The 134,130-nt window shown below is 33.5% G+C and overlaps 4 protein-coding genes and 1 non-coding gene across 5 annotated transcripts; 4 read left to right on the forward strand and 1 right to left on the reverse strand.

The window, feature by feature from the left end:
• Positions 1–2,849: 2,849 nt before the first annotated feature.
• LOC106709231 (calmodulin-binding transcription activator 2) lies at positions 2,850–114,638 on the forward strand. The gene is made up of 22 exons (XM_045680408.1): positions 2,850–2,916; positions 21,641–21,732; positions 62,098–62,165; positions 83,912–84,047; positions 99,346–99,417; positions 104,549–104,693; positions 105,358–105,404; positions 105,480–106,517; positions 106,603–106,846; positions 107,025–107,248; positions 107,531–107,800; positions 108,449–108,639; positions 108,734–108,871; positions 109,074–109,168; positions 111,165–111,232; positions 111,439–111,581; positions 111,778–111,938; positions 112,162–112,298; positions 112,674–112,768; positions 112,978–113,052; positions 113,465–113,569; positions 114,138–114,638. The coding sequence occupies exons 4-22, from the start codon at positions 83,928–83,930 to the stop codon at positions 114,214–114,216; spliced, it is 3,447 nt and encodes a 1,148-aa protein (XP_045536364.1). The 5' UTR covers positions 2,850–2,916; positions 21,641–21,732; positions 62,098–62,165; positions 83,912–83,927; the 3' UTR covers positions 114,217–114,638.
• LOC106709195 (UDP-xylose and UDP-N-acetylglucosamine transporter) lies at positions 12,900–14,503 on the forward strand. The gene is made up of 2 exons (XM_014500913.2): positions 12,900–13,003; positions 13,336–14,503. The coding sequence occupies exon 2, from the start codon at positions 13,343–13,345 to the stop codon at positions 14,363–14,365; it is 1,023 nt and encodes a 340-aa protein (XP_014356399.2). The 5' UTR covers positions 12,900–13,003; positions 13,336–13,342; the 3' UTR covers positions 14,366–14,503.
• Trnae-cuc lies at positions 13,231–13,302 on the forward strand. Its single transcript has one exon. It is a non-coding gene; the product is annotated as a tRNA-Glu (tRNA).
• Positions 38,930–39,697, reverse strand: LOC123721594. The gene has a single exon (XM_045680721.1). It carries the CDS (start codon positions 39,695–39,697, stop codon positions 38,930–38,932), a length of 768 nt encoding a protein of 255 aa, XP_045536677.1.
• On the forward strand, positions 86,035–87,300 carry LOC123721567 (lipase 1-like). Its single transcript, XM_045680409.1, has one exon. It carries the CDS (start codon positions 86,084–86,086, stop codon positions 87,290–87,292), a length of 1,209 nt encoding a protein of 402 aa, XP_045536365.1. The 5' UTR covers positions 86,035–86,083; the 3' UTR covers positions 87,293–87,300.
• Positions 114,639–134,130: the final 19,492 nt, after the last annotated feature.

Genomic DNA, 134,130 nt, shown 5'->3' on the forward strand with positions numbered 1-134,130 from the left:
AATAGGCTTATTTCGTAAAGAAAAAAAATTGTTGGTTTCTGAGACCGATATTCCTGCATAAAACATATGCTCATCTCGTTATTTTTGACAAAACAGAGATTAAGATGTTTTATACAGAATTTTTTGTCTCAGAAACCGACGATTAATAATTTCTTTTTATTAATTTTAGTTTAAGCATAAATTTTTAAACGTGTTAGCTTTTTACTAGATGATATAATTAGATATTTCATATCAAATTACCTCTGCATCAAAGGTATTTCCCCTATATCTGATTGTGATGATAAATGATGTGAAATGTTCATGTGTTTTTGCCAAACAAAACAACTTTTTTCAATAACGTAAATAAACTTTATTTTTTTTGGTTAATCCTGTCATTGATGCTCCGATGCTGCTTGAATTCGTTTCGATTCTAACCGTTAACCATGTCATAAATTTAATGTAAAAAATGTGTATACATTGAATTTATAAAATTAATTTCCGAGTAAAAGAGCACGTATCATTTAAAGATACATAAAATAATTTTGATTAACAAATAAAAAGCAACATAGAGTGTACTGTAATATCATAGAGTAATTTTAATATTATTTTTAAGGTTACTATGACCAGATGTTTTTGCTCTAATGTTTAATTCTTTGTATTCGCGCTTCGTCGTTGTTTGTTAGATCGAGTCAGATCTCGGCCGTAAACTAGATGATTCGTAATAACCCTTACTATGGTACGTATAAATCTGGAGAATGATATTACGAGGCCAACTACCTTCTGTCACGTTTGTGCTACAAATTCGTTATTTAATATGCATTTTATTGCTGCTCGTATACAGAGTGTGCCAAATTGTCTTTGTTTATTTAAAGTTCACGTGCAGTAAGTGTAGATTTGTTCTTTTAATTGAACCAAATTAACATTATTTATAATATAACCTTATGTCAATGTTTCATATATTTATAATAATTCTAAGCTTAATTTTAAAATAAAAAAGTGAGGAATAAAAAAAATTATTTTCAAATAAAAAAATATATATATTACTAACAAATTATAGCCTATGTCACCCGAGATAGTGTAGCTTCCCAACAATGATAGAATTTTTCGAATCGGTGCAAGTTATAGGTGAAAGTTTCGGACCCAATTTAATGTACAAACAATCAAATCTTACCTCTTTTTAACATTAGAAAATGGAAGTAGAAATATTCTTCGTCGACACACAATAGCTGTTAAATATCATGTAAGTTGCTGAATCTCTGCCAATATTCTCACTGGGGTTCGATAGTTTACATTTTATACAAAATTATTCCATGAGATATGTAGCAATTTTCGTAACGGCCACGTAGCAAGTCTCGTAGCGACCACGTTGAAAGTCTAGTAAAGGCGCGTAGCGCTACAGCGTGCAAGTTTGATGATAGTCGTAGACACCACATGTCGCTCGGCTTATTTGTTTTCTGTTGTACTCTTGTCATATAAATAAAATGGAATAAGTATTTAAAATGTTTATAGCAGAGACGTTTGAACTCAATAGTTATGCTGATCTATTACACATACTAATATTAACGTATATTAGAATAAATTTTCACTAGTACTTGCCCTCGAAAATAGCAATCTTAAGGTACGTGTTTTAATTTTTATTAGTTGAACATTTTAATAGTTGCGTATTCTTAGTGTAAAGGCTTCGTTGTCTGAATAGTAATAGGATTAAATTACAAAGCAGTACACGAAAGGAAAACTTTATTACTACTAGTGGCTTAAAATAACTATTATAATATTATTAAAAGTTCTAGATTAACACTTATATTGTTGTTGAATTAACTTAACATGTTGTTAAAATGCAATTTGTATTTATGTAAATTTTATTTAACATTTAATAAATTAAGGGGTTAAGTTAGGTAGGTGGTTAATTTAAATTCAAATTTACTTGAAATATCTTTACATAAATATTTTTTAAACTAACAAATTAAATACTCAAGAAGATACAAAATTAATAGCATCTGAAAGGGGTGCATGAAGCGAGTGAGGTGTGTCAAATGGAAGTGCGTGGTTTCTGCTTTCTCATCTGGATTATGTTTACGAGATTTTTTCTTTTTGACCTTGAGTATCTATTTCAACTTAAACTTGATCGACATTTCAAAAAGTAATCAACATAATCCTAAGGCTTTGCTATTTGATACTCTGACGGTTATTTTTGGCTCTCGACTTTGTGCGAGCAACATCTGGGTCGATTTATTGTCAACATCTCCCGGCCGCTAAGGTAAACTTTGTGTTTTTAAAAGCTTTAGTAAGACTGAAAGTGTTAAGAGCATTCGTTCGCTAAATTCTTTTCTCACGCTTCTTTCGACTGTTGATATTCTCCAACGTTTTATGTTAAATATTTAGATGTTATTTTTATGCGACGCATATTGTTTTTATAGCATAATATTTTCTTCAAAATGAAAACAAAATTCCTGTAACATCTATATATTTATATACCTTTTCTCAGATGTAGTAATATGGGACTATTCTGAGGTAACATTAATATTTTTAACTAAAACGTGATAGATGGCCATTAGTTAAAAGTCGTCCAATGGTGGTCTTAGATTGTTTAGGTTATAAAAATCTATAATCCACAAACTTTTCTGTTATTATATACATTGGAATAAGTACTAAAGTTGATCTTCATTTGTTTCAGGATCGGATCTTGAAGAGCAGTGCGTTCGAGCTTAGTCTGTCAGTTCAATTCCGCGACATAGTGTGTGCAGTGGGGATGTGTGCGCGGCGGGGCCGTGTGTGAGGCGCGTGTGAGGCGGGGGGAAGGCGGGGGCACGCTGCAGGGCCGCGGGGGCCGCGCGGCGCGGGGGGCCGGCGCGCTGGCGGGGTACGGTCGGCACGCGGGGTACGCGGGCGGCGCCGGCGCATACCACGCGCGCACGCCCGCTGTACCACTCAACGCAAGTGAGTATTTGTTTTAACTGTAAGATGGATATTGAAAATTCAAAGATCTGTGTGAAGACAACCAATCTGCTCTAGTCTTGTTTGACTAAGACCCAGTCACTCCTAACTTAGGATATAGTGTGGATGTGAATAAGCTAGAAACGAACGAATAATTCTAGTACATTATACAAATACTTCAGGCTTAAGTTCCTATGAAATATTGTAATTCAAAGAAACAGCTTTGATTCAATTCTTTCATTGTTATTTATATCGATTATCGGCTTTTATAATACTTAGTTTTTGATGCAAATTTTGCCACAGATAGCGACAAAATATGACTTACCTTAATACATAAATGTTACGGATACGAATGTGGTTTTATGATTAAGTTGAGTACTTGATTACCTACGTCTAGTTCTAGTAATATTTTGTAGTACACATAGTATTCCTAAGTAGAATGTTTAATATTGAATTCTCATATGTAACTGAAATTCTAAATCTTTTCCAATAGTCGAAATTGTAATTTCAAATGTAACAAAAATTTACTATCAATTTAAATTCTTTATAGTGAAGTTCAAAAGCGACGATTTCAATGAAATCGAAATGTGAACGTAGACAAAGGAAATATTTCAATTCCAATATGCTAGGTAGGGTACTAAAGATTCAGTTTTTGTTAAAATACTAGGTTTTTTTTTAAGATTTTTTTAACCTCACCGTCGAAAAATATAAATTCATAGATAATTATAGATTCAATTCATAGATAATTGTAGTTATTGTAATTCGATATAATTGTTCATTAATACTTGGGAAAGCCGTAAATGTACTAAATTTAATTATATTAGTGTTTAGCATAGCTACAGAGTGAAATAAGGAATTTTAAGGAAACCAAGGTTGCTGCAGAACTGATAGCAGCAGGAATAAGGGAAATTAAATAAAAAAAAAAAAAAAAAAAAAAAAAAAAAAAAAAACCTCACCGTCTAGTAAATTATCTTCACAATAGTTAAAGGCTGGATACGAACTTGTGACAATCCATTTTGAAGTACCCCAAAAATCGAATTACCAAACTCAACAATTGAATTTAAAACCATTGCTTACCAAAGGTAATTTTAATCTATTTGTATCAAATTTAATCTATCTCTGGAAAACGGTAGAAAGTGATCTATCGTTTAGAAGACGACAGTTTAATTTTATACTATACTATCTTTTACCCGCGACTCCGTCCGCGCGGAATAAAAAAAATGCACACAAGATAAAAAAGTTCCTATATCCGTCTCCTAGTTCTAAGCTACCTCCCCATCAATTTTCAGCTAAATCAGTTCGACCGATCTTGAGTTATAAAAAGTGTAACTAACACGACTTTCTTTTATATATATAGATTAAACAAAACAATCTTCAAATCAATGGGATTATTATTCCATTGTGCCGAGTGTAACACCCAAATCAATCTTAAAGATCGATTATTGGTTTCGGTGGTTAGCTATTCGTTTATTGACGTTTATTCACGTTGATATTGTATCAGTTATAATATCTCTGATTCGACACGACACTTCGTCGGTACAATACGACCTACATTTTTCAATACAGCCATTCAAGTGAACGATTGCCCATTCAATTTACATACACGTAATGTAACTGCCGTCATAATGATCGAATGTAATTGAGTGACTTTAAATAATATTTATGTAGTCGTTTAGTATAATTAGTGTCGAATATTTTTGGTTACTTTTCATAGTGTATATTAGGATACATTTTGCCATTTCTTTTCATACTCGCTGTCGCCCGCACCTCCGTTAGCGCTTAATTAAAAAAAAACTTCGTTAGTAGCCTATGTGTTCTACCAGATTATGTTCTACATCTATGCCAGACTTCAGCAAGATCTATAGAGCCGTTCCGGAGATACCTTCTAACAAACATCCATCCATCCATTCATCTAAACCAGTGTTTCCCAAAGCGGGCGATAACGCCCCCTTGGGGGCGTTTGAAACCTAGGAGGGGGCGATGAGGGGCCCAAAAAATGGGGGGCATTGAAATTAATTAAAGTAATGAAATTGTGGTTTTTAAGTTTTAGGGCTGAATAAAAATTAAGGGGCTTTGAAATATAATTGATTTTCAAAGGGGGCGGTGAAATAAAATAAGTTTGACAATCACTGATCTAAACATTCGGATTTATAATATGAGTAAGATTTTACATACAACAACTTAGTTAATGTCACAATCTTCTCTCTTATGCTTCATATTTTAGCTTACAGTGCTTTGAAGTCTTACGTATTTATTAATAGTTTTATTTGGGAATCGAACCTAGACATTACAAATTTCTAATTACAAAGCAACGAACTTGTTATAACACTACTATGGTAATGAATTTACAACAAACCTTTAATATTGTCAACGCTTTGCAAAATAGCATTCCGCACTGTCTCTAATCGCCCACCTAAATTAACATTGTCCAAATATCGCACAATTTCTGCGTTCAAGCGCCACGGTATTATGTTCTGTTTGAATAGAGAAATGTTGTGTACTGCTTTGTTATACGATACATTTTGATATACGATAATATATAGCGTTTACTCTCGCTTAGAATAATGAGATATATTCATAACTAGCTTTTGTCCGCGTCTCCGTTCGCGTGGAATTTAAAAAAAAAACTTTAATAGTAGCCTCTGTATACTTCCAGACTATGTTTTATATCTATGCGAAATTTCAGCAAGATCAAATGAGCTGTTCCCGAGAGACCTTTAAACATCTATTTAAACATTCACATTTATAATATTAGTAAGAAGTAAGAAGTAAGATTTATGGACATCTGGTAATCACGAGTGTTCCTTTGCAATGATATTCACATGTACAAAATTCCGTGCACAAGTTTATAAAAATGACAATCATAATTTAATACCGTAATCCACGTAATATATTCAAGGAATTTCCACAAAAATAACAATAGAAGAGTACAAATCTATATATATATAAAAGAAAGTCGTGTTAGTTACACTATTTATAACTCAAGAACGGCTGAATCAATTTGACTGAAAATTGGTGGGCAGATAGCTTAGAACCAGGAAACGGACATAGGATAATTTTTACCCCGTTTTCTATTTTTTATTCCGCGCGGACGGAGTCGCTAGTGAAATATATACTGAAATGACGAATCAATCGATTTTCAAAATGAAAACCTATTGCTATTGCTGATCAAGGACAAGGATATGATGATTAGAAATTAATTTGAGAATACAATCGAACCGGTATAAAGGAGACCGCGATATTTTTTCGCTTATAGAGTCTCTCGGTAACCCGAGTGTCTCGCATATGGAGGTCGTCGGTCAGGACCGCACAATGACTCTCACTTATTGAAGTTCTTCGCTTATCAAGGTTCGACTGTATACCATAACTGCAGCTTTTATTTTTATTATTTCATCAAAATAGAATTAAATTAGTCTTGATAACTGTTGAGTAAACATTTTATTGCATAAAAAACGAATCTCTGGTGTCAAGAGGGTACATTAGCCGGCTTGTTAATATTTAATAAGTCAATATTTGCCGACGGGAGTACACTAGACTTCGACATGCAAATTTATGCTAAAACGGCGCTAGCTAAGTAATTTGCTTAATGAAAAATCGAGATGAAAAAAAAGGCAATGCTCCTTACTCTCCGCTCCGGCCATTCCCTCTCACAAATATAAATACTTAATATCTGATTAATTAAAATATCACGATATTAAATGGAAAATTAATTCATTAAATTTGTAAGTTAACGTTATATTTATTCAGTGAGATTAAACTTTGATTTAATAAATTTGTATCTCATTAAATTTTACGTTTATAGCTACTGTTCGAGTGGTTCAAACAAACATTGGATTTGTACTTTAAAGCTTCAAAATATAGATAGGAAACTATCCATGGGTTTTCCTTTCACAGATTATAAGTAGTAATTAATCTTAGCTAGTGTTGTCACGTGATTGGACAACATTTTCACCACAAGAATAACTTGCTAAGCCTTTTAAAATAAAAGCCAAATTTTGCCAGCACATATCGTTAGCCAGGGACTCATTTAATTTATGATTTTAGGCCATGAACAGAGCAATGTCCGATAGCCGGCACATCAGTCATTCTCGACGTCGACACAAAAAAGCGGCCGTAAGCGTTGCGTACAGAAAGGCTCTCCTAGATGACCTTGAGCTTTTGATACACACCAAATTGGTCATAAATCATACTAATTTTAGACGTTATGAAGCGAATATGTCTTTTCATAACTATGATTATAGACTAGCCTAGCTTACAAGTTTATAGACGCACTATATCATTTAAAAAAGGTAAAATTACCTTTTTTGTAATAGTATGTCTTGTGTTCTGTTTTTCCAGTTCCTAAGAGTGTTCGCGTTATGTTTAATAGCCTTATAATTAGTAGATCATTTCTGAGTGTACTCTTCATATTAATTATATTAGTATGGATTTTAAAGAAGCTAGACATCTGGCGCTTCAACAAATTATTAGATATTTTATTGTTATAGGGAAGTAGAAGGTCATTACTTAACATCAGGTGGGATCGTCGTCAAGCGCTAAACTTATACAATATAAAAAAGAGTTGTAAGTTCACCATAATAAGATGATAAAAAGGGAGTTTAATTATTAATATTTATAACAACAAATCTCATTTTTTTTTAAAGTAGGAAGTTGAAAGTCAGCGAATGATATTTTTCTTTATAATAGCGACTCCCTACAATTTAATAAGAAAATAAAACTAAAAAATCCGTTTCACTAATAAACCCTTATTTTGCTGTCTCAAGTCGACGTTTTGTCTTCGAAGTTAAAAGGAATAATCGCAGGTGAAGCCACGAGGCGCAAATTACCAAATAAAAAGGCGCTTACGGACACGCCGAGTTCGACCATCGAAAATAAACTCTGTGTTATTGCCATAAAGTACAAATTTAATTAACAAGAGCAAAGAATACAGCCCGTGTCGAAGTATCCAAATATTTTTTCCTTTTTTCTTGCTTCAAAAAAAAATGGGGGCACGCTGCTCATTGTTCCTCGATACGATTCACGCTATTTGGAACTTTGGTGCTTAGTAAATAAAGTCAAAATTTATTCGATGCTTAGTTTAGCTTATAGCTTTCGATTTTTTTAAGAAATTATTTCCGCTGTGTCTGAAAATTAGAATTCGTTATGTCGCCTTTTGTTTTCCTTTCAGTGTAACAGTACGATTTGTGTGTTACACTGCTTTAATTTTTTGTTATTAGCTTTGAGTTGGAAATTAACTTATAATTATCCAAGTAAGGCTTTTACATCTTCTTCTTTAATTATAGATTAAAATTTAATTTTAATTAGAAAAAAATACTATCCAAAAAACGTGTGGCTCTGATGCTAATGTTCCGGCCAATTTAATTACTTACCACAACAATATTTGCACTATAATTAATAATAACTCCGCTCCAATATTAATTACTGAAATTAATTGTCCTAATTGCTAACACCGCGATGCATTCATTAGGCCCTGGTTGGAAGCCGCTTTGGACGCCGCGTTGGACGCTGCACGGGTTTTTTGGTTAATGTTCCTAATTTGCAAATTTCCATATCAGTGCGCCCATTTTATAATCAAAGCCAAAACAACGGACACTTAAAAATATTTTTACAACCAAAAGTATAGGATCATGAACATCAAAACTAGATTGTCCTTCCGAAAACATATTCTTTAAACAGTTCATAGATCAAATAACTTACAGAAACTTCAGCAAAAAGAAAAATGTATAAATCTTAAGTAGTAAATGAATTAAAAATTATTTTAAAAAATTGGCTCTGCCCATCACTAGCCATCACTAGCGTAGAATTAGAGGGCGTCATAGCGGTGTCTATTAAAAAAACAGTTAATAGATTATGATTAAAATCTAGGCTAATGTAAGAGAGGATCACAAAAGTGGCAGATCCTGAATATGAATGGAGCTTTTTTTAGCAATTCAGGCATAAGCCCTCTATAAGGATAATCCTTGAAGAGGTCATATGCGGAAAAGATCAAGACTATCGGAAAAAATGTTTTTGACGTTGTTAAGGAAACAAAGTAACCGACTAACTAATTGAATTTCTTCATAAAATGACCACTGTTCAATCGAACGATAGAAATATCCTTTCAAAAACTTATTTTAAATTACAACAAAGTACTAATTATATAAATTAATTACGTTAGAGTTATTAAATAACTTAAAGTAACTTGAACCTGTTGCTTATGAATAATCAATTTGAGATACTATGGTATAGTAAGAGGTATATTTTTAACCACAGCCCTTATAAAATGTAACATTCTTAGACTTAACGTTATTAACATTCTTAGTAAACTTATACTTTCACGTATAATCGAATAAGTCAAGCGTCGCGCGCTATCACTTCGACCTAACCTCTTATGCTGATAAGGTCTATATTAGCGTGCAGCTCTCTCGTTGCATAACTGTCACATCCGAGCTATAACCGTTGACGTAATTCAATTATTCCGGCTCGACGCGCGCGACTAACGACCTTTTGGGTGTAGTGGATCGCTCCACCCCCTTCAATATGTTAAATTTCACGGATGTTTTCGTCGACATTCCCACTTGTAATACGATCTAGAATTTTGTTGATACATTGAATAAGATTTTTTAAATAGTAGAACAATCAAATTGTCAATATCGCTTTATGGGCGTTGTGTGGCCTTGAATAAGGTGGCTACTTTTTTACAGGATTGCCTTATAATAGATGTTTCTAAAGAAAAAAATGAGCTACAATTCTTCCATATGTAATTTTTATGTAGGTCCTATAGTTTAGTCTACGTAAGCGCTGAAAGCAAAAATGTCCCTAATTTTCGCAACAAATTTTGAAGCTAAGTTCAAAATCTACTAGTCTTCTAGTTATTTTAAAATAAAATGGGACCCATCTGCAAGCACTTCCTTTCGATTAAAATATTTTTTATCAAAATCGGACACATAAAAAAAATACAGTCGAATTGATAACCTCCTTCTTTTTGAAGTCGGCTAAAAAGTAATTAAACATCTAACGTAATCGTTTTCTTAGGTTTATCTTTCAGGATCTTTTTTTGTTTCTATGGACTCTAAGGGGATTTTACCTAATTTTATTTCATTAACAAATTAAATTGCAATTTATGTAAATGTGTGTATGTAATAATAATAAAAACAGTGTTTTTAGAACGATTTTACAAATTGTAGACTATTTCAAAAGATATTGAAAGGGTATCGAAGCTATGCTTTCGGTATTCGTTTATTCAAACGACCTGCTGAAAGTGTGATGTATGCAACCCGTCTAGCCAGTTTAAACGCTAACATTTATTTTATGCCACGCTTCTCTGGTGTGCTTTTTATATTTATTTATAGTAGTAAACATATATGGTTACAAAAGTCGACTTGTTGGTTCGTATAAGTTTAGATTCAGTTGTCAAATCTGGAACAAAATTTATATTTCGAAAGAATTATGGAATGAGATTTTTTAAACCATCATAAATGACACGCCAGAAAATACAAATTCAAGGAACAATGTCTAAAATGATGACTGAATAATATATTATCTGTTAATAAAGTACAAAGAACATTCTTGGAAAGATCAAAAAAAGAAAAAAGGAAAAAGATATTACTTTAATTTTTCCCCTAAAATATAACTCCTAATCTGATGTTGCTATAGAGATAAAAGTTCAATGCCCTCTTACTCAAATTTCGCGAAGTCGGGGTCAATAAACTGTAACCATAGTGACTTGTTCTTTTATAATAAGGATTTTTAGATAGATAACTGTACAATTAATAAAATTGGAGTGTATTTATTTAATATCATATGAAAAATCATAATTCGCGAACATGATTTTTTTTCTGACTACGCGTTTGTTACGGGAAATCTCCGAAACAGCTGGACGGATTTTGACAATTTTTTTTCATATTATAGTTTACTTTTTTTCCGCGCTGACGAAGTCGCAGACGTAGACAATAATTATATGATGCGTTAAAATTGAATTAATTTGAAAATGGAACATTATCAAAATTACCGAATGACTTTGAAGTTTGTATAAACGTTCGTATCCGAGGTTTGCTAAAACACCATTTCAAAAAAAAACTGTTTTTTTTTCTTCAAAGATAGTTGTATTTCGAAGAGGAACTGTAATTATAGTCGAAGTCTCTCGGAGTGTTACGATAAGCTAAGACAATTCAGTTTGCTTTTTAATATCAACTGTTACTCTAGTTTTTAATTTAAATTATCAAATAAAAATTCGTTCTATGTGTCTATTCTATAATAACAGTAAGAGAAATATTAGAGATCATTTACTTTATATTGGACTCGCAAATATTCGGGTCATGAAAATGGAAATCGTTTTTGGAATATAAGTAACATATTTAAAGAGAAAAAAAAAATGGGTTGTGTAACGGTGGTTACCTTTTATTGTTATATCTTTGGGATTCGAAGTTGTCTGGGTTTATTGGTTAATATGTTACATTTATAGTATACAGACTAGCGCTAGTTCCTTTACTAATATCGTTTCATATCTTTTGAACATCTTTGCGATATACAAATTACAATAGGCTTTTTAGTAACTTTGAATCGATTGTAAATTTAATTTACAAGTTTATTTTTTATTTTTTAAGGACTTTTTTTTCATATGAACATGTCAATTTCATAAAAAATGCAAACAAAACAAAATCATCATCAACCTGCCATTGTTCAGGGGGTTGTTCCAATTCCCACTGCCAAAATACTAGTCCAAAAACAAATAATTTCTGTGTATTTCACCGTATGACAGGGATGACGATATGTTTTATACTGAGATTTTGGTCTCAGAAATCCACAAAAACTAGTGTAAACCGACGTTGATTTAAGGCCATACATTTCTTATCTCCTATTTTTACTTCTATTGTTATATTATTTTATCAGTCACGTTTTTAAACAAATGTTAAGAATAGCATAAATTCATTAACATCCTTGTATTTTCCTATTTGGCGACCAAACTGTTGTAAATACATTTTTTTGTTAAAGAACGAACAAGATGTTACAATAAATATTTTTTAAATAATTTAACAATCGGGCCATGCATTTATATGTGTTCGGCGTACGTCCAACTTTGTTGCTCTCTACAAATAGGTATATATTTTTTGGCAGCGCTTTCAGGAATAGCATTGCTTTAATGTTTACTGCGTTAATAATAAAAAAGACCCTATGGTACAATAAGATTGTTCTAGTTTGAATCTAAAGATTTTAGATTACATCTCATACTTCAGATTGCTTAAAGGAATAATAAAAATTGGAATGTTCGTTTCTTAAAGTATTGAAAAAATTATATCTATCTCTTTACCAATAAAAAGCAATATGAAAGAAAAAAATGTTCTGTAAGTTAATGTACTCAACTAAAATTACTTCGTTTGACTGGAACGTATCGATTCATATATATAAATACTTACTCAATATCCTAAATCTGAGTAGAATAGGGTTGCTCCATTTACGAAAAGTCCGGATTCAAAGTTATTGTTATGATAATAACGCAAGACCGCAATAAATCGTCCGCTATCGGTAGTCCGGCGTGGCTTGCCATCAGCTATCAACCCTATTCGACAATAAATTTACCCCTTACCAATTAAATGCTAGTACAAATTGTATTATTTGAGGTTAGTAATTTATCTGGTAATTTATTCTCTTTATATAATTTACTTTGGTATGAAATTGTTTTAAATAGAAATCTTAATATTGTAAGTGTTCTAAAGAGTTTCTTGTGTGGGCAACACTGATTAGATTTTTTTTTTCATGTGATATTTATTTTAAAACAAGGTCGCCAGTATTTAATACAAAACAAAATTCGCATATTAAAGCATTGTATAAATTTAACTTAGAACTCATCAGTTCTCGAAATAAAAAACAATGCCATCTATTGGCAGCAAATGTGTAACAATATGAAGGACTGTTTTATCGTGGCAGCTCGGCCCGCGCATGCGTACTTTAGTTTGAGGCCACGGTCACAACACGAAGATAATTTCTGTCATCGTTATATCACGCACACATGCGTGGGCTACCGTCGTTGTCAAACGTGTGCCGCTTGTCATAATGTGTTATAAGCTGTAATTTCAGTGTTTTTGGTGTATAAAACTTAATTTTATTAAAGGTAAGTAATGTTTTATCTTTATTATGGTTCCGTGTAAATGTAAACTTTAATTTGTTGCTTTTTCTTGTCGTGTAAGTAAAATAACCTTTTGATTTTGTATAATGGCGTCTTGTTATATCCTACGTTTCTTGTTATTTTATTGATTTAAATATTCTTATTAGATTTAAATAAATTTAACGTAACCCAATTCTAGTAAATGAAAACAAATTTTGATGAACTTGTAACTATCCGATATGGTCTAGTGGCTAGGATACCTGGCTCTCACCCAGGAGGCTCGGGTTCGATTCCCGGTATCGGAAGACTTTTTTTTAATTTGTTTTTATTTTTTCCAGATTCAAAATGAACGCCATAGCGGCATTGGCCATTGGCATGGTCTTTATAGGCTGTTGCTCCAACGTAGTTTTTCTGGAGCTGGTGGTGAAAGAAGATCCGGGGGCGGGTAACTTGGCCACATTCCTGCAATTTGTGTTTATAGCTGTTATGGGATTCTGTACGGTGGGCAAATTTGGTACTGCAAAAAGGAACATACCTTTCAAACAATACTTGATGTTGGTCGGCTTTTTCTGGACTAGCAGCGTCGCAAACAACTATGCATTCGACTTTAATATTTCTATGCCCCTTCATATGATATTCCGAGCGGGATCTTTAATGGCGAATATGGCCATGGGTGTGTGGATTCTAAAGAAAAGATATCCACCTTTGAAATACTTAGCAGTATTCATGATATCGGCAGGTATTGCCATTTGTACAATCCAATCCAGTGGTGATGTTAAAGCGCCAAGAGAAACTCACAAAGACGCAGCCGAAGAAGAAAGGCTACAGTTTATTGACTGGCTCTGGTGGTGCCTTGGGATTGCTATACTCACCTTCGCATTATTCGTGTCTGCAAGAATGGGGATATTCCAGGAATCTTTATATGCAAAGTACGGGAAACATCCATGGGAAGCACTTTATTATACCCACTTATTGCCTTTAGTTTTCTGGTTACCAACAGCTCAGAACTTGGTCGGTCATGTCAAGATCGCGACTGAGACGCCTATGGTCGAAGTACTGGGTGTTACTCTCCCACGACAAGTCTTATGGCTTATACTTTACGTTGTGACCCAAGGACTCTGTATTAGTGCTGTCTACGTTTTGACAACCGAGTGTGCGTCACTAACTGTCACTTTGACAGTTACGTTGAGGAAGTTTGTGTCACTTCTGTTCTCTATAATGTACTTTAGGAATCCCTTCACTTTGGGACACTGGATCGGTACACTGCTCGTATTTATAGGGACTCTAATATTCACTGAGATATTGCAGAAGTGTGTAGCCATATTCCTACCAGCGCCTGCGCCAGTTGAAAAGAAGAAGAAGAAATAAATTTAGTGATCATTATAATGTAGAGAAATTTATCTGTGACATTGTGATTGTGCAAATAATTTGGTTGGTTTTTTTTATTTATATACTTTTTTTATCGCTTGAATCTTTGTAAGAATAAACATGAAGCATAATATAGTTATTTTTACGATGTAAATAGAACAAATTATGAATATCTTTATAAATAATAAAATACAATACAATAAAGGTTAGTCAGCTTTACTTACATTTTTTATTACAGCACGAAAAAAATTGTCTCAAATTACTTCATTCTTTTTTGGAAGTGCAAAAAAATTATTACCTTATTTAAAAGTTAACACAAATAACGAATTAATCAAATAACGTTCCAAATAATGTATGTTGATATGTGGAGATAATTTAAATTTTAAATTCAATATTGTTAAATTCAAATATAACTAATTGTGTCAAATTTTTACGCTGTTTAAAGCAATTTGTGAAAAAGATATTAAAATTTATAATTAATGTTTAATTTATATTGATAACTAAAATTGTAATTGCTTTTTTTAAGTTTCGAAATGCAACTGGTAATTGCATTTTACATATGTAATGTCAATGCCCTATGAAAGTTCACATCTAATGTACTCTATAGAATCGATTATTTGTATAACTAAGTGACTCGATACATCGATAAGCGAATTTCCGAGAAACAATCGTCAATATCGATTCTAATGCCAGTGTCCGCTTTGTATTTCCAAATTTACCATATCACATAATATATCAATTAACACTCCTTTTAGTATAATTTCTGAATATGCATTTAAACAGGATTGTAAGAATAAAGTCGTATTTAAAAATGATGTATTTTTATTTACTCTTACTATGGAATTATATCGAATAGTTGTAATAGGTTTATATCAAGATCATTCAAAATAATCTTTGCTAAGAGAAAGATGCAGCTGTAAATTTAATACGAAAACGTGCGTCTTTTGTCCGACAGACGGGATGTTTTTTGGATGTAGGTAGGCCCTAAACGGTGACATTGATTTTAAAGAGTTAAGTGTCTTTCAGAGCGTCGGTTGCTCATGGGTTAAGCACTTGACTTGTAATCTGCAGGTACTGGGTACGAATCCCACCATGTACTGTGTTTTTCGTTTTTCATTTACATGTATACATTTTAACTACCTGTTCATATCTGAGAATAAATTTAAAGTTATGTGCGAAGTATATCAACCCGTACTGGGCAAGCGTAGTTGACTGCCCTAGTCACCCTTACCTGAAGGTAGTCTCCAAGCCTCTCGGTGTATAATTCTATTTGTATTCATTCTTGAAGACCCAAAACTAGATGGAAAGATGTAGTGCTAAAAGACATGAGTGAGTGCCAAGTCTCAGATGAAGATGTCGAGGACAGGGCGAGGTGGAGGAAACTGATTGGAAAAGCCGTCCCCACCACCATGTGGGATACGAGCTAGGCAGAGAGAGAGAGAGAGATTCATTCTTGAAGTAATACAGGATATTCAGTTGCATTTTATAATTAACCATTGTTTTTTTGCAATTACGTCGTACGTATAAACGTAGATGTCTACTCTTAAAGCATTCTTACAAAAACATATGTCTCTATCATTCTCTGTGTAATAACTGAGACAAGAATATTGTTTTGTGAAGAAGTTCGGCGTTACAGCTACCGTATTGCGCTAATAGTTGATAGCCCATCGGGTGATCTAATCGTGATAATGTAATTTTTTTAAGCATTATCATTGTGAAGTATGATTTGGTGTATTTAATTTGCTTATGTGCCACTGGAAGACACTAATCTGGCATTTAACTTATAAAAATGGTCGTCGCCGTAGTTAGCTGTATGTACCCAAGTTAAGTGTAGCCCATAGTCAACCACGATGGCTCAGGATTGACTTCACACATAACTTTGAATTTGTTTACAGGTTACGATGTGTTTCTTTAACGTAAGACAATCGGATCAAAAACAATAGGCAATCGAACCTAGATGTCTCGATTTCAGTCAGGTCCAGTTTCAGTTTTATCATTTCTAACTTTACCTCAAGATTTGTTGCTAATTTTATAAAAAAAAATGGAAAAATGAATTTTCTTGAGGTATGATTTTAATTAAGGAATGTTTTAGACGATTCTTAAAAGCATATCTGATAAAAATAAATCCCATTTGGAATTTATTAGTAACTGAATCATTAACTGGGTTGTAATATTTCATATCTATTTTCTGGTCTATATTTTTATCTTTCATCAGTAAAAGGTCAAATTGCATTTATTTATTTCTAAATCAAATTTCCCATTTTCACTGATTTTAGTTTCTTTTGAATATATTTTTTTAGGTACCAGGCGATCATGAATCGCTTGTAACATTTTTATTCGAAAAGCAATTTGTTCCGTTAGGAATTCCGTATACCACGTGAGTCCGTGCCGAGCCTAACTTTTTCAACTTTTTGGCATCGATGTAGCCGACGGCTTAGCGTAATCTTATTGTTAACAATCGAGTTAACCAATTTCGAACGATCTTTTTTCTGTGAAGGGGAAACTTCTTTTTTTCGACACGCTTTCAAATGCTATAGAAAATGAAGAGTGTCCGTATTATACAAATAGTTTAATTAATGTTTTTTTATTGACTTTTAATTTAATTTAATAATCAGATTCAATGTGGATGGTTATAAAGGTAGAAGACCAAAGAAAGTATGGATGGATTGTGTGAAAGAGGATATGCGTAAGAAGGGGTTAAATTCAGATAAGACGACTGATAGAGATGTATGGAGAAGTACATACTGTTCCGACCCTCCATAGTGATAAAAGCAGGTTGATAATGATTTAATGACATTACTTTTTAGAAAATGTTTGATCATTTAATGTTTAATTTAACTAGAGGTCGCCAATTCATCGAAATTCGAGCATAATTCATAGTTACATTTTTTTATTAAAAATAACTTCAAGCTCCTTAAAGAGTGTCCAAAGTTATCGCCTCACGTAATATTTGCGTTAATAAATAAAAATACACTGAAGTTAAACATGAATCGAATCGGATTAGAAACAAATAAAGATCAACTAAATATTGATTTAAATTTTCAAAGATTTAGTAATACATTAAAGGATTTATATCTCGAGTTGGTTTTTATTATTACTGACACGTCTTGTCATCACATACTGAACAACACCGGACTCTAATGCCTGAATTACTAGGAGAAAGGTCTATTTATATTGGTTCCGTAAAAACATTAAAATGATTTTTATTCCTTTGTTATAAAGTTGAAGGTTGTTTAACACGTGTATATACAACCTTTTGTTGATTTTGTCGAATATAAATTTGATTGATGTATTCCCTTTTGTTGTAGGAATTTAAGATGATAAGACAAGGGTGGGACGTAAGGTTTAGGGAGTCTTGAATTGGGTAGCTTACATAATTAGAATATAGATAGAGAAATAGCAAGTCATGCTACATAACAGTATCGTTTTCAAGGACCCTATAATATGACTGTTTTCTATTAATATGAAATAATCTTACCAATATTATAAATGCGAATGTTTGGATCGATGGATGTTTGTTTGAAGGTATCTCCAGAACGGCTCAATGGACTCAATTGCTCTCGATGAAATTTGGCATAGATGTAGAGAACACATAGGCTACTAATAAAGTTTTTTTTTTTAATTTCGTCGCAGACGACAGCTAGTCTTAAATATTTTTAAAGTACTATATACTACTACTAATTATAAAATACAGTAGAGCCCCTATTATCATTTAGTTACCGTACCGTGCTTGTTTCGTACAGATTAAACATATTGCTTTTAATTTTTTACTTAGTCATCGTGGCTTTACGGTTTTATGATTAATGTTAAACATTTTTATCTTACTTCTTACTAATAATATAATTGCGATGATATTACAAATGTGAATATTTGGATGGATGGCGATTACGGCTACATGTATCTCATTGAAAGGTATAGATGTAGAACATAGTCAACGTGTAGGTTAAGTTTTACTTTTTTTTAAGCCGACTTCAAAAAGAAGGAGGTTATCAATTCGACTGTTTTTTTTATGTGTTATATTATTCTGCGATGACGGAGTCGCGGGCGACATCTAGTTGTATAATTTAGCAAAGAATATAGTAATTTCTTACATCAATAATTCTAAATTTAGTGACAGTTCAAATTGTATTAAATTGTTACATAGAAATTTAACCTTTAATGTTAATGTTGTTAGGATGAAAAATGCATATCACATAAATGCTATTTTATGTTGTATAACTACTGACTACTTTTGATGAAACCTGTTTTGAAATTAACTTCATTCGTATTATTTACATATTTTTTTTATCAAATGTCATTATTTATTATTTGATAACGATTAAGGTTTGTAGAGCAATTCATTTGTCTTTAAGACGTTCATGATTTTTTGTACATGTATATTCGTGTTACCAACATATTAGGTCCTTACATATGAAATTGGCGTTTTTCGTACTGGCCACTTTAATCACGAATTTCTCCTCTTTGGTAAGGAATTCCAAATTCAAATTTGTACAGCTATAGACTCATGTATTTGTGGTTCGATGACCGTCATTCATTTGTTTTTTTTCTTCTGTTTTTTTCTGTTTGCGTCACTCATTTTACAAAATGGAAAACTTAAAATATCGCATTATTTACGAGTACGAGTTCCGCCGTGGCACTAGTGCTGCGGAAACGACTCGAAGGGTGAATGATGTGTATGGCGGTCGTGTTGCAAAAGAAAACACAGTTCGTTTTTGGTTCCAACGTTTTCGTTCTGGAAATTTCGATCTGCAGAACAAGCCCCGTGGACGGCCTGAGACTCAAGTTGATAATGAAGAGTTGAAGGCTATTGTGGTAGCGGATCCATCGCAAACCACGTCCGAGTTAGCTGCAGGCTGCGATGTTAGTGATAAAACTGTTTTAATTCACTTGAAGCAAATTGGGAAGATTAAAAAGCTTGAAAGGTTGGTACCTCACGAATTGACTGAAGCAAACCGGCAAACGCGCGTCGACTGTTGCGTTACATTACTAAACCGGCACAATAATGAAGGTATTTTAAACCGAATCATTACCTGTGATGAAAAATGGGTTCTTTACGATAATCGGAAGCGCTCAGCGCAATGGTTGGATCCTGGCCAGCCAGCCAAATCCTGCCCCAAGCGAAAATTAACCCCAAAAAAGTTACTTGTAAGCGTTTGGTGGACTAGTGCCGGTATTGTTCATTACAGTTTTCTCAAATCTGGCCAGACTATTACGGCTGATGTCTATTGTCAGCAATTGCAAACCATGATGGAAAAGCTAGCGGCTAAACAACCTAGGCTGGTCAATCGCTCCACGCCACTGCTGCTTCACGACAACGCTAGACCACACACTGCGCAACAGACGGCTACTAAATTAGAAGAGCTTCAATTGGAAAGTCTAAGACATCCTCCGTACTCCCCGGACATTGCTCCAACAGATTACCATTTTTTTCGAAATTTGGATAACTTCTTATAAGGGAAAAAATTCAACTCCGATGGGGCAGTCCAAATCGACTTCAAAGATTTTATTGATTCCCGTCCGACTGGTTTTTTTTAGTAAAGGGATCAATGAACTACCTATGAGATGGCAAAAGTGCATAGAAAATAATGGTTCATACTTTGATTAATTAAATATATTACATTAAAAAATATTCGACTTTTTGTTCCTCCCATACAAAACGCCAATTTCATATGTAAGGACCTAATATTTGTTTGTTTGTGAAGTTTGTTATTTTACTATCTAACCAGATATAATATAGACTGTTAATATATGGGTCATTCCATGTCAAATCGACAAATTTTTTACCTTTTGTCGATTTGACATGGAATGTCCCATATATTATCAACCTTTTTTTTTCGTAGAATTTTGTACGAGTTACCCTTTAATATATGATGCAATCTTATTTAAATGACTTAATTTAAATAGTTGTTACGTGTATTTCGTATTATTAACTATCTGTAATATGTTGATAACCGATTGATATATAATTTAGAAGATGATATGAATAAATCAGAATGACATGCGAAAAATAATCTCTCAACATAAATACTACTCGACGTTTTAGTAAAACTAGTAGCGACATCTATTGACCAAGATTTAAAACAAAACGTTTTTCTGCTTTTAAAATTCATTATTTATTAAAACACATTAACGATAGTTAATTTCTTATTTATTTTAATGATAACGTACAATCTGTATAATCAGCTGATAAAAAGAGCTAGACAAAGATTATAATTAATACAGTCGCAACTTACATGTACTGTCCCAGTTGATTGGGCGTATCCTTGAATGTTAAGCTCTCCAAATAGGACTTAAGTCCCTCTTGCCCGATTCACTCGTCGATTTCTGACGTCATACATAAAAATTATGGTTCTATTACATTAATACGTAACATAATACTAAGGAAGACTTTGTTACAAAAGTCAGAAGTTAAACATAGTTTTAAGATTATATACAAAAAGATAAGAAACGGTGCCTTAAATTGAAGTACATTTATAAACTAGATAACAAGTCCTCTCTGCTAATACGCTTTGAAACGTAAGCGCGAGCAAAAACAATGAAGGCGACCGAAATGAGGTGAAAACTGCCTGGTTTTGGCAACATTCGTCAAGAATGTCTGCACTGCAAACGGCGTTGTGCTTTCAACGTACAACACTAACAAAACACTGAGACTCAATCAAATTGAACCTTATTCTATAAGCCAAAAAGTATACTAAAGTCGCAGAGCTAACTTTGTAATCCAGAGCAATGGTCCAACTTGTTGAAATTCCGTCGCCGTCCGGTGTACGATGTGCCGAAATTGAGCTTCCGTTGCCAAAATCTTAGATAAGCCTTATTGCTTAAAGAATAAAGGTTGTTTTCGTTGATTTTTCGAGTTTCACAACGATAAGGTTTAATTGGCGGGGCGCACAGGAGGGAAGAAATTTCGCAGGCGAAGGTTTTGCTTGAGCGCCCACTAATTTTGTCCAATCGTTGTTAGCGGGTAACGTGTGAGACACATTTTTAGAACCACTCAAAATACGTGCTGTATTTTTTGTTTTTACTTACCTACTATCTTCTGGCTTTTATAGGGAACGAAGAAATTTTTCTTGTACTGTTAACAGCCGAGTTTTTTTATTTTTAAATTTTGTTTACGAGATTTTTTCTACATAACTCTTAATGAACAAATACTGGCAGTTAAACAAAACATTAACAATGTTAAACTTCGATCACTAGAATTAAATGACTCGTTGTTTCAAGAATACTATAAAAAGGAGGAATATTGTTGTATTTATAATTTAAATTATTTGTGTCCAGATGGCGAACCCATCAAGCTGCCAGAGAACCTGGAGAGCCTGCCGCGGGCGGAGCACTTCGCCGCTCAGAGGCATCGCTGGAACACCAACGAGGTCAGTGCACTCAGACAGAAAATTATTACATACAATAATGAACGAAGAGTATCTCTTATAATTTGTTAGAAGTTAATGTTAATTTATCCCATTTAGCACTAAATAAACACTCTTGAAATAATTGATATCCATATAAAAACGAGAGATATTTTATTTTATAGCTTTGTATTTCATTTTCCATTTTGACGTCAATTGACTGGTCCTTTGCCAATTTGTTTTTATATCGTCGATTATCTGGAATGATAGAACTCGGGTCGTTTATTAATTTGGTATTCTTGCCAAAACGTTTTTAATTCATCGAATTTGATATTGGAAGAAGGTTTAATTTGTTTTGTTTGTATTTAAAAATGTTGTAATTGATCGAAAACAAGAAACTAGGGTCTGTTTTTTTAGGTTTCGAAAAGCCGGAGCATTTTGACACTAACTTAATTAAGTTATAATTTCAACGTAAAAGTTCTTGCTGTCAATATTTGTGAAGATATGATTCAAAAATATTCAAGTTTTTTATTCATTAACAAAACAAAACAAAATTAAAATTCATTAATTATAAGATAAACTAATTTCCAATTTATTTGGTATTTTTAAAAAAGGATGTCCGTCCAGTAAAATCGTATCTCTCCATGCCTTCAAAACCACCATTGTTCATTTCAGTACGACATTGAAGTTTCAAAAATAGAACAGTCTAACATAAACCAGAATATGACGAGGGTTATTTATGTTAAATACCATAGGTCTCATGATTAATTCCCTAATGTCGCGGTCCGACCCCGGCGGCGCTGGTGTCGCACCGCGTATAAATCGCGGCCTAATTCATGCATAATGCAAACAGCCATGAGTGTCGTCTCATATCTCGGCCCGCAATGTTTTAGCCTACTTAACTTAGTAGATTACCTTATGACCCCTACTATTACATTTCAAGTGAGAAATTAAGCATATATTTATCGAAATAATAGTAATAATATTACGTAAACTATGTTCTATTTAGATTCAAGGTCATTTAAGTTTAAACTTTCAAAATTTCTGCGTTAAAAGATTCCGTGCTAATGGTGATAACTTAGTGAAAATCTTTTCAGAATTATTTCAAATAGATTTAATGTATCAAGACTGTTATGTTTTTTACCGTAGGTTTCCATTGCAACTTATCGAAGGAGACTGATAGAAAGAAGGAGACAATTTTTTTTACAAAGTGTTTTGGCAGTGAAAATTAACGGTTCACATCAAACGTAGACTGCGTAAAACTTATTCCATTGATTTCAGAACCCTCCAACGTGTATTTATGCGTACGTTAAGTTAGAAAATTTGTATTTCATTCCCCTTTGCTTTGATGTGAATAGTTTTGTTGAAATTTAAATGAGATGGCGGACGCTATGGGGGATGGTTGAAAATTTTTATACTCTCTGAGCTGTCGTAATTTATGTTTGTACTGTAACTAGCGATTCGTACAGGCTTTGCATGGGTAATAGAGGATAGAGGATAAGTATTTTGAACGACATATTTAAAAAAATTACATATAAACAGTGTAGTTGTTAAATGGTTCCGGATCTTTATTTTCAGGTTCGATCCATTCTTAGTACCGACGTGTTTTTATTTTACAATTTCATAAGTAAATTTATCCGACTTTCCTGCGATAAAGGAAAACATCATGATGTAACCTGCGTAAATCTGCGAAGAAATTTCAGTATGGTTGTCTATCGTCTATTCACTTGGGTAGCTTACTTTGGGTAGTCTCCGATTCCTTACGTGGGGACATAAGATGAACATAGGTTGTTGGTTCATCAAGAACAATGAGAGGTTTTTGAGTTTAACGCGTTTGTTTACAGATAATGATTGTAATAATGCGATTGCGAACGATAGTGTATGTTTGTGCAGAGTTTACAAAATAAACAATTATTCAAATTGTGTACCTAATGTGAGAACTAGTAGTAGGAGTGTAGATTAGTTCGTATAATGAAATGCGTCGAGTGTAAATTCACCAGCAGTGAGCCACGCATGCGCTAGTTATTATGTCGAATAACATACTGCCTGGAAGCAGAACTTCGCGGTAGCTTTTGTTTTTTTATTGTAATAGAGTTTTTCATTATATTTATGATCTGAATTTCTATCATCGTCAGCTCATTATACGTCACTAACGAGGTTCTCAGAGCTTACCCAATTTAGGGGTGACTAGTCAACCATGCTTGTCCAGTACGGTAGGTTGACTTCACACATATCTTTGAATTTCTTCCGTATTAACAGGTTGCATCACGATGTTTTACTTCACCGCAAGAAAATCGGACTGTATATATGAAGTTTTAAAATCGAAAAACACATTAGTACAAGCGCTTAATACCTGCGCCTCCGACGCTCATTAATGTGTCTGAGTAAATTATGAATATCTACTTATCGTGTTATTTAGTTATAGCTTCTTTTCAAAGACTATTTTTTTTGTATTAAATTTTCAATCGGTTGTATCTGTTTTAGTAAGCTTGTCTTTATATTTTGAATTTCGTACTCATCGTAATTGCACTAACTAAAAATTTTAGCAAATTTTGTATACAATAAAAACCCAATGTTTACATAATATTGAAATTGGTAAATGTAATTTTAAAATATACTTTAAAGTAGTATATAAAGTATTGCTTTACGCAAAGATCTAGTGAAGTTGTCATTAATTTCACTAAAGATCTCTACAAGAGAGGTCTTTATACAAAAAACGTGGCTTCGTTAAAAAGTGTTTGAAGTAAAGTAGTCCAAGGCTGTTCTTGTACGCTTTGTAAGAGTAAAGCTAGCGCGGGTTCACTTTCCGTTTGGTCGGATGTAGAGATCTTATCATGTCGACTATGAGTGCTAACTATTATGTCGCATAATGAAGGACTTTAAAAAAATGACAGCAAAAATGATTACTTCATGCAAATGATTTCATTTAAATGAAAAAATTATATTACGACTAGAATTGGCCCGCGACTCCGTTCGCGCGGAATAAGAAAAAAACATAATAAGAAGCCCATGTGCTCTTCTAACCTATATTCTATATCTGTGCCTAATTTTATCAAGATCCGTTCAGCCGTTCCGGACATACCTCCAATCCATCCGTACACCCATCCATCCATCCATCTAACCATTGTTACTGTTACTGTTAGAGGAAGACCAAAGAAAGTATGGATGGATTGTGAGAAAGAGGATATGCGTAAGATGGGAGTAAATTCAGGTATGACGTCTGATAGAGATGTATGGAGGAGTAGTACATACATAGGGATAAGGGCAGGTTGATGATGAAGATTCTTACTGTTACTCTTGTATATCTTGTTGAAATGTTCAATCGTTAATAGACTTTTTATTCATTTACTTAAGTTCAAATTCATCTACAGTTATAATTTCAAATATATGTACATAGTTTTATTTAAAATTAAACAAAAAGTTACCTAAAACTAACTAAATTGAATTTATCTTCATTTTTTATACCCTAAGTTGTAACTGAAACTGAAATTATATATTTTTTCTTTATTTAAAGTTATTTAATATTACTATTTAAAAGAAAGTTAAAAATTATTTGTGTACATTCACGTGGATGTTTTTTTTTCATTGGGCCTATTGATTCAAAAGTATCAAAAAGAAAATCCCATTAGACCAATTGATCGGTAGGTCGGTCAGCCCAATGGGAAGCAACGGTTCAGTCTAGCTAGTATACTGCTGAAAATGAAAATTATACTTAATGAACAAAAAAAATGTGTGTTAACTGTAAAAAAAACGAATAAAAGAAACTCACTATTGTAATTTGGGATAAGGAATATGCAAAAAAGAGTACGGACCAAAAGTCTTTAGATGGCCATAAAAAACTGAATAATTTCTACAGTGTGATTTTTGCTTTCATTTACAGCAAGAGTAAAAACAGAAATATATTTTAGTATCAATGATACAACTAGTAATTGCGTTTTACGTAGTGAAAGTACACTTCGTTACTCTACGGGAGGGTATTACCTTCGACCGTTACCCCCGTACTCCGCACACCCTTCGTATTCACTACACCCCTTAATTTATACCCCCACTTGTTTTTATCGCAAAATTGTCGATCAAAGGTACATGAATACAAAGAGCTTTGAGTTTATAAATTACTCTAATTACATAAATATATTTGTAAATATATGCAAATTAATAATAGTGTATGATTAAAAATATTTTTTGAGCTAATTTTAGAATTTATCTAATCGATTTCATTTAGTGATCGTTCTCATAATTTTTGAAAAAAAAAAACGGATATTATTTTTTTTATTTGGTCATTTTGTTTTCTATTTTTAATCAAACAAGTGAACTATTCATTGTTATTTAAAGGGAAATTATAAGCCATATATTTATTCGTCAAAAAGTATAATCCAATTAAAATATATCACGGGTTGAAGTCGTTATGGTATTTCACACGAATATCCTTTGCCCGAAATCACCTTTCTGACGTACAGATTATATTCACGAGAATTGTCTCGTAAGCTCGCGAGCACGCGATCGCAACCAGAATAATTTCTTTCATACGTTTTATAGTCTCTCTTTTGGTAAACAACACAGTCACAACTTGGTTGAAAATTCACTCATATTTCGAATCATCCGATAAAAAAGATTATATCTCTTAAGAGATGTAACTGTATTCAACGAAATGAGTTACATCTGTTACATATAGTTTCAGAGATTAAATCACATAGTAGTAGTGTTAAGATAGGTGACGATTTGGATTTTGTCAGCGTATAATTTTAACTAAGTAGACTTTTATATATCCGCATATATCAGATACCTTCCCATATTACCCGGAATAATCGCGGATATACAGACAGTAATATCAAAAACTGGATTTTCGATATATTTACATGTTGGTCGAGAAATGTGATTTTATTCTTTATATTATCAGACACTAAAATTTTATTAATATGTACAGATAGTCATCGACGAAAACAGTTACATTTCGTATTTATTTAATCAAAGAAACTGAAGTAGATTTATCATTTAAATTTGATAAGATTTCCTAATGTTTAGGTTTGATTATTTAAATACTTATGTAATATTAAATATTTCACTTCATGTAAAAATAAAACAAATGCTTCGTAAATATTCCACGAAGAAAAAGGACAACGGAACATTCTGTCTCTTTTGGTCGCGACTCATTAAACTCCTACTCGTTGTATCGTAGAATCATTTAGTTAAGGCGAATTTTCTTTTGAAATTTAAAAGTATTATTTAGTTTGTAAGATACTTTTTATCTCCCTATTAATATTACAATATAATGGTGCATTCTTTTACAATAGCACACTGCTATTCTGATACTCTACAATGATTTGAAGTACCATTATAGATTTTTTGGAACGAAGTTCCTTATCGCGCGTTGTGAAAGGGGGCTAGACGGAAAAAATTCTTACGAAAAGTTGTCACGACACTTTTAACGTCTACTTCACCATGGCAACGACGTGACAATATATATAACGAAAATTCATAGAAATAAAATGTACTTCTTGTGAAGACTTAAGTTTTTTATTCATAGAATAAACATTGGTTCCTTCACTAATTAATAGAAAGGAACTTCGTTCCATCCGGGTGTCCCTTGACACCTCTCAAGTTTTTTTATTATAAGAAGGCTACTAAATGAGTGGAGTTCGCCGAAATAGCGAAGCGAACGATGCTCGTAGACATCCGCAATGGCAGATGCATTAGATCTTTAATCAATGGAGGAGGGGATGGACAGAATGTGAATATTTCCCTTGCTCCACTCTCCCCTTCCATCTTTTCCTTGTAAAGGATTAATTCATCAGGCAAAATGCGGATTTGCTTCCACTTCACGATTGTCTTCTGTGTGGTTGTGATATTGCACCGGTCGAGGCCCATTCGTGCACCCAACAAATATAGTTATTGTGGGATTGTGGGAAATTAATATACAGTAATTCATAAGTCAATTGCAAAGCGATAAAGTAGCAATCAATTACTGTAACTGATAATAAATCAAGTGATAATTTTACAAATAAAGTTACAAAATCTTACTAGTATTATAAAAGCGAATGTTAAGATGAATTGATGGATGTTTGTTTGAAGGTATCTTCGAAACGGCTGAACGGATCTTGATGAAATTTGTCACAGATATAGGACGTAGAACATAGTCTGGAAGAACACAAAGGCTACTTATTAAGTTTTTTTTTTATTTCCGTACGGACGGAGTCGCAGGCGAAAGCTAATATTTGATAGTAATACATTAAAAAATATTAAATGTACGAATCAAATACAGAGAAAGGAACTTGAAACATCGAATTGCATTCCAACCCTCGGCCGGACGTCTACCGCCGAGGAAAAGTTGCAAAGTGGAAGTTTTGAAAACGAGATCTCGTAAAAGCAAATTGCAAAGAGATACTTGTGAATAACTGCGCCGATGTTGCTTCTATGGACTTTATTTTTATTTTGATGTTATAGTTACTATAGTAATTTTTTTAATTAACTAAACTATATATTTTGAGTACGCACTTCGAGAAAAGTATTAACTCTAGTAATTTTAACGCTTTCATAACCATTGTTAAGTTGTGAATTAAAAAAAAATATGTTAAACACTAATTTTTACCATAATCGATAAGAATTACCTGACTTTTGTATCAAGAAAATGGTTATAGAGTATTTAAAAAAAAAAAAAAATCAAAGTCATAGACAATCGGAAACACACTTGGAATAAAAAATCCTTTAGAATTTTTTAAAATAAACGTGATGATTAAGTATTTATTTTTAAATAAAATTATATAAATTCTAAACAAGGGTATTTCTTCGATTTATTTCTCCGCTCCTAGGATCTCGGAGTGGAGACGGAAAGTTTCAGTAAACGGTAGACAAAGTTGGATACAGTAGCTTTCAGAAAGTTAAAACGGCTCTCGAGAATTTAATAATATTTCTTTTATTCTTAAAAGATTTCAAAATACTTATTTAATTTATCAAAAACTCATAATTAATACTCATGTACTAAATAAAAAAAACAAACGCTAATTACTTTTAAAATTGAAGAATAATTTAATGCCACACTAGTGTTTAATAGTTACATAAAGAAGGCCTTTAATGAAGATTTCTCACTTAATCTACACTAAGAGAATTCTTAGTATCTATTTAGAAGTGTTTCTATAAAGTGTTTTTCGACAAAAGAAAATTATATTGAATAACTTAATATCAAATTCATTCAAAATACATTGATCCAGTATCAATTGTCAGATAGATCTAAAAAATAACATCTGATATCGTAATATATTAGTATTTGTACGTATAACATATTGAGAACTAGCTTTTACCCGCAACTCCGTCCGCGCGGAATAAAAAAATAAAAAACGGGGTAAAAATTTTCCTATGTCCGTTTCCTAGTTCTAAGCTACCTTCCCATCAATTTTCAGCTAAATCGATTCTGCCGTTCTTGAGTTATAAATAGTGTAACTAACACAACTTTATTTTATATAAATAGATATAGATAGATAGATGTGCGCTTTTAATATAAGCAGTTTTCTGGAGCGGCCATTTAGACAAATTTGAGTAGAAATATTTTAAAAGTTACTCACAAACTTCGGAGATGGAGAGAACCCGCGATGTCTGTTGAATCTAGATTTGTTGGTAGACCTATATTAAATTCTATTTCCTTACATTAAAGTTATTAGAAAACGTTTCATCAAAAACATGTTAGGAAAATTATGAAATTCGTTTTTCATTTTAAACTAGTTTAAGATCAGTTAATTAAACTAATTTAAATGTTTTCATTTTATAAAAAAACTACCACCAACTATTAGCTAACAAACGCTTGAGCACAAACCAATTTTATTTCAACTAACCTACCTAGTGATTATACATTTTTTCTTCTCACAATAAAATCATCTGAAAAAATCACAAATAACAAAATTGGTATTGATAAATACGTTAACAAAAACTTGACAAATTAATCATTGACGTTACCACAGCGTTTTAAAGCAACAAAGTAATTCCACTGTCTAGTGGGTTACGCTTACACAAAGCGCTTATTCCGCTACTGTAACAAAGCTCTTTGACGTTGGTCTTCCTCATCAATAACACATGCTTTACATGAAAATAAGAGCTGTTTTGGTATGGGATAATGAGGTCATAATTAAATTATAATAGTAGAAAGAAAAGTCATGATTCTTATAGTGAACAAACCATAGATCCCGCCTTGAATGTCTTGTGAAGAGTACCGATTAAAAAGCTTGTAGTTTATTGGCATAAAACTGGTTTTGGCCGGTTTAAACTGTGTTATGAATCTTTTTGACATTGTTGCAGACAAACCCCTGTACTGTAATAAACTAAAATATTACACATTGTTATTTAGAAGCTTGTTTTATTATTAACTAGCTGTCGCCCACGAATTCGTCCGCGCGGAATTAAATAAAACAAATAAATAGCCTATAGTATTTATGATATGTGTTGTTCCAGACTATGATCTACATCTATGCAAAATTTCATCGAGATCCGTTGAGCCGTTCTGGAGATACCTTCAAACATCCATCTATACATCCATCCAAACATTCACATTTATAATATTAGTAAGATTTAATGTATTTAGGTGTATTATTGTTAGGTTATTTTAGATTATAGCTCTTGATGTATAACTTGCTGTGAATCTATTAATCTTATTTCGGTTCGCGCCAAAACAAATCCGCCATGTTTGTCGTTATAAATGGCGGTTGTCAGGGTAGTCGGTTAGTGTTGGACGAGTGTGCGATGTCATTTGTTGACGTTGCGCTATTGGATAGTTTGGTTTTGTTAACGTATCGTACGTGATGTCACGACACGACATGTCACGACACGAAACGCATGATACCTGATTAGATATTTATCATGTTTTAATTCGGTGTGTTTTGTTGTAATTAATTTGACTATTATTGTTGATCTTTAGTATTTTCTGGATTTTAGTTGTAAGATTGACATTCTATAATTACGTTCTTTCTGACTTCTATCCTAAAACATTTTACGCACACACACATTCTGAAAGGAATGGAATTTTATTTCACAATATTTAAAATACGGAAATAATACATAAAGATGTTATTCCTTTATTTTTAAAATTAATATCATGGACGAACATTTCTGTATACATAGTAATATTGAGTGTGGAGCGTAAAAGTTAGCAATACAGGAGGCTTGTGGCTACCTTAATTAAATCCGTTGTCTTAACTAACGCCGCTCGGTTCACAGCTGTTCCTGATTGAATAACTTATTAGTCTACCAGCTTCATGCAAAACATAATATATATGAGACTAGCATGAGTTTAACTAACACATATAATATTTCTGTACGTCCCCTCCTTCGTCGATTAACGGTAAGCATCGTATCTGCAACTGCAGATGTCTATTGGCAGCGGTCGCTTCTCTATTTCGGCGAATCCAGATGGCCGCTTGCTCGTTTGCCACCTAATATTTAAAAAAAAATTAGGCGACCATTTGTAATCTTCTTGATTATATTATATTATATTTAATTTTAAATATTCTTCCTAAGTAGGGTTGACGACAGGCAGGCGGCCCGCCGTAAAAAATTAAGCCAAAATATTAAGGTTCATAAAACCTTGTGTGCCGACCCCACGTGAGTGGGATAAGGCCAGGAAAATGATGTCTTGTAAACTACTTGATTCTGAAAGAAGTCATTTAATTATTATTTTTAAATTTTTTTTTTAATATTCTTTCCTTTGTAATCTTTTGCATTCTGTTAGAAAAAAAAACTGCGAAATAATGTTTTTCCACAATAATTTCTACTATCAAAATTAACTTTGATAGTGGCGGAAGCTCAACTTTTACTACCCCTTCTTCGTGTCTGTATGATTCAGAATTAAAACGAGACGTCAGTATGAACAACATCCACTAGAATCGTGTGACATATTGAAAGCTCGTTTGATTTAGACTCATGTGTTCATTGATCTCTCAAACTAAGTTAACCTTAAAACACGACCTTATTCCGTCAACAAACGGTCCAAAATATAAAAAATGAAAACATACAAAGTTCCCTTTTTTTATTGTATACGGCTCATTAGCTCGGGTGCTGTCGTGGATACGAAAGAGCTTTTCTGTCAAAGAGCTTTGTTTTTTCAAAGTAAATTGAACCTTAAACTGTTTAGTATAAAGTTGATATTCCAACTTTGGTTGTCTTATTTGAACCCTTACCTCTGTGAATTGGGACACATTTTTGTTTAGGTTAAAGTGTTTTCGTTGGGTATTTTATTTGGAATACGGTCGCGTATCATGTTTATATATTGAATGTGAAGAAAATTACGAAATAAAATCATTGTGTAAACCTTACCCGGTTTCATTGATGTACAATATTTGGAGAATATATTTAATGAAGGAAATGAAAAGTAGGTGGGTTTACTTATATATTCTATACATAGATTCCTATTATATAAATATACATATATATAATTTCTATCAGAAATGTTTACGTACTTATGTAATATAACATCGCCTATTTTACTAACAAACCTTATTACTATTGAAATTACACTGTCTTCACAGTCTTCTTGGACAAAAATATCGATGTGTCAAGTCACAAAAAACCTCATACAATTAAAATAAATGATCAAAGATGTTTGTCAAATTATGTTGATGAAGCTTGAAGCTCAAAGGTCTTAAATTTTAACAATAGCGTCAAACAAAGCTGCATATAATCAAACAATTTGTCAAACACAGTTTGATACATATGGCAATTTAATCATTAAAACCTAATAAATACTTCAAAATCATTCCTACTAGTCGGATTTTAAATTTGAAATTAACTTAGTTCGCTGCCTAAAACTGTCAATCACTTTGACGATGTAAACACTTCAAACAGTCGCGTTAGAAAGTTATTGGAGCCATAACAATATAACAAGATGTAACGTAACAAAGGAATCCACTGTAACGTTCTTTTAAATACTTGTTTATATTGTTCAAGGCAATTAAGCTCAAATATATGGCATATAAAATTCTTTAACGCCATTTAGTTTTACCACTTCACGAATAAATTTTCCTTTATGGGGAGATAAAAGATTTTTTACTTTAAATAGACTGCATTCTATAGAGTAACATATTGTTAAGTACGAATAGAAAATTGTAAAGGTTATGTACTTCTTAATCTATATATATAAAAGAAAGTCGTTATAAATAGTTACACTATTTATAACTCAAGATCGGTCGAACTGAAAATTGATGGGGAGGTAGCTTAGAACTAGGATACAGACATAGGAACTTTTTTTATCTTGTGTACATTTTTTTTATTCCGCGCGGACGAAGTCGAGGGTAAAAGCTAGGATTATATGAATATGACTATGTTTGTTTATTTGTAATGTTTTGATGTCTTGATAACTATATTGATCTACATTTAACTTTATATATCGAAATGCATAAATACAAAGCTTGTGAAGTCATATGTAAAACATAGTTAATGTGTTAATGACTGGACAAAAAAATACATTTGGACATTGTTGAGTTAAATAAGTATTTTAACCCATTGACCGCCGGTAAGTTTTATCTTTTAGGATTGATTCCCAAAGTTTTGCTTTTCTTAATACTTTGCTAATTATTTGTTAACATCGCATTTTGGAAGCCTGATTTCTGGTGAAGTCTACTATCAGCGAGCGATAAAAAGGTTGAAATATGTTTAAGATAAAATCTAATTGAAACACTGACTAAGTTTTCTAAAGTTAGTTAAAATTAATGACATAATTTAAGTAACGAGATGTTTTATTTAATAATACTAAAAACTAGGTTTAGTGGTTTTTGATTAATTCGTAAAATATATACAAAAAGAAAATTCTTTCCTTTTAATTTAGATTAGGTACTGAAAAATTGTAGGTATTGCTATATATAAGGCAGTATGCTATATTCAATGCCAAAAACATTTGCATTTTCACAATTTGATATTTCACAAAGCATTTCATTTGCGGTGTCGTGGAAACTCTTCGTTATCACGTGACAATCTGAAGAGACATTTTGAGAATAGTCCCCACTGTCGGTAGGGGGACTATTCTAATACGACCGTTGGGTGATAAGACGACTCTCATTTCGTATGTGCGATAAACAAGGTCATATTCTTTCTCGAATGCCTGATTAAGTGTGCCAAGATAGTTGGCAAAGGAATACTGTCTGATGCGATCATACGGAAGGAAACTTGCAAGTAATTTTTGATGGAACTACCTAATGTAGGTTTGGGTGAATTTTATTTTACAATTGAATAGATACTTATGGAAATATTATTTCAGTTGTTGTCTTTAAATTCGCATGTTTTTACTTTGTAAACAAAATATTAAGTATAAATAAATTGTCAAAAAAAGACACCAAAATTTTACATATTAATAACATCATATTAAAAACTTACGGTTTTCTGAATAAGAAAGCTTAAAGAATAATTTATTAGCAGAAAGGACGTTGAATGGGATTATAAAGTACACAAATGTTACTAAAATTATAAACGCGAATGTTTAGGATGGATTTTTGTTAGAAGGTATCTCCAGAACAGCTGCATGAATCTCGCTGAAATTTGGCATAGACGTAGAACGTAGCCTGGAAGAACGCATAGGACACTATTTTTTTTTTATTTTCACGCGGACGGAGTCGCGGTTGACAGCTAGTATGTAATAAAACTATTTCAAAAAGATAAACAATATTTTTAAAAACAAATAGTGAAAAGATACTGAAAATATCTTCAAGATTGCAACATTTTCAAATCGTAAAAGTAACTACAGCGATGTGCACGATCTTGTTCATTGTAATCGTAGCATAAACATTTTAGAGCTATTTCTTGATGTTGGCAGCGTTGCAATTTTTTTATTAACTCCAGTCTAAGCTAGATAAACCGAAAGTTGCCGAAGTTCATTACTTTTTATGGCGTTAAAAAAACAAAAGGGTAACTTTACTTTCCTCGGGAACGTATAACGGTTAAAAGATAAAAGTAATAACAGAAAAGATACCGCGCAGACAAAACAGAAACAAGAAATGTGCGCCAAAGTGCAAAGTTTGCGACGCAACTTGCACCGCCGCGCTTAGCGCTTAACGTTTGGCGCGACTAACATAATAATGCGCCTCAATTACGTATCGTTGTCGCTGTAAATACGCAATTCTATCTATTACTTTTTCATTGTAATAAAAATGGTTTTATTTGAATTTTTTTAATTACGTATATTTTTTCAATTACAAAATGTAACATGCATTAATACATAGTAATCACGCCAGGAACACTGTTAAAATTTAAGTTATTTTATTTTTCCTTAAAAGTCACACAAACCAGATAAACAACCTATTACCAGTTAGTAATTTTTACTCAGTTAAATCAGTTTTCTTTAAAGTAAAATATCCGATGTTCTTTTTTTAGAAAATACTTATCTTTTTATTAAAGTATATTCTTTGTCTTTATAGCAATAGAAATGATAACTAAATGTAAACGACGACACATAATAGGGCATAAAATAAATCCAGCCAATTAGGCGCTCAGTATGTAGGCCATCAGATTAAAGCAAGGAGTGGGGAAGGGGGCTCGCAGTCGAAATGTATGGGTTAAGTTAATGTCTCGGGCGCAGGCAAAGCCGCGACTTAGCCCGGAGCGCAGAAGGCGCGGTGGGCGCGCCATGTAATCACTAACACACTTTTGGGGACGGAAAATTGGAGTTGCTTAGAACATTTGTTTTACATTATAAGTGTGATTTTTTAATAAACATTAGTGGCAGAAAGAAGATTACCATATTTCGAGACAACGAAGGCGTTTTTGTAACTTAACGTCACGAAGAAAAAAATTCTGTAGAACTTTTCACCATACCTTTTACTTTCTAATGAATTCGCCATTTGTAAACATGTATTTTATATCCCTGGCGAAACACCTATTCAAAATATATTGCTTTGCTTTTAAAATAAGTAGAGATAGAACAATAAAGCCGTCTACTCATGATCAGTTTTAATTGTACAGTTTTATCTAATGAAAGTTTGGATTAGATTGTCAGTTGAAAAGTTCAGCTATCAGTTTTGCCTACAAACCTTAGTTTAATACTATGTTGTTAAAACTGAACGTGTGTAGCTGCCCTAATGTTATATTTCAGCAGTAAACATAGGAAATGTTTCACAAAATATATTAACAAAGCACAAATAAAGTGCTTCATTTGCAAGCTCTTAAGTCAGAGTAAAGTTTTCGTAATGCATTAAGAAGCGCAGCATAACTTTTCAGATTTTATCTTAAATTATCCTTCCTACATTCTTCCTCTCACATAATACCTTTTAGTTTATTCGTTGTTTTCATTACACCACTAGCAGTTGCCGGCGACTCCGTCCGCGCGGAATAAAAAAAACACAATAAGTAGCTTATGTGATATTCCAGACTATGTTCTACATCTGTCCTAAATTTCAGCAAGATCCTTTAAGTCGTTTTGGAGATACCTTAAAAAAACATCCATCCATCCATCCATCTAAACTTTCGCAGTACAATTGAACAACCGTTTATTGCTAGTTGATGTTCAATTAATGGTCGTGATAAAAACATGTAACCCAAAAGTTGCACATATTTACATCGGTTCACTTATTATCATCTTCCTTTAATATGCTACCAAGGCCCTTCGTACACAAGACAACGTAAAACTTCGAAAGTATATATTCTTGCGTCGCAAGATTCGGGTAGTGCGTGCTCCATAACACAACGTTTTATCGTCGACGCAAGTCGTCTGTTCGGTCAGTACAGATATAATGAATACATGTCAACAGATTTGCTCCGCCATCTTGAAAATCACGGCGACTTTTTCGCGAATCTGTCTTTAGCGATGACAGTTAGAAATGTCGGCGACTCGTGTTGTATACGAACGTCTATGTCATTGTAATTGCACCAGTCGCTTAGCAACTAAAATTGCCAAGTTTCGAAGTTAACGTTAAATGAAAAATAATTATTTCAAATATGCATTTTGGAGACAGAGTTTATGACGTATGCATCTTTGTTCGTCATGAGCGATAAAACTCTTATAATTCCAGATCATTCCTATTTGAATTTAAAGCAAGTCATATATCTCTGATATAATTGAGACGCTTTATCATATTTCTGCAAATCATTGCCTATATTGAGCACATCCTCGCTGTCACATTCGTATGCCCAATCGATTTATTACACTTTTGTACTAGCGCCCAGGGTTGGATCTGGGGGTACAAGAGGCGCGGGGCGCCCTGGCGTCTATATTGCTCTATTTACTGTCATAATCAGACTTTAAATGACGGTCACTGAAAACTAAAGGCGTTGTTTTAACTAGAATTACTGTGAGGCATAATAGTGATTGTTTAGACTCTGTGGCGTAATAAGTTTCTTCTGTATTATTTAAGTCTTTTTTCTGATGAAATATTTGTAAAAATAGAATAAATTTCAGTAGTTAAATTTTGTTCTGGACTTGTTTATTTTTTTACATATCTCAAAGACTCTTAATTTGTAGCCTATTTAAATTAAATGTATAATTGAAATAAATGAACGTTTCCTATGTTAACTGATGTACCACTGACTTAATTTAAAGGAAAACCGACCAAGAAAAAGGCGTTTACGTTCGCAATAAAACTTTCGGTCGGCGAGGCTCAGTCGCGCCTTGGAACTGTTTAGACAATAACTTAGATTTGATGAAACGATAAACATTACTGACGATGTTGTTATACCGCAATTAGACTTGTTTTTCGTTCCGCAAATAGCTTTTTATATTAAAATGGATTTCCAGCCGTCGAAATAAATTACATTGTTATTATATTGCTTTTAACTCTATTTTTTTCTATTCACTAATAAATTTTATTACGTGCTAGTATTCTGTGCGTTTATAACAAAAATAATCTATAACCGCTTTTGACCTGCAACTTTTTGCAGTCCTAATTCCAGTCCAGTGAAAACATATACTTAAATAAGCATTTAACGACATCGAAAGGAATTGTAATTCAGTTGTTACAACTGATATTTGCTTTAAAATTGATATTTCATTGATTTGTTTCAAAAGTAACATTTATTTTTCAATCTAACCGTGGTTAAATGCTATCGATTATTCCAAAGAGATTGATAAAACAAATCTGTTAGTAGAAACGAGGAAAAAACGTCGATTTTATCTGTGGTCTAGCGGCGAGCGACCCCCGTGCCTCGGGGCACGAGGTAAATTGTTGTTTACTGCACATATCGCGTGATTGTTTGTTTTGTCCGGGTTAGTTAAAAAATCTATTCCGTTACTAAGCTTTTGTTACTCTATTTTAACATTTAATTGATTAACTTGTTTTTTTAATATCACATTAGGTAAATTGTTTACAGATATTTGAAGAATATATTAATACTCTGGTTCTTTATAAGTTAAAGATTTTTCTTAAGAAAAGGTTAGGAAAAAGATTAACAAGTTATGTGTAATTCTGTATATTGAATACTTGGAATTGTCGATTTTATTCAATCATAATTATATCATTTAACATTAGTCGTTTAGTGTTTTTTATTGCTTTCCCTTTAAAACCTGTGTATGCGATTTATCTTTGCAATGGGATTGTGCCAAAATAACTTTTACACAAATAAATAAAAATAAAGGACACCAAACAGCATTCTAATCTAAGCCCCAGGCGTGCCAACATAAAAAAAATAAAGCCGACGTAACCCGGAAGCGGTCCCGAGTACGACATCCGGTTGCGAACGCACCTCTGCCGGGGAATGGCATGGGAATAATGGAGATTTCTACTGATGACGTCTTATTACTGACAGTAGATTCGATACTGCAATAAATATAAAAAAAATAGTTGTTATGTTTGATATTTTCAATATGAATGCTCACGAATTACTCAATAACAAACTTTATACAAAATTAATTACACACTTGGAAATCTCAATTTAAGTTAGCTTTTATCTTATGGTTTCTTTTTATAGAAACTTTTTATTAAATTTTAATCTGCTTCCACAAGTTATACTCGACTATGTTAATTTTAATACGAACGTTAAATATTTATTAACTTTCCTTAATAACGTTTCAAATTAACTAGGTCACTCATGAAAGTAACAAGAGCTTTTTAAACTTATGCCTTAACTTTATATACTGGCTTAATTAATACGCGGGCGAATTAATTTAGTTCTTAAAGACTAGCGGTCGTTTTAACACTAATACTTAGTCCAGCCATAAGTTCTGTTACAAATGAAAATGCATTTTTTTTTAAATGAAGTAATGTAATATTAATAAAATTTATACCTACATATTTATTAAGGTTTCAGCAAAAAATAAAAAAATATTCTATTCGAAATGGCCATCTTTAGTTTTTATACAGGCCTTTAATCTGTTTGGCCACGAATCTATGGATTTACGCACTCTATCCAAGAGAAATTTTGCCACTGCTTGCTCCAAAGATTTTTTAAGAGACTCAATGCTGCCGTGTCGTTCAGAGCAGGCCATGTCCTCTAAAACTGACCATAATTTGAAGTCTAAAGTGTTGAGGTCTAGGCTAGATGAGGGCCAGTCTTCAACTCTTATAAAGTCCGGAACGTTGGTTTCAAGCCAGCCTTGGGTAGTTCGTGCCTTGTGACAAGGTGCAAAGTCCTGCTGGAAAGTCCATGGTATATTTTTAATAATTGTATTGCTGAGAGGTTTCACTGCATGATCCAAGACTGTATCTTGATATACTTTGGTTGAAGTTTTCACTCCTTTTCCACAAAAGTTTAGTTTTGTGACTCCTTGATAAGACACGCCCCACCAAACCATCACTGATGCAGGATGATGACCACGTTTTACCTTTCCGACAACTTGAGCAGCTTCTTTAGAACTGTGAGCGTACACATTATCATTTTGATTAGTGTAGTGTTCTTCAATCGTGAAAATTTTTTCATCGGTAAAGAGGATATTTCTGTGCCTTTCTCCTGCGTATCGCGACACAAGGCGTTTTGATCGATCCACTCTCTTTAATTGCAAAGATTGATTTAGGGCATGTCCTGTATATCGGCGATAAGCACCGAGCTTCAGGTTTTGTTTTATAATACGCGACAGAGTTCTAGCGGGAATCTTCATTTCTCGCGATAAGATTTTTTTGCTTCCTAATGGGGTTTGGACGAATTTTGGCTTTAACAGCATTAACAGCCTTTGTAGTTCTAACAACACGCGGCCGCCCCGATCTTTTCTGGTCTTCGACAGACGAAGTGATGCTGTATCTGTTAATAGTACGATATACGAACATATGGCTGATACCAAGCTTTTGAAGTGTCTGGAATATGATCGACGGCTCCATACCCACTTTGTACAAGGCGATCACTGCAATCCTATTTTCTTTAATACCCCATTCCATATTTAAATTTGATAATGAACACAAAAAAATATGTGAAATGGCGCAAAAACGAATTAAGTTTTTAAAATAATATACGTGTTCAAATTTAAAAATAATTAAAAAGTTGAAAAAAAGAAATGTTTTTATGTAACAGTATTTATGGCCAGACTAGTTATATTCTACCCTTGGCTAAAATTAATTCGTTGCATTTTGTAAGTTCACTTAAAATTTTAGTAAGGCGTTTTGAAAGACATTAATTGGTAAACCTCGCACTTACTTGTATTTACACACTGCGCTATAAAAGTATACTTTTAATTGTTTAGGTTATTTTTAATCTTACTAATATTATAAATGCGAATGTTTGGATGGATGGATAGATAGGTAGATGGATGGATGGTTGTTTGTTTGAAGGTATCTCCAGAACGGCTCAACGGATCTTGCTGAAATTTGGCATATATGTAAAGTAAGAAAGAACACATATGCTACTAATGAAGTTTTTTTAATTACGCGCGGACGGAGTCGCAGGCGACTGCTAGTATATCATAGTTATATAGTTCCGCACTTATCTATAAGTTACATGACAGTAATAAATTAGAGAGTGAAAATTTCAATACATAAACAGTGTACTGTTAAATTCAACTCTTTTTTATATCATAAGGTGGAAAACGAGCAACCGACCACCTGAATACGCCTAAATAGCGAAGCGATTGTTGCCCATAGACATCCGCAATTGCAGATGCGTTGCTTACCTTTAATCGACATACGTCCAGAAAGAAAATATATCCTCTAACTATGCGTTAATTAAGGTATACAAATTCATATACCGAATTCAAATGCTGTAACGGGAGTGCGTGTAAGTGTTCGATACGTGTAGCGGAAGGCACCACCGGTAACCTAACCCTTTTTTCATTGACAACACCTGGCCGTAATGCGATGTCCCTGAATAAATAATATAGTACTGTATTCCCGACCTCCGGAAAATGCCTTTTTCTTTTCAAACATTCTATCGCTTTATAGCTATCACGTGTTGCGTTAATGTCTAAATATTTTAACAGTATTTACATGGATTGTTGATCTTTAAAGAGTGATGATTTAATAAAGAACGATAGATTTAATTTGACGTTTAATACTTCCATCCTCACTCACAATGGGATAAGTACATGAAGATAATATTTCGTAGAATATACTGTAGGGTATTAAATGTTGTTTCGACTACTTTCCTGCCATCACTGGCACTAACAAATAGCTTCTTTGCATTTAGCATAAACTTGCGCGTTTGCCAACAACAAATACGTACTTCATCCCACATTTTCATCCGCTGACATTAAATTTACATCGAAAATTACATGTCCGATGGTCGAAACAAAAAGCTAGCGAAACAAGTACGAATTTTCCTACGTCCGTACTTAATGCTGTAGTTATTATAACTAGCTTCGTACCGAATGTTCGGTTTAATCGTACTAAGGAATTGGCTTAATCGTGTTTCGTTTGTACGCCTTACTTTATTAATATCAGTAAATTTGCATATAATGAAAGGCTTACGAGCTGAACGTTCCCCGGTGATGGTTTTTGCGTTTTATGATCGTTGCGCGTGTGCCGGTCGGTTTTCGGCTAATTGCCGTACGCTTTGTTAGTTTTATGGTGTATGGGCTCGATTAGTTCACTAAAATACGACCCTGGAGTTTTGTATAGCGTACCATCTGAGAGATGACCTAGACGTTAGCCAGTATTAGCCTAATGTCTAAAATTATTTCACTTATATGAATAGCTAGTTTGTTACTACAAAAATTAGTGCTTTTGTATTTAAAAATTAAATATTCTATAATTAAGCTATGGACAAAAAAATGTTACCAAATATAATCATTAATGTACATATATTTTGTTTGTTACAACCTCCACCCTCTGAGATTAATAAAAAAATTATAATTCCGCAACGAAAACAAGTACCTACTTAATTACGTTTGCAGTGAATCCCCGGAGTTGTTTTAGGAACATTAATTTATTATTCTCATGTTACACCTGAAAGAGCTTGAACATTCGTCCTTCAACAGATAATACGATAATACCTTTGTTTTCATTAAATTATGTTAATACCTACATAACCTTCACATTCACAAATATATAACAAAGTAGTATACAAGCAGAAATAGTATGTTCTATAAAATACTGAAACTAGTCCGATTTAGAATTTCACGAAACACTTATATTCATATATGCGGTTATCTTTTTTTTTATAGCACAAGGTGGCAAACGAGCAAACGGCCACCTGGATTCGCCCCAATAGCGAGGAGACCGTTGCCCATAGACATCCGCAAATGCAGATGCGTTCCGTTTAATCAACGGAAAAGGGGACGCACAGAAAGAGGATATTTCTCCTTCCTATGCGTCCCCTTTTCCGCCAAATCCACCTCTCCTTCCCATCCTTTCCTAATAAGAAAAGGGTGGGAAGGGAAAGAGGACTAAAATTAGGCCTCCGGCACCACACTCATCAGACTGTACGCGGAATTGCTTCCACTTGACGCCTGTCTTCTGTGTGGTCGTGGTATTGCACCGGTCGACCCGACCAATTCGTGCACCCAACAAATATTGATGTTGCGGGATCTACCACTCTCTCTCTTTTTTCTTCAAAGTGAATGAATGGGAGAACAATATTGTTTGTAAAGTTGTTTCGGCAATGAAATCCTGCGTTTTGAGATTTTGCAATTTAACATTAATTAAAGTAATACATACTTGAGTAAATTGTGTACGTGAAAAAATTTAGTTTTATAATTTTGTAACTACTATACATGTATATTTTACCAATATAAAATACTAGCAGTTGCCCGCGACTTTGTCCGCGTGGAATTAAAAGAAAAAGTTTACTAATAAATATACTCATGTCACCCGTAGATTGTGTAGCTTCCCTACAGTGGAAGAACTTTTCAAATCGGTTCAGTAATTTCGTAGTCTATTCAATGCAAACAAACAAATAATAAATTAAATTTCTCCTATTTCTGGTATATAGATCAACATTCATTACTAGTTCGAAATCTTACTAATATTGTAAATGCGAAAGTTTGGATGTTAGGATGTTTGTTAGAAGATATCTCCAGAACGGCTCAATAGTTCTCGATGAAATTGGGCATAGACATAGAATAGGGATCCCCAAACAATTTTGGACAAGTGACCCCTTTAATCCGCACAGCGAGAAGTTGTCGGATGCGAAAGGCGGAGGACCGCGTACTGTGGAAGGCATTGGGAAAGGCCTATGCCCAGCAGTGGGCAGATAAAGGCTGTTGATGATGATGATGATGATGATGATGACCCCTTTTCCAAAATGAACCGTTTCCACAGAACACATGGCCAAATTACCTACTTTTAAGATCAATTATTATTATTATTATTCATTCTGACTTAGGTCAATAGAAGCAGACAGAGTGAGAATTAGGAATGCTTTAAGTTCAATATCGACCCCTGGTCTAGAAGAATACTAAGGCTACCAATTAAGTTTTTAATTCGCGTTTAGAGTCGCTGGTGACAGCTAGTAATACAACATTATTATACACAAATGATATCGATAAGCAAAACCAATTGGGTGTCTAGCGTCAAAGCGACCTTCTCAAGCCCTCTTCAGAGTTACCAAGAGCTACTTAGTATTGAAAGAAAAATGGTGTGCTTTTGATGCGTGAACGCCCAAAGATAATCTGTCGGCAGTCTCTTTGAGCGGAACGCGTTGAAGCAGCCCTTAGCTCGATAAGTACAGCCCTGGTATAAGGGTCACTTTGCTAATATTGCAAGGGACAATAGAATTCACACCCGACAATTAGGGCGTAAATTGTTAGGTTACTAACGCCTTTGTTTTTTTTTTTATAGTTTATGGTTTGTTCGTTTTATAAAACAAATGACGAAAGGTATGAATATTTTTTTTAAATATCAATTTAATAGCTAGATATTTTCCGTTCGACTAAAATAGATAATGAACATAATAAAATGTAATTAGAACAAAATTTAAACCGCATTTTGTTTTCTTAACACTCTAATCGTGGATTTCTGAAAACAAAACCCAGCGTTCAAAATATATTATCTCTATTTTGTCGAAGATAATGAAAGAGATGACGATATACATATAAGAAGATATTTTTCGCAGGAGTTCAAATCACGAAGGAATTGTTTAAAAATTCATCAATTCAATGTAGGTCTACGATATTCGAATGTAAATCTACGGTCCATTTGACATCAAATTTATATAGGTTGAAAGTTCTTCGTTGCATAAGTAATTTAATTGTTGATTATGCGATCGCTTGCAAGTAAAATAAATCGTCCAAGAGCGAGTTAATGTAATAAAATACAAAGACATATTGTGCTACGGTGAAGCGTGGACCGGGATCATTTGTTATTAGAGGCCAGCGACAATTTATCGGGGATTTTCCCCTTCTCTTTAATGTTTATTTCGGGTAATAAGCTTTTGTCAGTCGTAGCTACTGATATGGAGTGGACTTAAGTGGTTAATGCATGTGAGTAAACAAATATCATTTGTTAAACGTCCCTCGATTATAGGGTTTTCTCTTGTAATAATCTTTTTTTAAAATAATATTTTTAGGTGGTAAAAGAGCAAGCGGACACTTGAATTCGCTGAACTAGCGAATCGACCGCTGCACTTATATATCCACAATTGCAAATGCGTTGGCTACCTTTAATCGACTGAGGAGGGGATGAACAGAAAGAAATATTTCCCCTTCTAATGCGTACCCTTTCCCGTTAGATCCACTTCTCATCTATTCCCTATAAGAAAAGGGTGGGAAGGGAAAGAGAGCTTAAATTAGGCCTACGGAATGCACACTAATCAGACGAAATGCGGAATTGCTTCCACTTGACGCGTGTCTTCTATGTGGTCGTGGTATTTTACCAGACGAGACGACCCATTAGTGCTACAAAAATTGTTGCGCTGGCGTCTACTACTGTTGGTATCTGTTATCTGGTAAAGTAGCATTATAATATTGAAAAAAATTTACCATCGGTTCCGTAACTTATCAGTTTGTTCGTTACCTACAAAAAATAGAAATCATTCCACCTTATATAAGTGTAAATAAATAAGGCCTAATATTATGACAACACAATACGAGACAACTTTATTAGTTGTCTGGTATTGTGTTGTCTTTGTGTTCCAGTATGACGTTTATTAGTTTAATAAACACTGTTGTCCGACAGAGGCCGCTATCTCCGCGTTATCGCACAGTTTGCAACTTGCCTCCAACTTCGCAACAACACAGTTGTCACAACTGAGTCACAGTTTCAGTTGTCGGCCTGTATATGTCGGTATAACCAAGTCGAAATTTTAATGCACTTTGTTGTAAATCTAATATGGAAATTGATAGAGTTGCCACTTACAAGTCGTGTTAAAAATAAAAAAAAACTATCATTTCGATAACGTTTAAAAGTTATTAAAAGAAACTATTACACTATTTGATGCTGTATTTGATGATGTACGAATGTGTCGACTCAACTTTTGATATGTGACGTAGCAAGATATAATATTACTACGCAATGCTTGAAAATTTGTAGGAATCTTTCAACTGTTGAAATATTGATTTTAAATTGTCTTTAGGTTAAATGATCTCTTTAAAAATAACAAAAAGCAATATGTGATTAATATTTTTTACATGGTTCTCACGGGCAAGGACATAGGACTTAGGGGTTACATACTGGTAAAATAGCTTAAGATGTTTTTCATTTAACTGCTCTGTGTACATTAAGCTCCGTGGGCGTCAATAACTGGTGACACTATTGCAATTCCCCGCGCGGCGCTGTCAATATCGGAGCGTTGGAGCGCGAGAGAAATGTATACGCTTTTATTCCTTCTTTAATTTAAACTCTTTAATATTGTAAAGGATATTCTATTTGTTAGTTGTCTTGATAATAAATAAATTAATTAATAAATAAAAATAGACTAAATACGCTGCTATGTGTGAGTGTATCTCTAGCTGTTAGTATCAATATATTTGTCCTAAGATATTGTTTTCTTTGTCTTTCAAACGGAACGAAAAAGAGATGACAAAATATTTTTCTACATTTCTTTCGACATTCAAATTTCATGGTCAGTATAGATCAGTTTTTGTGTAATTTTTTCCTTACACTTTTTCAAGGTTGTTGATAGTTTGGACAAAAAAAAGGATAAGGATGTTTTTAAAATAAAACAAGGTGTAATTTTACTGTGCACGTTTTTTCTTATCAAGAGCAAGCGTAATAAAGACGTGAAAAGGAAAATTAAACCTTGTTACAATCGTATAAAGGTCAATTTTATTTGCTATAAAAATCTACACTTCTCTACGCCTCAGTATGTGAGAATCGACCTTAAATCAGTATGTGACTAATATCAGGATTTAGTGTTTCTTGGCAACAACGTCAAGACTATGATATACAGAGGACGTTCGGCGACAGTTTGTAACAGGTGACATAACATAGTATACGACATAGAATATAGTAACTATGTCGGTAGTCAATGATTAAATTATTTGCGTATAACAACAGTTTTGTTTTACTGTATAATTGCGTAAACATAAACGGTATTCAAAAGGCCGTGGGAACTGTTTATCTTAGGGTTATTAAATAAAATATCTACTGAGTATTATAAAGTTGTTGCAAACTTAAACGCGTACAAATTCACGATCCCTTTTGTAATACTTCCAAAAGATAGTCCATTTAAGGCGCCTGTTAAACTTTGGAGCGTGTCAGCCGTTTCTTTAACACAGTGTTTTCATTATCAGATTTTAAAAGAATGCACCGCGCGCCTTTACTAATCTAAGAGACCTTAATGGCATTTTTGTCTACGTACTGAGGTTACCGAGGTTGTTTAATGTCAACTTAAGGACTCAGTAATAAAGATTTTTTCGTTTTCAAGTAAGATTTCGGTTTCATGCAGAAAAGTACCGCCTGCTGTAAGAGTAAGATAAGCGAAACCTCAAGTCAACTTTGCTAATCAATTTTAACAGGCGTCTTAACTACAAATATTTTAACTGATAAACTGGTAGTTAAATTGGACACTTAGGTCTAAGAAAGCAATTATAGGGTAACCATTTCGTAGCAAGACAAACTGCTTGCAATAGGACGTTGCAATGCAACCCGTTAGTTGACCGGACGATTATCCGCACAGTTAATGCCTCTAGAGTCAATGAATACTCCTGAATTTGAATACAAGGTACGCTGTGACTTGTTGAAAGGACTATGAGTTGATGCATATTAGTTAATAGTATTCAGAAATGTTGTATTAGAAGTTTTTGTATAATATTGCGAAAACATATCGTATAATTGTAGTGGTAAAAAAAAAAAAAAAAAAACAATAGTCTATGAATGGATTATTACCCGTTGAACGGTCATAGTTTTTTTTTAATTTGTTCAGTATTATGAAATTAACGCATAGAAAAAAATATTTTTATATGTATTTCTTTGTAGCCATTTTTTCGATTCTTACATTGACCTAAATATTGTTGAAATCTAAAAGCCGACAAATATGGCCGCTGTTTGTGTTGTAAAATTTATTAAACGTAACGTATTTATGTAAAAATGATTGTTTTACCACTGATCGCATTTATCAGGTTATTTATAGTCTGTCATTTGTTCTATCAGATTTATTTGCTTTGAAATGCGCGAATTATTTCATTTACAAAATCAATTTGCCTAAAGTCATTTTTGAGTAACGTCAAAAGTAACGGATGAACGTGACCGTGGATCAAAGTCATTCTTATAATCTTAACAGTTGGATCATCGAGCTGTATAGATCAAGGGCTGCCGTACACGAACTTCTTCAAGAAGTTACGTATGACGGAACTAGTTAAAATCAAAATGGAAAGTAAATTAAGTATATTTTAAGTAAAAAAACAACAAAAACTTGAGAGGTGTGTTGGGACACCCGGATGGAACGAAGTTCCTTTCGATTAATTAGTAAAGGAACCAATGTTTTTTCTATGAATAAAAAACTTAAGACTTCACAAGAAGTACACTTTATTTCTATGAATTTTCGTTATATATTGTCACGTCGTTGCCATGGTGAAGTAGCGCTCATTCGTCGTTAACATACTTACTATAGCAAAAAGTGTCGTGACAACTTTTCGTAAGAATTTTTTCCGTCTAGCCCCCTTTCACAACGCGCGATAAGGAACTTCGTTCCAATAAGCGTGTTTTGTACTTAAAATTATTTTTTGTATGTAAATCTCGTTTGAAATGTGTATTTTTATTATACAGAGTATAAAACATCTTGTATTTATTTTTCACAAGTAAAACATATAAATAACTGAAACAAGTTTGAACTTTCATATGTTGACATATCCATTTCGCGGTCTATGCAAACAAGAAACTTATGTGCAAAGTTCGTGTGACGCTCACTTCGACGCGCAAGTAAAACATCGTTACATCACGTCTGGTACTACGAGTAGAGTTTGTGTTGACTTTTTGCACCGACTGTACACGTAACAAGTGTCAGCGTTGTAACCAGAATTTAAACCTGGGTAAGTTTGTGAAACTGTAAAAGCTAAAAGCATTCAGGGTTTTATTTTTTATTAATTAAATAAGCGGAAACGATTATGAGTTATGATGAAGATTGACGTTAATAATTTTATTTATTATTAAGTGCTTTCTGAGAATAAAAAAATGAAAATATCAGCTACCTTCCTGTGAAACTCCTTTCAAAATCAGTCCAGTCGTTCCGGAGATTATCCTTAACAGATGCTACTATGAGGATATTTTAAAAGTTGTTTTTTCATTACCAGCAACGCAATTACTTCATGTGTACGAAATAAATATATTTTTTGGTATTACATACAGAAACTCCATTTTTATTAATAAAATTGCGCGAACAGTTAACGATATTGTGGAGAAGTACATAAAGTTATATTAATAAAAAAAAAATATGTTCGAATTTCGAACAATGATCGACCACTGGTGTTATGGATTATCTACTTATCCATTACGCGTGAATCGTTTTAAGTGCTTATAATAATTTAGTAGTGATGCAAGGAAAAGTTCGGAAGAATGTTGCGTGTAACGCTCCAATCAGCTGATTGCTTTATTTTCAAGCAAGCAATTTATTTCACTTAGGCGCTGGACTATTTGAATCAAATTATAAGACCGTTTAAAATTCCTTTTCATGTGCTGTAAGAATTTTTATATTTGTTTGGCTCGTAAAATAGTAAATTGCTTTTCCCATAAAGATTTTTTTTTTCATAACGTAAATTGAACATTATAATAAATCTCTATATCAATTGAAAAACAAGTTAAATAGCTGATGAAAATAGAAGATTTTTTTTATACCATTATAAAAGACTTCATCATCAATTTCTATACCAGCTCAGTTATGGCTTCCTTAAGGGAAAACTACTAAGTTTATCGTAACTTACAACTTGTAAGACTATAACCAAAATATGTTGTATTTTGCGAATTTCGCATCTCAATTGTTTTATGACTGTCTGTAATTTTATTTAACATCACTGGTTATAATTATAAGCATGTGTTTTTATCCATTTGTTGTCGTAAGCAACACATTTCACATGACTGTATTCGAATTTATTGAATAATTGCGTATTGTTACTGCTCGTATGATCTCAATTATTTTATAGAGTATCTACTTAGTTTTGTTTACAAAATCAAAATCACACGATTTTGGAGTGTTACAATTTTGTCTTTCTATGGAATTTTGGATTACAAAAGAATCATTTTGGATTTATTTTCCGGTGTTTTTTGTTTAAACTAATTGTTATTATTACAATCAAGATAAATTAATTAATAACAGAAAACCAAAGATATTTATATTTTTTGGCTCTTATACCTTTATTAATAAGATCAGATAATTTTACCATTTTAATGACATTACATTTTTTGTTTTTTACTTTTATTAGCTACTTAATTTAGTCATATATAGTTAAATTACATATACTATTAGTGTCATAGTTTCTTAGTACATATATACATACAACTATATGCTTTATATCTGTTAATTAAGTGCTTGATGGATGAGGGCGGAGTCAAATGACCGACCAATAGTAAGTCGCGGCTTTAGATGCATTCGACTATGAAACAAGCCCATATATCGACCAAAGTTTTTATCTTGTTTTTTTTTAATATGTCTAAGATGTACTCTTAGTTTTTCCTAACTGAAAGCAACTTCTAAATGTTTCTCAGGTGCTATGTGTGTTTTGATGTGAAACATCTATCATCTATCATCTAAGGTGAATATATATATATATATATAATTAATTGTACACACACGATGTTTCACATCTGCCAGGCGTCCCATGACGGCTCACATTTTTTATGTATACGAGTTTGTATGTCAATTCGAGTTTGCCCTAAACGGATGATATTTGCAAACATCTGCTGCGTTGCCTACCTTCAATTAACCGAGGAGGGGACGCAAAGTATGATAATATTTTAACTTCCTATGCGTCCTTCCTCCGACAAAGCCCCACCCTCCCCTTTATAAGAAAAGAGCAGGAAGGCGAAGAGGACTAAAATTAGGCCTATGACACCACATTCATCTGGCGTAATGCGGAATTGCTTCCACTTCACGCCTTTCTTCTGTGTGGTCGTGGTATTTTACTGAGCGAGCCGACACATTCGTTCAACCGATTTAAACATTTCATTTATCACAACCATAATCTGTTAACAATTCAAAGTCGAGTATACATCATACTGTTAGAGAAATCCCGATTTCAAAGCGGTACTTTGCGACATTTTAGCGCTCCCAAACTTTAGGAAAGCCTTAAACATGATTAATGTAATTTTAATGGTCCATTGTTTATACGAAGCCGAACGTCTTTTATTAATGTACATCGAGATAGGCCGAATAAATCAGTTGATGTACGTAGAGATTAGATCTTTGTGTACAATATTAGACCATTATAATAATGCGAAAACAATGACGAACTAAATCTTAGAACAATATTACTAACGAAAATATTAATATGTTTTATATTGATTAGGAAAGCTTTAGAAAGCTTTCGTAGAGAAGTAAACAAATGTTAGTAGTTAGGAAAAAGTGAGGGTAAAGAAAATACGTAAAAAACCGCAAGACAAATTAAAAAATAGAATACGGTCTTAACACAATGTGTTTGGAATTAACAGATTGTTTAAAATAATCTATTAAAGATACGAGTTAATAAAATACTTTAATTATTATCGTAAAATATAATTGTTAATATTAATCTTCATTGTTTTGCTTTTTCATAATTGATTATTTTTTTTTTATTAATATTTTTTTGTAATTGTTAGCTTAACTTCTATTAAATTAATTAGAATATTAGTTTCAAATGCATGTTCATTTAATAAGAGTTAAATTAAGCATAAGTAAAGTAATTTAGTGAATACATTAACTTTAATTTGGTAGTTAAATAGTCAGTAATTTATCTACGTTTACCAGGATCATTAATTGCCATATAATTTGCTTACATTATGTCACTAAAACGAGTTGTGATTTAGATGACATTGTCGCCATGTAACGATTTGTCGCTTTCAAATTTGTCGCATTTAGTTTCTGGTCTTTAATCAGGTGTGAATTACATATACTATTGGTATACATGGTTGGTATACATGTTATCCAAAATGTGTCAGTGAACTTTTAATATGTTTCCATTCAATATGTATGCTGTTGGCGTGATTAAATAAGTAAATAAATAAATACTATGCAAGTAATATTGATAAACATTTTGGTTCATTTAATGTTTAAGAATGTTTAACTTATTTCTCAAGTTATTCTCACAGCATTCAAACAAAAAAACTACTATTAAATAAATTAATTTAAAAGAAAAATAATCATTTAATTATAATAAAATATTAATTAATTAATTACTCGTAATAAATTAATCAATTTTAAATAACAGTAATACATTAAATAAATAATAAGGAACTATAAATTCATATGTGAAAGTTAGTTTACCTTATGTGCGACAGAAGCGATCACAGGAAATAAAAAGTCAACTTCATTTAATTTCCGGTCGCTTCCGCTAGAGCGCGCTAGTGTCGTTTCCTTTTTGCTGTTCTTTAAATTTAATTAGGATCCGCGTCCGTTCATTTTTATTGCTCTTTGATCAATTTTGAATTGAACATTTTGTTTCTTCACAAAATCTCTTCGCTTTGCAGAATTAGTAGTGACAAAAAAGAAATCAAAAATGTATACCTAATTAAAGCCTTCTCACACTGATTTTAAAGAGATAGGAGACACAGATTGACGGACTTGTTGTTGATCTTTTTTTGTCTCAGTTCAGTTTTTTGTTCAGTTGTCTTTCTTATTTTCTTCACTAACCTAAATTAGACCAATACTTCGTTAGAGTAAGTTTTAATTAAAAGTTTAAGTTAAGTTTAATTATAATAAAGTTATTAACAGCTCGCTTCACAATTAAAATCAAATTTGTGACTAACATTAGAAAAATATAGACAGATAAGGTTTATTGAACACATACATAACTTATATAATATACTAGCTTTTACCCGCGACTCCGTCCGCGCGGAATAAAAAAAAAATAGAAAACGGGGTAAAAATTATCCTATGTCCTATAAAATTTCCTGGATCTAAGCTACCTGCCCACCAATTTTCAGTCAAATCGATTCAGCCGTTCTTGAGTTATAAATGGTGTAACTAACACAACTTTCTTTTATATATATAGATATGTAAGTTTTGGTTAAGTTAGGTAATCATTCAGAAGGGGCTGAACTAGAGTACAATACGGTTATGGCAATTTGAATAGAACGTTGGTCCTATACCGAAATTACCGGGAGGGAAGTTGTGCTGCGTTCCCACCGCAATTATTGTTGTTACCAGGAAGGACCGTTTAGGGAAATCTACGCCTATTGTTACCATATAATGCTTGGTTCAGAATCTAACCACATATATTGTACGTCGCAGTTTACTTATGTTTTAGTACTAACTAATCACCCTTATAAATTCTTACATTTTATCAAAATTACATAACTTAGTAAACATAAGATAAAATAGTGTTATATTACATATTAAACGTAGGTTTCCACTGTGGTTGCAAATAGCATATAAACCAAACCCCATTTCCTATAAACGCACCGAGCAATCAAATGTACTCGTATATCATAATGAAAAAAAAGGCTAAATCTAAATCGGATTCCGAAAGGCTTAAAGAACGAAAGTCATTAAAAAGCGCTCGGTCGGAACTCGCGTGTCGACCGGTAAATGGGTCAGCGTACATTGATCGTACAATCGTTCATTCCCGTATCCCGTTATGAACGAATGAACGATTGTCGACTTGGAGCGACTTCGTAACAAGTGAGAGAAATGAGACGGTCTTTTGTTGATTGCATTACAAAGAATCAGTGAATAGGAACACTGATTTTGCACTAATAAATATCTAATGGCGATTCTAAGTCGACATTGTAATATAATAGATTTATATAAAAGTTGCAATTAGCGTGACATTGTTAGAGTTTTAAATCCGATTTAATATTTAATTATAATTTTTATATCAACGGATAGAGATTAAAGCTTTTTAAATTAACCTTAACCTTTTAAATTAACCTAATTAACCTTTTAAATTAACCTATAAAAATTATTATGGTTGTAATACAGCAGATAGCAGCTGACATGTGTTTTGCGTCTTAAATTACCTTCAATTCAAGCCCAATTTAATTTCAAGATTGTAGAGGGCGTTGCAGTCTATTGATACGAGTATGTGATCAATGTTACCTACATTATCTTACTGCAAATTAAAAAAATATGTTTAGTTCAAAGTTCTGAATCATTATAAGAAGCATTTCAAAATGAACAATAGAATAACTTAAAGTTATTCAATCTTTATTGGATTATCTTTATATAGTTGAGTGAAATCTTGAGCGAAGGAATTAAAAAAAAAAAACAATATAAATAAGAGAATTCTCGTTTAACTCTAACATTCCCGACAAAAGTTCTTTACGTAGTTTCTCTGTCTCTTTTGAACATTTTACTTCGAAACCTTTGTCGTACAAGTAATAAATACGCATTTCGAATACCGTTGGAAGCAAGTTGAAATTTCTCGAAGACCTTTCTCTTCGCTTGATCGGATATCAAAGAACGTTTATATGATAACAAGATTTGGTCACAAGTATCGATTTCCATCGTCTTTTTGATCTGATATTCCTTTCTTTGAATTAAGAACAATCTATAAACTTACAATATTAACTACCAAATCTAAGGGTCTAACCACAAAATATTTACCGTGGGTTTCTATGACCAAAATCTCCCTTTAAAACATATTATTATAACAAGGATGACGATATGTTTTATACAGAGATTTTCACCTTAGAAACCCACGGTTACTGTTTCAATTACATTTAACCTTAAATATGCTACCGTTACTAGAACTCTAGCGCCCGATACTTAGAACTTAGAACTTGAAAATCTTAATAGACTTCATAAAATTTATACATTGTAGTTTTTTAATTTTAATTTTAATTTAATAATCGTTCTGTGCAATTAAAAAAGAAAACGTTAATGGTCTATTACAAACATAAATTACGTCATAAACCTCACGTGTTAACACTTGTTTACTTTTTCTAACTTGGTCGAGATGTTTTACTTTTACTTCGTTTAACTTAGCGTGCTTAGAACAATTAATTAAGTTATTATATCTTAATTAGTAAGATTAATTGTTGATATTAAGAAGTAATGAAAATGTGGTTTCGTATAAATTGGCTAATTTAATTATTGTAGAAGAAGAATTTCTTTTCTAAATCTCTACCTACACTAGGCCGTGGATTTTATGTCTTTTACCAACTCGTAACAACGCCGCGGCATCTACGAGTGGCAAACGGTCGCCTAGCTGACGCGATAGAGGGAGTTAGAATTATAGATTAGTTATTAATACGATAGGTTTGTCGTGTCAGACGAAGATTCGACCTCCGGCACATACATTCATAAGACGAAAGGCGGTATTATTTCCACTTCACGTATGTCTTCTGTGTGGTCCTGGTATTACACCTGATGAGCGGACCATTCGTGACTATGACTGTCGAAAAGTTGACAATTAAAAAAGAACTTCATAAGACGTAAGCATGTCTAAACGTGAAATCGATAAACAAGTTGATTTTTGTTGTTGAAATAAAAGAAGGATATAAATGTGTGTTTATATGTGGAACAACAGAAGCACTTTAGTTGTAAAGTCACCTTGAAAATAGATAAACATGTTTGGAATGAAGATCGTCGCTATCGTTGCAAGCGTGGGCTTTTTGCCTCGCCCCGTCGGAAGCCGGCCGTTTGTTTTGGCTTCACCTTATCACGAACAATGTTTTTACCTTCTACAGAAATACTATAGTTTTCGTACCAATATATCTTAGAGTTATATTAACGTTTCTGCGTTAATACCAAAAATGTCTATTGTTTATTTTTTATTTTTACACTTCGAGCCTTAAATGAAACTTTGTTGCAATCAAATGAAAGGATAAGAGAGATAATGAGAATCGATCTACTTTACTACTTAATGTTTTAGAATTAAAGTAAAAAAAAAATATAATGGCAATGCACCTGAATTAGAAAAAGTAATAAAAGATTTCCTACTGACCGTGACCTAATTAATAGAGAGAATTTATTTTATTTAAGATTTTTCCCGTTAAAATCTGTTTAGAAATTTTCATCGAGCTCAGAAGTTGAAGTATGAAGACAATTGTTTAGAAAGTCTACGACTTACTGAACCTAAACGATTAAGTTTCAACAGCCTCCAGCGGTACCGAGTTTAAAACCAACAAATTAAATACACTTTTAACCACAGCTAATAGCGGGTTTCCACGGTTCGTTATTCTGAAGACGACATTTTTCTAAAGAGGAAATTACAATAAGGGAAAGTGAATTTTGCGGAGGAGAGAATGTATTGTAAAGGGAGATATCCTTCTTCTGTCCTTTATAGGTAGGAAATACGAATGCAATTTCTAAAATTTTGAAAGTACTAAAACAGTCTTCCGTTACCCGTCAATTTTGAACCTTTATCTAACGACTTTTTTACGGACGTGCAAGGACTTATCTGTGCTACTTTCGATGTAGCTGTTTCCACGATATATTTTGTAGATAGGTATATGAATGTTCGTAGCATACTACGATCTACAAAATCCACCGTGGAAACCCACCTTAAGCTGCATGCTCAGAGGTTAATGAGGACGTTTAATCTTGCTCCCTAATTGCGGGGGCGTATGTGTTCTTCGCGGTTACCATTTCAAAGGTGTTACTTATTTTAGATTAAGACAATTTACACAACGTTTACTAAACGTTTGCTCTAACTTTTGTGACTCTATTTGGATTTAACGTTTTAGTCAAATTTGATTTTTATTTGTTTTCTTTTTTTAATTAATTTACGTACGTAAAATACGGGCAGAGGAGTGTCAAAGGTTGATGATTGGATTCTACGGAACGATCTATTACGTCCATTTTTTGATAAACTAAGTCAGAAGCTGAAAAATCTGAACTCAAAACTTGAGATCTATCTAATTAACATACTATTATTGGAATAGAGTCTCTCTGCGCATCGTTTCCTCACTACTGAGGGTCGCGACCTCTCCTCTTGACCATCTCGCGAAGGGTGGTTCTCCATTCTGTGCGGTTTTCGGCGCTGTGGATGGCGTTATGTATGCTGGAGTCGAGTGCGGTGCGTACTTGGTCAGTCCAGCGCATAGGGCGGCGCCCTCTGGGTCTCTTTCCCTCGATTTTTCCCGTAATGATGTTTTTTTCTAGGTTTTCGGGGGATCTTCTAGCGACGTGACCGAAATATTCCAGCATGCGGCTGAGGCATACCGTGGAGAGGCTTTTAGTGACTTTAAGCTCTTCTAGGATCGAGTCGTTTGTCCTGTGTGCAGTCCACGGTATTCTCAGCATTTTCCGCCAGCACCACATCTCGAAAGCGTCTATGCGTTTCCGATCTGCTACCTTAAGGGTCCACGTCTCAGCGCCATAAATAAATATTGAGAAAACGAGCGTTTGGACCAGCTTGACCTTGGTTCCTTTAGTGATGTTTCTGTCATTCCAAATTTTCATGAGCTGAGTCATTGCTGTCTTTCCCATACCGATTCGACGTCTTACTTCGTGTTCAACGGATCCGTCGCTGCTTATGCTTGATCCCAGATAAACGATCTCATCGACGATATCAACATCCAGGCCATCAATCGCACCAATTTGCTTAAAGCGGTCCACGATCATGACCTTTGTTTTCGCTTTGTTTATTGAGAGGCCTAGCTCTTGACTTACTGATTCCATTCTTTGGAATAGCTCTAATATTTCAGCTTCGTTTGCAGCAAATAGTGTTGTATCATCAGCATATCTGAGATTAGTTATGTTCGTACCCCCAATTGTAATACCTCCCTCCCACCCATCGCACACCTTTCTCATTATGTATTCACCATAGATATTAAATAAAATCGGCGATAGAATGCAACCCTGTCTTACACCTTTTTCGAAGTTAAAGGGTTCTGAATGGGTTTTGTCTATTCTTACTATTCCGCGACTTGTGGTGTAAAGTGAGCTAATGAGACCGATGAGATGTTGGGGCACACCGAACTCTGCCAGAATCTTCCATAAGCTGGACCACTTAACGGAATCAAAGGCCTTGCTGTAGTCTATAAAGCAGATAATAGCAGGTATGTTGAACTCGTAGCACTTTTCAATTATTTGGCGTATGTTCAAGATTTGTTCCCTTGTCCCTCGACCTCTAACAAATCCGGCCTGCTCCTGCGGTATCTGCCAATCCAGGAAGGCCCGCAGCCTGTTGTTAATTATATGTAACAGTATTTTACTGGCATGAGACGTAAGGGCTAGAGTACGATAATTTTCACACTTCTGCGTGGATCCTTTTTTATGTAAAGGCAGTATTATAGATTGCGTCCAATCATGGGGCCACACACCTGTTCGCCATACTGAGCAGCAGATGTCATAAAGCATTTCCACTGCCGTGTCTCCTAGTTCTTTCAATACTTCTGCGACAATCCCATCTGGGCCTGCTGCTTTCTTATTTTTTAGTTTATTAATTGAGTCACGAATTTCGCTTTTCAAGATCATTGGTTCTGGATGTGAACAGACGGTTCGCGAGATTTGAATTACGTTATTTTCTTGTGTTTGTTTATATAGGTTTTCACAATATTCGCGCCATCTATTCGCAATTGGGTTTAGATCATGTATTATGTTACCATGTTTATCCTCTATTGCCCATGATTTAGATTTGAATTGCCTGCAGAGTAGTCGTAGTTTCTTAAAAAGGTCAGCCGTTTGCATCTTTACGGCGTGCCTTTCAATGTCCGAACATATATTGTTAATGAAATTGTTTTTATCCCTGCGACATTTATTTTGTATTTGTTTACTAAGATTCCTGTATGTATTTTTAATATTATAATTTTGTAACCCCAAGTTTTTCATTGCTTTTCTTTGTTCAATTAATTCCCAAGTATCGTAGTATATAGTATTGGAATAGAGTACCTTTTCTAATATTTATTTTTGGGCGACCTAAATACTTGACAGTCATTTCACTTCCAAATGTTTAGTCTATTAAGTTTATTTATAACGAGTGGTTTCTGTAAGATAATTTGTCGACTCTTTACGATATCATTCGGAACACAGCTGATGGGCCGGCGGTGTTCCCTAGAAGGAAATCAAAATGTTTAGGCATCTTCTACATTAATAAGAGGCAACCGTTGTGATAATGATATTTCGACAAAAGTTATTGTTTTCATGATAGTTACAGGGCTACTGGTAGTAATGGAATAAAGCTAGTTTAATGATAAACTAGGTGTCGCAGAATTAAAAAAATAAATAAGTAATGTTTTCTTCTAGACTATGATCTACATCTGTGCCAAATTTCAAGATCCGTTTTGCCGTTCTGGAGATATCTTCAAACAAACATCCAACCATCTAAACATTCGCATTTATAATATTAGTAAGATTGTACGTAAGTCTTCAAAGATTTAGAGGATGACCAACTAACTACTGGGCCATAGTTATTCAAATAGTACCACTTTAAAAGATTACTCTGCTTTTTTTTAATCTATATTTTTATTCCACTCGGCAAAACCTTTGCCGTTCTTGTTTCTGTTATGAATTACACTGGAATGTTTTACTTTAATGTGGTAACATAGATGTGGAATATGATGCCATTAAAATATGAATTTATAAAAACAGACTATGAATAAAAATGTATATGTTTTATTGAATGAAATGGCCAGTTGCCAACATTTGATTTGTTAGCCTCTCATGCTATTATGGTCTCGGTATAAAAAAAATAATTTAGTACGATAGAATTGATAGTTGTGTGTGCAATAAAACGTATTGAATTATGCAGTTATGGCTTTTGAAACCATTAAAATCTTTTTCTTTAAACTTTTTTGTTTCATCACCATCATCTTTATCCAACTCTAAGTGAGCGCACATAAATTACGTCCTCTAAATTAATCAATCATTCGACATTCCAGCTATCACTATAATCTTCACCTTTTACTTAATGATGTCAACTTTTTGGAACGAAGTTTCTTATCGCGCGTTGTGTAAAAGGGGCTAGACGGAAAAAATTCTTACGAAAAGTTGTCACGATATTTTTGCTATATCACCATGGCAACGACGTGACAGTATATAACGAAAATTCATAGAAATAAAATGTACTTCTTGTGAAGACTTAAGTTTTTTATGCATAGAATAAACATTGGTTCCTTCACTAATTAATTGAAAGGAACTTCGTTCCATCCGGGTGTCCCAACACACCTCTCAAGTTTTTTTATTCATGAGTTACATCTATAGTTATATATTCAAATCAGTTAAAAGATTAAAAAATACTTACTTAATACTTTTTCGTTTTTCTTTCTAAATCGCTTTTCTTCTGCACTATGGCGCATCCCTATCTCCACAAAAAGAACACGGACTTACAAGGAGCAACGTTCTAATGAGCCTCCTTAATTTTCCCCGCTTTATTATGGTTTGAAGTCACGGTGTCGCGTCTGCCGCCCTTTTTTAATTACATCATTAAACAGCAATTTTATTTAAAGTGCGGTCGACATGATCATCGGTGTTTTCACAGGGAACTTCTATTATCTAATGTGTAGACTCTAAAATCCAAGCTAGATTACTTTTTTTATAGAAAACCAAAGAGTAACCTACGCCAGAAACTTTAAGCCCTTTCGCACAGTTCATTTAACAATATGCCCATTGGCAATAACATATTTCTGAGATAAGATTTCCGATTGGCCCAAAACTATTTAGACAAATATTTGTATGAGGGCTTACGTCGAGGACTTTGCAAATATGAATAATTGTTGATGTGGGCGTTCGTTGTTCAATTAGATGTATTTTAGTTTCAGATTGTGTTACAGGCTGTTACAAGCTTGTGTGGGCCGTCAGTTAATTCATGCATGGGCATGAACCGTAAGCATCTGAATTGCTCCCGCATATCAAATAAGTTTTCCGTTAGTTTGGTTAGAAGTTCGAATTCATTTAACCTTAACTTTTCTCTGAAATCTGCTTCAATAAGTAAGCATAATAGTTATAATTAATTTACCGTCTTTTAATATTTCACGAGGTTGTGGGTAGGTATAGACAAAGGTATAGGAAGATATATGGGTAGTTTTTATGAAAGAGGATATGCGTTAAAAGGCATTGAATTCAGATATGACAGCTGACAGTGATCAAAGTAGTACGTACTATGACGAACATCTATAGGGAAAAGGACAAGAAAATTATGGTGATGTTGATCTTTAAATATTTCTACTGTAATTTCCTAAAACGGTGAAGTAAGTTTGTCATATGAAATAGAAAATCATATAATAGACCCAGATGTAGAGCACGAACAATTTTATTTTATAGCACACAGATAAAAAAAGGTTGTGCGACAAACGAATTTGTTATGCAAAGAATACGTTTTGTTCATAATTTAACGGTGGCTTGTGTGTATTATTTAGAAGGGCTCTTGTGGCGGTGTTGTTTATGAGTAATTGAGTATATCATTTGTGTTGGAGGCTGAAGTAGACAGACGGAGAGTGTTGACAGTAATAATGTAAGCCCAACGCGCTCTGTGATTTATAAGCAAGCTCTTACTGTTCCAATGAGTATTGTCCATAAAAAGTTTGCACAAAAATATGCCACTTACATAACGAAAATTATATGGTGTTCGAAATATTTAAATCTATATATATAAAAGAAAGTCGTGTTAGTTACACTATTTATAACTCAAGATCGGTCGAACTGATTTAGCTGAAAATTGATGGGGAGGTAGCTTAGAACGAGGAGACGGACATAGGAACTTTTTTATCATGTGTTTTTTTATTCCGCGCAGATGGAGTCGCGGGTAAAAGCTTGTTAATATAAGATCAATAGCACAGAAATAATGAAACTAATGTAAAATAAGTTATATATGGGGACGTTGTATTTATATAAATATGTTTTAGTATCTGTTCAATTTACACCGAGAAAGGTAAATCCATTCATAAACACCTTACCCATTTCAAAGTTGGATATGTGTTGAAACCAAAATCCAATTCCCCAAACACTGCGCGGACAGCCGGGTGAACGCTTCCTGGTTCGGAACGTACCAAATGGCACTTCTTTAACTAATTCAAGCTACTTAAGTATGCCGCCCCGCGCTTGGATTACACGCCCGGCGATAAATCTAAGGGGCAAGAGGTCCCAGCTTGTTTATAAATTTAACATGGAATTTCCAACATGTTTGGTTTCTAGATACGAGAAAAAAAATGTGGATTTCATTTATAATGCATACAGCGACCGTTGTTCAATTAAAGGACAAACAGAGAAAGGCGTATGAAATCCCGCTGCGAGTGCGAACAAATGGAAGACTATGTAATTTATTACCGTGTGTGAGATTTATTAAATAGCGTTGTCAACGCTTTTGATTGTTTGCAAAATTACGTTTAACCTATATACTTTTGTTTTACATTATTATATATATACTTACATAGTTATATTTTAAGTGAAGTGAGAGATAACATCTATTACTGAATGGACTTGTTAATAGATATCACCATAACTTTGAGAAGTCAAGCGTGAAGGAGATGTTTTCTATGTTCCGTTTGTTGTTTAGGGTTCGGAATTCTAATTTAAGTCTTATTATCATCGTTTTCTATCAAGGAAAGAAGAGGAAGAGTAAAATAGATAGTCGCAAGTATAGATATGAAACGTAGTAATTCTTTAAGTTTTTGTTATTTGTTTCAGGAAATCGCTGCAATACTCATCAGCTTCGACAAACACACGGAATGGCAATCAAAGGAAGTCAAAATTCGGTAAGTCATTTTTTACTTTTAATTTTCTTTTTAATTTTTAACGAAACTACGTAATTAAATCGTAATTAAAACGAAGTACGTAATTGAATCGTGTTTTAAACGATGAGAAGTTCAACGAGGATAAAATAAAAGAAAAATAACTTTAATGCTTTTCCAGAATTAAAATTATCTGTTTAAATGGCCATGCATATTAATGTGATACATTGCAAAGTATAAGAAAGATGTAGTAAATTCACAATCGGAATACTAAACGAAAAATGTATCCGCAAGAACATGGATTAAACTATCAGTATTACGTCTTCCTACTTTCGTCCTCGGCCGTACCTAATTTGGCGCCCAACTAGGGACCCGTTCCAACTTGTAACAAGTTTAAGCAAATTAAAACTTCGACCATGACTACTGCTCGCTTTGTCTGCACCGCTGAAATATTAACTCTTTATGAGGACGCAGTGTACTTGTAGAATACCGATGCGGCCGCGGATCTGAGTCGTTAGTTTAAAATTTAATACGGATCGTGGTTGTAAGTTAGTTTTAGCAGTTTACGGTTTTGGTACCGGATTTTTCACATTAAATCTTCCACTTTGAGCTCATCGGAGTAATAAATAGAATTTATAGGTAGTTAGACTTTGTACGGGCGGAAAGTTCGCACACTTATTTTGTTATCAGTAAATAACTAATCGTACTCTGAGCTTTCATAACGTATAACAAAAATACATTCCTCTTAATATATTTTTATCATCTTAGTTGGATTATCTATTAGCATTTCATCCAAGAAAAAATCTACTACATATTTTGAATTATTCAATCTTCCGAGTTATTTGGATCCATCAAAGGAATCTTTTCTAATACTAAACGAATAATACACTTTAGTAGTTCATTTCATTGTCTCATGTTTTTTCTTAGATGGTTTGTTACTAGTTGATTAAATTGATGTACTGCTACAAAAATAGGCTTAATATTCTGTTTATGAAATTTAATGCTTCGTTATTAAAGCCGTAGTAAATTATCTGTAATTCTAATAGAGTGAGATGATATATTTCATAGAATTGTCTAATTAATCAGTCCGTAATATTAATTATCAGGATCATTAGCGCTACAGCTGCGAGCATTGCTCTATTGACTTGATCCCGTTCATTTGATCTGATCCAGGCAATTGAAGGCTGCCCATTAGATAATTATACATCAAACACATATTTAATACATTAACATCATGTATTAGTATGGATTTGAGGGGATACGCAATAGTAAGCGTTGATCTGTCTTCATTTCACACACCCTTAAGTGGTCGTTACACGCTTCGGTGGATTTAGATTGTCAATGTGTTGCAACAACAATTATAACAATGTCAACATTATATGGTCTTTAACTCGTTGGTGTAGATCCGGCTCGAAGGACTCATTTATTTTAGTCCAGTTAAATATTGGATGTCTGTTCCTATTGTGTGTACTAAATAATTATATTACCATCGCTGTGGTTTGCTTTAATTTTTTTTTTCGGCTTGATAAGTTGCATTTGATATTTGACAAGTTAAAGTAAAAAGCCAGGTGAAGATAGTTTAGGGTGAAAATGGAGTGCCGTAAAACTTATACAATATTTTATCTATTGCAACATGTTTATTTATATCCATTGCCTGAGTTTTCACAATATTAGGTATTGGAGTTTAGAAAACTTTTTTTTTTTTGCTTTAAATAATGATCGCACTTAACGACTTTATTAATTCAAGCGAAAGCAATTTTTTTAGATTTGTGACTGTTTGAATTAATTCCGTTGAAAGTTTGTGTACAGTCACGCTCGATATGGATCTAAGTTCAATAGGAACTGTAACAAAACTAGAAGTAATTTAAAAAACTGAAATTATTTTAGCGTTGAGTTACGTTCTCTCACCACGAAGCTTAGCGTCAAAGTATCGTAATAAATCGAATCGTTATGAGCTATAAAGTCGGTGAAGAGAAACAAGCAATAATAACAAAATTCGCGGTTACAGCTTTTTGTTTATTTATTAATTTTATATGTTTAAAATATAATAAGCTTCTATCATTCAAAGAATTAAAAAAGTTCACATCTGTCTTCTCCAGTGTACCTAATTTATTTTAATATGGTTGTAAAAGTAATTTCTCGACATACCCTAAGGGCATGTTTGCATATTGTGTTTTTGACATCGGTTTTTGTAACTCTTTGATATTAAAAAAAATGATATATACTGAAATCGTTTGTGGCAGTCCGAGTTAATTCTAAAATTGGCTTAATTCATGATAAGGATTTTTATTTACATAAGTTAAAATGAAAATATAAATAAAAAATACATAAATATATTGTACATAGAAGTTTAGACTACAATGCAAACTGTTTAAATAGAGTCTAATTAATGAAATATAGCCGCAAACACAGTTGTAATGTAAGATTAAAAGGACTGGGGACGTAAGCAACGCCCCGGGCGAAGTCTGATAAATAGGTCTTGTAAAAAGTTGCTCGGTGTCACAAAACGTGGCAATTATATTGAAGCGAACTTAGCCAGTTTTATGGGCGAAGGGTAAAAGTGGCGGAGTTCTGAAAACTCCTCAAATGGCTTTCCGAGGACTGAAATATATCACTCGGGACCTCCTTTTTTATGAGATAAAGTTAAAATCGGTCAAGTGCGTGCGGGAATGAAATTTTGGTAATATTTTCGATGTTTGCGGATTTTTTTTGTTTTATTAGTTGCGTAAAGTTATGCTTAATAAGCTTATGTATTCATGCAAAAATTTACATAATATAATTCGAGTCTGAAATTATCTTATTTTACCGTTTAGTTCTTTAAGATTCAATCTTTAAATTTATACGTCGGAAACCCATAGATATACGTGGAGTTATATTAATAATTAAAACTATAAAATTTCTTCATTCAATTTAATTCATTTTATATTTTATCTTACGTTTATCGGATTAAGATTCAAAATGCAATGTCCGGCTTAATGGGCCGCGTCCACCACTAACGAGCGAGTGATCGGCCAATACCGATTACGTCTACTCGAGGCCGGATCGGCCGAGGCGCGGGCTAACGCGGGCTCCAACGGACATGACGAGCTAATTCTCTGTAAATCACTCGATTCATGAATCGTTTCTCGTATACTGTATTTATCGCGACGATTAGTCTGATGGAGATAGAAGATTGGAATTAGAGCTGACGAATGAGAATCGATTACGATTGACCATCGCTACGAACTGTCGTATTCCGTCACTATTAATTCTAGAAGTGGTGTGAATTTTTATCTTTCTACGTCTTGTGGTTCGAGTACTACATGTGTCGATATAAAAATTTATGCGACAAAAATAAAACTATCAAATACAATGTGAGGTGTCTGAAAATTATACTTACACAATTGTTAGATTTATTTTGTTTTCTGGTTTTAGATTGCTTAATCTAAGAGAGCATCGTTGGATCAGGGATTAAGCATTTGACTTGCAATCTGCAGGTCGTGGGTTCGAATCCCGCCATGTACCAATGTGTTTTTCGATTTTCGACAACATAAAGGCTCCGAGCCCCTCGGTGGGGACGTATAGTGAGCTGATGATGATGAATCTAAGAGTTAAAAAAGAAATTTGTCTACGTTTTTTTTTTTTTTAAATTATATAGGACATAAAAAGGTAACTTAATTTTTATAACTAAAAAAATATTATTCCGAGAAGAAAGTCAGCGTGTAAAAGATCACCAAGTCTTTTTATTAAATGTAAGAATACTTTTGGTACAATCCACGATGAGCTGTCCCGATTTTAATTCGCAAGTATAATGAAAAATGTCTTCATTGTAGTTGGCTTCGAAGGCTCATTGTTATTTGAAATCTCACCACTGGATCCCGTTTAGTCTTCAGAACAACCGCTGATATTTCTTTTGTTACGGAAGCTTGGAATTATTCAAATAGATGGACCGCTTGAGATGCTTCGAGCATTTTAAAAGTGGCTCTTTATGGAGTGGAAGTGATTTCAGACTTTTGATTCTCATATGTACCAAAATGTTTCGTTTATTTTATTTGTACTATCAGATACGTATTTAAAATAATAATAATATTATGTTGTTGTGTTTAATTTCAATTTTGAACAGTCATCATTTGTGCATACTCTTCTCTAAGTATATTTGTAATAATTGGGTTAATTCGAAATTTTAAAATAAAACAGTTAAAAAAAAATATTTTTCATCAACTGTTTTATTTAATAATTAACATTTTTACACTTTTACCTTTAATTAGATTTAAAAAGATAACACAAAATGCTATTGTGGAAGCTTCAAAACAACAAGAGGTAAGGGAGCCACAAAGTAAGAAAGCTTGTTAACCTGCTTCACATCTCTAGTACTTAAAACAATGTTTTCTGTGAGTTAGTCAAGTACGATGTAAGGTCAAAAAGGAATAAAATTGTGAGAAAGTATAAAAACTAGATTTTCAAAATATTTACTAAAAAATTGATTTAAATAATTATTATTTCATCACTTCACATATCATTTTGTGGTAAAATTCACTGACCTACAATAAATTTACTTTATCAATAAATGTGTAAGGTTCTTTCATCTCTACTTTCTTTTTTGATTTTTTTTAGTGTCATTATTTCTACCTTTCACCTTAAAATTTATACCCCAATATTTTTTTAAGATTTCTTCATATTTTTTGTTGCTACAAAAGGTATCTTGTATTATTATTAAGTAAACTAGTAAAATTTGTTTTCCCGTCCCATCTATCACTGCAAGAGGATTTAGGTCGTCTCGGCGATTGCATTTGAGTGGATATCACACGTGCGCAGACTACCTTTTGGTACGACAAACGCCCCAGCGATATTCCAGTTTGCCGGCGCACTTGACAAACCTATTCTTAAATTCGTACAGCACAGAGACGGGCTACGTACTTCGTTGAGCTCGCATCGCCAGCTCTTTTGCAATGAACGAGGTCGCATGTAATTGATATATGCGCTTCGAGTGCCATAAATATTTTTTTATGTTCACAACGTAGTGAAAAAATGGAAGAACTTGTAATTCACTTTTTTAAAGTAAAAATGATATGTGCTATAACTTATTAATGGGCTCTTTAAGACTCCTCTGATGTGAAGTAGCCAAAGAGAGAGAAACAGTTAGCACTCATATAATTGCATTACTATACTAACCATTTTCCTATTTTCAAATGTTATTTTTATTTACACATTAAAAACAGCCATCTGTACACTGAATAATAGTGAAATTAAAATCAAGTAACATCCTTGATTTAATATAAAATCAAAGTGTTTATTTGAAGAGTTTGTACAAAGTCTTGATTCGATTGTAAATTAGTAATATGAGTGTAAAGTTTAGAGCTTCGCCATCAGCAATCAATTAGAGTGCGCGCTCGCCGCTGTTCGCCGGCAGATTTGATTGCCCCCGTCCCTCTCCACTCGTCCCTTGCCTCTTGCCACTCGCCCCCGATGTTAACGCGTCGTGCATTTTAATGCGAACAAATGAATTGTTGAACAAATTGCATTCAATTTGATATGAAATGCATTTTATTGAAGATTTTCTAATTACAGTACTCTTGAAATGCTTTGTTGAGTATTTGGGAGTTTGTTTCATTTATTCTAGGCCAGGGATCCCCAAAATATTTTGGACAAGTGACCCCTTTTCCAAAGTAAACTGTTACCTCAAACCCTCCATGGCCAAATTACCTACTTAATTATTATTATTATTATTCATTCTGACTTAGGTCATTACAAGAAAACAGTGTGAGAATTAGCAATGCTTTAAGTTCAATATCGACACCTTTGCAAACCCCTGTTCTTGGTCATACTTTCCGGCCATACCTTTAAAAGTGAGATAAAAACATTGACTATAATATAAACTAAATTGTCACAATAGTAGATATTCAGTTACCAGTAGAAGTTCCAACATCAAGAAGCAAGCCACGGCTCATAAGTTACCATCAAATAAATCGAAGCGATGCTATGAATCTAATTCAAAGTCCGCAGATCGTATCTAACGATCTCCATTTGAATACATCTATCGCTGTCTTCGAGCCCCCGGAGACGTGTGATCAATCGTTTCTTCGTCAAGGTGAAGTCGATTTTAGGTTAATATAAATAAAGTTTTATTTGCATTGCCAGAAAGTATTAATGTTTTTTTACATCTAGAAGGCGCAAGTCATTGCGCTATTTCAGTATGATAGTTGATGTAACAATGTTGGTTTATTATGATAATAATCGTAGGAACCACTGAAAGATATTTGAAAGTAAAATAAAATAAAATGCATTTGCGCTACAACTCTGCGCGTCATAACTAGTGCGCTCTTCAGGCCATGTCTTTCACTTTAACTAGCGTTTTAAGTAACGTTTCAATGTAATTTGATCACTCCATGAAATATGATGTCTTAAAATTCAAGCTAATAAAAATCGATCTCGCAATCCCGTTTTCCGAACCGCGCTATATAAATCAAGCTGTACAAATAAGCCGTGCGGGGTGAGCAGGGAGGGGATCAGGGTTGTGACGACGTCGGCAAATAATGTCCGGCTCCGGGACTAAACCGCCCACAAATTACGACAAGCGGGCCCCTATAGCCCGGACTTCCCCGGACAGGAAGTGCTTTAATGTAATGAAATTTTTTGTCAGCTCATAAATATTTTTAACTCATAATTATTATCAAAATTTAAAATTTGGTGCTTTAGTTGAAACATGTTTCAAAATTCAATGATTAAAATATATATATAGTGATTTAAATTGAGAAATAGAAACTGTGTTTAATGATTTTTATTTTAAACAGGTTTATACACCTCAGTCCCAATTTTACTCGTACTATATACACAGTCAGGTCATAAGTATTGTCACACAGTAAAAACTTTTCTTTTAGAATGCTGGCCACAAAATAGTTTATTGAATTCGAATTTCGAATTGTCCATGAAAATGAAACTGTATACTTTTTATTACAATTTTACTCATTTTTAAATATGGAGTGGACGCTTAAAGAAGTCTGTGTTGCAGTTATTGCGTTGCATCGTTGAGGTTACGCGCATATTCAAATTTTTAGGTATATTGTTATTTAAGATTCTACTACAATAAATAGTTAGACTAATTTAAACATTATTAGTCATTTGATTTAAAATATTTTTTTTCGACCTGGCAAGTCTAAGTTGTTGCTGAAAAAACCAATCGGAATTTAACACCGCTTGAACAAAATTTGAACGCCATTATTTATTTCTAGTGGGAAGATAATATTATAACGATGCTATTTTGAAAATAAGCAGAAATTTTGAGCATGGCTTACAGTATTTTAATTTATCTTCACAAAAAATGCGTTAAAACAACATTGAAACAACTAGACTGTTTTATAAAATAAACAAACACTGCGCTACAATTCCCAAGTGTCGTGTTTGTTGTTCGTGGCGAAAAATTCGTTGCTACGCGAATTGAAAAGTCAGTCATCCGAATTCGAGCCGTTTTAATAAAGTGTTCCAGGAATAATTCAGACTCTTCGACACCCCTAGCTAGTGATATCAGATATACAGGATAATATTCGTAGTGTAGACAAATCAATGGCCAGCATTTGAGTTTCTGTAGGTTCGTTGGTAGCTTAACTATTTTTGTCCCTCTCATTCTTAAGAATAAAGCTAGAATAAATAAAAGCAATTTATACTTATAAATATTTATTACTTTATCATAGTGTGTTATAGTAATTATTGTGTATATCGTACCAACTCCCCTATTATATTCTAAATTTGCGATCTAGAGGGGTGCGTGCGGCTAGACAGATGTCGTTAGCGGTCCCTACGTCTGGATTTGGTCATCCAGTCACTAAATGGCCTTTTGTGAAATTTTGACTATTAAATTCTTCTTAAAATGCACTTACTGCAAATTTATTAAGCATTAGATATTAATGTAAAAGGTACTGAAAACTTTTAAATGTAATATAGTACGTATTATTTTCTACGAAGCAATTTGATATCTGTTCAGCTTAAATGAACGATTTTTTGAATTATGGTGTCATGTGCTTTTTCTTCTCTGATACGTTATTATATGGTTTATTGGTTAACAATTACATTTTCGTCTACAACTTTTACATACATTTTGAAATCCATGCATTTATCTATGAGTGCTTCCAAATTTCAACGTCTCGTAACAAATTGGTCCGCGGATCGATATGGGATCTGTATGCAGGGCATGCACCTCCGGTTTCGGATTCCACTCGAGAGCCGTCCTCACTAATTGATAGCGGACTCGAGATGGCCCGGTTAAAAGTGCATATTTAATGTTCCTCGTTAACAAAGTTTCTTTTAATTGGAAGCATTTAATGAAAGTCATCGCGGTTCCGATCTGTAAAAAATTTTGAAACAAAAATTATGCAAGTTTTAACTATTTGTAACCCGGTTTCAGATGCATACGATTTATTATTATTTGCTATAATTTTGTTATGCAAGTTTCTTAATTTACTTTTCTCTTCATTAAGTTGATTTGAAAAACGCAAGCGATTAAATTCTGATAATAATGCTACTGAACAAAGAGCTACCAATATGTTTGCCTTCTTTCCTACTATTTCTACTGTTTTCACGAATAAAGTTACTAACAAACCTCCACGTTCTTTTGATGTCTTGTAGTGTCAATCATCATCGAATAACTGTTAACGATCTAGATTTTTATTTCTTCTTTTATCCATTACTTATCCTCTGGTATTACTCTAAAACTCTACCCATTATTAATATATCCATCAAAGCCATTAATTGTGTAGCTAGTTAAATTACAAATCTTACTAATATTATAAATAAGAATGTTTGAATGTATAGATGGATGGATGTTTGTTAGAAAGCATCTATAGAACGGCTAAAATGATCTCGATGAAATTTGGCATAGACGTAGAACATAATCTGGAACTACTAGCTACTAAGTTTTTTTTTTTAAATTCCACACGGATGGAGTCGCGTGCGACAGCTAGTACTCCAATGTACTAATGATGGCATCTGACAATAATTTCATTACTAAACTCTTAGTTCCTAGAATATGTAATTATATTTTCACGTTACCGTACTAAGTTATGCTTCAAAGCTAATTGCACCCTTCCATTGGAAGAGTTTTAAATAGATCCTTCAACTTGAACATTTTTCATATTTATTCATAAATTAGTGCCGTCCCGTCCCGCTGAGTAATTACGTATACCTGAATGAATTGCGATTGCTATGACAAATGACTTGCCTTCACTAACGCCCTTGCTTCGCTATATTATGTGCTCGGATTTTTTGCAAGGTTTTCAAATGTACGAAGAAATATATACAAGTATAAAGTTATTCATGCACTATATGAAAGTATTTAATGATTTTTTTTTTGTATAAGATCTAAAAGTAATAAGTTATATTAAGATGTTTTTCATTTTTTTTGGGACTGAGTAGTCACAGTTTGCCTTGAGGAGGCATTTACAGTTTCACCGGGGAGGCATGTTTTTTTCCATCTCTTCATTTATATACTATCCAAATTCTCTATTCTTAAGAGTTAACAGTTATTTTAAATCTTGTTTTGAAGATTATGCATTGTTATACAGTGGACATTATTCAATAAACTTTCATCGTAAATTAGGGGAAAAGAGTCCAGTAAGGAGAAGAACATCTTAGTTGAAAAAAATTCGCTAATGGTACAACAAAACTTTGCATTGTACTAAGTATTTTGTTACCGTACTCTTATAGTTATTCTTTTATTCTATTACTAATTTTGCATTAGTGTGGAACTACAATTCTTTCTTTGAAAAGTAGAATGTCATATTGATAACATGGTGTCATGAATTTTGATAGATTTATAGTCATAGAGATATCAATTAAAATGACAAGACATGAACTGTAAGTAATGGGACATTAGCATGCAGCGTTATTGTAACTTACTATGCATATATTTTCATTTAATTATGGCCTTTAATGGAAATTGAAGGCGCTCTGTTACATTGAGCGTTGATTGTAACATATCGGAATATGGAATTAAATTAGGTTTGATTTGAACTAAAATTTTTACTTTTATAGTATGGTCTATGAATATATATAATTTGGTTTGCAATTTATTATTTTACATGTTTAATATTCTTCCTTTTTATGGAATTATAATGCATGCATTAATATGCATCCAGACAATCTGTACCAAAAACCAGAATACCACGTTTTTAAGCATTGAAAACTCTGTCTTATAGTAATAAGTAAAACATTGTTTCTTACAAAAGGTCATTTCGACTAAGTTATACAGTATAAATTATTGTCTCACTCAACAAGTTTACCTGGAAATCAATAATGACTCAATAAAAGCACTTTGTACATAATGGGAATATTGTCATGTGCTACTGTCTTTGCAAGTTAGATTTTCTTCGCTGTTCGTATCATTAAATTTATTTATTTAAATCGATCAAGAAATTTCTGTCCCAACTAAGTTCTAGACTTGCGCAAGGATTTAGTTCATAAAAACAGTCGGCGGGATTCGAAATTGTAACAATAACATGTCTGAATCTTTCCTCTATTAAGCTACAGGCGCTTCAAATGTAACAGTTTCACAATAAAATTGAACCAAAGAAAGTAACTTCATAATTATAAGCTCGGTTAAAGCCTCGTCAAAAGGAAAATAAAAGAAAACACATAATTAGCTGCCTTTAAATCGGCTAACGTGGGTAGACCTTCAAAAAAATCAGGGCAAAGCACAACTCGATAGCAGCAAAATCGCGTTTTTTTTTGCGTCCGCCACGAACCGAGCCCCGTCTAATAAACTTTTCAGAATTAACTTTTCGCCGCATTCGTAGTATTGTAGAGCTCGCCGCATCGCATGTCGTTTGATTGCAATTATTGCGCTCGGTATCTCCACCGGTGTCAGAGCTAAACCATTTCGAATGTTCTAAAAGCTATGCTGAAGTCAGGCGTGGCGCAAGGTGTTAAATTTGGGCCGAAACTTTTCAAAGGTCAAATTTGAATAGCAATTGTTGAACACGTGAAGTATTCAGACTTTGATAAATTGAATAACATTTGTAATGGGGTTTAAACTGATGTTTCAGGGTTGTGTCAATTTATCACATTTTTAGGGGTGTTATCTTAAACATAATTATTTTTGTTTTTATGTAAAATTCCCACATTGCAATCTAAGTCGAGATGGTATCTGAATTGAAAGTATTTTTAAATAAAAAATTACCTCAATAAACACGTACGTATTTCAGGAATAAGTTATATAAATATGCAAAAGTTCGACACAATTTTTTTTACATATATCCGTTGCCAAGTCGTGAAAGTTGCGAGAACTTTCATTAATAATGAAAATCCCTTGTATTTCGTAAAGTAATGAAAATATTATTTTAGTGGACAAACGTGACATCGAAGTAATATTTATTTATAGTACTTAAACTTTCATAGAGTTACCAAACGTGCGTTCCTTAAAATGTTATATAAATGTGATAAGGACAGCTCGGTAACAAAAATGTACGTGACATTTTCAAATTGGCGGTAACATAATATTTTATTTATGTTACTCGATCCTCATTAATTTTAAACCACACAACAAAAATCTAACCACAGCGGACGTTTCGTGTAGAACCAGCATAATTTATTCGCTTTCCCATTGATATATTTATTCCGTACTTTACAACTTCCGAAAGCATCGTTTATCGAGCGTTTTTGCACTATAGTGATGGGACAGCAAAACGCATAGCTTTACTTTTATTAGATTAGACACATTTCTAACTTGTACACAGTTTCAAAATTTTGTGCTTTAATTTTTAATGATATTTTATAACAAAAATTTTTTTTTAATATTACACTATGTCCTTAAAGTAAAATAGATATATTTTTGAACTTATACTTCTTTAGAGAAAGACGAATGAAATTACTGAAGCGAAAAGATTAAGGTACAAATATGACTTAAAATTATTTCACCTGACTCCTCTCTTTTAAGTACACCAAAACAACCATCCAATATGGTAGAGACCAAAGTTATGTTGGTATATGAAATTTTGTTTACGTGCTCGACTTTTTTTAAATCTTTTTTTAAATATCCTAGAGCCAATTATTTATCACATCACTAAATAGAGTTTGGATTTAAATCGGCAAATATAGCCGCTGCGTGGTGAAAATTGTTCGAATTACATGATTTATGTTTCGCCCTATGATCATGCAATCGTTTCAACAACACTTTAATGGAGGTTTAAAGCGAATCGTTTGTATTTTTTAGTGTCTATGTATTGAGACCTGAACATTTATCATTTTAAAATTAATATATCATAAATAAATATCTTACAAATTCCAAGTTTACTGCTAGTACTTTATTAAAATGGGGTAACGATGGAATTTCTTTCAAAACAGTCAAAATTAAAGCAGTAACAGCAATTAAAGCATAAAGTGGGTCTACCACAATGGTAATGAAGGAACCACAATTTCTATCTTTTAGGTATGGGAATGAAGAGCATTACAAATAGGTGGAATAAAATATTGTAGCCAAATAAAAATCTTAATTCTTCAATTCTATTCGAGGTTCGAAACCAAACTTAAATCATTAAATCATCCTGTAACAAAATCAAAAACATCAAAAAATGAACTCTAAAAGCTGTAAACAACACCAAAATAAAAAGCGGATAAATCTCAACCGTGAATAGGAGTACACGAGTACCATCGAAAATGTCAGTATATTTTAATTAGGCTTGAAGAGGCCAATAAAATGAGAGGCCGCGGACACGATGGCCAGGAAATACGATGGCAGCTTTTTAATCTCCGTACACTGAATAAATAGTAGGCGATAAAGGGGGGACAGGGTCGTTGGTAGCGGGGTACAGGGGGAGTTAAACGCACCGCAAGCGATTTGTCAACTAAACGAACCGACGCTGATTTTCGGGGCACAGCTACGCTCATACGTTTTAATGATAGCGATGGATTAAAAATATTTATTTTTTAGTTTCATCGTAGAACGTTGTTCACGGCGGGCGATTAATAAAATGATCATGACGTTAAAATTCTGCATTTTTTGCAGACACAAATTTTTCACTAAGAGCTACATAATCAGGAGTGAGATTTCAGATATAAACTTAATAATCAATAGAGACCAACAATATAATTTTCGGAATGATGATGTTTCTTTACAAGTAGAAATAATAAAAGCAACAATAAATGTACTAAGCGAAGAGCATCGACTAAATACCTTATGAAACCCTCGCTAAACAGTTGGAGTAAGGGTCCGATATAAAGGACAGTTATTATACAAAACCGCGAACATTGTCAGGAGGTTCCTTCCTTTGTAGCCCTGACCACTGGTTGCTTGATTCATGGGATTCACTATTTTGCTAGTGCTGCACTATATTTTTATAATACATTTTAAATTACTATTATTTGTTTTTATAACCTTGAAATTTTGTAAGGTTTACTAAAAAAATAATTTAAATAAAGTAATAAAAGAATTAAGAAAACGATAACACTTCAATTAAACTATTGGTGTTTGAAGACAACAAAACTAAAACTATACTAATTACTAAAATAAATTTCAACTCATAAACATTATAATAAGGGCATCTAAGTAATAGGTTTCATATTCCGTTAGTACGTTTAAAGATATTCCATTCAAGTAAGCAAACGAAACTAAGTTACAACCCAAAGAGAAACTATCCAATTCAATTTCACTTTGTCGATTAGCATCTCTCGGGGAAAGATTTGAATATCGAATGCGTTAGTAAACAGTTTTCCTAGCAGTTTAATAATATATTAGTAGCAGCTTTTGTTAGTTAACTCAATCTGGTTACGGCGCATATCAATGGCAGATACGTCGTTAATAATAACGTTGGATGACTGAGAACCGTCGTCGGCACATGTTCTTTGTTAAAATCTAATTAATCTATTCTACCTCCCGGTTTTAAGGATGATGAATGAATGAACGTCCGCACTTGCTTTAGAATCTTATGTAACTGTTTCTTAGTGAAATTTCGATTTATTAGTTTAAAATTATTCTATTTTGATTGCTAAGGTTGATAGCAGTTTTCAATTGTTTTCCTTTAAGATTTAGAATTGTTTATTATGATTTTCTGGTATCCTGTCTAATATTTTAAAGTTCGCTTAAATTCTACAAAACTGTGGTAACTTTATTAATTTATTTAGTTTTTTCTGAAAGTATAGAATTTGTTCAAAACTGTTCTAACGGCAACAAAATCGAGAAATATTTGTTAGAATAAAAGGTATTTCATATCATTATATCAAAATCAACATTAGATATTTCTCAGTACCTGGTACCATTTATTTCTATTTTACTTTCGTCTATTTTTTTTTAAATATATTGACACTTAACAGCTTTCTCCTCTTTCATGAATACCGATTAGTTTTCAAACAGAAACTGGCTGTACGTTTGTTCTCGAGACGAGATTATCGATTCTTTCTTTACCTTACCGCTTACCGTCAAAGCCGTTTGCTGAAAAACTTTTTCAATGAGATATCGGTTTTGTAGAACAGACCCTTCACGTTCAAGCACTATGATTAATTCGAGAAAATTCTGAAGCGCTTTGACTTTTATTTTTGACGTATGTTGTTTGGTATGATAAATGTTGAATCATTATAGTTAAACACAGTTAGTCAACGTTACAATATTTAAAACATGCATAAGTCTGACTTTTAGTGGACACATACATATACTAGATGAATTGTTTAAAATAAAAAGTATCAAAAGGATATTACATTTGTTTATACTAGGCTGCTACTAGACTTTTATTTATATCTCAAGAATAAAATACTAATATATGGGGGGGGATCTTACTAATAATATAAATGCGAATATTTAGATGAATGGATATTTGTTTAAAGGTACTGGAACGGCTCAACGGATATTGATGAAATTTGACACAGATGTAGAACATAGTCTGGAAAAACACATAGGAATTATTATTAAAATATCAAAAAATGGGACCCATCTGCAAGCACTTCCTTCCGATTAAAATAATTTTTATCAAAATCGGAGAACCAGGGGCTGAGCATCGTGGTAACACACATAAAAAAATACAGTCGAAATTGATAACCTCCTTCTTTTTGAAGTCGGCTAAAAAGATGGTTAAAATGTCTCTGATTCGGGCGTTATTTATCTTAAAGCCATAGTAAAGATGGCTAACTCACCATCTAACTATCCTTGTATTGTAATTAACGATGGTTCGTCTGTTCCTCAGGTAATATATTCCTACATACCACAGAGCAATAATTGGTAATACCTGTTCGTAATATAACTGTGTGCGTATCTGCCTGCAGGGCACACGTCGGCAGCCATGTCGGGAATGTTCCGACTCGGGGTATTAATAATGATTAGAAGGTACAATACGGTATCGTACGTGAATAGATACATACACAAAGGAACAAGGAAATCTTAAGTTTAAAGTAAAAGGTTTAGGATGAAATTAAAATATGTTAAATTAATTGTTTCTTAGCACACACGCCCCGCTGATTGTAGAATACTTTTTTTTTTTTTTTTAATCTGTTTTTTTTTTTGGGATTTTTGTCTTTTTAAGACATGCCAATCCCATAGTGCCTTTTTCGTTTTAATAAACGAGCTGGCATAGTCGAATCGCCGCCATTGAGGTCGGGTCTGACAAAATTGAAAAAATTAGACCAACATCGATGGGATTAACTTTCAGCTCTGCGAACAACAGCTCCCGATCCCGTCTGTTTCGCTCACACTCCAACAGCAAGTGTTGGACATCTTCTGGCTTCCTGCATGTCTCACAATTAGGAGACGTGGTTTTTTTCATCAGAAATCCAAAACTTGCTGTTGGGTAGTGGCCAGAACGAAGTCTCAACGCTGATCTAATATGCCTTCTGCTCAACCCGCCTGTGAACCAAGGCAAATTTAGTGGCTCGCTTTGTAAAATCCTATACCAAATGCCCTTTTCTTTAGATGTTTCTTGAAACATGTCATTCCAAATTTTTATACACGAAATTTTGAATTTAGAAAAGTATTCACTATGGTCTGGAATAAAATTGACAATGTTATTACTGTCAGCCGCTCGCTTGGCGATGCGATCTGCCAGCTCGTTTCCTTTTACACCAACATGAGCCGGAACCCATTGCAGCCTTATAACTGATCCACTATTCAGCAGAGTGATAATAGATTTTAAAACTTCGTAGGCTATCGTTAATCCTCTGCAACCAGAGGCGCAACGAGCCAAATGTTGTAAGGCACTTTTGCTGTCAGTAAAAATGACAAGATCCTTTACACGACAGTGAATTGAGTAATTCAAAGCCTGTGATATTGCAATGAGTTCCAGCGTCATAATTGACACTTCCGAATTTATTTTGTATCCAAATGTCTGGTTTAAAGTTTGGTCATAAATACCTATTCCAAGACCCTGATCACTTTTAGAACCGTCTGTAAATATTTTATGTGAGCTACTATAAATCAAGTTCAATTCAGCAATAACGATATTTTTAATTATATTAGGATCGTAAGATGTCTTAGAAGAAGTTATACAATTAAGATTAAAACGTGTTATTGATTTAATGTCTAACGCCGTAACCCATAAGTCTAAATTAAACATATTTAAAATGTCAGATCTGATCATATTTATTTGGCTCACTTCATTAAACGTCTTGATTAGTAAAGGTTTTCTTTTTTTTTGCCAATATCTACTATTACTCAAGGAGCCCAATTTTGTAATAAGATCGCAAGTAAAATTATCGGACCAAGCATTAGATTTCAAACTGTACTTAAAAGCCAGGAAAAGTCGTCTAACTGTCAAGGGTACAATACTTAGCTCTGATTCCATAACATGAATTGGAGTCGTTTTAATGAATCCGCCAATTATTCTCAAAGCGCGATTCTGTATTATGTCAAGTTTGTTTGTGTGATTTTTGGCACTGCAATCATATATAAATGACGCATAATCTAATCTACTTCTTATTAAGGATAGATATAATTTTCGTAGGTGTTTTGGGTGTATTCCCCATGTTTTGCCAGAAAGAATTTTTAGAATATTTAAAAGTTTTGAGCTTTTCTTATTTAATTCATTTATGTGACGTCCCCATCGCAGACTACCATCTAACCATATGCCTAAATATTTATTGCACGTCGAATAAGGTATACGGCGACTGTTCACTATCAATTCAGGAATATTTCTTTTATATAATATTTCTTTTGTAGAATACTTGAAAATAATCTTTTAGGACTAACAATGACTTTTACAACATCATTGAAATTTATTTTAGCATTTCTGTTTTTCCGACTGAAACGGTATGTTATAGTCTTCTAAATTTAGGCATTACTTTTTTCTTAAAATATGGTGTATTTAAGTCTTAAACATCGTAAGTAGATTTAATTTTAAAGCAGAGTATTCGAATTAAATGAGATTTAGCGGTTGTATTGTTTGTCAAGACGGTAAATATATACAACTAGCTTTTACCCGCGACCCCGTCCGCGCGGAATAAAAAAAAATAGAAAACGGGGTAAAAATTATCCTATGTCCGTTTCCTGGTTCTAAGCTACCTGCCCATCGATTTTCAGTCAAATCGATTCAGCCGTTCTTGAGTTATAAATGGTGTAACTAGCACAACTTTCTTTTATATATATAGACTAGCTTTTACCCGCGACTCCGTCCGCGCGGAATAAAAAAATAAACAAATAGAAAACGGGGTAAAAATTATCCTATGTCCGTTTCCTGGTTCTAAGCTACCTGCCCACCAATTTTCAGTCAAATCGATTCAGCCGTTCTTGAGTTATAAATAGTGTAACTAACACGACTTTCTTTTATATATATAGATAAGATTTCACAAGGATCTTATGACAGTCGTAAAATATGTGAACTAACAATGTCATATTGACAGCGACATATTTTAACCAATGAGAGATCGACAAATGCACGGTTTAATGTTGCTATTTTCGTAATTTCGTAATTCTATAAAAATATAACGCATGATGTTATGACATGTAAGTTAATTTGCTAATGTGTTTTGATGTAACAATTTAAATAGTTAAGAATGAATACAAGAACTCAGGTTATAAGTTGCAAATCAATTGATGGACGACTATCGGAAGAAGTTGGGAAAATTTTTGTTTACTGGTAATCCTTAAAACTGGTGGTGCCTCCCCCTGTCAATGTCAAAAAGATGCCTTGTGGGACTGACCCAAGAACTAAGAAATAGACTGTTGTTCAGAATTGTGGGACTAGAAATGTCTTGGGGATAATTCATTACTTATGCTTTCAACTGTTTTCTACGTAGAATCTAATATATAAAATTCTCGTGTCACAGTTTTCGTCACCGTACTCCTCCGAAACGGCTTGACCGATTCTCATGAAATTTCGTGAGCATATTCAGTAGGTCTGAGAATCGGCCAACATCTATTTTTCATACCCCCCCCCATTTTTAAACTGCGCGCGGACGGAGTCGCGGGCGACAGCTAGTAATAAAGTAATAATATAATTTGCTATCTTTGAAGAGACTACTTCTGTTTTATATGTTTGTTTTTATGACCTTCTGAACCACAACCAAAAATAGAATCGAATTTTTTTCCTTAAAAAGATATAAAAAAAAAGAAACTGTTATTTAAAATAAATCGTTCGATTAGTGTTAGTAAATTTATGTTGTATTGTCATTTTATAAACTGAATTCTATTGTTCTATTCGCTTTTAAAGCTCTTCATGCGCCATTGCACTTTAGTGCTGTAACAAAAAGTACAACATACGAGCTTTAGTGAAACATTGAAAGTGAATTTTAGTTTAATCTAGTTTCAACTTGTCAGCCAATTTTATTTGTATATCGCAACAAGTTTAACTTTCTTTCTTGTAATAATTCCTATTCACAAATATTATTGCAAGTAGTTTTATCTTTAAATCTTGTTTTGCACTTCGTCAGCGTAGAATTATGGATGTCTATGGGCAACGGTCGCCTGCCTATTACGGCGAATCCAGGTGGCCGTTTTTTCAAATTGTTCTAGTAGTTTCGGAACCTATTTAATGCAAACAATCAAATCTTTCCTCTTTATATCAGTAGTATATTATTATTAGTTGAATACAGATCAAGTTCTAGTTAAGAATAAATCGTAATTGACATTTTTTTATATTATTATGTGGCAAACGAGAAGTGACCGCTTTCCATAGATATCTGCAATTGCAGCTGCTAATCGACGGAGGATACGATGACGCACAGAGAAATAACATTTCCCCTTCCTATGTGTACCGTCCTCCATAAAGTAAACTTACCCTTCCTATCCTTTTCTTATAAGAAAAGGGTGGAAAGGGAAGGAAGACTAAAATTATTTAAGTACATATATTTAATTTCTCATCTGTCATAGAGATAGTGATGGATTTTGTGTTGTTGTTTTTCATTTCTCTCTCTTTGTGTGGATCTTTTTTTCACTAGTCATTTTTTTTTACAAAACTGAAGCCTTTCTGAATAGATTTATTACGTGCCAGCTTTGAAATTTAGTAAAATTCCTAGTAAATATACAAAATATAATAGCCGAACGTAACCATAAAGTGTACAAGGTACAACCCATTTTACGTTCCCAGTGACATACGGCCGATGATGTTGGTCTACAAAAAAACGTCGCGGTCGACATAGAAGCGTTATTTATGCGGCCAATACGCGATTTATTAGTCGGTGGGAAGCCATGAATCGGACGCGGCGCTTGTTCCCGTCCCGATATAACGCGTGATCGCGACGTCCACCGAAATATGGCGCTGTTTGCCCGCCTGCGCTTTATTGTGGGGATAAATAAAAATCGAATCGATGGCAGAATGCTTTCGGCCTATATTTAAAATACCATTTTAACATACAGATTATTAATAGTGAGGTCAGGATTTATAGATCAACATTTCTCTTTATATCTCGTTTAAGATAATACGACACTAGTGCCAATAAATAGTTTAGCTTTGTTCAAAATTTAGACACGTAGGTATAACAGTAGTTTAAGGGAGTTTGGTTTTTAGGAAGATAAACAACAGAGAATCGTAAATTCCCTCACAACAATTTATTCTTTATGTAGCATGGTGTGTTATGCTGCAAATAAATTAATTTTTACGTCATCATCAGCTCAACATACGTCCCCACTGAATGGCTCGGAGCCTTCCCCAAGTTAGGGTGACTAGGCCATAGTCAAGCAAGTGCGGGTTGGTTGACTTCACTCTTATCATTGAATTTATTCTCAGATATGTGCAGGTTGCATCACGTAAGAACGTCGGATAAATGTACATATGTAAATCGAAGATCGTAAAACACATTGGTATATGGCGGGATTCAAACCCAGGACCTACAGATTGCAAGTCAAGTGCTTAACCCCTGAGCCATCGACGCTCCTGATGATGTTTCACGTATCTATATATATAAAAGAAAGTCGTGTTAGTTACACTATTTATAACTCAAGAACGGCTGAATCGATTTGACTGAAAATTGGTGGGCAGGTAGCTTAGAACCAGGAAACGGACATAGGATAATTTTTACCCCGTTTTTTATTTTTTATCCCGCGCGGACGGAGTCGCGGGTAAAAGCTAGTTTTTAAAAAGAAAATTGGCATGACACTGCATACATTTGCAAATCAACTGTTATTTAATTTAATTTTTAGAAATTTTAGCAAATCCCCAACTGACAATTGTATCGATTTTACCTTTGGGTATACAAGGGTTAAAATTACCCAGCGGTCAATTAACAAAGTTATAGTTTGACACAAAATTATCAAATGAATGCCCAATACGCTAACCTTTAGTAATAAACAACTATCAAACTAACCTTATAATTGATCTCTAGGGTAACGTAAAATTGTAACAAGCCATTGCAGAGCATAATTATAAGCAATTTAAGGTATAATATATTTATTTTGTTTATAGTGAAACCAATTTTGGTAATTTGATCTAAAATTTTAGACACCGTGGTTTCATAATGTTATTGGTCTATTTGTTTTGTTTAGTTTAAATTATGAATATAATGACTATTAAAATACATGAAAGTAGAAAACTTCTTAAACAGAATTATAATGAATACATAAAAGTCTTTGAAAGTAATTTCAAAGCATAATTTCAATTCAATACAAGTAAATAGCTATACGCATACCAAACGCATTACATACAAGTACTAAGACGGTTTGTAAGAACAATAATAAATTGAGAAACATATAAAAAAAGGTTAAAAAGCGAAAGTGGAAGAAATGTGACATGTATAATGAAAGAACGTTTTCTAAGGTGACATACCAGTTCACACTTATCTGGATAACAAGGTAATTTGGTCGTAAACTGAGTCCGGTCGACAGCGGAGTTTTATTTCCCCGGCAATAAATAACAAAGCCACGGATATAGGTGCTTACCTCTATAATAATTCAAACGATTGCTGACTCGCTTCCTCTTACATTAAATTGCAGATAAATTAACTTGCTTTAAAACGAATTTCACAAATGGATTGTTTCCATTGACCGAAAGATTGTTCAAGATTCAAAAGAGCCTTCTTATATTTGTAGGTGGTATTTTAACGTCGTGTCTATCACAGAAAATAGAGCCTTCTTTGCGCTTTTAAGAATTGAAATTTATTACAAAATACAATATGGGACAATTTACTTGTACTTCACTTCACTTTTACTATAGACGGGTTGCAGCAATTTTAGATACTTCGCATATTATTTGTTATTGGGACCCATCTGCAAGCAATTCCTTTCGATTAAAATAATTTTTATCAAAATCGGACCACCAGGGGCGGAGCATCTCGGTTACACACATTAAAAAAAATACAGTCGAATTGATAACCTCCTTCTTTTTGAAGTCGGCTAAAAAAATGAAAAGATAAAGAAATAATATCGGTGATAAATTTTTTGTTTGTTTTTGTTTCAGACCAAAAAGCGGTTCGATGCTTCTATACAGTCGCAAGAAAGTTCGGTACAGGCGCGACGGCTACTGCTGGAAGAAACGGAAAGACGGGAAGACCACTCGAGAAGACCATATGAAACTCAAGGTGCAGGGGACAGAGGTAAGTTTCATAACATGAATAAAAACATTGACACTATTGGCTACTAAATTTAATAAACTTTAAATAAATTTAACCTTGAACTGTTGTTGAACTGCATTCCCAGAAATTTTGGGGAATATAATACGGTTAATGGGGATAGGAATTTTGAACTTTCGTACAAATTACTCTCTGTGCGTCCCCTTCTCCGTTGATTAAAGGTAGGCAACGCGTCTGCATTTGCGGATGTCTATGGGCAACAGTCGCCTCGCTATTTCGGTGAATCCAGGTGGTCGTTTGCTCGTTTGCCAGCTTTTGATATAAAAAAAAAGAATTAGCACTTCGAGTTCTACAGTGAAAACGTGTTTTTTTTTTAATTCGCCAATCGTATCCTCCAACTTTCCATCAAAATCCGTCTTGTAAGGTGGTCGATGAAAAAACATTATCACAAAACAACTTTGTAACCTAGTTCGCTTAGTAAAGTGTGTAGTCAAGACAGGTGTCCTCGAGGTAGTCAACTTACGTACGTTAGTTCCTCAAGCTAGAAAGCAAAGTTTATTTTTACGAATTGCTTTGTACAGGTTAGCAAAATGTATGTAAATTATGCAGTGTGGAAGGGATTTTTATAAATTTTATATTGGGAAGATGGGAAATTTATAAACACTTTCATTGAATTGTCTAAATCTTTTAATAATAATAAACTCATTTAATCCATTTTATATATTGATTCTGATAACTCCAAAAAGTGTTTAGCTTCTTTTCCTAAAGCACTTACATAAGGGGTATCTAAATCAAACATTTTCCAGGATAGTACAATGCCACAAAAAAGTAACCTAAATTATTCATCTTCTAATTTGTTGATTTCTAGAATAGAAGTAAGCGAATACGTCCATATACTTAGATATCAGCTAACAGTAGCCATAAGTAGTACGATGATTTGAAAATAGAAACAAGTACGATTGAAAATGTAGGAATTACAAAAATAATTCCTGGTTTCATTATAAATGTAAACTGACTTCATGATACCTTGTTGCGGTATCGCGTTGTATTGTGCCAATGATTGGATTATTTTGTTTTACATATTTAAACAACGTTACGAGCGTACAACGAAGGCGCCATTAATGCCGCAATTTAAAATATTTCGATGTCGATCGGTAATTTTTAACGAATTTACAATATTTTACTTAATTTTATTATAATTATTTAAGTATCATAGTATTGTGTCTATTATTTTTAAATATTTATGTAACTAACCGGAGGATAATGTTTAATTCGAGTATGATTGTTATATACCACTATGTTTTATACTATTCTTTAGAATTTTCACTAAGATTCTTCCACCATTCACTTTCAGTAATTACAATGTAATGAATTCTGAGTATTAACAAAAGAACTAACTTCGTTATCTTGTTTAATTTGTAAAATGTCAGGGATCTGTGTGTCACCATTAGTCTTCAGTTGTTTATCAACAGTATATTGTAATGACGTTTATAAAAGTTTGTTGCTTTTTTTTTCGAATAAATTATGAGCAAACTATATTCATTTTGAATCTTAAAATTTTAATTTTTTTATTAAAATTATAAACTTATTTATTCCTAGCGGTTGCCCGCGACTTAATCAGTGCAGTTTGAAAACAGCCTATAATATGTCCGCGTTGCATCGGCTACCTTCCCGTCAAAGTCCCGTCAAAATCTGTCCAGTAGTTCCGAAGATTTAAAAAAACTTAACTAGTGACCTATGTGTTCTTCCAGTCTGTTCTACATCCATACCAAATTTCATCTATATCCATGCAGCCGTTCCGAAGATACCTTCTAATAAACATCCATCCATCCATCTAGACAGTCGCATTTATAATATTAGTAGTTAGCAGTTAGTAACAAACATTTATGTTGATACACACAAACATGCAGAAGATTTTCTTATCGTTTTATTTGTATTTGTCTAGACATTAATAAATTACCTCTTTTTTAACAAAAGTAGATAATAGATTTTTTCATTTCAAACTTTGTATACCTAAAGAATTTAACAGTTGTGGTGTTTTCGCTATTTTTAATTTTAATATGGTGAATTTTATAGTAATACTTATCTTATATTGTTATGTAAATGGAAGTTTAGGATCAAGCAATGAAGAAAACCCAATTAATGATATACTTCCCGAAGATGGTAGATTTAATTTTACACAACTAGCAAGAAAATATGGTCACCACGCGATGGAATATAAAGTTACTACTAAGGATGGATATATTCTTGGTTTATTTAGAATCCGTGGAAAGTACAGAAGAAAAAAGAATAAACTGCCAGTGTTATTAATGCACGGAATCGCGGACTCATCAGATGCTTGGCTTTTAAGAGGAAATTTTTCCCTCGGTATTACATTAGCTAATTCAGGCTATGATCTTTGGTTCGGTAATATCAGAGGTAATAAATATTCCCGGAATCACGTCAGACTCAATCCTGATAAAGATGTACAATTCTGGGATTTCAGTTTCCACGAAAACGGCTATTATGATCTACCAGCTATAATAGACAGAGTTCTAAACGAAACCGGTTTCAAGAAGTTGAACGCTATCGGATTTTCACAAGGCAATACTATATTTTATGTGCTGTGTTCGACGAGACCTGAATACAATTCAAAGATAAACGTGATGATGGCGTTGGCACCGATATGTTATATACAAAATGTTCAGTCACCTCTCTCATTCTTTATATCAATTTCATCCGCGTTGTATGATGTGCTTAGTGCTTTGGGTATAAATGAAGTAGCTAATGATAATTCCTTATTCAACACGTATGAGAAAATTATCTGTACATTACCGCAGCTTGGATATGATATATGTGTTAAAAAAATCATGTTTCCTTTTACTGGACACGATAGTGAGGAGCTTGAACCTAGTTTTTTATCGGTGTTAGTAGGACATTTCCCTACCAGTACTGCTTTGAAGACTTTATACCATTTTGCTCAAGTTGGCTATCGAAGGATTTTCGGACAATTTAATTATGGTAATGCAGGAAACCTTGAGAACTACAATTCAACAATACCACCAGTTTATGATTTGAATTTAATTACCACAAAAATAGTGTTGTACGTTTGTTTAAATGATAAGATATCGACTGTTGATGATGTTAAAATTTTGAGATCTAAATTACCAAATGTTGTCCGTTATATTGTGAGTCCTAGATGGTTGTGCAATCACATCGATCATGTTTGGGGTAAGCACATGTATGATTACTTATTCCCGTACGTTTATCAAGTGTTGGAATCATATTAAAACATCTGCAAAAGATGATTCCGCAATTAATTTGAATAATGGAATTATTTTAGAAAAATCAATTGTATTTATCAAATTAAATTGGATGCTATTATTTAATATCGAATACAAATACAAAGTTATTAATAAAATTAAATTTTATAATAAATATTCATTTCTACTACTTTTAAGAACAAATCATTTTCTTCCTCAATTATCCAATTGACAGCAACTATAATTTTTAAATGAGTTCCGTCAGAATAAGGGGGCGAGACAAAGTAATATTTGTTAAGCGAAGTCGTTAATCGAATAGTCAAAAATGTATGGAAGTGTCAATATCTTGCAATATGTCACGTATTTTTCCTATTCATTTTGACACAGCTTCTCGATTCTACTAGCAATAGCGATAATCGAATTTTACATTGTCTAAACCCGCTGGTTGTGTTGTCATTTTTAGATAAAACTTTACGTCCAAATAAACTTGTACAATTAAACTATTTATTTTCATTTAATCGGTTGTATTTTATTTCTTATCGTTCTAGAAGAATTTGTTTAAAAAATAATTGTGTGTTCTGTCGTTTAGTTTTCCGGATTCAATCCTTTCGCAGCAGTTTGCTAGTGAGCATATAGTCATGATGTCAATTGTAGTGCCTAAGTATTAATAACACGAGGTTGTAAGTTTACAAATATGCATGTAGCGGTTTGTCTGTTATCGGAGAGTTGTGGACGCGGATTGATGAATACACAAATGAAACCGTTCCAATTAAGTGCGGGGGTCGAAGCGGTCCCGCTAATTGGACTCGATAACAGGCTTTGATGCATTTGCAACGTATTTTATTTTTCGACGGACGCGTTTGGAGATTCGGCTTCAATTGAATTGTTAAATTCGGTGCAAGTATTTGTTATTACTTAGCAGGATAATTCAATCTTGATTTTGTAAACTACGCATCAATAAACAATATGTCTACACATTTTTGTTTCATTAATGTATAATTTTAGTTAGTGTCTTTTCCTTTGTTTTTGTATACATTATTATTTAGTTGTCTTATAAGTCTCTTTTCTGTTCTTTCCTCTGTTTGGATCAATCACAATCATATTTTATTAGGCAGTGAAAGCTGACAATAAACGTACTTATATTATTATCTGGAGTATTAATTCATAACATCAACAAATACTACTGGGTTCAGATCTGCGTATTAGGATGATAATACTAAAATTACAGCTGGGCTTAAACAGTAGTCGGGTAAGCCTTCGGCTTAGGCTATAATTTCAAACGAGGGTATCAATATCTTGAATGATACCGACAATTCATTTGTTTAATCCAGCTCAAATTACGATAATTTAGAATAATTTTACATAATTGTTACTGTACTAAAACGATGGAAAGATTTAGAAGACAATGTTAAGATAGATAATTTTAAAATTGACTATACAAGAAAGGGTTTCTGCAAAATGGTAAACAAAATGTTAGATTTTTAATTAAAATTGAATATTACATCGCTTAGATACTTCACAGCGACTGATACGTTCACGAACAGCTAGTCAAATATAAGTTACAGCAAGGTTACAACTTTACATTTTCTCAGAAATTTTGCAATATAAAACAGCAAGAACCGTAAAAAGACAGACTAATGGGTTAATCGAGACTAACTAAGTTTTATTACTAGAAACAAGTTTGGATATCTTTTAATACGATTTAGTCTGATGATTTTATTAGTTCGTGTCGTTTACCCTAGAATGAAGTTTGAACAAATTATTTTACTAGTATTATTAAATTTAACTAAAAATAATTATGTGTCCAGTCAAGCTACATCGATAGCAAATACATTTTTACCAGAAGATGGAAGATTAAATTTTATGGAACTCGCAAACAAATATGGATATCCAGCTGTAGAATATAATGTGACAACCGAAGACGGATATATCATTCGAATATTCAGAATACCAGGTAAAAAAGATGGAAGACCTTTATTGGTGATGCATGGTATCTTCGATTCGTGTGATTCCTGGATTTTAAGGGGCAATTATTCTTTTGCTATTTACTACGCAGCTTTAGGATATGATTTATGGTTCCCTAATACTAGAGGGAATAGATACTCGAGACAACATGTCCATCTTAATCCAGATACAGATCGAGAGTATTGGAACTTCTCCATAAATGAACATAGTTATGACCTAGCTGCATCTATAGATTTGGTTCTTAATACAACTGGAGCTAAATCTTTAACAGGTATAGGTCATTCACAAGGAAATACAATGTTCTATGTTTTAACATCAACGAGACCTGAATATAACTCAAAGATTGGTTTACTAATTGCCCTTGCTCCTGTGTGTTTCTTACAAAATACAAAACAACCATTGACTACTATTATTAATGTTTCACCGTTTGCCTATCGTTTTGCTTTAGCGTTAGGAGTTACTGAAATATTTGGTGATACATCAATATTGAATACGCTATTAAAATTATTTTGTCCTCGGCCTATTTTAGGTTATGTTGTATGCGTTGAAGGATTTGTATTTCCCTTGGCTGGGAGAGATAGCGATGAATTAGAGGCTTCTTTTAGTCGTATTGTTCTAGGACATTTTCCAACAGCTACATCTTTGAAGAATTTATATCATTTCGCTCAGATAGGACTAAGAAAGCAGTTTGCGAAATTTGACTACGGTATTAAGAAAAATTTACAAATCTACGGATCTGTAAAGCCGCCGCTCTATGATTTGAAGAAAGTGAAAATACCAGTTGCGTTAATATCAGCGAGTAATGATGTCGTTTCAACGATTGCAGATGTGAATATTTTAAAAAAGAACCTACCGAATGTTTTTAAATACATAATCAATAAAGATCAGGCTTACAATCATGTCGATTATCTTTGGGCAAGAAAGAACAATATATTATTGTTTCCGTATATAAACGATATTTTGAAAAAGAAAATAATTCACCATTAATAACCGAAGCTATTTTTATGTCTCAATTATGTATAATTTACAATATATAACTTGCTTAATTAATCAGAAAAACATTTTTTCTATTCATGGTTGCCGTTTGCATGTTGTTTAACGGTCACAGCGTACTTTTTGTCCTTTATTGTGAATATATAGATGGCAACCCTGAACGGAGCTTATTCTTGCCATGATATCGGGCCACGCCACCTCGTGTTTTGTTGCTCGTTTGGAATAACGCCAATTAAGGCAAGGTGAAAGTGACTAGCGTGTGGCGATTGTATTTGTTAAGGAAATATATCATAGACAAAATTAAATGTTTTTTTTTTGCCTTTATAAAAAGATATTTATGGTTAAAACACAAAGGTACCTATTTTATTCTACAGGTAAATTCTAACAATATTATTCCAGGTTCTACACACTACTATCAGTTTGTTCCATCAGGTACAATTTCGTTATGAGTTTAATTACAAACCGATATAATAGTTGCTAAGTGTTTTAAAAAGGAATTCAGATTAAAAAAAATTATACGGTATTTAAAAAAAACACTATATTTTGTACCATTACCCGAGTAACATCAATGAAACTTTGCTCGACTATACTTAGAGCATTTAACCATAGCTATTTCAATAATGTTATTACAAAAATTTACATTTTCCTTCTTACTAATTATATATATGCGAATGTTTGGATGTGTGGATGGAGATATTTGGCATAGATGTTGAACATAGACTGGAATAACACATATGCTAATTAAGTTTTTTTTTAATTCCGCGCGGACGGACGACAGCTAATGTATAATTGAGTTATTTATATGTAAAATTGCAAACAAGTTAACAGTCTAATTAGAAATATCAATGGAAATGAATTTAACACTTCATAAGTGATTATTTTAAAGTGTTTATGTCGCCATTACACTGGCAATTTTGAACTTGATGTCCCTAGAAATTACAATTTCCTCACGAACCTCTGTTAAACTTTGTGAGTGTGTAAACATCATAACGGAAAATTACAAAATACACTAATTAATACAATTTAGATTAAAGTCAAGATGTTTAATTCATCTTTTTGTGGTATTGTTTTCATTTGCGTTCAATTTATCAGCCTGTTATTTAGAAGCAAAATTAGTTCTTATTAAGAGTGTGTTATTTCATTCTACATCTTACTAATTTTATAATTGCGAATGTATGGATGGATTAATGGATGTTTGTTACCACTTAACTTACCACAGAGCGTCAGTGGCTCAGCTGTTAAGCACATGACTTGTAATTAACAGGTCCTCGGTTCGAATCCCAACATGTACCAATGTGTTTTTCGATTTATCCGATGTTTTTACGAAGAGATTCAAAGATATGTGTGAATTCAACCAACCCGCACTGGGCTACCGTTTCGACATCAACTACGTAATTAGGATTTTTCTTATATCATAATGGTTCGAAGTATCCGCTATCGCTTTTAAATCGCACCTCTTATGTTATAGACGCAAGATTGTCACCTGTTTATGGACGGTAGAGCTTCAGGTGGATAGTGCCTACCTTTGCTAACAAACTACTATCACAATCTAGGAATGATATTATCGACAGTGAAATTAAAATAAAATACTAAAAAAGACGTCTGACTATTCAGTTCAAAGATTTATAGAACTGACAATAACTTTGATAAGTCACGCGATTGTCATGTGTTAGTTCCAGATATTTTTAATTCCATAAGAAAATCGCTTCGGAGCAATTACACTTCGTCTTAGGGGATCATGAAATAATATATTTAATAGGGTAGCTTAGTGTAGACATTTCATCACATTCCTTTAAACGTCCTTACTTCCGTAACAAGATAATTTAATTGAAACTCAATTCCCGGTTTTCCAAATGAAAATTTTCATTCGTACGGCAAGTTAATTATTAAAGTATTAAGTTCAACTCTTAATTATCGGCGCCGGTCGAGAGGCCGTGACTTGAATTTGTTTTGGGCGGCCCCCGTCCTGGCTTGAAGCCAGCCCACCTCTTCGCGAGATCATTTTGCTCATTACATCGATGTCGATTGTTAATGTATTTGGCTTTAAAAGCTCTATCGCTTCAGTAACATTACAAACAACAATTTGTTGATATTATGTTGCTTTTAACACAGTTTGAATTATTAAATTAAATAAAGTTGTGGAAGAAGTAAGAAGGATGTTTTATGTGTCTTAATTATGGTTAAGACAATTGAATTTAAAATCGTATTAATCTTATTTTTCTCGGGAACAACTGCCACACTCAGGATCATTAAGTTGCTACTAAGGAAGTTCCTCATTGTAGATTTCTCGTACTAAACATATAGTAAGGAAACTATAAAAAACAATGTAAAGTGTCACGTTAGAAAGTGTGCCCAAGTAAAATCCAAGGTTACCTTAAAATAAAAATAAGCAATGATTATATAACAACAGAAAATAAGGGAACGTTGACAAATAGCAATAAATAAAAAAGTGTTCAATTACGCGCTGTAATTGTAAAAGAGAAATTTAAATGGAACCGTAGGTACTATTGTTTAATTTTGTACTACAATAAAGAGAGATACTGAATGAATGACGCCAAAGAGAATTTAAAATACATTATAAAGTTGATGTAGATTTGAGATTTATTTCTTTAAATTGGAATTTATTTCTTGAACATGTTAATGTTACAAGTATATAACAAATAATATGGCTAATGGCTTATCATCTATTTATATCTATACAATTAATAAGATTTGTGTGTCTGTATGTAATTTAGAAAAAAAAAACATACATCACGAATATAATGATTTTGCCTTGCTTATTCTTACAAATTTTTACAATTCCCTGTTTGTCCGTCAGTCTGCATTTGTTCTGCTTAATCTCCGGTACAAATTAACCGCTTTTGAAGGATTTGGACTAAAAGATAGCTGACGTGTAATGGCATATTATAGGCTATTATTTTTTTAATGTCCTAGTTGAGAAAGTTGCTGGCAACAGCTAGGTAAAGAATATAACTATCAGAATCAAAATTATCCGTATTGTAATTAATTAATTATTATTAATTATTAATAATTACCGCCGTGGAATTATCTGTCCTGCGCGGTATCTCCAAACCGCTACGACTTAGGGTCCTTCAAGAAGCGAGCGTATCACCATATCAAAGGCCAACAACGTATCTGTGATTCCTCTGGTATTGCAGATGTCCATGGGCGTCGATGAACACCTTGGTGCTTCCGGTGCTCGTTTGCCCTCTTCTCTTATAAAAAAAAATTATCCATTCATGGTCAGTAGTGGACTGACTTATGTTATGATAATGGTGACGTTGATACTCGTAATAATGCAAAGACAGGCATGAGATACTTCTAAGAAATAACAATTAAAGATTTTACAACAATAAGAATCCTATAAAAATATTCAAATAGTTTAAACAAATGTAATAATTTTTAAACTCAGGAAATAAAAATGAAATACAAAACTTTTAGATAAAAATTAATTTTGTTCTTTACTTAAAGATATGAAAAATTCATACTTATATAATAGAACGTTTTCAATATATCAAAGTAAAACTTGATATGTTTCTATTAAACAACGTCTTGTGTGCTTTTACAAATTATTGTATCCACTTTTATTGATCGAGGTAACTGTAAGCAAGTGATATATCGCCGTAGGAACATATATTGACTGCCTTCTTTGAAACTGGAATATACGCTGTACTAATATCTAAATCTGAACCATTAAATAAATTGGACAGCGCACTTCTTTCGGATGCAGTATAGAATTTGGCTTTAAATGCACTCTTATAGATAATAAATTTTCTACTTCGACGCGAAAAGATTGTTACCTTGCTTGAGTCTCAATTGTATGTGAGCGTTTTAAAGAATTTTTTATGTAATTTGTAATTTTTTATCACAATTAAAATTTCAGACTATTTTATGAAAATATTTTTTTATAATAATACAAATATAAATGTTGAACTTTAAATTAAGAAGACACCATTAAAATTTATAAACAGATCAATTAAATAAAAAAAAACAATCTTTTTTTAATTTAAACATTAAGCGTTAGGTCAATTGATTTTAAATTCCAAATTAATTTTCATTTGCAACAATTAACTATAATGTATTTTAATATTAAATAGCTACATCTTATCGAACTTATAGTTCAGAACTCCTGCAAAATATATTAGAAAACGATAAAAATTATTGTTGTTTATACATGGCAAGTCTACAAGGGCGTGCAATTCATCCGCTTTATACGATTAATGTCTTCAATGCTTGCGGATCGATCAATGGATACGTACAAGTCGTAAAAGTCTAATTCACTAACGGGCAGCATTTCTTCCGAATATTAGATTGTGGTACAAAGCAAAAGAGGTCAAGGTGAAAATTCTAAAAATTGCCAATCTAATTTTTGTGAGCAGGCCCAGGGTGGGTCTAGAAATGTGTTGCCATAATAGACATATTTATGAGCAGAGTAAAAATTCAAAACTAATTTTTGTAAGAGTAAGAATTTTTAATGTACCTTTACCATATTTTTTTATTGTAAACGATGTTCCAGGAAGATTTTAAGGGTCTTTAAATACGTAGAAAATTACATTTTTTTATAGACGTAATAAAAACAGCACGCCCTAAAAGCTGAGGCTCGTCCGGGACCGCCCTGTGCGCTCTCAATCCAATAGATAACGTATAAACCTGGCAAATGGACATTCGGAATCTAAATCGACTTACCTAACTGCCGAATCGTATTTTTGTCAGACCACCGACGTAACTTAGAACCAAATGGATTACTTAATTTAATATTTTCTAATTATTTTTCTGTATTCACATAAATTGAGAGATCGACAGAGATATTGGTAGGTTTCATTAAATTAAATCATAATATTCAAAGACGTAACAAAATAAAGTTAACATTTAGCTCTCAAACTTTCGCCTTGAAATTATTACATCCGCTTCTGTGTAGAGCCTAATGATTTTAAAGAAAGCTCTCTTTCTTCGATAAAAAAACCTTTATCGTAGTAATAATAATTACACAATATCCCGCGTGCATTAGCACAGGCTCGATACTGATGCATCGCCACATGCCAATGGACAGGGGCTTTGAATAATACATCTCCCGCGAGTGCGGCCGCTGAGTGCTATCTGCCGTAAGTTATGAGCGTATGACTTGTTTTATTACAAGTATTGCCATTCAAAGGTATATAGAATAATTCGGATAGAGCTAAATATTGTACATAATAATATACAAGACCTGAAACGTCACCATCGATTGATTAATTTTACCTAAGCATCTGTAAACTGACCAAACTATTTTTGACTAGCCGACTCTTTAGCTGTTTGAAATGTCTCAGAAAGGTTGTCACCTAAAAAACGGTTTTACTTCGGCGAAAAACTAAAAAAAATCCTAGACATATGCGCTATCGATATGATCTTTACATAGAGTTGAAAATTCTCAACTATCTTCAGCTCTATGGGAATTATTGTATCATAAATACTACAATTAGTCCGGAGTAATCGCAAAAAAGTGACAACAGTCATGAGCTTATTGCTAAAGTGCTAACAACAAAAAGCGATCGAATTTTTTACAACAATAGTAATAATCAAATTACTTCAAATAAAATTGAAACATTTTTTTTCGTAATGATATCCATGACATGTTAGTGTTGCAAACGTAGTAGTGTTAAGTACGTTGATCGTGTCCGATGATAGACGACAAGTCCCCTGTCACCAGGCACTCGCCGCCCTCTAGCTTCTGTGAAAATAAAAGTCGTCTATCAAGTGGGACGCATGAGCACGTTCCATACTTAACAAGCTGGCTTGCTTCATTTAATGAGTTCAAGTTCAGTGGAATAATTTTTCCTAGTGATAATTTGTTATATCATTTAGTTTAAAACTAAGGTTTTCGCTAATATAGAACCTTTTTTATTAAATAAGATGACAAATGAGCAAACGGCCACCTAAACACGCTGAAATAGCGAACTGACTGCTGTCCATAAACATCAGGAATTGCTGAGGCATTGCCTACTTTTTAAGAGGGGACGGAGACGCCCCTTTCTTATCGTCACCTTCATAATCCATACTCTATCATATCCGATTCAAATCCAAATCCATACACAAAAGGGACTGACACTAGGCCTCCGACAAACATACTCATCAGACGAAATACGAAATTGCTTCCACTTCACGCAATCTTCTTTCGGGTTGTGGTTTTTCACCAGGCGATTCGTGCAACAGATGTTGTTGCTGACGTCTTCCGCTGTTAAACTGACTTCTTTTTCTATTTTTGCAATTATTACTTTTGTTTTATCTGTAATATTGCACTGTATATCTATTAACACTATTAGTGTTTTTCTGTATATTTTTGTAGCCAACACGAAATAATTTTAAACCTAGGAATAATTAAAATTAATTAATTATAACAGAGTTAGTGGAATACGAAAACCAATATTTAATTCCGAATCAACATGTAGACGTAGACGTTTTGATTGTGATAATACCAAATATTTAGAAATCAAAATTTCACATATTTTTATAGACAGCATTTTTATTACAAAAGTTTGTCTCGTGGTCTCCGCCGTCGCTTGTTACTTGATCAAATACTAGTTTCTGCAAAGCTTTCTGTAAGTAACGAAGTTGCAGGCGCCAATTGTCTATTTGTATTGTTAAAGATATCGTGCAGTGCATGCTGGGTTAAACTATTCGAACTTATGGAATCTGTGTATAGTTTCTGATAACACTATTGTAATTGTATCAAACTATTACTTCTACAATGGACCTTATTTTTATTTATTTAATTATTTTTTTTTTTCTACATACACAACAGCTTAAAATTATCTTAAAATAGTAATAACAGCGGAAAGAATACATACAAGTGATAACTTAGCTAATAGTGTGTATAACGACATTATAAGTAGCCAAAATGATAGTGTAAGAACAGACATTATACATTACTTTATACCTGTGACTTATGTTATATTAATATTACAAATAATTTTGTTTTTAAGGTTCTTTTTTGATAAGTGAAAAATATCTATATTATTAAAGTTTTCATTATAAAGGTGAGGTAATCTGGTTAATATAGAATTTTTTCCATAGTTTGTTCGGTGATATGTTGTATAAAATAATACGGTATTTCTAGTACGTTTTTTAGGAGTGCAAAATGTTATAAGGCTTAGTAATGTTGGATGATCTAATTTATGTAAGATATCGTAAAGTAAACCCATATCTAATAGGAGCCTTCTATCATTTTACTCAAATCAATATTCTAAAATAATGTTTTAGTCTGTTTAATCATTAAAAGTTAGATTTAGTTTAATGTGCTAAATTTAACTTTATTTTATAAAGTGGCAAACGAGCAAGCGGCCACCTGAATTCGCCAAAATAGAGAAGTGATTGCTACTTAATTGACGGAGGGAATGTACAGATAGAGAACATTTTCCGTTCTTATGCATCCCCTTCTTATAACAAAGGGTGGGAAGGGAAAGAGCACTAAAATTAGGCCTCTGGAATGCACACTCATCAGACGAAATGCTGAATTACTTCCACTTCACGCTTGTCTTCTGTGTTGACGTGGTATTGCACTGCGACCTATTCATGCAATAGATGTTGTTGGTGTCTACTAGTGACATCCTTTGACGATAAATTCTGTCTTTTGTTGACATTTGTATTGAAAACTAGCTGTCGCCCGCGACTCCGTCCGCACGCAGTTAAAAAAAAAACAAAATGAAAAATAGATGTTGGCCGATTCTCAGACCTACTGAATATGCTCATAAAATTTCATGAGAATCGGTCAAGCCGTTTCGGAGGAGTACGGGAACGAAAACTGTGACACGAGGATTTTATATATTAGGTCCTTACATATGAAATTGGCGTTTTTCGTACTGGCCACTTTAATCACGAATTTCTCCTCTTTGGTAAGGAATTCCAAATTCAAATTTGTACAGCTATAGACTCATGTATTTGTGGTTCGATGACCGTCATTCATTTGTTTTTTTTCTTCTGTTTTTTTCTGTTTGTGTCTCTCATTTTACAAAATGGAAAACTTAAAATATCGCATTATTTACGAGTACGAGTTCCGCCGTGGCACTAGTGCTGCGGAAACGACTCGAAGGGTGAATGATGTGTATGGCGGTCGTGTTGCAAAAGAAAACACAGTTCGTTTTTGGTTCCAACGTTTTCGTTCTGGAAATTTCGATCTGCAGAACAAGCCCCGTGGACGGCCTGAGACTCAAGTTGATAATGAAGAGTTGAAGGCTATTGTGGAAGCGGATCCATCGCAAACCACGTCCGAGTTAGCTGCAGGCTGCGATGTTAGTGATAAAACTGTTTTAATTCACTTGAAGCAAATTGGGAAGATTAAAAAGCTTGAAAGGTGGGTACCTCACGAATTGACTGAAGCAAACCGGCAAACGCGCGTCGACTGTTGCGTTACATTACTAAACCGGCACAATAATGAAGGTATTTTAAACCGAATCATTACCTGTGATGAAAAATGGGTTCTTTACGATAATCGGAAGCGCTCAGCGCAATGGTTGGATCCTGGCCAGCCAGCCAAATCCTGCCCCAAGCGAAAATTAACCCCAAAAAAGTTACTTGTAAGCGTTTGGTGGACTAGTGCCGGTATTGTTCATTACAGTTTACTCAAATCTGGCCAGACTATTACGGCTGATGTCTATTGTCAGCAATTGCAAACCATGATGTAAAAGCTAGCGGCTAAACAACCTAGGCTGGTCAATCGCTCCACGCCACTGCTGCTTCACGACAACGCTAGACCACACACTGCGCAACAGACGGCTACTAAATTAGAAGAGCTTCAATTGGAAAGTCTAAGACATCCTCCGTACTCCCCGGACCTTGCTCCAACAGATTACCATTTTTTTCGAAATTTGGATAACTTCTTGCAAGGGAAAAAATTCAACTCCGATGGGTAGTCCAAATCGCCTTCAAAGATTTTATTGATTCCCGTCCGACTGGTTTTTTTAGTAAAGGGATCTATGAACTACCTATGAGATGGCAAAAGTGCATAGAAAATAATGGTTCATACTTTGATTAATTAAATATATTATATTAAAAAATATTCGACTTTTTGTTCCTCCCATACAAAACGCCAATTTCATATGTAAGGACCTAATATTAGATGTTATTAATAAGTCTTATTTCTTTTACAGTGCATTTATGGATGTTACGTCCATTCCGCCATCCTGCCGACATTCCATCGAAGATGTTACTGGCTTTTGCAGGTAATTGACAATTTTTACTTCCTTCAGCCACAAGATACTAAAAGCCTGTTTCATAATATCTAATTACGTCCTGAATAAGCTAATTTGGAACTTATTTGTCAATTATTTTGTCTTATTTGAAACGCAAATTATTTTGTCAGAATGCGTTATGTGTATTTGTTAGTTATCCAGCACTTTGCCTGGACATTGTGAAAGGCCCTTAAAAGACAGACTCGCTAGTGTATTCTTAAACGCGTTAATATGTCATAAACAGTCTACTAACATTTTTTTATTCCTTTATTCTCATTTGATAGATAAAGGAACTCTTCTAGCTATGAATTTAATCTTTGGTACCTACATAAAAATACCAGTAATACCAGTAATACAGCAACCAGTTCTAAGCCCAAAGGTATTCTCAACCTTCTGAATATCTTGATTAATTTTATTTTAATAATTTTAATAATACCATTGCAATCTGAAGATGAGAAATAACGATTTCGAAATGCACGTTTCACTTTAGTAAACTTTCTGTTGCCCACGACACCGTCCGCGCTACAAAAGAAACTTAATAAATAGCCTATGTGTTATCTATGTTCTATATCTGTGCCAAATTTTATTTAGATCCATTGAGCCATTCCGGAGATACCTTCTAAAAACATCCATCAATTCATTCATTAAAACTTTCGCATTTATAATATTAGTAAGAAGTAAGAAGTAGGATGATTTCTCTAATGTTGCTTCAATATTCAATACGTGAAAACTTTGAAATATAGATATTTGATATGTTCGTATGGAAGTGATAGAACTGATGGTACCGCGAATTGGATCGTTCCGTTCAATATTTGCGACATATTTTCACCGGAATCGTTGAAATATTAATAGAATCTCGCAAAGTTTCCGGATTTACGTCGTCTGGGAATCGGCGCTGAGACAGTAAATGTGATTAAAGATTTCTATCGTACATCACGTGTGTAAGAAAATACATTTAGATATTTATTACATTGAATACTCCGAATGGTTTATAATTTGTTCAATTTCTATTGATTTGGTTCTTCTTTTCACGCATGAGAAAAATGTGAATTTTCTTTCGCTGGGGGATTCCCAAATATATTTATTTATTGGAAAGTTTAGTGTGACAACTTTTTTTTTAAAACTACATAATGATGTATTTGTTTAAATTTTCAATAAGCGACAATGTTTCGGTACCAATTTTTATGATTTTGTTTCCTAGAATAGTTTTGAAAATTACACTGCTGTATGAAATGTAGGTCAGCAGGCAAAATATCAGCGTGTAATTGAATTTCTGATAGTGGCAGCGTTCAGATGCATCTGAGCCCAAAGTAACAGGTGTCAATGCACGCTGGTTGTTGAATATTAGCCCGAGTGTGTTGGTTTAATGCTATTTTAGCGTATCTCTCGGGAATTAAACGCAAGAGAGAATTTGGGACAATCTTTGACTTTACCACAGAGAGGAAATTTAATTTTGAATGCTGTACGTGTTAAAATTCAAAATTTATTGCTCCCATGTTGTTATTATAGTTTCTTATGAGAGTACTCTTAAGATCACGTTATGCTCCGTTTAATATAAAGAATGGAAGGTATATACCGATAGGGAAATAAGTAAAAAATTAACAACAATATTTAGTGTAATGAGTGAAAGTATGTTTGTTAGTAGATGCCTATTGCCTACCCTTTGTTATTTAGATGTAAACAATTTGTCTTAATATTAATATCAACCTCATACATAATATTATGCACTAACATTATTTGTTACATGACTTAACTCAGAAGAAATGTGGATTCTACGTATGTGTAAACCTTAATCATTTTTATTTTTATTAAGCTTTTAAAAAGGTTATCGTAGATATCCATATTTCTTTTTTTATAAGCTTACAGTCACATATTTAAAGTTTTTTTTAACTAAATACTTTTTTATACACCTTTTATTTACTATCATAAGAAATTAATCGCTTTACACAGTTTGCACTATTCTATTATTGAAACACGCTTTGTGTAAATGAAAATCTTTTTTAATCTTATTTTCGTTACATTTTGTAAGAGTGTGTTAGTACCATTGGTTATTTTTTCCCCTATTTTTAAGTTATTAAGTTAAACATTTATTTAACACTCGTATGTATAAAATTAAAGTAAGCATGTTCTTTACTGTATTGCTAGCTTACCACGAAGGTGCTTATTTGGATTGTAAAAACACTATCCGTAAGCAGAAAAATCCGCTCCGTGAGAAAATTAGCTTTCTTGCAATAGAGTGGGATACTTCAGTGTTTTCTATTTATGCAGTATATAGACCAGATTTTAAGGTAGATTTCTATACATGTTTTTTTTTAAATATAATAAGGTGGCAAACGAACAAGTGCCCTGAGCGACTTGAGATCACCGAAATAATCGACGTAGGATGAAAGAATATATCCCCTTTCTTTACGTCCCCTTCTCCATCAAACCCAATTCCTTTCCCATCCTTTCCTTAAAAGAAGGGTGGTATGGGAGAGGGGACTAAAGTTAGTCCTCCGGTACCACACTCATCAGACGAAACGCGGAATTGCTTCCACTTGACGCCAGTCTTCTTTGTGAGTGTCGGATGTTGTTATTATATTAATGTCGGCCTAAAACCAATCCTCTGTGCAATTCATTCACCTAGTTATAATGTCAATAAATTCACATTGTACTACAATTACAATACTTTTATTAAGTACTTAGATGTCGCCCTCCGACTAGTTGTCGCGACTCCGTCCGCGCGGAATTATATAAAAAAAACTTAATTAGTAGTCTGTGTGTCCAGACTATGTTCTACATTTTTTGTCAACAGTCAACGAGATCCTTGCAGCCGTTCTGGAGATACCATATTCATCCAAACATTCGCATTTAAAATATTAATTAATTGTTAAAAAAAAATAACTAATTTAAATATTAGTGCAACGTTAACTTTAACCCAATTAATCTTGCTAATCCCATTGTCTCCGCACTGCATTTGTCTAAGCTCATAAAGACTCTCGACTTTGCTCTTAAAAATATAGGGCTGTCTTCATTTTATTATATTGTATAATGTCACTTAAATTTATTAAGAAGGTATCCCAGTTGCATTCGAGAAGTACTAGCAGAATAGAATACAAAAAAAAGCGGAGGAATACATAGGTGACAGGCGTACGGAGAATTAACAACAAGACATAAAAATAGAACAAAACGTAACTGATAAATTTACACATCTTACTAAATATAAATGCGAATGTTTGGATGGATGGATGTTTGTTTGAAGGTATGTCCAGAACGTCTCAACGTATCTCGATGAAATTTAGCACAGATGTAGATGATAGTCTGGAAGAACACATAGACTACTTGTTATGTTTTTTTATTCCGCACGGACAGAGTCGCGGGCTACATCTAGTTATAGAATAAAAGTAACTAAAAGACACTTTTTAGTAACAAAAATAACATTACGATGACTTGTTTACATTTTAATGGTCTTATAGAAAACGTTAATTTTATATTAACTTATTTTATGTGTTTAGTTAGTTTAAAAAAATATTATAGAACTAAGCTTGTATTCACAAGATTAATTATTTATATTTATAAAAACACAAATTGAGAACGATAAACTACGTTTAAACGGTTATATTTCATAGAGCCTATTCAGGGAAGAGGATAATCCTTAACAAATTATCTGGCTGATTTGAAGTTAATGAAAAAAGAAATAAGTTCCATAAAGCGCACGTGTCGTGGCAGCCCTGCCCGGCGGCCATTACATAAATAATGACGCCATGTTTATTGCCGCCATTTTGAAGACAAATGGATAGTTATTACGGCGCACTCCGTTTTACATTCGCTCTCAGTGTTGAAAATTAAAATATTGTGTACAACTTATTTTAACAAAGCTTAACTGCGTGTGAGTCGATTTACGCTCCTAACACTTTGACCGCCCGATCACATTGATTCAAAATTCGAATTCACTTTCGTGTCCTGTGTGAAAGGTTTTTTCCTGAAACCTTTTGGTGAAACCTTTCACATAGTTTGATGTCAAACAGCGTTTTTATAATTCTTTATTTCAAGGACATATTCAAAGACGTTAAGAAATCTGTCAACATCGAACTTGTCACAAGTTGAATACGCTTTCATTTAGCTTTCGCTTCGCTTTCCTTATATTATGTTTGGTGTGTGAACAACATTAGACGAAAGTGAAACATTTGAATTTCGAGTGCCTTTCGGTTTTTTATTTCAATGTGTAAGTGGCATGGCAGTATCGTATGTAGTATTTTATGTCCTTCGAAGAATGTTTTTTATTTTTTGTATCCCATTTATATCTCTCGAGGGACGCGATGTTACTCGTTATTTGCATTCTATTTTGCAATAAATATCTACGAGTTAATAAATTCTCACGCGTCACTAAGTCTTGTATTTACCCATTTAGTTGTTCTCAACAGCGAGAGAAATACAACGCACCATAAATTTTCTTGCTCTACGATATTCGATGTTTTACTTTTTAATTTTTTATAGAATTGAGACTTTCCCAATTTTAATAATTAAACTTAAGCCAATGTTTAATTTACCAGTAAAAATAGGGGTTTCATTTCTTCTCACATTCGACCAGACTTCAACAAATGACTTCACATGTTGTTACATTAAGAAAACAAAAGAATAGACATTTTGAGACAAGTAAAGAGAACGGTATCCAGTTACAGTAGTGACGTCATTATGTCGTTGAGTTGAATTTATATTTACTGAGGATTGCTTCCGACTTGAGATCAAACAACTCTTGGAATCCTGCCGCGAGCCGACAATAAAAGTGTCCGTATGACTACAACGACGATAGCATTGTAAATGTGAAAAATATTTTCCAGTATTATTATCTATTTTCATTCTATATTCTATTTCACTTTAAATTCCACAAACATAACATTTAATAGACAGATGATGTGACTAAGATTCTCAATAAAATAATAAACCTGAAACCAAAACATACATTTCCTTTAATTCATTAAAAATTCGATAACAAGACTTTATGTCCTAAAATATTTAAAACGATCCTGAGTTTTAACCATTGTTAATACAATAAAAAAGCGCGTATTAATTAACTAATACGCGCTTTTTTATTTTTGTGCTCAATCCTTTTGTATATTATAATATTTTTTCAAATTTTCAGAATCCAGACATAGTACTGGTGCACTACTTGAACGTGCCATACCCTGACGACAACAAGCTGGCGACGGTCGCGCCCAGCCTCGCGCTGTGGGCAGACAAGAAGGAGTGGACGAAAGACGAGCTCGTCAGCCAACTGAAACCCATGTGTAAGAGACTCATAACATTAAAAGAGATTTTCAACATCGTATGCCTTTAAATGTCTATGACCTTCATAAGATCAGACTATGAAAATAGATAAAAAAAACCTCTAATATTTGGCGGATGCAAACAAAATTATTAAACTATAATTTTAAAGTATATAACATTATGAAAATAAAGACTTATCTTGAAATAATTAGGCAAAATTATCAGAAATCTTTTGCCCTTACGCTAAGAGGGATATAATAAAAGTTGGTTCTAAAGTTGGTTCTATTTATACGAATTCAAATTAGTCTGAAGAAGCCAGAAATTCATAACGTAGTCAAAAAAGATCCATAACAGTAAAACACAGCAAATTAAAACGCAACAAGGAAAGTTGGCGGCTCGCTGTTGAATATTCATTAGGAGCGAAATGAAAATTGATTTTATTATACGGCTTAAATCCCAGATTCTCATGAATGAGATCACTTTCAGAGTACATTTATATGGAATTGGCTGCCAACACAAACATGATCGCAGTTTTTATTGGGACTTTCTTTTACAATAATTGTTAATTGATACGACATTGAATAGATTTTTTTTTTCAATAAGTTATCGATAACAAGGGCTTTTTAGAAAAACTTTATAAGATCGGAAATAATTTAACTAATACGTCTACTATATCTTTTTCAGTTTTCAGTGAAGATGAACCGGATATGAATAGTGAATTGGAAATATCAGTATGTATTTTTACTCTTAGAAATTGTTGAATTATTCATTTGTATTTTGAACTTCTTACTATAATTAAATATTAGGGAAAAATGTTCCAGACTGCGGAAACTGTCGAGGCTATTGTGGGGCAGCTGATGGAAAAGCAAAGAGCTGCCAGAGCAGCAGCGTTGGCAAGGCAACTGGAATGCGGATGTCCCGACTCGACCTGTCAAGATTCTAGAACATGCGCCCATCCACTACGTCGCATCCAAGCTGCAAAACCTCCAGCTTCAGATCACCATGTATCGTCTACAACTGGCCCATCTCCGAGACCAATATCCCAGCCGCCACGCCAGTACACTAGAGATCATAGGACGACAACGCAGTCAGCATCACCATTACTTCTGTCACTCGGCCAAATTCAAGGAGGTGGTGGCTTGTTAATATTAAACGGAGCAGGCAATAGCTCACAACAACATTCATCTCTCGTTTCTCCCCTGTCAGTGACATCGTTCGTTTGCGAGGAGCCTAGGGACAGATACCGACATCAATACAAACCAACGTTTGTATTAAAAAGAGAAATACCAGACAGTCAACCATCTTCTTGTCTCCATAATTCAGAATCCACCTTTGAAGTAGAAACTCAAGTAGAGGAAAAAGTTGATGTAGAAAGTTTCGAACGAAAAATAAAAATGGAGCCCCGGAGTAGGAATCAAGTAATAGCTAGTGCCCCGACAACACCATCACGGTATCCTGATTTAGTAGAGCGATTAGAAAGTAAGGTGTTAACGGACAACTGTGATGATACGTTAGTTTTGTTAGGTACAGATGGAAGCTTAGGACATACTAGTGCATTTTTCGACGAGACTTTAGAACTTTCACATGAAGATATCCAGAAAACATTGTCAGCAAATATGCCAACGTGTGAGTTGGACAGAAGTGGAACTAGAACATCGGATACTGCAAACGTAATGGTGTCGGGAATCGATACAATGGATTTCATAGAAAGTTGTGAAGCAGTAGCATCACCAACGCAAGTAGTAGACGACAATGTATTTGTCAACTTAGATGCTTTTGATATGCTTGGAGACTTTCCCGAATTAGAAGTTCTCGATCCAAATTCTTTATCAACTAATCCAATAGTGAGTTTTAATGTTTTTTAATAAGTAACATTTTCTGTTAACTTTTATATTTTTAAATAAAACCAATTAAATTTCAACTTTACAGCCCATATGCGGAAAAACTTCTCCCATCGATGATTCAAATGAAAAAATGCAGACTGACTGCACTGGAGAAGGAGCATTGAGCATAACTGATTATTCACCAGAATGGGCTTATCCAGAAGGAGGGGTAAAGGTCTTAGTAGCTGGGCCTTGGACAGATACCTCAGATCAATATACAGTACTCTTTGACAACTTTCCTGTTCCCTCAATACTTGTTCAGAATGGTCTTTTACGGTGTTACTGTCCAGGTAAATATATTTTTTTTATTATTGATATAATTTATTGTTGGCTCGGTAAGTGATATCCGAAGCTTACCTAGTTTTAGTTGGCCAAATGCCAAGATGGCCTTAATCTCCTTACACATTACTTACTTAATAACAATTGTTACATTTTTTTTTTTTAAGTATTTTAAACAATTAATTCCAGCTCACGAAGCCGGCCTAGCAGCACTTCAAGTGGCTCGCGGAGGTCAAGTAGTATCGGATACAGTTGTGTTCGAATACAAAGCGGGTCCTACGCCTACTCCCACTTCACCCGCGTCTGCCCCTTTACCGTCTCTGGATTTTCGGCGGTTTTCACTTTTGCAACGATTACAACGATTGCATGGCCGACTTCAAGTGAAGACTGAGCCAATGGATGATAACAATCAGGTGTGAAAATTTTGTAGTGATACCATACTTCTCGTAGAAGAAAACTTCGCACAACAGATTGATCAAACCAATATCTTTTTAATTTTAAGATTTTGAATTTTAGATCAACCAGTTATGTTACTAATATGAGGATATTGAATTTAAATTGTCAACGAAACTTTTTAAAATCTAAAACATTGCAACAAAAGCCAAGGTTCTTTCAACCCTTCTTTGTATTCGTTTCTAGTAATTTATACAGTATTTTGAATATGGAATTTTTAATTAACTTGATTTCCTTTTAAGGTGGAAGATGTGCAATTATACTCAAATCCAAAATTTGAAGAGCGACTTGTCACATTTTGCAAGATACTAAGTTCTCGTTCTATTGGCAATGCTGAAGGTTTTACCACAGAGCCTGGCGAAGATAGTTCAACGATTCTTCACTTGGCTGCGGGTTTGGGATATTCAAAGTTGACTACAGTACTCCTCCGTTGGAGGCAGGATGACAACAGTTTGGCTTTGGAAAAAGAAGTAAATTTAGGAGCGAGGGATAGTGATAATTGTACCCCTTTGGTGAGAGCAAACTTTTTAAGAAATATATGATTGAAAGAGATATTGAATGACTGAATTAAAACAATTTATCTATTGATTTTTTAATCTTTGTCTTTTTTAAATCTAAATATTGCCATGCTTGAAAAATTCTTCCTAGTTATTATATAAATTATATAATTAAATAAAATTAATTACATAAAAATAGTAACGATTGTATGAATGACAACAATTCACACAATTTACACAACATGTTGGTGATGTGAACATTGTATAAATTAATAAAATTCGATATGGTAAGCATATCCAAAAATTAGTTCTTGCTTGTTTTGGTTATGTTGAGCTTTTGTCTGGAAAATAGATTTGGTGGTACCTTTTTTTTATTGTTTTAAAAATATTTATGTCGAAATCTTAATATCACTTTTATTAATGAATCGATGAACTTATTTTTCTTTAGCCTCTTTCGTACTTTATTTGAAATTGAAATCAATTTGTAATCAGGTTCCCATAACTTTGGCCTGGATATTATTTTTTCATCAATAATTTCGTCCAATGGCTTTTTATCCTTATACCTAAATTATAATGCCGTTATGTTAGCCGCTCAAGAAGCATTTAGTAAATTAGTGCTCAATTACTTATTGTTTGTTTATCCTCTTCTTCGGGACGTTTCAGATGGTGGCGAGCGCAGCCGGGCATGTGGAGACGGCGGTGGTTTTGGCGCGGTGGGGCGCAGGCACTAGGCAGGAGGCAGGCGGGCGCGCCGCCGCGGCTGCTGCCCGGCGCGCTGGACACTCCCGATTGGCCGCCATGTTGGATCGCATACACCCACCTACTGGTGATGCTGTGTTTCGCAGACCACATAGGTAAATTAGGACTTTTAAACAGCCTTTATTTGTCTATATTGGTGTTTTTATTTAAAATCAAATTTCAAAATTGTCCTTGTCTTACAATTTTCAGTTTATCACAAAAGGGTCGAGCGGGCAGTTTGGAGAGCAACCTGGTAAAGCGACCGTCTATCGATAGTGGCATCAACATGGCGGATGCATTCCGATCCAGTTCGGCTATTGAAAGGGGAGATGTTAGTTTGTCCGCCAGGTATTAAGCAATGCACGAACTCTCTAGTTTAATCTCCGGAAGTATTAAGAAAGAACTTACAATCAACAGATTATTTAAATATTACTGCCTTCTTATGAACTTTGATAGACCATTTGTTGTTTAAGATGTTGAATAAAGAAATCTTTATTTATTTAATGCTTATCATTATTTACTAAATGATTTGAAGAACTTGGATTTCCAGATGGGAGCGAAGCATGTCATTGCCTTTAGATTCCGACACATCTGAAGACAGTCTCGGTGAACCGAAGCTCGGCAGGCGGATGGATCTAGCTCTTTGTAAGTCTAAATTAAATACCATACAATTTTCATTCCATAGACAGTTAAATTTTCATTTGCTGAAAATTATTTATTTATATCGGCACGGCGCCTTTATTGACGATTGAAAATTTTCATAGAATTTATATTTTTGCTTGAAACGCGTTTATAAAGCGGATAACGGTAAATTATACGACGGTGACAACGGTTGAAAATGCGGAGTGAGTTCCTTCAAAATATAAAAATCTAGATATACTGAGATACCAAATGTAAATAATAAATATGGATGTAACATGAAAAATGATTTCCTTGATGAAATATAGAAAAATGGTTTTCAAGAAATAGTCAGATAAGAAAAGTTAAACTGTCGGTAGACAGTGAATAAAACAGAGTAAAAAATGATAAAAAAATCAATGGAAAACATTTGTTTATGATGATAATGATGACATAGAACGTAAAAATAGTTTCCTAAATAGAATAAATAGTAGCGGGTACGAAGTCAGTAATGCAATAAGGGGAGGTTTCCAAGTAGGGTATGTGAGGGTCAGAAGGAGCTCACTCGCTGGCGTGCCGGCCGCTGTGTGCAGGCGAGACGGCGCCGCGGCGCGCGCAGAGCCCGCTCATTGACGTCGAGGCGCTCTCCTCCGCCTCCTCGCCCGCCGCCTCCCCACCACCGCCCTCTAACAAAGGTCAGTTCGCTGCCGCACAAGGAATGGTATAGACATCTTTGGAGACGCTCCCCAGAAAACGCTATATAAATCTGAATTCCGCAAAACCGGATTTTTGTAACCCTCACTCAATCTGGCAATGTTAGTCTTATGACTTAATAAAAATAAGGCATAATGTAAAATAATACGTTATGTTTGATTTTCTACTATGCGATTTAAGGACTAAAAAAAGACGTTCTATTAAGAAAAAAAAAAACAGTTCTATACCATTTCAAGTTGCAGCAATCCCTCCGCTCGACCATATCGATGTTGTGAATGTAGTAGTTGCATCGCCGCTAAGGCTGCCCGATCTTCTTCTTACCAAAGGTTGTCTGCGTATCTTTGTCCCTTTCTATCGCCAAACAGTAGCCGGAACGTCATCGCTAACGGTAGACCACTTGTAGTTTCTTCTGTTATTCTGTATCCAAGATCGAGCGGAGTTTACAGGTGTTGATCGTAGATGTAAATCAAACTAAACCGAATCATAATAATGCTTTCAACAAAGCTTCAGTTAAAGATAAAATAGAATCTCGATTCTGAAATCCCAGTCTAACTTTATTTTTATCCCGATAAAGTGAGGACTGTTGTCTTATTCTAATGTCTTTTTGTATTTACTCGTTACATTTGGTTCGGTTTAGTTTATTCGGTGTTGTTAATCGGTGTCGCTTTCAATGGTTCGTATCGGTCCAACCACAACTTTACCTCGAGACACTCCACACAGTTCGCTTTCTCTTCCGACTTCTCCAGATATGAATTCCAGAACACGTGTTTACAGGTCCGGAACACTTCTTAGCGACAACTTTACAGTACACTGCATGGCGATACAGCTGTTTGCATGAGTCTATATCTATTTGATGCTTTTTATGTGTAGTTTATACAATAGTTTTGTGTTAAATTTTTACTAAAGGTAAGTCTTAATAAGTTCGCACATCATTTCCTAATCACTGGTCTCGCTAAAGATTTCTTTATGTTAACACATGTCTGTGTCACACTTTGATGTTAGAATGTTGTACACTTTATATAAATCTAGATGTGTAAATATTGACTGTTAAAGCTGAATACCCTAAAATAAATTATGTCTCCTTTCGATGAACACTTTAAGATTCCTGTGTTTGATTGACAATCAGAAGAATTGGATGACATTTTAATAGCATTTGGAAAAAGCAAGAACAAGAATATTGTAAACTTGAATTTTACTGAATGACGATTTACGTTCTGTTGAACACCTTTTGCCAACTGCAATATTTCGGAAGATCGTCAAGGCCTACAAACTATTTCGTTCTAGATTCTACTTCATAAAAAACTTTCAGGGGAGCAGGATGACCGAGTGTTCACTCTGGCAGAGCAGATAATAGCCGCCATGCCAGAAAGGATAAAGGTAAATAATCAAAACAATAAAATTAGAATTTAGCAAAATGTTTTATATTAGGAATATTTCTTACGATGTTCGATCGTCATTTTCCATTAACTTCAATGAGAAGTGATGTACAAGTAGTTAGAGTACGATTTGATGGACTGAAAGAATCAATATATAACTTTTATTTTTCAAAAACTGCTTTTACTTTAACTGCGTATACCATGCAGAACGAAAGTTCATCACTATTCTCGGGCTGCGGGCTGGACAGCGGCTCCGGCGGCAGCGAGGACGTCCTGATGGCGCCCCTGCTGGACGAAACCGCAAACTTCAGCACCGAGTTTACTTTTGAGTTCAGCGATAATACATACAGGTACATTGCTTAAAATGATCACATCTTTACTTAGGCCATACCTAAGTTTGTTTATGAAAGTTGTGATTAATCTGATCCAAGGTCCTAGTTAAGATTACTATTACGCGGGATTGTCAGACTAAAGAAGAAGTGTAACAGAGTATGAAAGTTACCTTCAATTGTTAAATTTCGTGCCAAAATACTGAGCTTATTGCAGATACTGCGGCGGATCAACTCCATGCTCGTCGGGATCCGTGTCGCCGGGTTCTGCGCTGTCACCGCCGCCTCCCTCTCCCCGTGCAATCCCCGGTACCCCATCCGCCACACTGCAAGAGTTCCTTAATGCAACTACACACTTTTCAAGCTTGACTTTGAATGGTGAGCAATAAGTTAATATATAATCTGTGAAAAAACATTTTCGTCCATCTGATTATTGCATCTCTTCTACTTGCCTGCTCATAATTTGCTATCTCTCGTGTCCATCCTCTCACATTAAATAAGGTCCACAAAACACTGTTCCTCTTTCAATATCTTTTAATCTATGCCTATCTCAGTGTTAATATAAGACTACTTTAACAATAAATCTTTAATTACATTCCAGATCGTGAGCAACGTGAGCTGTACTCTGCGGCTATAACAATTCAGAAGGCGTACCGGCAATACCGCGGTCGGCAGCTGCAGCGCCGCGCCGCTGCCGCCGCCATCACTATACAGAACTGCTACCGTCGATATAAGCAGGTAAGAACTTTAAACTGAACTTCTGTCACAGGTACAAATATCTGATGCATCTGTAAAGAACTGTAACCGCTTGTATGTGCAGGAGGCTGCTTCCATATAGAACTCATACCTCTAATATAAGTGGAGTAAATAAAAAAGAGTATTTTCAGGCGTAACTGCTGCAGTACATACAAGCACATATGCACTTTTATACAGAATTGTTAATGCTGATAAATTCATTGAATTATAAAACATAAAAGTTAACAAAATGCTGCTTATAAACCTGTCTTACTATAGTTATTTACTATATAATCTTAAAAATCCCCTCATTTATTCATAAGCTACTCAAAAGAAGTATTAGATGTGAGGATTAACTTCTAAATTTGATTATTACAGTTCGCTTACCTGAAGCAGATGCACGCGGCGGCGATAGTGATCCAACGAGGGTACCGCTCCCTGCGCGAGCGCCGACTCGCCGCCACGTCTGTCAAGTAACTATCGTTTTACATCAAACAATAAAAAATAGAAAAAAGCAAGTGTTAAATAGAAAGGATAAAGGATTCTCATTATATGGCGAAATAATATTCATTATATAATAAGCTTTTTTCTAAATCTGACTTAAAAATCGTTTTAACGTAAGGAATTGCTCGTGTAAATATACTACATCTGCTTTTCTAATTAAAATAATGTTTTTTTCCAGGAGAACATATTCGCAAAGACGCCAAAATCAAGCCGCGAGGAAAATTCAGCAGTTCATGCGACAGTCGAAGATCAAGTTAGTATTGACTTATCTACTTGAAATATTTATTTAGATGTTTAGATTGCTTTGCACTGTTTTTGTGTGCAATGTTTCTATAAACTGTAATTTATTAATTAAATTTGGCATTTATAAAAATTTGCTTTTCAAAAATAAAAATAAAACCTATTTCACGCTACCAGTACGTGGGAGGAAATATCTACAAGTGTAAGTTTTGCATCTGAATTGAATTAATTAATGTGAGAAAGACTAAATAACACTGGATTATGCGGTGATCTCGACATCGCTCATGTTGATTAAACGGAGATCTCTAAATTATCACAAAACTTTAATTTATGGCTTACTGACCAGAGACATATTAGAAGTAATTTCAGAATTATAATTATTAAAAGATAAGTAAAAAGTAATATGGTTTTAAACATTGCAATAGGTTGCAGAACGCACGAGCAGAAAGCGGGAAGGCGGGCCGGCCCTGCCCCGCTGCCCGCCCAAGCTCCTCGCAGCCCACCACCAGTACGCCGCACACGCCCAATAGGTAACATTACTGCCTCACTATTTTAAGTAAGGATTTAGACCAAGCTTTTCTACCAAGCGATAAACTACAGTCCTCTGGCGTGTTCACGACTAAGTGGAAGATCGTAGCTTTATGGAGTGATCACCAGACATTCGATTTAAGAGCGTCATCCTACCTCCATCTACGAATAAATATTTGTCAGTTTTTGTTGTAATCTGGACAGTATAGGTACACGTGGGACGACACTGAACGACGCTGCCGCTTACTTTCTTGACATAAATTTATTTTGTTAATCTCTTTTCATTCATCCTTTCAACGTATCAAAACTATCTATTCATAATGTTTTCTTTGAACCCTCATGACACTCAGTATATCTAATCCACAGTCATTCCTATCATACTTATAAAAGATAGCGTTTCCACTGCATTAATTTACTCGCATCCTTAGCTTGCAAAATCGCACTCTCACTTCCATACATCAATATTGTCAGTTTTTGTAACAAAACCAAACTATTCGAAAACACAAAATATTGAGCCCTCGCATTTGTCTGTTAATATTAATCTAGCTTTAAAATTTGTCCCTTTTTCAGGATCATCGACTACCTGGCTCCCGAATCACCAATGGATGCTGATGACGATCTGCTACTTGAACTTTTGTTTCAAACATGACCCCTTACAACCGACCCAGTACGGAGCAAAGACAATGCTGTTGTATGAACCGAATCAAAAAATCCTGCGTATTAGTTTTGTATTGTTATTAGTTGTTTAGTGTATGTGTTTTCCACAGCTCCAGACTTTGTATGGTCTGCGTTATTGTATGAAACTAGTCATGTTACGTTGAATTGCTCGATAGAATCATTTATATTATCAACGGTCGCGTTGTTAGAACTGTTAATATTTCTGTTAACGTGTATTTGGGGCTGTTAGCTTCTAGCTTCATTATACAATTTCACATCGTTTTCATCTTCATTAATACCAAATAATAACATATTAAAACAGGTATCTCTGCGTTGTGAGATTACTCAGGCCTTTGAAATAGTAAAAATATAAATAATTTGTAGGAATGTAACTCCAGTAGAAAGTGAATTATGTACGGCTTTGAAGTTAATAGCTATTCTGTCCTTCTCTTTGTTTTGATTGAGTGTTGTTGTATTTCGTTCACGTTCCTTAGAAATGACTTGTTCAGAGTTTGGATTCAAATTCTTCTTTATGTTAAACTCTTCAGGTCATAGACAGGGTTATATTTAGTATAAATTTTATCGTATTTGTATTATATTTTCATAACGTATTTTTGAGACGTTTGTTTAGGGCGTTTATTGGAATCATATTTTTGAAAACTCTAAATTGGATGTAATTTACCTAAAGCATCCGTGTATTGGCTATTATTTGGTGAAGAATTAGAAATTATTGACATATGCAGACGATTGTTTATAATTTTCTTGTAAGAATCTGCATTTAGAGATAACATCCATAGATTGAAAATGATTACTTTTTATCTTTTGCATGTTTCCACTAAAACGTGAGTTCTAGGCTATATTATTTATTTTCATGATGAGAAAAGAGAGGTAGGTTAAGTACAAATTCAAATTATTAAAAGCCACTGTTCTTACAAAGTAGATGCACCTAGCGTAGCGTATGTTACAATAAACCCGACGAGCTGTGAGTATTTTGAGATTTTATCGTATTTAAGAAAAAAAAATTAGTTTTACTATTGGTCTAACGTTTACCGTAAAAGTTTCATTCCAGCCTAAATAGATTTACTCTCTTTTTTTAGTCTACGCAGTGAATTAGACGAACAATTATCATCCTCTTACCCGTAGACCACAAATACGTCGATCTTATGAAGTTTGTCTTTACACGTTTAAATGTTCATTGTTTTATTGTACCATTGTTGACTTATTTCAAAATGTTCTATGTGTTCTTTGTTATATTTACATTTTCAAATCCCAACCCTACCCTAGTTCCTACTTCAAGTCATAAAATATATTATTAATTATCCAAACTACCTAGTATTAGTTCATTAGTTAGTCATTTTTGATTTAGGTTCTGGATAAAGCTAAATCCCATACTTATCTAGCGTTCATGAAAAAAATAAGGTTGTGCACCACTTAAATATAGAAATAACTACCTAAATATCCCCCTTTTTCTGAATTCTCTGATATTTTAACTTAGTATAGTTAATAGACTAAGATGATAGAAGTAATCATAGCTTATCATAAGATGACGGCGGCCGTCGAGATATTTTCGATTCGTATTTTTATAAAGCAAAAGCTACGAACGATAAAGTTTGCTTTGCTTTTGCGGGGCCGCAGCAAACATATATTTACTTTTTGAATCGGTTAAATTAAATTCAGCAAATCGTTAAATTCCATTAATTTGTTATAAAAATATAGTTTACGAGTTTAATTTTGAAGTTGTTTTTGTAATACGATTAGGATTCGCGTCGCTAACATATGTTGGTACTTTTAGAAATATTTTCAAAAGGCCGGAGCTGTCATTTGTTAATTTACAGCTGGTTTATTTACAAAATTCAATGTCCATTTTGCTGAGATTTGATAGTGATTTATTTGAATAAGCAGTTTTAGTCAATAGTTTACATGGTATCAATTATTCAATATAATATGAATTTAGTAAATTGCGCAATGGAATGGTCTATTGAAACTTGTCAAATAGTAAACTGGCGACTGTTAGATGAAAAATGAATGTTACGCGACGCAGTTCGATAATAACCGTCCAGTTGTGGCGGCTGGTACCCTCGCGTGGTGGACGGCGGGAGTCGCACTGCAAGCACAAGCGAAATCGGACAGTGTTACACTTACCACAGATACGAGATTCGCTTGAGACGAGACATGAGACACCCGAGGGCGCACGATTGCAACATGTACATTTTATATTTTTGGATTGCTAATTTTAAGATGTTATATTTATATATGTATATGTACCGATGGCGGGTACGAAACCAGTATTTCGAGATGTATTACGCCAAAAGTTTTGATGTATTAATTTTCCATAACGTTCTCTCGTTTTCGTTTCGAATGAATAGTTGGTTTAGCTAGTGGTCATGTATATATTATATATTTTTGGATAGCGTGCACGATCGCTTCTGGAGCGCCGGCGCCGGCGCCGGTCGCACGGTGTTCGTGATGAATGCGATGGAAAAATAAAAAAAAACGTAACCGAAAAAAATAGTCATATTTTTAACTGTAACGCAAAACCTCTGGAAGCAATAATATTTTTGTGGTAAAAATTACTCCGATTTATAACAATAAAGAGTATTTTAATATCCACGCAATCGTCACACGACAGTTCATTACCTAGGAAGCTTGATGGCGCCCTAAAATGTGCTTCGAAATTTTTTTTCTTAATTTTTTTAATTTTTTACATATTTTTCGAAATAAAGCTATGATATGAACTATATTTTTAAACAATTTTTATTATTGTCATGCGTTTAGACAACAATTTTCTTTTAAATAGGAAGTTTTTATTTTTTTTAATTACTTTAAAATTTTAATAAGTTGTGAATGAAGCACTTTATTAGGGCAAGCCTTAGTAATTGACCACTGCTAAAAATAGTGCACTAGACGTAGATATAGTTAGATAAATTACTACTTACAAATATAATATAATGAAATGAAAAAAATCTTGAAATCTATACATAGAATTAAAAATTAAAAAAATTTAACTAATACTTTTTATTATTATTATTATATAATAAGAAGCTTGTTCACATTTTAACTTCGTATTAGTAAGTAAAGCTAAGTAATTATATAGATTTGGAATGTACTGGATTGTGGTAATTCGTGAGATTATGTTTGGATTTTTTTTATCTCTGAGAAGAGTGGGGTAATGCAGGGTGGATACGTGGAGTGGAGTTTGGTGGAAAGACATCAAAAATGATGGGAGAGATGAGTTTTTTTTCTTTAAAAACATATTTAATTTGCTTTACCACTTGTTAGGTTATTATTGTAACACGTGATTACTCTGTAAATAAATTGAAACTATTGAAACGCCAAAGGCGATTTATTTAACATTGTGATAAAATTGGCAAAGAATAATTCATTTGATGCTTAGAAAAATTATTTTAATAGCCTTTGATTTAATTAATGAATGATGAATTTTAGTATAACGAAATGCTCTAATTAAATTATGTTTTTAACTTAACATTGTTTCTTTAATAGCTGCTTAAAAGCAATTAGTTAAAAGTAAACTTTCAGATAAATGTTATAATTTAATATAAATTATTAACATTTATCAATTTAGGCTTGAAGGTATTTTTATTTCAATTCAAATAAACTTTAAGTTTTTGTTAAAGTATTTAATGTTGAGGGCCAGACAGATAGGCGGATAGGAGAGCAGATTTTTTGTCGTTAACAAAATTGAGCTTTAAGCTATAGAAATAAGGTTAATTTTGCTTTGCACGTTTTTGATTAAGAACAAGCGTAAAAAAGACTTGAAAAAGTACAATTTAAACCTTGTTTCATTCCTGTTAAGCTTATTTTTATTTCAGATAAAAATCTGCTCTGCTCTTCGCCCTGGTCTGTGTGAACGGACCCTAATAGTTTATTTTGTCGAAATTGTTTCACAATAAAAAAAAGAATTTACGTTCAAAATACTAAAATCATTCTAATAATGAGAATTAATGATGGTGAAAAAAATTGTATTTTTTTTAATAAATGCACATAACACTAGCATATTATATTTTGAGTTGGAAATAAAATAGTACATAAAATGCAACTGTAAGGTAAAGAAATAGTTTTCAAACTTAATATTGATTGTGATCTAGAAATGTGAGTGATCCCAAAAAATGTGCAATTACACAGAATTGTAAGTGAAGACAGTCTCAATCAGTTCTAGTCAGTGTATAAGTCCTAGTCAGTCAAAGTTTTTTAATCTGACTCAGGTTTGAGCGTATTTTTTTGTCATTCACTCATTCTGTTCACATATCTAGAATATGAAAACTAGTTTTCCAGTCTTAAAGCTGTACGATGATTAAATTAGTTGAATGCTAGAACAAACTTTTAAATTCAAAATGGCGATGACAACGAAAAATTTGACTTTAGGATTTTAGATGTTTATTATTTTGATTTTTTTTAAATAATATTATAATCAATGCAATTTTAACTTTTATTAAAAATTTTCTACTACATTCTAAAATTATATGCGTTTGATATATTTTATTTTGAAAAAAATTAATATAGTTTTTCGATCATTAAAAAATAAACGTCTTTAATTTAGTAGAGAATGTAAGAGATCGTAATAGTACTGCCAGTTTCAAGGTTTCTAACACCAATATATATGGGAAGATGTTTGAATGCGAGGTAAAATTGTGTCCTAAATAATCTATATATTCCTATTACATACGTAATATCATTTTCATTTTTTTAATGTATTTAAGTATTAAGGTACTCTGTGCGTAATGCCACGAAAAATATTTCTGCATCTGAATTTTAAAATGTCAACATGTGGCCCATCACAGTGTATTAAAGCTAATTATTTTATATTGTTAATTCGTATTATTTTTGTAAATTATGTTATTTTAATTGTATGAGATTGTAACGTTATTAAAGATTTGTAAAAATCTATCTTTTGTTTTGTATAAATATGTAAAAAAAAACAATTGTTTATTACATTAAGAACCACCAAGTACTAAATGTGTAATAGTTTGACAGTAATAATAACTTTACGTTAACCCTATTTTGGATAGAGTTTAAATTCGATGTCATGTTACTGAAAGAAACCAAGTGGAAAAATATTAAAATTTTATAACCAATATCATATTTGTAGTGGCTTTTGATAATAGAAATTCCCAGTATATTGAATATTGTAATTTTTTTATTCCAATGATACCTAATGTAACCCTATTTCGTATTCCTGTTTTATTTTTTGTTTAATTATGCGATGAACATTGTTTTAATTAAGAAAGAGCGTCGGTGGCTCAGGGATTTAGCACTTGTCTTGCAATATGCAGGTCCTGGGTTCGAATCCCGCCATGTACCAATGTTTTTCGATTTTCGATTTACATATGTATCCGACGACGATCATACCGACGTTTTTATGATGAAGGAAAACATCGTGATGCAACCTGCACATATCTGAGAAGAAATTCAATTATATGTGTGAAGTCAACCAACCCGCACTGGGCCAGCGTGGTTGACTATGGCCTAGTCACCCCTAACTTGGGATAGGCTCCGAGCCTCTCAGTGGGGACGTATAGTGAGCTAATGATGATGATTGTTTTAATTAAAATACAGTCGAACCTCGATAATTGAGAAACCTCTATAAGCGAGAGCACTGTCCGTCCCGACGGTCCTTTGGATTTTCACTTATCCTGTTTCGACTGTATACGAACAACTATGTTACTACAACTAACTAGTTGTTGGAATGTGTTTTGTAAACAAGTAGTTTATGTATTTTAGATTGCATCTTAGTTGAGAAAAAAGTCTTATTAAAAGTAAACTGGTGGTTCTTATTGTATTGTTCATAAGACGCACTATTATGTAATAGACAGCGACTATATTATGTACCACTACATTCCTATTGTGATTCAATCGATGGTTTCGGATATGGAGAGTACGTGACAAAATGTCAACTGGTGTTTGTGCAATTTGACAAAAAAAATCTTCCTTTGTAATTATTATAATCTAATAAACACTACAAAATTGTGATTCAAAGCAATTCAAAATATTAATGCTGATTACATTTGATGTTTTTTTTATTTTAAACCCTCACCATATTACTTTCTCCTTCTGACTATTGATTTAGTCTTCGTCGCTTCATACTAAGCCACCGAGGAGATGGAACCTATCCTAAGTAGAGGTTGATTAGACTTTAGTCAAGCTAGTCTAGTGCGGGTTTGCACATTAACTTCACACATATCGTAGAATTTCTTGACAAATATGTAACGTCAAATGATGTAAGATCTTCTATCTATCTATATATATAAAAGAAAGTCGTGTTAGTTACACCATTTATAACTCAAGAACGGCTGAATCGATTTGACTGGAAATTGGTGGGCAGGTAGCTTAGAACCAGGAAACGGACATAGGATAATTTTTACCCCGTATTCCATTTTTTATTCCGCGCGGACAGAGTCGCGGGTTAAAGCTAGTGAAGTATAAAATTTAAAAACACATTGGTGCAGGGCAAGGCACGAACCTGTAACTGTAGATTACAAGTCCAATGATTAACAACTGCACCATATACCTATTTGTCTATACTAATATTATAAAGAGGGAAGATTTGATTGTTTTCTTGTTTATTTGTTTACATTGCTAAGGCTCCGAAACTACAGAACCGATTTGAAAAAAAAAATTCACTGTTGGGAAGTTACACAATGCCCGAGTCATAAAGGCTATGTTTAATACAGGATTTTTTTTTAATTCGGCGCGGACGAAGTCGCGGACAACTGCTAGTACAATATAATTATGTAACTTTTATGTAATGGGCAATAAATACGTGATTAAATTAAACCTAAAGAAGATCACGTAGAATTTTAACGGCCTGATATTTAACTGATATTGATCTTCATTTGGGATAAAATATCTAAAATGGGATAACTGGTATTAAAATTTTATGTATAATTACGTGACCTCAAAATGACTTTTTTTGTTTCTATCTTTTCTTTTTCATATCTCCATATATATGTAAAAGAAAGTCGTGTTAGTTACATTATTTATAACTCAAGATCGGTCGAACTGATTTAGCTGAAAATTGATGGGGAGGTAGCTTAGAACTAGGAGACGGACATAGGAACTTTTTTATCTTGTGTGCATTTTTTTTTATTCCGCGCGGACGGAGTCGCGGGTAAAAGCTAGTTTCAAATATGTAAATCAATACAATGTGTGTCAGTATCGCTTTAGAAACGCCATCTTCAATCCGAATAGACAGGCTTTTAGCTATCACCCGTGTTTACTAGACTCATTGTACGCATTGCGTTACTTCAACAATATTCAATACTGTAAAGCGATTTAATATTTTTCGAACAAATATTCTATTACTACAGGAATTTACCACAGTATGTACTTTTCCAAACATCTCTATCAGCTGTCATATCTGACTTTAGTACTTTCGTATATATGAACAAATTTAACAGTGGTACATCTCGTAACAACAATGTTTGTTGGGCGCACGAATAGGCCGTGTCGACCGGTGAAACACCACGACCACACAGAAGACAGGCGTGAAACCAATTCCGCGTTTCGTCTGATGAGTGTGCGTACCGGAGGCCTAATTACTATAATGTGAACTAACATTCCCTTTATACCCTTTTCTTGTATGAAAATTATATGGAAGGGAAGTGGATTTGGTGGAGGAGTTGACGCAAAGGAAGGGATAACATTCCCTTTTTGTGTGTCCCTTCCTCCGTTAACTAAAGGTAGGCAACGCATATGCAATTGCATGTTCATGGGAAGGAGTCGCTTTGCTATTCGGCAAATTCAGGTGTTTGCATGCTCGTTTGCCACCTTATAACAGAAAAAAAAATCATATCAGTCGATATGAAAGTACGTCCCTACGAAAAGAAAATATGATTTTATTATGTATACGATTTTTCTCACTTTAAATATAACATGTTTTTCGACTTATTCGTAAAAACATGTTAGTGTTGTGACATTAAAACTCTGTTTCATTAAAGTTCACCTAGTATAAAATGCTAATCCCATTACTGGTACATACAAGGAGAAAAGTCCGTTAATGAGTAGCTCTATGGCGATGAAACTAATCCTCAACTAAGTGGTGTGGCCAACAAAGCTCTGTACTTTTTTGTATAAATTCAGCTTACGTTTCATGTACTTTAAATTTAAATTTTGAACGAGAAAGTACCCATTTTTTTTTGTAAATGCTTAATAGCTTCATTGTCACAACCGCTTAAAGTTTTTAAAAACGTTGTCAAGGAATAAAATACGCTTCCCACTTAGAATCAAAATATCGTACAGCAAACTGACACCACTCATCATAAGAGCATTAGCAGGTATTTATGTGTGTGACAAGCGTGATGTGTGTTATGTGACAAGTTTTAACCAATCACATTGTGAGTGTTAAACATTTCACCAAAATGGGTAGGATTTCAAATTCCTTGACTATAAAAACAAAAGCGATATACGAATAGAAAACTCAATTTAAATCGAACTTTTCGATGAAAACAGATGGGATATATCTTTCTCGTATGCAATGTCAAACTGAATTGAATAATTGCTATGGGACTATTGGACGGCACTGATTCAAAGGTCGTTTAGTCTGAATCAAACGCCTGTCTGTGCAGGTCCAAGCGGCTCGCATAAATCACTGACGCCGAGATAGGCTTACGTTCGCGTCAAAAGACCTTTGAATCTAGTAGCAATCACCATTTCATGCTTCAAGAGATGAAACGAACAATTATTTTGAGAAACCCATTTTAATCTTACTTTTTACTAATATTATAAATACGAATGTTTACATGGATGGATGGATTGATGGAAGTTTGTTAGAAAGTATCTCACGAACGGCTCAATGGATCTTTATGAAATTTGGCACAGTTGTAGAACATAGTCTGGAAGAACACATAAGCTACTTATTAAGTTTTCTTTTACTTCCGCGCGGACAGAGTCGCGGCTGAAAGCTAGTTTTAAATATAATCGAAAAATATACCTCAACCTCTAATCCGAATAACTTAATCAAGGCACTGTTTCTAATTATAAATACGTACTATATGCATATCATACATATAATTATCATTAATTATATACGGTTCAGAATGCTGGGTTTTGAGTAAGAAAGATGAGGAGCGCTTACTAGTGTATGAGCGAAAGATACTGCGTCGCATTTATGGTGCTGTTTTCATCGATAATCAATGGCGGATACGATACAACCACGAACTGTACCAAATGTATAAGGAGCCAAACATCGTCAAGACTATCAAAATTGGACGACTACGGTGGGCGGGACACGTCGCACGTATGGATGATTGCAGAGTTCCTAAACGCTTGTTGGAGAGTAAACCGGATGGACGTAGAGCACGTGGTAGGCCAAAGTTGAGATGGCGGGATGACGTCGAACGCGATCTTAAAAATATCGACATTAAGAGCTGGACGCAAACAGCACAAAGTAGACCAGTGTGGAGGAATTTACTTGACCAGGCCCAGGCCCACCCGCGGCTGTAGCGCCTCAGATGATGATGAATTATGTATATACATATAGGTATATAATAGCATACATATAGGCATATAAGAGGTATACATTACTTATTTAAAAGTAGAACAAGTCTATTATTATAGACCATAAACTATAATATTTATTATGAATACAATACAAGGTAAGTTTCATTAAAAAGATTGCAGACATATAAATAATGAAATTGAATTGTACGTTTCGATGCTTTAATAATTATTACTTGAAGTCCTATAGATAGTAGTCCATAAAAATAAAATATAGTTACTGTTAATTGCTGATGAAAAAGCTTTCACAATATAAAACAGCTTATAAAATCGAATCTGTAGTTTTTGTTAAATCCGTAATAATTATAATTAAGAACTCTACGATTTAGGATCCTTCAAGAAGCGATGGTATCATCTAAAATGCCGGCAACGCTTTTCTGGTATTGTAGATGTCTATGGGCGTCGTTGAAAACCTCAGTGTTCTTGTTGCTTGTTTGCCCTCTTATCTTATATAAAAAAAAAAAGTATTGTCACAAACTTAACTACTCCGCTGGGAAAAGTAAAAGTAAATTTGTTTTCTACGCCTTAATTTAACAGTAGTAGAGTCGGTAATAATTTGTTGCACGAATGGGCCGGCACGAACGGACATACCACAACTACACAGAAGACAGGCGTGAAGTGAAAATTAATCCTTGATTCGTCTGATGAGTGTGTGTGTCGATGGCGTAGCTTTAGTCCTTTTTCCTTTTCAATCCTGTTCCTATAAAGAATTGGATTTGGTGTAGGGGACGCATAGGGGTAATATCCTATTTCAGTGCGTTTCATTCTCCGTCGATTAAAGGTAGGCAAGGCAACTGCAATTACTGATGCCTATGGGCTACGGTCTCTTCGCTACTTCGAATATAGATATGCGCTTGGTCGTTTGCCACCTTATAAAAAAAGTCAACAGTGCAACAATCTTAATTGCCCAGTGGGAAAAAAGTGAAACTTAAGACTTGTTATTGTCTTGTGTGTAATTTTTTTTACCTATTTACTCGTATATATACTGCGTTACTCTCGGCCAGTACTACTATACATAATGGTTTAGATTACTTCACATTAAATCTTTTCCATTTAACATTACTCATCTATGTAGTAATTTTCTTTTGCCTTTATTTAGAAGTGAGTGCGAAAAATGGAATACATATTTATTTCGTTATTATCTTTCTACGCTTATATTGCGAAGATATTTGTTTTATTTTTTGCTATTTGTCTCGAGGCAGATTAAGCTGAATGAAAAAGATCCTTCCGACGAGATTTACGCGTTATTACACAAATATAATAACAAATCATTCTTTTCCTTTCCTTGGATCGCTTCAGATGTTTTTGTGTTTATTTTAAACGATATTAGCATCGTCCAGGCTCCGACCGGGTCTGTCCTTGACATGAACCTTTCGGTCAATTAAAATCTCTTCAAAAAAAACCGATTTTAAAAAAGAGGAAGTTGTATTATTGTATTTGTAAAAATAAAAACCATTTATTACAAGACTAACTAGCAACGTAAAGCCGAATAGAATAATTCCTTAGATCAACTGTGACTCGATTCTAAATCAAAATCTAGTTGAAGATACCAGGATCACATAAATCAATGAGGATGAAGTGCCCTTTGATAGTGTCAGGAAGCATCCGGCCCTATCGACAAATACGTTCCACATAGAATAACAATCGATATATCAAAATAATAGCAAACATTTTTGATATAAATTTTCAATGACAGTAAATAAATAAAAAAATTAGGTTATTAGACTGTCGCTAATTTGTCTGTTTAGTAAGTTTTATTACGACGTCTCTTATTGGCACACAATACTGTAACAAAGATTTTGTAGTGTTATTCTTTGACTTCATACTATTTCCCATATTTTGTTGCGTGTAATAAAAAACTACTTAAAAATATAGGACAGTGAAAGTTGTTTTAGTTTTTTTTTTTCAAATAATATGTATATGAGCAAGACGAGTAAGTTTTAATTCTGCAGAAAAATTTAATTGAGCGTAGGAATGTCTATACAAGAGGCGCGAGAACATAATTCGTACAAAATCCCATCGGATTTAGGAAAAATCCCGGCTTAAACTAATTCAGCTTAAAGACTTTGTGGTTGTTTGAATTAACGGTCTAACTCTCTGCTCGGAAAATAGTAATTTATTTAAAGTAGATTGAGTAAGTGTAATACTATGTCCTCTAAAATATATGGAAGCGAAAATACAAAAATAAAACCTGTGCAAAAAATACTGTAATCTTTTTTTATTTACAAGGTGGAAAACGAGCAAGTGGCCACTTGAATTCACAGAAATGGTAAAGCGACCGCTGCTGATAGACATCATATCAGACAAGATAGACAATTGCAGATGCGTTACCAACCTATAATCGACGGAGGAGAAAACGCACAGAAAGATACTGTTTCCCATTCCTATGCATTCTCTCCTCCACCAAATCCTATATATATGTACATAGCTATATATCTTAGTGTATATACACATACACAGTCAGGTCGTAAGTATTGTCACACAGTAAAAACTTTTCTTTTAAAATGCTGGCCAAAAAAAAAAAATTGTTGAATTCGAATTTCGAATTGAATAATTTTTTTTTTCAATTCGAAATTCGAATTCAATAAATTTTCATGAAAATAAAACTGTATACTTTTTAAAAATTTCACTCATTTTTAATAATAATCTTCAATTATTTTATATTAAACATATGTCCTGACTAGGTATATTTACATAGACACTAAGGTATGTAATGTACATATCGACGCTGGAAAGCATAAACGCTGTAACCCTTGAAATCGCGAATATGTTTTTCACACGTTAATAATTTCAACCATTATCAAACGATAATGATTTTATTATAGGTTAGCACAAACTACACAACATTGCTAAATACCGCATGCTTGTAGACGTATCAGCTCACGAGTTATCATTTTTTGCCTCTCCTGTAAAGTTCATACTTTCGGGGTTACAGCGTTTACGCTTTCCAGCGTTGATATATTGTTTATTCATCATTCAAAATAACTTCATTAATTAAAAATATCGATCAAGTAACTATGTTATTAAAAATTGACAAAAGTAATTATTTCAAAAGCACTCATATAACGAGGTTATTATCGTAGGAAAATATTAGTACTTTTATTGACCAATGTTAGACAAGTAACGATATTTTGTGCTAGTCAACAACTCAGTATACACTGAACAAGTTTTGTATTCAATATTTTTGTCTTCGAGTTTTTTTTTTCTTTATAAATTGAATAGAAAAGAAACTATGGCCACTAAAGAATCCAAGAACAACTTTTTAAAGAAAACTTATATTCAAATGGACTTTGAAAGAATTCTTTTTCCTTTAACTCTAATTCAATATATTATTTTTTCTCCAAAATATTATCTTTGCCATAATTATATTAGACCTAATAGTATTTTTACTAATTTAATAATATTTTCTGTAACAATGATCATAACTTTATGTTTCCTTTATTATTCATTTGAATTTTTAATTGCTAAACGAGCTTTTCTTAACGATTTCTTGATCTTTCTTTATTACTTCGAACACTTAACTTATGCTTTGGGGTATTTATTAAATGTTGTATTTCTTATTGTACAAAGTCGAGTAAATGTAGAATTAATAATTCGTGTTCAAATGATTTTTAATAATCTCACAATTAATAATCGTAGAATACGTAAAATTTTAATCGGAAATTGGATATTTTGTTTCTTAATTCTTTTATTTTATTGCATGAACGTTTATGTACAAATATTTCATGGTTTTACGACTTATGTATCTCTAGTTTTAACAATTTTCGTTTTAATGCCATGGGATTTTAATATAGTTTATGCAGCAAGAATTATATATTTGTTGAGAAAGCAAACTGAATCATGGATTAGGCATTTTAAAGATATTGTAAACGTGAAAAATCTTCGCGAAAATGATAGTTTAAGAAGTTATCGTTGGCAATCCATATTAAAAGCATATTTATCTATTATTGATGCTTATTCAGCCTGCGAAACAATAACTGAAATACCAGTAAGATAGTTTTATTTATGTCTTTTTTTAAAGTGGCAAACAAGCATGCGGTCACCTAAATTCGCCGAAATAGCGATGCGACCGCTCCCCATAAACATCTGAATTCCACATGCATTGTCTGCCTTTAGTCGACGAATGTGGAGGCGCACAGAAAGATAATATTCCCCCTTCCTCCATCAAAATCACTTCCCCTTCCCATCCAAACACCATTGAATGTAAACCATTTTAATTAAAATGTCGGTTTTTATTATTTCAAAGTGTTTTTTTTTTTCAGATAATATACCACGTGATTCTAACTTTTGTACAATTTATTTCAAATGTTCAAACATTAATTCAGGTAAGTGAAAAATAAAAAAATAATGATTCATTTATTTAGGCCCCTACTAAACTTTCATCTATAATATGTATTTAGCACGATTTTAACATTAAAAAAATATATAACAACCATAGAATATAAGGTAATAAAAGTGGATTTTAAGTTTTAAAATAATAATGTTCAAAATTTAAATAGTAAAAATTTTCTACCATTTTTTGACATTTAAAAAATATTTTAAGCGTTCCTTACACTTATATCCTTATTTAATATGAGTAAAGTAACACCAATAGTACATCAATCCATGACGAAGTTCGCGACAATAATATTAATGAAATCAATTATAACCTACACTTTCAGTTCAAGAGTGTAAACGGAATCCTTATTTTATGCGTGATGTGGACAATTAAACATGCGATTTTATTAGCCTTACTTTCTTTGGAGTGCGAACAACTTCACACATGTTTGAAGAATAGTCAAGTAGCATGTTTAACTACTGCCTACCAAAATGTACCAGGTCAGTAGTTTATATAGTCAGCGCACGGCCGCGTTGTGGAATGGTCTGTCCTCGGCGGTATTTCCAAACCACTACGACTTAGGGTCCTTCAAGAAGCGAGCGTATCACCATCTCAAAGGCCGGCAACGCATTTGCGATGCCTCTGGTATCGCAGATATCCATGGGCGTCGATGAACACCTTGGTGATCCCGCTGCTCGTTTGCCCCCTTCTCTTATAAAAAAAAAAGATGGGTGTTTTGATTTTTTTAATTACCCAAGTGTCATGTTTTTGAATTTTTCACGTCAATTTTATTGTGACCTCCCGTAGTCAAAACGACTGAATCAATTTTGGCGAGTAAAGTGTCGTTGTTTTCGTATTTTTCCCTGGAGTGTCAAAGGGATACAGTCAGTCGAATTTTTAATTAAAAAATAGTGTTTCGTTTCAGTTCCTGGTCGTCAAGTTTGCAAGAGACTGCGGAAAGAAAGTCAAAAACAAATACAACCAATAACAGCAAAGGGATTTTTCCAAGTGAACGCAGCTTTACCTTTGCACTTGTTTTCTATTATCGCTACTTATACAGTTGTGTTGCTGCAATTTAATTTCTTGTAATATTAAGAACCTTTATTAAAATATAATGTTGTGGTATTATTATATTAAAATGAAAAATACAATTTAAATTGTTTTTTGTCTAACGTTTTTGATAAAAGCTTAATAATATTAATACAGCAAAAAAGGGGTGATATTCAATTAAAAATTAATTACTTAATCTTATTATGAATTTATTTATAGGAAATTTACACTTGTGAACATTTGTTGACTCTACGAGTTAAAAGCCTGACCAACTTCGTTAGTGTTAATGGCGAAGTGTGTTTTCTATTGAATTATTTAATATTGCTTCCTGAAAAAATAAGAAAGCTCCTTTTAAAGAACGATCAAATTTTATGTTACACCAAGAATATATCGAATATCATTGATAACTAGCGAATGGCCGCGACTTCGTCTTTAAAAAAATGCCAAATTACTCCTGCATCAGCTATCTTCCATTCCAAGTCCCATCAAAATTAGATCAGCGGTCTCGAAGATTATTCGGAAAAAAACGCGGTTTTTCGAACAGACAAACATAAAAGAAAAAACTGGATAAAATATTTTCAAAAGCTGTTATTTTTATATTTGATAAGGGGACAAACGGGCAGTGGGATCCTTAATAAAATAGGTCACCGCCACTCATGGACATCCGCAACACCGGAGGAACCGCAGATGCGTTGCCCCAACCTTTAAAGAAATAATTGATGTTTCTGAAGAAAAAAATGGTTATTGTGAGAAAACTATAAAAGATAGATATATGCTATTTCGGACTTTTATTTAGGACGTTTAAAGAGCTACAATTCGTCAATACATCATTTTTATGTAGGTCCTATAGTTTAGCCTACGTAAGCGCTGAAAGCAAAATTGTCCCTAATTTTCGCAACAAATTTTGAAGCTAAATTCAAAATCTACTAGTCTTCTAGTTATTTAAAAAAAAAAACGAAAAAATGGGACCCATCTGCAAGCACTTCCTTTCGATTAAAATATTTTTTATCAAAATCGGACCACCAGGGGCGTCCGGTCCGTCCGTTTCGCGGTAACACACATAAAAAAAAACAGTCGAATTGATAACCTCCTTCTCTTTGAAGTCGGCTAAAAATACGCTAGCATCTTAAAATATCCTAAATCGTAGCGGAAATATCTTCGAGGATAGAGTATCCCAAAAAATAATACATACATATTAAAAAATAACATCAAGTGGCATAACCACTACTTAAAATTACCATAGCAACCGTAACACTGCTTAACTAAACTTGTATTTAAACAAATATAAAACATATTTTCCCTGGGAAACATAAATGACAATGTTTTTGTGGATGTGTATCGGCAGTGGAAACATACGTTAATTACTTCGGCGACTACACAAGGAGTACTTAACAAAATAAGTAAACAATTACTTTAAAAGCACTTAGTAAAATTACATGAAAATACGTAATGTATGTTTCATGTACTTATAATTTGAACACCATAGAGTAAAGACTACTGCTTTAATAATTAAATAAATTAATCAATTCTTACGCTTTAAAAAAAATAGTGAAATTGATAATGGTTTCGGATAAATTTAACAAAGATTTTTCATCGAATCATCATATTCCTTCGTTCATTTGGGAATTTCTATTTCCCTTTACTCTTATGCAGTATATTAATTTGTCACCAAAATATTATTTACGTACTAACTATATACGTTCCAATGGAATATTAGCTAATGTTATTTTGTGTTTTATCTCACTCGTTATCCTTGTATCTTTCATTTATTACTCTTACTTTAACATGGTGACGATCAAAAATAATTTTACTGCTGTCTTCTTCTTGTTTTATATATTTATACATTTTATTTACTCTTTCGGATATTTCCTTAATACTGTAGTGGTTATTGTACAAAGTCGATTAAATGTAAAGCTCGTAATTTGTATTGCTACGATTCATAATAATTTGAAAATAAAAAAAATCCAAAATCGTAGAATCGTTATTGAAAATTGGTTCTTATGTTTATCAATATTATTATTTCATTTTTTAAATACTTACGTACAAATTTTTCATGCCTTCACAAGTTATGTGACAATATTTTTATCAATAATACTTCTTATGCAATGGGATTTAAATGTAATTTACGCCGCACGAATAATATATTTATTAAGAAGACAAACTGATACATGGATTTTTAATATGAAAAGTTTGCTAAACACAAGACGTTTGCCCGAGAATTTAGAACATTATTATTGGCAGGCATTATTAAATGCATATTTAACTATAACAAAATCTTATTCAATCTGCGAAAAAATAACAGATGTAACGGTAAGTCAACTTACTAATATTATAAACTAGCTTTTACCCGCAACTCCGTCCGTGCGGAATAAAAAATAGAAAACGGGATGAAAATTATCCTATGTCCGTTTCCTGGTTCTAAGCTACCTGCCCACCAATTTTCAGTCAAATCGATTCAGCCGTTCTTGAGTTATAAATAGTGTAACTAACACGACTTTCTTTTATATATATAGATGCGAATGTTTAGATGGATGGATGGATGTTTGAAGGTATCTTAGGAACAGCTGCATGGATCTCTATGAAATTTGGCATATATTTTGTGCATTGCCTGGAAGAACACACAAGCTACTAATTATTATTATTCTTTTAATTCCGCACGGACGAAATCGCGGGCGACAGCTAGTCATAATAATGAATTTGGAATGTCTGTAATGTCGCAAAAAAAGATTACGTTACACCATTTTTTTGTCTTTCTGTATGTATGTTGCTGCGGGTAATCTCCGATAAGATTGGACCGTTATTGCCGGGATTTGAACGGGAACGGTAGCTGATGCACGCAGGCATATCAAAGGCTACTTTCATTACATTCTATGCAGACAAAGTTGCGAACGACCGAAGTTTGCTTATTATTTATATAACATTTGTGATAAATATACAATTAGTAGCTGTCGCTAGCGACTCCGTCCGCGCGCAGTTGAAGAAAACTTAATAGCGGTATGAAAAATAGATAGTAGCCGATTCTCAGACTTATTGAATTTGAATATAAAATTTCATAACAATCGGTCAAGCCATTTCGGAGGAGTATGGTACCTAACATTGTGACATGATAATTATATATATATAAGATATCTTTACCTTATTATTGTTACAGATAATTTATCATGTGATTGTAAGTTTTGTACAATTTATAATTAACATACAAACTTTAATTGAGGTGAGTGTATTTTGTTATTACTAGTTTACGCCTATTGATAAAAATGTTGATAAATATATCGAATTTCACGTTAATCAGTTCACGCAAAAAAAGGGTTACAAAGTTTTTGTATACGTTTTATCATGATGTCAATGAGAACATGTTACCTTAGATTTCTAGTGCCGTAAGTCGCCCGGCCACCTCACCTCCCGGCCACCTCAAGCCCGGTGAAACTTTAAATGCCTCTTCAAGGCAAACAGTGACTACTCAGTCACAAAAAAAAGAGTGCCGTGAGAATTAACTTGTGTGCCAGGTGAACAGTTTGGATAAAATTGAGTCACTGATGATGATATGTGTTACAACGAACATAAAAATCTATCATCATCATCAGCTCACTATACGTCCCCACCGAGGGGCTCGGAGCCTACCCCTAGGTTAGGGGTGACTAGGCCATAGTCAACCACGCTGGCCAAGTGCGGGTTGGTTGACTTCACACATATCATTGAATTTCTTCTCAGATATGTGCAGGTTGCATCACGATGTTTTCCTTCACCGTAAGAACGTCGGATAAATGTACATATGTAAATCGAAAATCGAAAAACACATTGGTACATGGCGGGATTCGAACCCAGGACCTGCAGATTGCAAGTCAAGTGCTTAACCCCTGAGCCACCGACGCTCTCAAAAATCTATACTTAAATATTATAAACTAGTTTTTACTCGCGACTTCGTTCGCGCGGAATAAAAAAAATGCACACAAGTTAAAAAAAGTTCCTATGTCCGTCTCCTAGTTCTAAGCTAACTCCCCATCAATTTTCAGCTAAATCAGTTCGACCGATCTTGAGTTATAAATAGTGTATCTAACACCACTTTCTTTTATATATATAGATGTTACTATAAATAAAATATAAATACATATTATAAATGCGAATGCTACTTATGTTCCTGGAAATATATATATTTCTGACGTTACGCAGTTGTCGACCAAATAAGGGAATTAAACGTTTCCCAAGAGAACCGAATATATACATTTCCAGGTCATAGTTACCCTATGTGTTCTACCAGACTGTGTTCTACATGTATACCAAATGTCATCACGATCCGTTAACTGGTTCTTAAGATACCTGGTAACAAACATCTATGCTAACATTCGCATTTATAGTATTGGTAAGATGGGTCTCTAGCACACTGCCACGGAAGTAAACCGGAGTCAAAGCAAATCGTCACCTTCTTTATGAAAATTATAAATCTTCTCCTTGCTTCGCTATCGGTTCGCTTTCGCGGCATTGGACTAGATGCCTTAATGTTGAAATAATTGAATTAACATTATAGGTGAAAAGTTTCAACGTCATGATTTTCCTAAGTGTGTTGTGGACAGTTAAACATACAATTTTATTGCTCTTGATTTGCGGCGAATGTGAAAAACTTTTTACATCTCTGAAGAATAGTCAAGTTGTTTGTTTGGCAAGTGTATATCAAAATAGCACTGGTGAGTTTTCAGATTTACTTTAAATCTTCACAGATAAGACACCAAGTACCGGCGTTAGAGTAGAGCGCGGTTGGGCGATCGCCCAGAGCATTGGATAGAAAGGGGTGTCGTAGGTCTGTCCCTGTTACCCTTCTACACCCCAAAGGTATGGTAAAAAAGAGGGTACCGTAGAAATCTCCCCCAGGGCGCTCGTACCGCTAAAACCGGCTCTGAAAACACCTGTGTTGAAAGATATCGTTACCTGTGTTCTATTTAAAAAAACTGAAAGAGATTTAAATATTTTTTTTTTATTCAATACCTACTGACGATGTATATTTTAATATTTATTCAGAGAAACAGTGTC

The sequence above is a fragment of the Papilio machaon genome, chromosome 13 (assembly GCF_912999745.1).
Source record: "Papilio machaon chromosome 13, ilPapMach1.1, whole genome shotgun sequence".
Taxonomy (NCBI): Eukaryota; Metazoa; Arthropoda; class Insecta; order Lepidoptera; family Papilionidae; genus Papilio; species Papilio machaon.

Excerpts from the sequence above, each read along its gene's own strand:
- LOC106709195 (XM_014500913.2), top strand. The coding sequence starts at position 13,343 with ATGAACGCCATAGCGGCATTGGCCATTGGCATGGTCTTTATAGGCTGT.
- LOC123721594 (XM_045680721.1), bottom strand. The coding sequence starts at position 39,697 with ATGAAGATTCCCGCTAGAACTCTGTCGCGTATTATAAAACAAAACCTG.
- LOC106709231 (XM_045680408.1), top strand. The coding sequence starts at position 83,928 with ATGCTTCTATACAGTCGCAAGAAAGTTCGGTACAGGCGCGACGGCTAC. Across the intron at positions 109,169-111,164 it reads GCGGATGGATCTAGCTCTTT|GGGAGCAGGATGACCGAGTG; the intron begins GTAAGTCTAAAT and ends AAAAACTTTCAG. Across the intron at positions 113,053-113,464 it reads ATGCGACAGTCGAAGATCAA|GTTGCAGAACGCACGAGCAG; the intron begins GTTAGTATTGAC and ends ACATTGCAATAG.
- LOC123721567 (XM_045680409.1), top strand. The coding sequence starts at position 86,084 with ATGGTGAATTTTATAGTAATACTTATCTTATATTGTTATGTAAATGGA.